General features: G+C 31.8%; 6 protein-coding genes and 1 long non-coding RNA gene across 7 annotated transcripts; 2 read left to right on the top strand and 5 right to left on the bottom strand.

The window, feature by feature from the left end:
* Positions 1 to 6,427: 6,427 nt before the first annotated feature.
* LOC134711612 (uncharacterized) lies at positions 6,428 to 16,819 on the bottom strand. Its single transcript, XR_010106201.1, has 4 exons — positions 16,718 to 16,819; positions 11,185 to 11,323; positions 8,770 to 8,819; positions 6,428 to 6,942 (listed from the first exon to the last, which is right to left on the bottom strand). It is a non-coding gene; the product is annotated as an uncharacterized LOC134711612 (long non-coding RNA).
* A 3,171-nt stretch (positions 16,820 to 19,990) lies between these two features.
* On the bottom strand, positions 19,991 to 32,969 carry LOC134696549 (store-operated calcium entry-associated regulatory factor-like). Its single transcript, XM_063558401.1, has 8 exons — positions 32,814 to 32,969; positions 31,002 to 31,061; positions 29,670 to 29,785; positions 28,641 to 28,733; positions 28,047 to 28,157; positions 27,531 to 27,652; positions 23,518 to 23,720; positions 19,991 to 22,077 (listed from the first exon to the last, which is right to left on the bottom strand). Exons 2-8 carry the CDS (start codon positions 31,057 to 31,059, stop codon positions 21,716 to 21,718), a joined length of 1,065 nt encoding a protein of 354 aa, XP_063414471.1. The 5' UTR covers positions 31,060 to 31,061; positions 32,814 to 32,969; the 3' UTR covers positions 19,991 to 21,715.
* A 5,346-nt stretch (positions 32,970 to 38,315) lies between these two features.
* LOC134696539 (uncharacterized) lies at positions 38,316 to 47,792 on the top strand. The gene is made up of 4 exons (XM_063558389.1): positions 38,316 to 38,575; positions 42,455 to 42,547; positions 43,307 to 43,426; positions 47,524 to 47,792. Exons 1-4 carry the CDS (start codon positions 38,380 to 38,382, stop codon positions 47,706 to 47,708), a joined length of 594 nt encoding a protein of 197 aa, XP_063414459.1. The 5' UTR covers positions 38,316 to 38,379; the 3' UTR covers positions 47,709 to 47,792.
* Positions 47,793 to 53,179: 5,387 nt separating this feature from the next.
* On the bottom strand, positions 53,180 to 57,516 carry LOC134711603 (uncharacterized). Its single transcript, XM_063572304.1, has 6 exons — positions 57,355 to 57,516; positions 56,997 to 57,115; positions 56,451 to 56,631; positions 55,410 to 55,583; positions 54,816 to 54,944; positions 53,180 to 53,992 (listed from the first exon to the last, which is right to left on the bottom strand). Exons 1-6 carry the CDS (start codon positions 57,389 to 57,391, stop codon positions 53,913 to 53,915), a joined length of 720 nt encoding a protein of 239 aa, XP_063428374.1. The 5' UTR covers positions 57,392 to 57,516; the 3' UTR covers positions 53,180 to 53,912.
* A 4,156-nt stretch (positions 57,517 to 61,672) lies between these two features.
* On the bottom strand, positions 61,673 to 70,808 carry LOC134696532 (contactin-1-like). Its single transcript, XM_063558376.1, has 6 exons — positions 70,648 to 70,808; positions 70,207 to 70,325; positions 63,545 to 63,725; positions 62,993 to 63,166; positions 62,656 to 62,784; positions 61,673 to 62,405 (listed from the first exon to the last, which is right to left on the bottom strand). Exons 1-6 carry the CDS (start codon positions 70,682 to 70,684, stop codon positions 62,326 to 62,328), a joined length of 720 nt encoding a protein of 239 aa, XP_063414446.1. The 5' UTR covers positions 70,685 to 70,808; the 3' UTR covers positions 61,673 to 62,325.
* Positions 70,809 to 75,745: 4,937 nt separating this feature from the next.
* LOC134696514 (probable lysosomal cobalamin transporter) lies at positions 75,746 to 88,034 on the bottom strand. Its single transcript, XM_063558354.1, has 15 exons — positions 87,891 to 88,034; positions 85,655 to 85,831; positions 85,291 to 85,354; positions 84,953 to 85,053; positions 84,458 to 84,525; positions 83,888 to 83,976; positions 83,413 to 83,486; positions 82,953 to 83,078; positions 82,062 to 82,270; positions 80,997 to 81,099; positions 80,369 to 80,473; positions 79,796 to 79,939; positions 78,900 to 78,978; positions 77,993 to 78,096; positions 75,746 to 76,415 (listed from the first exon to the last, which is right to left on the bottom strand). Exons 1-15 carry the CDS (start codon positions 87,948 to 87,950, stop codon positions 76,302 to 76,304), a joined length of 1,617 nt encoding a protein of 538 aa, XP_063414424.1. The 5' UTR covers positions 87,951 to 88,034; the 3' UTR covers positions 75,746 to 76,301.
* Positions 88,035 to 88,061: 27 nt separating this feature from the next.
* On the top strand, positions 88,062 to 106,190 carry LOC134696523 (DNA primase large subunit-like). The gene is made up of 12 exons (XM_063558365.1): positions 88,062 to 88,277; positions 96,359 to 96,471; positions 97,257 to 97,336; positions 97,571 to 97,691; positions 98,245 to 98,337; positions 98,693 to 98,830; positions 99,119 to 99,262; positions 100,310 to 100,492; positions 100,884 to 101,010; positions 102,131 to 102,213; positions 103,599 to 103,761; positions 106,008 to 106,190. The coding sequence occupies exons 1-12, from the start codon at positions 88,121 to 88,123 to the stop codon at positions 106,151 to 106,153; spliced, it is 1,548 nt and encodes a 515-aa protein (XP_063414435.1). The 5' UTR covers positions 88,062 to 88,120; the 3' UTR covers positions 106,154 to 106,190.
* Positions 106,191 to 110,134: the final 3,944 nt, after the last annotated feature.

Here is a 110,134-nt window from a genome sequence, read left to right as displayed (position 1 = left end):
GTTGAAAGTCTCCATTGGATAGTTATCTTCTTGATAATCATACCACATTTCAAGTTTTTAAGTCTTAAGCATGTGTGAAACAATGTTTAATTGAAAGATTACTTCAAGATTTTCTTCATGTATTAGAATAACACATGATATGGGTATTCTTCCATGACACAAAATAAGAACATGCAGAGCAAAAAGAATATGCTTGATTTGTATGAAGTAAAATAAAAAATTACAGAGCTCCTAGGAAAAGCAGAAATGGAACGTCCCTGATCAAAGGCAAAATCAAAAGCTCAAACACATCAAACAGAATGCATAAAAGGTGAAATAAATAAATACTGAACTCCGAAGAAAATTCAAAAAGGAAAGCAATCAAATGGCAAAATCAAATGATGAAATACATCAAATGAAAAAACAACAACGGTTATATTCCTGATTTCGTACCTGCATTCTCAAATGCAGAAAATGGTGGATTTAACCTGGTTTTAAAGCGCTGCATGTATTCTTAAGTATTGTCTAATTGTTAGGTACGTGAATGTATTGTCTTTGGTTCTTTAAAAATATCTGAATGTAAATAGTCTGTGGTTTTTAAAACAGTCTTTGTATTTCTGTGGTTGTAAGATACATCTAGTCTTTTCATTGTCTGTGAATCCCATATACAGTCTGTATATGTTTTGTTTATGGTTATGAGATATAGGCAGTTGGTATTGTTCCGAATTCTAGGAACCAGTTTGTATCAGCCGTGGTTCTCAGTATTTTTTTTGTTTATTTGTATGTACTGAAACCATTGAAGAATTTACACAGTTGATTAGTTAAAACTTGTTTGTTACTCAAAAGACGTTATTTCATGACTTAGGTAATACTTGGAAATTTATTATAAGGTGAAATATCTAATCCCGAAAGACATTAGTCGAAAGAGTTGATATCTTCATACTAGCATTGAGAAAATCAAGTCTTAATTATTCAAAGCAAAAATATCATAAAGGTACCGGTAGATATTTTAAACTTGTTTGTAGTGAATGGAATCTACACGGTCTTTACTGTCTTTTGATAATACACGTTTGTTCAAAACACATGTGCACGAACAAATCTAAGGGTAATTGGGGAAAAAAATACAAAAAACTACAGTCAGGCGTTTTTAACTTTATTTGCCGAACATTGATATACAGTTTTCATGAAGAAAATGTCTTTTGATAATACACTTTTGTTCACAACACACGAACAAATCTATGGACAATGGCGAAAAATACGAAAAACTACAGTCATGCATTTTAACTTATTTGCCGAACATTAATATGATGACTGATGTACCCATATTTTGACTATTTTATTAATTGTGACTGTTTATTTAACGCATCATGTAAATGTAGCGGAATTCGATGAGACTGTTATTAAAGTGAGAAGGTTAGCGCTATAGAACCAGGTTTAATCCACCATTTTCTACATTTGAAAATGCCTGTACCAAGTCAGGAATATGACAGTTCTTGTCCATTCGTTTTTGATCCCTTTTGTTTTTGATTTTGCCATGTGACTATGGAATTTCCAAATTGATTTTCTTCTGAGTTCAGTATTTTGTGATTTTACTTTATACAGTTTTATGGAGAAAATATATAACTAAGATGATTTCGTCATAGTTCTTTACACGTATATATGCCGTATTCATCATTTTCCTGACCGAAGAGGACATGCTATTATTAGTTGCTGATAATAAATGGCTATTTATAAAAAAAACTTATACCATTTGATTGAAAAAGTAGTATAGCGATTCAAAAAGTCACAACTATCAATCGATTTGAAGGGAACATACAGCAGATGCAGTTATTCAAAACCTCGCAGAAGTTAAGCTTAAGAGAGGCGATCGATACCAAAGGGACTTACAAACTGAGAAGTAGAAAATAAAGGGAGAACGCCAGAGATAAAAAAAAAAAAAAAAAGACCAAATCACAAACACAAACAACAGTTTAAAAAAAAACATAAAAAACCTAAAAACTTAGCAACACAAACCACACCAAAAATTTTCACTAAACATATCTTTTTCCGTGGGTGGTTTAGAATTATTGAAAAAGACTGATATTTGTTAATAATAGAGATAAAGATAAAAAGATAAAAAAAATATATATATTTTGTGGAGTACCAACCAGAAGCCGCAAATATCTAGAGGATTTGGTTTTTAACTGAAGATCGTCATTTTATTTAAGCAAATTGTCGACTCTCTCATATACACGGATCGTTGAATGTTCAAGGCATGATTTAAGCTCAGATCTGGTTGTGATATAAAATTACTTGACAGAGATAACTTGCTATTGAATGAAGATAATTTCACTCTTATGGAATTTAATTAAGTATTACCTCTTACGACTACCACATTTGTTTGTTACTAAATCATTCGCTGAAACAACTTTTCTACGTTTTCTGAGTACTTGATTTTTTTTTATGGTATATTTTTGATTAATTCCTGTTGCATAAAATTGAGAATGGAAATGGGGAATGTGTCAAAGAGACAACAACCCGACCAAATAAAAAACAACAGCAGAAGGTCACCAACAGGTCTTCAATGTAGCGAGAAATTCCTGCACCCGGAGGCGTCCTTCAGCTGGCCCCTAAACAAATATATACTAGGCCAGTGATAATGAACGCCATACTAATTTCAAAATCGTACACAAGAAACTAAAATTAAAATAATACAAGACTAACAAAGGCCAGAGGCTCCTGACTTGGGACAGGCGCAAAAATGCGGCGGGGTTAAACATGTTTATGAGATCTCAACCCTCCCCTATTCCTGTAACCAATGTAGAAAAGTAAACGCATAACAATACGCACATTAAAATTCAGTTCAAGAGAAGTCCGAGTCTGATGTCAGAAGATGTAACCAGAGAAAATAAACAAAATGACAATAAATTAATACATAAATAACCACAGACTACTAGCAGTTAACTGACATCCCAGTTCCAGACTTCGATTAAACTGACTGAATGATTATGATTTCACCATATGAACATCAGGCACAATCCTTCCCGTAAGGGGTTTAGTATCATATACCATCATAACATATATGAGAAGAACATAAAAGTAAAACCACAAAAATACTGGACTCAGAGGAAAATCAATTAGGAAAGTCCATAATCACATGGCAAAATCAAATAACAAAACGCATCAAAAACGAATGGACAAGAACTGTCATATTCCTGACTTGGTACAGGCATTTTCAACCCGTGTCATGCCAACAACTGTTTTTAGAATAAATGGTCAACGCCCAGCGACGAATATTTCACGCACAGAAGTCAGTAGTAAAATTAGTTAGAAGTTGAACTTGATACGTGTACATTTGTCATGATACATATGAATAAACTTTAAAAAAATATATGACTAAACTTTGTTATTTGTTAAAACATACAAGATACAAGATTTGAAGAAGTTTTCAATATATTTTTCTGTTTGTTTGCATTCAGTTATTCTATCAGTAATCATAGAAATGGAGGTAGCATTAACACATTTGTTTGACTAAAAATTAATTTAGCGTCTGTCCGATGTTCAGATTTATAACATATTTTACAATGGAATGAAGAAAATATCTTAATTGCTTACAACACTCTGTTAAATGTTTCGATGAATAATGATACTTTAAAAACTATAACCTGTCGATCTTAAATGATCTTGAAGTTTAATGTGCGAACACCAGCTAACATATGATTTACACCTATAATGTTGGACTTTTTCAATACCATGTTGAATAAGGGTTAAGTGCTATATGGACAACTGATATAACTGTCGCATAATTGATTAAAACTTACTCCCCAACTTGGAACAAGTGTACCTGCTATTCAAAAAAGGAACACAGTCTGAAACGGCGTATTAAATTGAAGCAATATCGGTTATTCTGAAGACAAATCCGTTCTTGATTTAAATCAATACGCCTTTCGTGTAACTGTATATTAACTACTTAAGATTTAACCTAATTTATATAATAATTGAGATATAAGTCATGCCAAAACGAATTTATCTTAAAGATAACTACAATTATATTTTGAGCTTGCGTATCTGTTAATTTCAGGCTTTTCATGGGAATATAAGTGTATCTCCAAGTGTATAAAGTATACGCTATAAAAAATCTGATAAAATAATGAGATGCTTAAAGATTATATGGTTAAGATGGATAAGATTATGAGAAGGTATAAATTATTGTAATAAAGGGTTTTCAGAATTTATGGATAAATATTGGAAAGAATTTGTATAAACTGCAAAATCCTTCTCACTATACAAATCCTTAACACTGTATCTCTCTCAAATAAACCGAAATTGTAAAATACGTTCATGCTTCGGTAATGAAACCCACATACAATGCTGACCCAAAAATCTACTACAATATAAATTGCACTACAACATTAGAAAGTTAACATTATGCCAAAAGATTATTTCATTTCGGTTAGGAGTTTTAGAGTAGATGGTGATAATAACAACGAGTAATATAATGAGCAGATACATGTCCTACAAAAGTAAACACAAAGACAACTTGAAGATAAAATTACAGATAAAGAACTAACGATTTACGTTTTGTGGGTGGTGCCAACATAAACGATACGATAGTTTGTGCAGATTTACAAATTCTGACCATAATCCTGCAATTTGTATTATATCAAATGTACACAAGGGATTATAGGTGTTGTTTCTCGAATTCAAGCTCATACTGCCTACTGTACAAATTCTGACCATTATCCTGCAATTTGTATTATATCAAATGTACACAAAGGATTGTATGTGTTGTTTTTCGAATTCAAGCACATACTGCCTACTGTATAAATGTACATTGATAGATTTCAGTTATACCCAAGTATCTATATAGCTCCTGTAGTCGGTAAACTCCCAACCGTGATCCTTTACAATAAAGGTTATGGTTATCCATGTGAAATTGTTTAACATATAATCCCTTATTATAATGATTTTGTATTATCATTGTGGCATATATCAAACTCATTCGTTCAGTGTATACATTCAAGTTTGTGGTTATATGTCTTTTGATTAAGTTAACCCATTTTAATTCATATTTCATAGTGAGTCTTTCTATGTTGTGATGTCACACTGTTAAGTTAAGGGTTAAGCTTGGTACCTATCAAAAAAATTAATTCCGCTGCATTTGTTATTCGCCTGTCCTCATTAGGTACCTGATGTTCAGTGGTTGTTGTTTGTTAACGTGGTTCATAAGTGTTTCTCGTTTTTTCATTTAGATAAATTCGTTTGTGTTCCCGTTTGAATGGTTCACACTAATGAGTTTGGGCCCTATATAGCTTGCCGTTCGGTGTGAGCCAAAACTCTGTGTTGAAGACCGAACTTTGACTTAAACATGTTATAATTGGTTACTCTTCAACTTGGGACTTGAATTGAGATTTGTCTCATATCACATCTTGTTATATATATATATATATATATAAATATGAAGGATTGTAGATGTTCCTTCTCAAATATCAACACTTACATCCTCCTAATTATAAAAAAAAGAAGATATGGTATGATTGCCAATGAGACAACTCTCCACAAGAGACCAAATCGACACAGAAAATAACAACTTATGTCTTAAGGTCACCATACGGCCTTCAACTATGAGCATAAACCACAGCTTTATAATTTTCCTGGAAATATTTCATATTTGTTTTTGTATATGTCTTGTAGTCAGTAAAATACAAAATGTGTATGAAGGATTGTAGATGATCTATCTCAAATATGAACGCTTGCAGCCTACTGCATAAAGGTTTATGGAAAGATTTGATCCTTACAAATGTACTTCAGATTTTCTATTTATGAGTTTGACTGTTCCTCTTGTATATTTCGTTCCTCTTTTATATATCTCTTGCAGTTGGGAAAATACCAAAAATGTATGAAGAATTGTAAATTTTCCCTCTCAAATATCATCACTTGCAGCCTACTGTATAAATGTTTGTGAAAAGATTTCATCCTAACCAATGTACCTATATACATGTATCCCTTGCAGTTAGTAAAATATCAAATGTGTATGAAGCATTGTAGATGTCCTCAAAGGTTGACACTTGCAGCCTACTGAATAAATTTTCATGGAGAATTTCAACACATGCAGCCTACTCTATAAGTGTCTTTTGGATATATTTCACCCTGACTAAAGTACCTATGCATGTCTAACAGTCGATAACATATAAAATGTGCATATAAAAGATTGTAGATGTTCCCTCTGGAATAATCTGAATATTTTCGGAAACCAATGACTCTATTTTATGAGCTTTATTTACAATTATTTCATGATTTTCCAAGTCTCCATATCATAAGACTATTTACATTTTCTTATCATCATCATAGACACAATATTTATTTCTTGTCAATAAAGAGATGAGGAATTTCATTATATATACAGAAAAGCAATCATATATGACTGTTGCTGGAAAATTGTCACATTGATACAAAGTAAAAGTATTGATTAAATTTTAGAACTTTTATTTTATGAAAATAAAACCTAAATAACATAGAACGAAAGATCCACTAAACTCAATACATTGTACAATTCTAGATATTCCAATACATAAATGCATGAACAACGTATATACATTCTTAACTACACAATAAAACTGTTTTCATTTGATTTTAAACAGCCAGGAATCTGTTTACTTTCACCTTTTAGATATAACATTTTATACATAGAATATAAAATGTATTCATGTAAATGAATTCTATGTTTGTTACTTTAATGATAACCATTTTCCGAGTAGTAAAAAGTTCATCTTAATGCATTTTAAATCATTGCACGTCTTCAAAATATAAGAACACAGTTCAGTTGTCCTCCACATGGCAGATATTTTATCCAAGAACAAATTACAATATTAATTAATTATAACAAAAACACAGATCTAAGCACAGTAAAATAGTCTCCCCTGTTCTGTAAAGATTCTTGTTCGTATTCTTTCTTAATTGTGTGGCCGGCACTAAATCTTTAACCTACAAAATAATATATGGTTCAATTGAATAAATAATTAGTCCAATACAATACAGAATTTCAATGCCTCAAACAGTTGTACCCATATTTTGACTATTTTATTAATTGTGACTGTTTATTTAACGCATCATGTAAATGTAGCGGAATTTGATGAGACTGTTATTAAAGTGAGAGGGTTAGCGCTACAGAACCAGGTTTAATCCACCATTTTCTACATTTGAAAATGCCTGTACCAAGTCAGGAATATGACAGTTCTTGTCTATTCGTTTTTGATGCGTTTTGTTTTTTGATATTGCCATGTGATTATGGACTTTCCAAATTGATTTTCCTCTGAGTTCAGTATTTTTGTGATTTTACTTTTTGTTATTTATTTTCCATCAAAGAATAAAGAGGAGTGTTTCATCAGTGCAAAAACAGAACATAATCCCAAGATTGTATCAAATTGTAAACTTTGTAATGCAGAAATACAATTCTTTTGTGAGACCAATCATTTAAATGAAAAGTTAAAATTATTTTTTTCTTTAGTAATGACTTTACACAGAACCATGACTCAGATGATTTACCTTTTTGTTTTATGAAATGACAATGTGAGAGAAAACAAGGCTTAATCATAACTATTTCTTTTTATCAAGTATTAATAATAAGAATGTGTTGGTGAATATGTAAACTGTGATGATTAAAATATATAGTGTTGTGATAGACAAACATACTGAAGTGATAGACATACATAGTGTGGTGATAGGTAAACAAAGCATGGTGATAGACAATAGTGTGGTGATAGACAAACATACTCAAGTGATAGATAAACATAGTGTGGCGATATACAAACATAGCATGGTGACAGACAAACATAGTGTGGTGATAGACAGACTTAGTGTCGTGATAGACATACATAGTGTAGTGATAGACAAACATAGTGTAGTGAAAGACAATAGTGTGGTAATGGACAACAGTGTGGTGATAGACAAACATAGTGTGGTGAAAGACAATAGTGTGGTGATAGACCACAGTGTGGTGATAGACAAAAATATTGTGGTGATAAATACACAGACTGTGGTGAATGATTTATGTAGTGTGGTGATTAATTATGTGTGGCGGTAGATATTTTATATGTGGCAATAATTATACTAGATATATAATATGTGGTGGTATATACATTATGTGTGTGCCAGCAGAAGTATTATGTAGACCTAGTTACAAGTACAATAACACTGAAACAATATATTTCTAAGGTTTACTCATCTTGAATGTTAGAATCTTTGACTGACAGTTAGTATACCATATTTGCTACTTTTATTGAAAAGATATCTGACATGATATTTACATGAAATATTGCACGATATGTTGGAGCAGCTATTCTTTAAAAATAATTTCTTTTAAATTATTTCATTTCAACCAGGATTGTTTAATTGCTTATTAACTCTTTACATACATATGTATAATACTTTGCTAATTAACTCTTTACATACATATGTATAATACTTTGCTAATTAACTCTTTACATACATATGTAAAGTGTTGGTGTTGGTATGAATATCAATTATTTGGTCATTTTTTATAAATTTCCTGTTTACAAAGCTTTGGTTTTTTCAAAAAACTAAGGATTTCCTTATCCCAGGCATAAATTACCTTTGTCTTATTTGGCACAACTTTTTGGAATTTTGGATCCTTAATACTCTTCAACTTTGTATTTGTTTGGTTTTTAACTATTTTGATATGAGCGTCACTGATGAGTCTTATGTAGACGTAACTTGCGTCTGGCGTACTAAGTTATAATCCTGGTACCTTTGATAACTATGAGTAATACTTTTAATTTCAATGAAGATTACCTTTTCCTTTTCTTCTATGTTCTATCTTTCAAAAATTTAGTTTCATTTTTCTGAAGAAAAAAAATAATAACAGTGAGGTGTCACATTGAGTAATTTTAAGTTTAAATCTAAATAAACATAAACAGATTTCTGCACAAAACGGTGGATTATTATCATGCTCATATCTACTTTTAAAATGATATAAATAGGGCTTTAAAAGATATACCCAGTGGTGTGATAGAAATAATATATAAATTGAGGTGAAAATATACAGTGAAGTGATTGATCAATAAAGTAAAGGTGTTTAATATGTAGAAATATACATAGAGACTGTTGGGGTAGATATAGAGAGTGGGTAATAGATATAGAGAGTGATTGATGATTGATGTATAAAGTGAGGTGATTGATAAATAAAATGAAGTGATAGGTGTTTATGATGTGGTCATTAATATAAAGACTGTGGAGATACATATCGAGAGTATGGGGATATATATATATAAAGTGTGTGGTGATTGATATATAAAGTGAAGTGATGGATAAATAAAGGAAAGTGATTGGTGTTTGTTATTTGGTCATAAACATAGAGACTATGGGGTAGATATAGAGAGTTTGGGGATAGATATAGAGAGTGTGTGGTGATTGATGTATAAAGTGAGGTGATTGATTAAAAAAAGTAAGGTGGTAGGTGTTTATGATGTGGTCATAAACATAGAGACTGTGGGTATAGATATTGACAGTGTGGTGAGTGACACAGAGATTATGAGGATATATATAGAGAGTGTGTTGATTGCTATATAAAGTGAGGTTATTGATAATAAAGTGTGGTGATAGGTGTTTATTATGTGAAGATATACAGAGAGACTTTTGGGGTAGACAAAAAGAGTGGGGGATAGATATAGAGAGTGTGTGAGTGGTGATTGATATATAAAGTGAGGTGATTGATAAATAAAGTAGGATGATAGGTGTTTATTTTGTGGGGATAGATATAAAAAGTGTGTGGTGATTTATATATAAAGTGAGGTGATGGATATATAAAGTAAAGTGATTGGTGTTTGTTATTTGGTCATAAACATGGAGACTGTGGGATAGATACCCAAAGTATGGGGATAGATATAAAAAGTGTGTGGTGATTGATATATAAAGTGAGGTGATTGATAAATAAAGTGAGGTGATAGGTGTTTATGATGTGGTCATAAACATAGAGACTGTTGGGATATATATTGAAAGTTTGGTGATTGATATATAAAGTGAGGTGATTGATAAATGAAGTGAGGTGATAGGTGTTTATTATGTGAAGATATACAGATAGAATTTTGGGGTAGATACAGAGAGTGGGGGATAGATATATAGAGAGTGTGTGTGGTGATTGATACATAAAGTGAGGTGATTGATAAATAAAGTAAGATGACAGGTGTTTTTTGTGTGGAGATATACTGAGAGATTTTTGGGGCAGATATAGGGAATTGGGGATATATATATAGAGAGTGTGGTGATTGATATATACAGTAAGGTTAGTGATAAATAAAGTGAGGTGATAGGTGTTTATAATGAGAAGATATACAGATAGACTTTGGGGTAGATAAAGAGAGTTTGGGATATATATATAGAGAGTGTGTGTGTGGTGATTGATATATAAAGTGAGGTGATTGAGAAATAAAGTAAGATGATAGGGATTTATTGTGTGGAGATATGTAGAGAGACTATTGGAGCAGATATAGAGACTTGGGGATATATATAGAGAGAGTGTGGTGATTGATACATAAAATGAGGTGATTGATAAATAAAGTGAGGTGATAGGTGTTTATTATGTGGAGATATACAGAGAGACTTTTGGGGAAGATATACAGAGTATGGGGATATATATAGAGAGTATGGGGATATATATAGAGAGTGTGGTGATTGATATATAAAGTGAGGTGATTGGTAAATAAAGTAAGGGGATAGCCTTTGTATTACCCTGAGATATACATAGAGACTATTATGATACTACTATGATATATACATAATGACTGTTGGAGAGTGTAGTGACAGATAATCATAGTATGGGGATAGCTATTGAGACTGTAGTGATAGATAATCATAGTATGGGGGTAGCTATTGAGACTGCACTAAGTCTTACAATAGGCAGAGATTATGAATAACTATTGAAAAATACTTCTTTCTCAATTGATCAATGCATATTTTAGTTTTGCAACTAAAAGTACGAAAATGTGTCAAATCTAATATTTTCCACATGAACTTGAACGTGAGATATAACCACCTTTCAAATGTCCTACAGTTTTAACCACCACATACGGTAGACTTATTGATGATGAACATTATGTGTGGTGATGAATATAGCGACTGTAGCAATGGAGGAATATATGAACCACCACACTATATATATCTTTTTTCAAGTTATTATTTTTTAAGTATCATTTTCTAAAAATACTTTACCATCACTATAACTGAGTGCTGCTTGGTTGTAAATCATTTAACTATTCTTGTTATTTCATTTAAAATTAGATGTATCCATGTTCTTTCTTCCATTTTCAGCAATGACCTCTAAATCCCTGCAAAATGTCGTTTGGTATTTCTGTAAGAAGAACAAAAATATAAATAATGAATTTGAGAATTGCTACATGATAAGTATACAAGCTAGTACAAACATATCTCAGTGGACATTGCATATCTGCATATCTCCTTTCACAGTAAATTATACATTGACCAGTATATTTCTCTCACTTATAGAATATACAAGTTATAGTATACAGTCTGGTGAAAAATAGATACAGAATGATGATAGATATAATCATTGTGTTACTATAAATATGATAAGATGGTGATAAATAGATATAGATAGGTGATAAGTGTGAACTTAGTTATAGTGGGGTTATGTGTATATACAGTGAGGTAAAGAATACACAGAATAGTATTAAGATATATACAGTGTGATGATATATAAACAAAAGGATGATATATATATATATTTCTCTAACTCTATGGAAATTTATCCCTTTCCGAACCCATTGTATAAAAAAATTTAATCAACGTGTGGTTGCTGGTGATCTCAAAAGATCATTGGATGATTTTGAGGGTCATGACCTTTTTAGCTACATGTAACTGAATGAATCAAAATACGATAACAGGTGTTAATGAAATTGACAACTTCGTGCAATGTGAAAGGCACTCGAAGGGGATTTTCGGTTAACAAAAAAAGAAAATGTCTTTTTTATCATTAGAGAAACAGATTCTTACATAGTTACTCGTGGATTATCGGATTTATCCAATCTCGATAGTTAAATTATAAATTTTAAAGTCCTCGCCGAGGCGGCTCGGACTTAAACAGATACACAGTGTGGTGATATATGTATAAAGTGAGGTGATAGAGATATAAAATGTAGTGAAAGATGTACATTGTATTGATAGATATATTGAATAAGGTGATAGATATATAAACAGAGGTGGTATATTAATAAAATGAGGTCTTACTTATATAGAATGAAGTGATAGATATACAAAGTGTGGTGACATATATACAGCGTGTTGATAGATATATGAAGTGTTGTGACATATGATCAGTTAGGTGATAGATGTATAAAGTGTGATGATAGATATATAAAGTGTGATGATAGATTTATAAAGTGTGGTGATAGATACATAATGTGTTGTGGCATATGATGTGTTAGATGATAGATGTATATAGTGTGGTGATAGATATATACAGTGTGATGATAGATATATAAAGTAAGGTGATTAATGATAGAGTGATAATATACACAGTGTGGTGATTAATGATAGAGTGGTAATAAATATATACAGTGTGGTGAAAGATGATACACAGTGGTGATACATATAAAGAGTAGGGTGATTGATGATACAGAGTGGTGAAAGATATATACACTATGAGGATTGATGAAACAGAGTAGTGATAGCTATATACAGTGTGGTAATTGGTGATACAGAGTGGGGATAGATATCTAGTGTGGTGATAGATATATACATGTAGGTGATTGATGATACAGAGTGCTGATAGATATTTACAATAGGGTGACTGATGATACAGAGTGGTGATAAATATATAGTTTGGTGATTGATGATACAGAGTGGTGATAGATATTAACAGCAAGGTGATTAATGATACAGAGTGGTGATAGATATGTAGAGTGTGGTCATAAATATATATTCCGCAAGTTGGTGTCCTACAGATACAGTCCTACATATATCCCTAGGCTGTATTTATATTCTATACAGATATCAGTCATGTGGTATGCTTTTATATGTTCTGTTTGTTTTTCAAATATCTCTTTATAGCAATAAAAATCCCACCAATTTTCTGAAAAGATACACACATAAACTATAGTCTTTTCTACCATGGCAATAATAGTTTTCAAAATTAAAATGTGTATGATTGTGCAAAAGTAAGATTATAGATATGTAAAGTGTAGAAACAGATGTATAAAGTGAGGTGATTGATATATTAGGTGTGGTGATAGTCATAGAAAGTGTGGTGATAGATACATACAGTGAGGTGATAAGATATATAAAGTGTACTTACAAATGTCTAAAGTGTGGTGACAGATATATATGTAAAGTTAGGTGATTGATATATGAAGGGTGGTGATAGATATATATAAAAAGTGTGGGGACAGATTTATAAAATGTGGTGGCAGATATATAGAGTGAGGTGATAGATATATTTAGTTTGGTGATAAATATATAAAGTGTAGTTACTGTGATAAATATATAAAGTGAGGTGATAGATATATGTAGTGAGTGATGGATATATAAAGTGTGATCATGGATATGTTAAGTGTAGTGATAGATATATAAAGTATGGTGACAGATATATAAGGTGTGGTGATAGATATATAAAGTCTGGTGACAGATATATAATGTGTAGTGACAGATGAACAGTGTAGTGATAAATGAACAGTGTGGTGATAGATGTATAAAGTTTAGTGATAGATAAATATAAAGTGAGGTGATGGGTTTATGAAGTATGGTGATAGATATATAAAGTGAGGTGATAGATATATATATAAGATGTGGTGATGTGTATAAGGTGTGGTGATGTGTATAAGGTGTGGTGATGTGTATAAGGTGTAGTGATGTATATATAATGTGTGGTGACAGATATTAAAAGTGTGGTGAAAGATTTATGAAGTATGGTGACAGATATATATGGTGTGGTGACAAATATATACAGTATGGTGACACATTTATAAAGTGTGGTGATAGATATGTAAAGTGTGGTAACAGATAAATAAAGTGTAGTGACAGATACATAAATTGTGGTAAAAGATATATAAAAAGTGGTGACAGATATGTAAAGTGTGGGGATAGATATATAAAGTCTGGTGACATATATATAGAGTGTAGTTAGAGATATATAAAGTGAGGTGATAGATATATATAGTGGGGTGATTGATATATATAGTGTGGTGCTGGATATGTTAAGTGTGGTGATAGATATATAAAGTGTGGTGATAGATATATAAAGTCTAGAGATAGATATATAGAGTGTTGTGACAGATATATAAAGTGTGGTGACAGATATATAAAGTGTGGCGATCGATATATAAAGTGTGTTGATTGATATATAAAGTGTAATTATAGATACATAAAGAGAGGTGATAGATATATTTAGTGAGGTGATTGATATATAAAGTGTGGTGATGGATATGTTAAGTGTGGTGACAGATATATAAGGTGTGGTGACAGATATATAAAGTGTGGTGATAGATATATAGTGACATGATGGATATATAAAGTGTGGAGATGGATAATTTAAGTATAATGACAGATATATAAAGTGTGGTGAAAGTTATATAAAGTATGGTGATAGATATATAAAGTGTGGTGACAGATATATAAAGTGTGCTGATTGATATAAAAAGTGTGGAGACAGATATATAAAGTGTGCTGATTGATAAATAAAGTGTGGTGACAGATATATAAAGTGTGGTGATAGATATATAAAGTGTGTTGATTGATATATAAAGTGTAATCATAGATATATAAAGAGAGGTGATAGATATATTTAGTGAGGTGATTGATATATAAAGTGTGGTGATGGATATGTTAAGTGTGGTGACAGATATATAAGGTGTGGTGACAGATATATAAAGTGGGGGATAGATATATAGTGACATGATGGATATATAAAGTGTGGTTATTGATAGGTTAAGTATAATGACAGATATATAAAGTGTGGTGAAAGTTATATAAAGTATGGTGATAGATATATCAAGTGTGGTGACAGATATATAAAGTGTGCTGATTGATATAAACAGTGTGGTGACAGATATATAAAGTGTGCTGATTGATAAATAAAGTGTGGTGACAGATATATAAAGTGTGGTGATAGATATATAAAGTGTGTTGATTGATATATAAAGTGTAATTATAGATATATAAAGAGAGATGATAGATATATTTAGTGAGGTGATTGATATATAAAGTGTGGTGATGGATATGTTAAGTGTGGTGACAGATATATAAGGTGTGGTGACAGATATATAAAATGGGGGGATAGATATATAGTGACATGATGGATATATAAAGTGTGGTGATTGATAGGTTAAGTATAATGACAGATATATAAAATGTGGTGATGGATATGTTAAGTGTGGTGTAAGTTATATAAAGTATGGTGATAGATATATAAAGTGTGGTGACAGATATATAAAGTGTGCTGATTGATATAAAAAGTGTGGTGACAGATATTTAAAGTGTGCTGATTGATAAATAAAGTGTGGTGACAGATATATAAAGTATGGTGATAGATATATAAAGTGTGGTGATATAGATATATAAAGTCTTGTGACAGATATATACAGTGGTGATAGATATATAAATTGTGGTGATGGATATGTCAAGTGTAATGACAGATATATAAAGTGTGGTGATAGATATACAAAGAGTGGTGACAGATATATAAAATGTGGTGACAGATATATAAAGTATGGTGACAGATATATAAAGTGTGGTGACTGATATATAAAGTTTGGTGACAGATATATGAAGTGTGGTGACAGATATAGAAAGTTCAGTGACAGATATATAAAGTGTGGTGGCAGAATATAAAGTGTGGTGACAGATATATAAAGTAGTGATAGATATATAAAGTGTGGTTATGGATATGTCAAGTTTAATGACAGATATACAAAGTGTGGTGACAGATATATAAAGTGTGGTGACAGATATATAATGTCTGGTGATAGATACATGTATATAAAGTGTGGTGACAGAACATAAAGTGTGGTGACAGAACATAAAGTGTGGTGACATTTATATATAAAATGTGGTGACAGATATATAAAGTGTGGTGACAGATATTATGGTGACAAATATATAAAGTCTGGAGACAGATATATAAAGTGTGGTGACGGATATATAAAATGTGGTGACAGATATAAAAAGTGTGGTGACAGATATATCAATTGTGGTGACAGATATATAAAGTCTGGTGACATATATATATAAAGTGTGGTGACAGATATATAAAGTATGGTGACATATATATAAAGTCTGGTGAAATATATGATAAAGCGTTTATAACATGGCAAAATCTGTATCACATATCGCATCACCCTCGACCAATATCATAAAGTGACAGAAGAGATAAATCAACTGAGGTCCTAGATATATAGCAATTATCTATCATATTGAATACACCTTAATTATTGGTAATCCTGGCTGATCCGACTGCATAGAACTTATGACAAATACAACAATCATGAAAATCATTTTTCCTTTGTGGGTCCAGTTTTTTTTTTAATTCAAAATTTTACTACAACCTGTGTGATATCCAGTAATGGCGGACAAATAGTGATAAGGTGCAGTGGCGGATCTAGGGGAGGGTTCAGGGGGGTTGGAACCCCCCTTTTTTTAACGATCAATGCATTGGAATGGTGACTTATAGTTGGACCCCCCCCTCTTTTTTAAATGGCTGGATTCGCCCCTGATAAGGTGTATGAAAAATTACCATCAACATCAAACCACTCTCGTTTTACAAGATTTGTTACATTTTTCACCACCTCTATAATACTCAGTCTATAGTTTCAAGTTTCAAGTCCTAACACAAATCTATCTCCACATAGAAGATTTTTTTTCAAAAAGTGAAAGTAGAAACTACCGGATCCGCCCAGTTCCGGTTGCGCATGCGCACAAATACGAGGTTACAGTCCGGGTTACAATATCTATAACCTTGTATATTATATACCTCGAAGAGTACATAATTGCAACAGCGAATTTCATTGGTTAAAATCACTGTGACGTCGCAGTCCTTCAGTTCAGTCCAACCACATATTTTACGCTTGCTAATAACTCAAATTTGAGGGAGTAATTGGTGGTATGACACCTTGAGGAGAAATGAAGGGTGTTTGCTAGTGAATCATAACAACCTTTTAGAACATAAATATAAATAGTTTTTTTTTAATTAATGAGCAATGAAAGTGTTTTAAAAATAAATGTCTGCATTTTTAAATGTCACGACTCCCTGTTTGCCATGATAAAGCTACAAGTTGACAATGACACCAGTTCTTGTATATTTTCCGTTTTCGTTTTTTACCTGTGTTTGAGACTTTTTAGCATCTTAATTTTAATTTCATGTCTGTGTTTGTTCTAAACTTTTTTTTTATATATAAAAACAAAAGAAAAAGAGGCACCACTGCCAATGAGACAACTCTCTACAATAAACAAAATGACATCGAAAAAAACAACTATAAGTCAACGTACGGACTTCAACAATGAGTCAAAGTCCATACCGAATAGTCAGCTATAAAAGACCCTGAAATGACAAATGTATAACAATTCAAACGAGAAAACAAACGACCTAATTATTGTCCAAAAAAAATTATTTCTGTTTTGGTTTTTGGTCGTGCTTATTTTTATTTTGATGCCTTTTTCATTTATGTCTGTTTCTTTCTTCGCACCTATTTTCGTTTTTGTACACTGTTGTCCATTTTTGTTTTTGACCTTTTTTTTAATATGTTTGTTTCATTTTTCTTTTTAACGTGTGGTTTTTAATTTTATGTCTGCTTCCTTTTTATGTTAGTAATATTAAATTTACACTTTTTTTAGTTGTATGTCTGTTTTCGTTCTTTGAGTTAATTTTCAAATTTTTCTCTGTTGTCTGGGTTTTTTTCAATGGTATATGCGTTTTCGTTTTTGACAAATGTTTTCCTGTTTTATGTTTGTTCTTGTTTTTGATGTCTGTGGGGTTTTTTTTAACTTCTGGTTATTCATTTTGTGTTTTTCACTCCTTTTATAGATTTTGTGTCTATTTCCGTTTTTGTCCTCTGTTGTATGGTTTTTATAAATGGTATGTCTGTTTTTTATTTTGACATCTGTAATTAAATAAAAAAAATCGTCTTGGATTATTTTTTTATTTTCTATTTGTTTTCTGTTTGAACTTTAACGTCTGGTTTTAAGTTTAATGTCATTTTTTTCGTCTTTTTTTTTTATTCATCAATGTTCAAGTCTGTTCCGTTATTCAAGTGTTTTATTTACTTTTTTTAACTGTTTTTATGAAATTATATGTCAGTTTTTGTTTTGGATCTCTGCTTTTGATTTGTTAACATCTGTTGTTGGTTTTTTTTATGTCTGTTTTGGCGTCTGGTTTTCGTATTTATCCTCTGATTTTGATTTTAGCGTCCGAAATGTTTTTGCTTTTTTGACACAGCATTGCCAGTAGTTTTTTACAAATACATTTGAATATCCCTTTGGTAATGTTCTCCTCTCTTTTGCAAAAGGAATGTTCCCTCACTTTCCTCATTGTTAATATCAATTTTCCCTTACAACACCCTTTTTGCATGGATGAAAAAAAATATTGTGGTTAAACAGGTGACAACAAAATGTCTTAATAATTATCTGCCCTAAACCTTGTAGTGTTAAATTTTGAGAAAAAAAAAAATGTAGATTGATCACCTTGAAAAACTAAAAAAAAGACTGCTTTGCACGGAAAAAAAAATCTGACTTAATAGACAAAAAACATAATACCCCACTTTTAAAGTTAAATGATTTCTCCCTTGTATCTATACAAACATACGATGCATCAAGTATTATGATTGTTGGCAACCTTTTATACCAACTGACAAGTGGTGTTGGGTTTTCTTAAATTTCTATCGAAACAAAAAGAGAATTGAACCTGAAGCTATAACATGAACATGAGATCGTCATGTAAAATGGTTAGACATGCATAATCTTTAAAAGTCCATTCCACAGTAAGGACGGGAAGATGATGTAAAGGCAACATGCCACATAGAAATCATTTACTTACAATGAATTCACACAAATTATAAGAGAAATTAAGCTTAATTTTGTACAAATTATAATGTGTACAGGCACTTTTTGTACAAATTACAATTTGTACAAAGTCAAAATACAAATTATAATTTGAACAATGTTTTTGTACAAATTATAATTTATCAATCCTATATTTAATCTAACTGGCTTGTTAGCCTGAAGAATAAGCCCAGGCAATCAGATTTCACAATTTAATCTGTTTAATGGTCTTAACATGCATTCCATTTACCATTATTTACAACAAAACCACTTAAGGAATTGGAATATGCCTTTTAAAGCTAACTATACATTATGGGTTTAGCTCATTGTTGAAGGTCGTAATTTTTAACATACCTCAATCATACAACAATGCCATAATTATTTCTATTGAATGGTTCTTTTACTTTTCTATATTGTAATTTAGAAAATTAAAGATAAAGGTTATTTATCACATCTGGCAATCTGGGGGATTAATATAAATCCATTTATTTATAGTATCAAACACGACTAGAAATTTAGTTTTCCTGTGTTAGTAACTATTAAGTCAAACCCTACTTACATGTAGGAAATAACTGCAAATGATCATGACTTTCACCCTTGTTAATTACATAACTATATGACATATGGTCATGACTTTCACCATTGTTAATTACATAACTGTATGACATATGGTCATGACTTTCACCATTGTTAATTACATAACTGTATGACATATGGTCATGACTTTCACCATTGTTAATTACATAGCTGTATGACATATGATCATGACTTTCACCATTGTTAATTACATAGCTGTAGGACATATGATCATGACTTTCACCATTGTTAATTACATAGCTGTAGGACATATGATCATGACTTTCACCATTGTTAATTACATAGCTGTATGACATATGATCTATTCAGAAGTATAAAGGCTAAAATAGAGTCTACAACAGTGTATGTATTCATTTTAAATGAGAAACAATCAAAAAAAGAAATAAATATTTATTATATTCAACATTAAATTGCACAAGGTAACAATTGTATCAGAAAAAAATGAAAAAGCTATTTTACAGGAGTTAACAATGTTGTTTAAAGATATAACAATATCATCACATTTACAACTGCTAAATTTACTTTCTTGACATTATTGAATGTACACTATATGACAATCCTAACATCATATATTCTGGTTTATATATTATGCTTTGCATTAATAAAATTAAAAAAAAGACTTCATTGTATGTTCTCAGGCAACTGTGATGGATAAAACATCAAAACAAAATCATCACTTCATTTTTATATGACAAAATGCCATCTTTATCTTGTTTTAGTTTATTATATTGCTGACGCATTGAGTTATTGTTTATCTTTCAATGAAGTTTGTTCAATGCAGTCTCTGCATAAATACACTAACATATACTGCTATATTTTAATCTCTAAACTTAACTGAAAGAGTTTTATTTTGTACAGTAAATGTACCTTTACTTTCAAATAAAAAAGTCAAGAAAACATGAAATGTAGATAAATTAACATTCCACAACATAAAAAAGCTACTCTAACCATTTCTGTAAAATGCAATATAGGCCCTGTACAACAACACAATTTTGTCCAACAATTTCAAGGCAAGAAATCAAACACCAGTGTGTCACCACAAGACTAAATTTACAGACACTGATTACAATATAACAGAATTCTTAACAACATACCGGCGTGGTCCTCAATTGTACTTGATTTAAACAGTCTTGTTCTACAACTTACATTTGTATGTGTCATTGTTATAGAGGAATTAAGGGCCATGAAATGTCATTTCCAAATAAAACAAGGACTGAAATAACTTAACAACACAAGTATGATTCGACAGTAGACTGCAGAACTTTGACCTCCCTTTTTGTCATCAGTTGCACAACATTGTAAAATTTTGAAAAAATACATGCATAGAACAATTTTGAAGTTATTGCATAGAAATTGCTGGAGTCTCCTGCCTGTCTGACCACTGTTATTCCCCAAATTTATAACAATAATTTTCTGTTTGAAAACCTACTTTCTAAATATGATTTTTGAAAATTCTATTATTTTAAATAGGAACTTAAAAAGTTTCAATCATAAGTTATCCTTTGGAACCTAACAAATTAGTATAAGATAACCTGTTATAAAGTTCTACTGGTTATTAGAAATTTGTGAAAGTTTCTTTATCACAGATAAAATATTGTTCTGAGGATAATCATAAAAACTTTCCTTTATTGATGAAAGTATTATTGTACAAGTAAACAGCAATTCTTCCATTGGATGTATATCATCACCTCATTCAAGTCAATCTTTTCTCAAAGTCATCATGATATTTACACTTTGCAAACAATTTTTAAAAATATAAAAAAAATTGTATGTTTTCCATGAAAAAATTATCAAATAATTTCCATGAAAAAATTAACAAATAATTTCCATGAAAATGTTTGATAAAAAAACATACCTTACTTTGTGTCCTCATTAAATAATAGAGACATCAATGGTGAACTAAAAGATTTCTGAATATAAGTTGCCCAATTCATGCTGATGGCTATGGTTAAAATGTAGACAACATTATAAAGCTTCAGTTTATAAAATTCATAAATAACACTCATATATATCATAAGTTATGCAATATATTTCTCACAGTTATCAATATCTCATTCACATTCAACTGATCACAATCAACAACATCTGTCACAACACATGTTTATCTCCTCCTTGTTCCTCCAAAACCTGAGGCAGTACGGGTTCCACTACTAGAGCTGCCACCTCCACCTCCTAATCCTCCTCCTCTGCCACCCCAGCCACCACCACCCATGCCACCTCCCCAGCCTCCTCCTGTTCTACCACCACCACCAAACCAGCTCCCCCACCCTGGTCTGTTGTAGGTTGTATATGGCTGGTTGTATGGTGAAGCATACGTATGACTGCCATAATGATTTCTGTTGTTTCCCATCAGATATCCCAGGATGCCACCAGTAAATGCTCCAGTCCAGAATCCACCTCCTTGTGGCTGTTGTTGTTGGTGTGTCCCTTGTTGGTTCCCAGTGTAAGTACCAGAACAAGAATCTGAAATGAGCAAGTTTATAAGAACATCAATGTAATACATAAAATTCAATAATTTTACAATGAAGGACAGCAATAAACATAATTTAATAATACTTATAATGATTACTGACTCTTTTTAACTTAATATCTCAGGTAATGTATTCAGTGTTCATTTCCCCCTTTATATGAAATACAACCGTCTCAAATAAACTGGTTGTAGAACAAGGTATTCAAATCATTGCTTACTATTGCTTCCTGTAACCTCAAATCTTAGAAATTAAGATTAGTAAAAGACTAAAATCTACATAAATATTTCATTATATAAATGAAAAGATTATCATGGTTTAAGAAGATTAAGAATAGCAGTTTTTACTGCTTAAATAAGAAAACAATGAGTGATTCTGGTTTTCTCAAATTTTACGAAAAACATGATGACTGAATTAAGATTTAGCATTGTTTTATATTACAATTGTAGCCTTGCATTTTATCACTATAGTATTTCTATTATCAAATTACTTGTATGCTATTATATATTAATTTTCCCTATCAAATATGTATTATTGTTCTAAAAATCAATATCAACAAAGTCTACTGGAAGTGCCACGAATTAAATATTAATCTGCTTATCAAGTTTCTTTCATTTAAGGACATAAAAATATCAGACCATTCTGATTATTACAGATGATATTTAAAACTGATATTTACATCAAAAAGCCTTTTTATTTGTTTAAACAGCTACATGTAACCAGTGTCGTTGAATTCTATATTAACGCTCAGTTTTCAAAAACTGTCTATTCAAATTCTTCTTTTTTTAAAAGTCTTACCACACAGTTTTTGTCAAATCTTTCATTCCCTGAGTTCATGCAAAATGAACTACTTGTTTATTTCTTTACAAATGTTAAATTAAATACATTTACTAAACATTTTACATATTTACACTTGTATACATACAGTGAAATTGTAAAAATAAAAGAACTTTTGCAAGCAACCTCCAATACCCTTTCCCCCAATACAATATTGTTGGATATTTTTACAAGTCCCCTTCCCCAAAGAGAATTGTCTAATTATGGAATTGATGTTAGATTTTTACAAGTCCCCTTCCCCAAAGAGAATTGTCTGATTTATGGAATTGATGTTAGATTTTGATGATTGGAACATTTCAGCAAATTTGAAGGCAACTTAAATAAAATTGAGGTGCTATCTTGGTGACAAGCCTTAATTTGAGACGTCCTGAAAAAATGGGAGTCTTCATAATTTGTTTCTATCAAACTTGACATGCACCCTTTTTAATGAGTGGATTACTGCATCTTAATTTGAAGAGATCCCAACCTTGCAAAAAAGTGAACAGACAAAATTAACAGCCTAGTAAAAAAGCTACAAAAACTTGTTGTTTGGGGTGTACAAAAATAATTATCTATTTCTTTCAGAAATGAAGCCTCCAGAAACTAAGTCAATCCTTACCACCATTGTTTGGCATGTAGTCTTGTCTAAATCCTGGGGGAGGTGGTGGTCTGGATCCTCTGTCATGTGATCTGAATGATGGGTCACCTGACTGACCATGTGATGCATCAGCTATACAAGTCCTGTATATGGCATAGATTATGATTCCAACTATGCACAGAACTATAATATCACCACATATGGAGGAGAATCGCTTTCCATATCTGAAGCAAGAAATAAAATCACATAGAAAGATGAAGTCATAAACAATAACCATAATGATCCTGTTGTTGTTTCCATTTTTTGTGAAGTCTTGTATATTTACCTAAGATTCTTGGCTTGTAAGAATGACATAGGTCAATATCTTTATCAAAACTTTATCTAGGTTCAAATCTTATCTTAGTTGACTGTAGGATTGCTAGTTTTCCTGTTGTAGGAAGGTGATTCTCTGAGCACTCCAGCTTCCTAAAACAGTAACACCTGGATGCCATGATATGGCCATTAGTGCCAAACATGGCATTAAACAATCCATCAATCATGAAGAATTTTCCAGCATCTTCTGAATTTTCAAGGATATTTCAAGGCTTTTCTTACTATAAATAGGAGAATAGTTGATTCCATCTGGAAAAACTGAGCAAGACAACTGAAGAGTTAAAAACTTGAGAAAAACAAAAAATCATATTCCAGACCATTATATCATTTTCTATTGTTGCATTGGTATCATTCATCTTATTTCCAATCCAATTCCAAAATATAAGTGCCCTCAATTAAATATGATAGTTCCTATTCTCCTGAATTCACCTGAACTGAACTGTAACTATATATCAAGGCCATATGACCCTTGATAAATATTCCTTTTATACCAAGTATTGTTTATTTGTTATGCATAGTAACAACAAACTAGGCATTATCTTTAAAGTTTATCTTAACAATTGAAATAGTAACATTAAACAAAATAAATACAAATTTTGATTAACAAATGCAATGGGGTCTAAGTCAATTTGTTCATGCTGTAACTGAAAAATAATTTTTTTTGGTGACAAATTAATCAATTAAGGTACGTAACCATCGATATACTTAAAGTTCTAAAATTAAAATGGCTTTGAAGATTTAAACTTGGAAGTTTTAACAAATTTATTTACATCATATTTATATGCTTTTCAATATATACTCAAATTCAAAACATATGCTCAGTGTTTTAATCTTACAAACTAATGTGATGCTTTACTATTGCAAAAATAATTAACATAATTAGATTTACCAACATTGCAATCATTCCATAATATTTCTGCATACATTAGATACAATCTGATTTTATAAATTTACACAATGTCACATAAAGTTAACAACATTTCAATCCAATAACTTTTATTATTGCATAGCAATATAATATTCCCCACAGAAAGTAACCAAAAGTTAGCGTGCAATAAATTCTAATATTGCACTAGTGCAATTAATCTCCAAATTTCATGACGTCATCAACGACAAAATCTCAGTTTAAACCAATTTTTGTTTTCAAATATTATATTGCTATACAATAAAAGGGTTATTGCATGAATATTGGGAAATATTGTCCCTCGTAGAACATATATTGCACTCGCAAGCTCGTGCAATATAAGATTCTACTCGGGACAATATTCCCCAATATTCATGCAATAACCCTATAATATATTTCTGTTTAGATGAGAAAACAACAACATTTACAAATACAAAACATCTATGTTAACAGACAACAACATCAACATATTCTATACAATGTCATTAATATGTCATGTGTGTATTGTTAGTTTGGTTTCTACTAGTGTCACAAGTTATCACCCACTGTGTCAAACAAGTCTTAAGATCTTAGAAATCCATCAAGTAAATTTATTCAAAAAACATCTTGACAAAATCTCTGATATCTGTTTGAATCGTAAAGTTAATTCCCTGATCTTTTAAATCATCAACATGAATATTATGGACATTATGGTCAGTTCAACTGAAATAGACTTTTAACAGTTATGTTGACTTTATAGTCTTCTTCTTATTCTTCATAGTACCTGTAATGTGATTTTGTCTGTAATAAGGACTTCAATGGATTTTATAAAAATAATTTTTTAAGGATAACAAGTTTTTACAACTGCTGTTTTTTTTTCCTTTGTTACAGATTGGATTTATTTCCTTTTTATATCATATTGAAATTATATGTTGCTGTTCAATAATCAGTATATTATGTAGTGAAGATTTATATATATTGTTTTTTTCAGAAGGGGCAGTCAAAAGTTTTAATTCTTTGCATGTCAGATCTAACTCAATAACTCATCAAAAGTTCTATATAAGGCATATATTTTAATTATAACATGATGGAAAAAAATGAAACCACACTAAATTGTATCTTTTTTTCTTCTTTAAATAACTTCTTAATCACCATTAAACATAAAACATTCACGACCAATTATTCACTGTTTTACATGAGTTTGTTTGTGCACTTATTTGAAAAGAAAAACAAAGAAACATAAAATTCAGATTATCATTTGACAATTAAACTGACCAATCAGGATTGTGTTCTCTTCTGTGATAATAATGGTCATTGTGGTCATAACTGTGGTAATGGTCATGGTCATGGTAACCATGGCCGTGGTAATGTTGGCCATGGTAACTGTGGTCATTGTCATGGTAACCATGGTAAGGTTGGTCATGGTAATTGTGGTCATGATAATGTCCATTGTAATAATGTCTAGGATTATGGCGGCTGTGATAATGACCTTGATTATGTTGGTTGTATCTAATAATACAGATAATATAATTTAACAATTAAACAGTATAATATGGTCGAAATTAGTTTTTAATCAAATGTTTATCAAGTGATTTCAAATATTAAGAGAAACATCATTTATGTGCCCTTTTAAGTCAACCGTATTGTTAAAGAAAAATATGATTTCCAGACCATTGGATAACATATGATTATAACAAGATGCTGTTACAAAAGTCTCCCAAATAATACTCCAATAATATGTCATTCCCATGGTCGCCTAACATTGGGTAAAGTCCAGTTCAAATTGGTTTGGTCCAGTAAAATGATATGCAATAGTGATGATCAGCGACTGACCCTGTATGTCATTTAAATCTGTGTGAAAAAACAAACAGGAATATATATTGGTGGGGATCTCATTTACAAGATATTAGATCATTAAAGGATGGGGGACCCTTGGGGACTTAACCTATATCTCATTCAAATCATGACATGCCAAACAGGAATATAAAGTGGGTCTCATTGGGGTCTAAGCGTGACTCAGGATTGCTGATTTATTGTAAGCGTGACACGTGAAAGTAAACTTATCGTGGGGTCAAAACGGGAAATGAGCTCTAGCGGGACAAGGGAATGACAAAAAAATTGAGAATTGCTTACATACATAGTGTAAGCAGGATACGGAAATCTGACAAAACAGTAAGCAGGATCTGGGATCGGAACCCCCTAATGAGACCCTCTATAAATGGTTAAAGGGTGGGGATCTCAACCATTTACAAGATATTAGATCATTGGTGAGCGAGGAAACCCCTGCAGACTGACCTTATATATCTTCATGACATGCTGAACAAGAATTATTGAATATATATGGTTTAGGGATGAAGATCTTGACCATTTAGAAGATATTAGATCATTGAGGGTTGGGGTACCCCTGGGGACTGACCCTATACATTTTTCAAATCTGAATGACATGTCAAACAGGAATATTTATGGTTAAAGGGTGTGATTTTGACCATTTATAAAGATTATGTCTATCACTTACTGTTTTCAAGTTGTTATCATTTTAAGAAGTTGAAAAAGAAGAATGAAAACACATTTTAATGCATAGACAACTCCAAATTAACACACAAAAAAAACATGGAACACTTTTTTGAAGCATAACATCACTTAACAACATGGGTACAAACGATGTGAAACAACAAATTTAAGCAAAATCATTGGCGATGTAATATTCTAAAAAAAAATGTGAGGAATAATATTGTTCTCTTTTTATTTGGTAGCCATAGTAAGACATTTATAAACTTACCCTTGATGATGTCTTTGGTGGTAATCATCCTGATGGCTATTGTGATGAGAACCATAATAATCATGGTTGTTCTGTTTTTTATGCATGTGTCCTTCCATTGTCAGGTCTAATGTATATTCCAACTATTGAGAGAAAAAGGTATCAGTTAAAAATAAATATGTTCAACTTGTGTTTTCATTAAGCATTATTTAATTTTTTGTATCCTAATTCAAATGAATGTGTTTAGAATCTAACCTGTTTTTTGAGCAATACATTTTTAAAACTATAATAAAATATAAGTTCATACCAAATTTAATTTTTAATTCTAATCAGTAGTTAAGTTAGTGACAGAAATCTTACTTCTAAAACCTTTCTGATACGTACTGAGCCTGACATACTCAACAAGAGAATCTCAGGTCAAAACCCATTTTCACTATTGTAAATAGTTATTGTTGTTATCTCTGTACTGATGTAATGCATTGGCTTTATGAGAATAAAGAATTATATAGACTAAGTCATTCTCAATGCAAAACTTACCCCACATGAGCCTCTGAGTATGTATGGGTCATCTGGATGGTCAAAGCCTTCACATACAACCTCCACCTTCCCAAATCTGTAAGCATTGTCCATATCTGTCTTACATTCCCACTACAAAAGAAATATTCATACACTGTACCAGTTTATTTTTTTAGTAAAAGGCAACTTGTAGTATTTACAAAACTTATAAAACATTTTTCAATAGCAACATGATGTTTGAAATATTCAAATCAAAAGTATGTATTTATATTGCAAAATCAAATAGCAATCTATTAAGGGATTTTTTATTAATATTGCCATTCAATAAAATGTTTATTGCATGAAAATTGATGGAATGGAATCCTCCAAATATTCATATAAAAGCCCTAATTATACCCTACTATTTACTAAATATGGTCCAATTAGTAAACCCATTATTGAACTCTATTTTGTATATTTTTAAATATTTATGTTTTTGACAGTAAAAATAATGTATGCAAATACTGCAAAGGATACTAGTGACAAAATAATATGTTGTCAATATTGCAAAAAAAAAGCTAATAATTTTTTTTTATTAAAAGATATTTGAAGAGTTACTATAGTAACTTCATTTACCTGCACATCATAGCCATCCCCTCCTCGATTATAACACTGTACCACTTGAGGAACAAATGCTTGGCAGCCAGCACTACCTCCTACACATTTCAACTAAAATTCAAAAATTCATTATTTTCATTTAAAAATCACAATACCCTTACAAAAGCCTCCAGCTATATTGCAAATTTACTTCTAAATATGCTTGAGGGCAGTTAATTTCTATTAATAACACAAAATGTACTTAGTTTTGCTTTCATCAAATGACAATCCTTAAATATTCCAATCCAGTTTACTTTGTAGTTGCGGAAGAGAAAACTTTTGAAAATTAAGCAATCAAAACTTTCCAATGTATACTACATATGTTTCTCCTCATATTCAAATAAGGACATTTTATAGAAATCTTTTTACACATAGTTGAATCTGTTGCTAGAAATTTTACTTTACTATAAAGCTATGAAGCTAGTTATTGCCAAAAATTAATGCTGTCAGAGTAATTGATGAAAAATTATTTTCTATAGGTTTTAAGGAAACTCTGTGTCAATAATGCTGCTAAGTTAGCCATCTGATTTCTGCAGTTTTGTTATTGGTTCATTTTTTTTCCATGGAAAGAGTGAATTTACTAGCCAAATGTAGAGGGGAGCAGTTTTCCTCTGTCCTTTCTATGCTACCCTCTGTCCATTTTGTGTCCCCCTCTGCCCTTATTGTCCTGCTCTATGACCATACCTGCCAAGTTTTCAAGATTTATAGTTTTATTTAGAGTCGATATTCAATAAACTACGTATATATACATAAACACAAGCTCTAGTGATCTTTTGTGGATAGTTGTCTCATTGGCAATCATACCACATCTTTTTTTTTTATATCTAGTGAGCTTTTCAAATCAACTTATAATGACCTTATGTGACCTTTTTTTAACTACCGACCGTGCAAGGGCTGTATAGCCAGTCAAGGTCGTTAAAAACTTCCATTTGTTGTTTTTTAACTGTAGCCCTTTGACTTTTAATTCTTTCTAGAAAACTAATACACATGTAGACTAATTATATTTACCTGTGGAACAGGTGATGACCTCCTAGCATTTGTCATTTTACCATGGTAAAGTGTTAATGCTGAGACTTCAGATAACAACATTCTATCATTGTATTTGTCATGTCCTCCAAAAGCTCCTAAAATATAAAAAGTTCCTTATTACAAAAGGATATATTTTCATACTTTTAGTTTAGATAACTTCATTGGTATAGTTCTAAGTAATGATATTTAAGGAAAATAGGCAGATTTGAGAATTATGTGATTGTAAATTTATCTTTTTGAAACATAGGTTAACTGAAAATTTGTATTCAACAAATAAATACATGTAACATACAGTATCTGAAATACCATGAATTATGCAGCAGACATTTGCAATTATATTTTGAATGAGTGAAATGGTTGCATATTTACATATCTATTTGAAAATGAGCATGCACAGCCAAACAAGACTTGCTTGCTGAATTTATTATAACTGGAAATGCTATAATAAAGGATGTGAATCCTGACCACTTCCTAAATTTTGTGTACTCAGTGTATTGTATAAAAGACTCTCAATTGTAGTTCAATACTGCTATTTTATAAAGAACTTACAACTCATTTCAAATGAATATTCAACATTTTTCATAAAAAGTTGTGTCATTCTGAAATTCATTTTTAAGTAAGGCTAACATGAAATTATCCGAAAATTGTACCTTCCCTTTATAACTGTAAGCATTTTATAAATGGGGAATATGTCCATGGGCCACAGATGATACTCCTGCATATAATTTAAAGTTATAAAGGAACAACACTAAATAACGATAAAAGTGACACTACCTCAATTTGTACTTGATCTGAGTTTTGTGATAATAAGTATTGTATATAAATTTCTTAAATTTTGGTTGAGGCAAACTTAAGTTAAGAGAACAGAAACAAAAAATTCAACATTTTTTTCATTTGTTATGGAGCATAACTCTAGAATAGTAAAAGTGACAACACCAAAATTCTAACTTGATCTGTTTATTATGGTAATAATCATTGTGTATAAGTTTCATAACATGTGGTTGAGGCAAGCTTAAGTTAGTGAACAGAAACCAACTTTGGGATGTACAGATGGACAGATGTACGTACATACAGACAAGAGTAAACTTAATGCTCCCTCTGCTATAGCAGGGCATAAAGAATAATCTGTTGTGGATTTTGATACAACAGTTCTATTTCATGTAAGAGGTGTTTCTTGTAACAAGTCTGTTTACTTTTAAGGAATATTTCATTGCATTGTGATGCACGAAAAAACAATCCTACTTACATGTAGCAGGTTAACATCTATACTTTAATGAAGAAAGTAAAATTTATTTAAATAGAAAGTCTTACCAAAAGCAGTGGAGGACGACAGTAGAAATATCAATCCATACGACAAAACAATCGTCATTTCTGAAATTAAAACAGACATAAAAGTTATACTTATACCTCAGTATGTTTTTTCTATATAAAAAAAATAATGAAATAGTTGTTCCACAGACTATTTGCCAGTCAATAGTTTCAAAGACTATTTGCCAGTCAATAGTTTCAAAAACTATTACCCCAGTTGATAGTTTTATACTCATATTTCCCGTACTTTTTCATGCTTATTTTTCATTGGACAATGATGACATCATTAACCATTCTGCTTGGATTTTGTGTGCTTGGAAACGTCAAACTTTAATATCGTAAACGGTATAATATGTTTGTGTCGATCACAGGGTTGGCAAAAACCCGGGTTTTATGAGTATTGCCCAGCCCAGTGGGAAATACTGGGAAAACCCGGGTTTTACTGGGTTTTAGTGGGTAATACTGGGCAATACTGGGTTATATAAAATACTTGTCTGAATTTTAAAGAGAATTCAGTGATAAACACAAATGTTATACATTTTAATAAGATATTTATACCCTATTTTGTTTGTTTAGCATTAACTGTCTAGATTGGAAAACTGTAAATATAAAGCAAACAAATATTTTTTTTCAAATAAATATAACTCCTAATTTAAGAATTAACAATTACTTGTAAGAAAAATTACATTTAAATAATGTCACTTATTAATAAGTTATTATTCAGATTAAAAATTTGTTTATGTAACAATAATCAGCCCTTATAATTCTATAAATTTTATTGGCATGACCCCTTAGGGTGTTTATTTAGCAATATGAATGTATAACAAATAAAATTAACGTGTCACTTACGCTTCAATAAAATGCATGTTTCAAAGTTTGTATTATTAAAACAATGCTTGGTAATTAAAAAGGTATCTTTAAAATGTACAAATCTTCTGTTCTGCCTACTTATAGAATTAATAGAGAAGAGAATGAAATTGATATTTCAATCTTCTAGAAATGACTGTCAATGGTTATCTGTATAAAAAGTATATATTTAGCTGTTATACTATGAAACTGTACCAAGTCTTTACTATTTAGTGTTAAAATAAGGATAGAAAATCATATTGCCCACTATTACCTATTTTTGGGAGTATTGCCCAGCCCGGGAAAACAGGGGTTTTCCCACCCGGGAATTCCCGGGCGGGTAATACTTTGCCAACCCTGGTCGATCATAATTTCACTTACAAGACACAATTATAAAAGAGAAAGAAAATATTTGAGACATATTTTTTAAAGAACTACTTAACTTATAATATTGGTCTGTTGTTGTCTTCAAGACATGTTTATGCGTTTAATGTACTTTAGCTATAATTTTTTTATATGCATGCAAAGTTTAACACAAGTATTCCTACTGTAGTTTTGATTGCTATTAATGAAATATTTACAATTACCACACGAAATAAAAAAACAAACTTATACATGTACATGTATGCTAATTGATCATTATATCAATCAATTGTAAAAGATTTTCTACCATTTATGGGCCGTGAAATTTTGGAAATACACATATTCTATTCAGCAGTGCCCCCCTTTTTTTATTTTATGTCAATTTCTTCTGGATCCGCCACGGATGTGATATGTTTACAAATATTTTCTATAGCAGATTTTAGTTTAACTACTAAAAAAAAAATTGTATGATTAAACCAGAGACTTGTAATACAAATAACTACATGAACTAGTGGAATATAATAGATACAAACTATTCTTTTTTAATATTTTTTAGAAATGTGATCTTTTATGTATATAATGTAGTAAACAAATAACAAAACATACTTTCCTGTACAGTTGTTGTCAAAGTCACTTTCTTAGAAACGTTATGCTCATCGAAAGAAAGAAAATATATCTATGCTCTGTAAAATTTCGTTTTATTTTTATTTACTTCTCGGTTGACGTGTACATGTAAACTTCCGGTATGACTAAATGGTAAAATACAATATGCAGTCCTGATGAAATACTGATCATTAATTGCATGAAAAGAAAAGGTTTGAATTTTCAAAGTTCGTAAACTATGAAAGTATATGAAGGAACAACTAATCTCCATGGATAGATATGACAATGCTTACAAAATGCATTATATAGTATCCGCCACTGATCTTTTCATAAATGTATTTACCTTTCGTAAACCCTCCCCCTTTTTTCTAAAATCCGTTATTTTTTATTATTCTATTTATTTCATTTATCTTCATGTCTTTTCTGTATTTGATGAACATAAATATCATCTATTTGATATTATATTAGTGACCGAATTTGGGTAGTAAACTTTAAATTGAAGGTAAATAGTAAAATTAACTACTAGATATATTAATAATAATAATAATAATAATTCTTTATTTAAAGAGGGTTACACAGTTAGCTATAAAGCTAATCTTCCCTGAGGCCCTCAATATTAATTCAAAGCTAAGACTCCATGACAAATCGTCCCCCTTTTTCACCAACTAGCCCAACTTCCTAAAAATATCGTGCCACTTTTGTTTACAAATGGGTTGTGAAAAAGGATAAACTACCGTTGAATAAAGTTCTGCCAACTCGCCCCACTTATAAAAAAGGGTAAAATCGCAATTAATCAAAGTTTAATTAAATATAGGTCTGGCCATCTCCGGGCGCCTGGCCACTCAGTTATGAAAAAGAATAAGATTTCACCGCATTAATGACTACCAACACGCCAAATTTATGTATAAAAGTCTGCCAAATCGCCCCACGTATGAATTAATGAATACTGATGAAAACCTTAAAAATATAATCTTGTTTTGCGTCTTTCCTATTGGTTTAAATAATGCAGAGAGATATAAGTACCAGCATTTCTGTTTTCACTAAATTGTTATATTGTCTATTAGTGTCATGAGTGTAGGCGGTATTTGGAAGAAGTTGGGAAAAGAAGATCTCGAAATGGGATGCTATAGATGTCTGCGTTGTAGTTCCCGAATGCTTTGGTAATGTTAATATTTAAACATCAAAAATGAGAGCGCATTTAGTAAATATTTTTTTTAGTGCCGATCTGAAGGTCTCTTGACTTTTAACCGCAACTCGGTGTTCCTCCAGTTCTTACAAAAAAAATGTTATAAGTTAATTTTACTGGACTCACTTATTCGCGACAAGAAGTAAAAGTTGGAATCAATAAAATAAAGTTAGTGACAAGACAATTTAGCGGCAAGAAAGTTGAATTTTATTGAAACAAATAAATTCATATGGTTAGAAACCAGGTTCAATCCATCATTTTCTCCATTTGAAAATGCATGTACCAAGCCAGGAATATTACAGTTGTTGTCCATTCGTATTTTATTTTGCCATTGGACTTTCCGTTTTGAATTTTTCTCGGAGTTCATATATAAAGGAAGATATTACATGTGAGTGCCAATGAGACAACTGTCCATCCAAATAACAATTTAAAAAAGGTAAACCATTATAGGTCAATGCACGGCCTTCAACACGGAACCTTGGCTCACACCGAACAACAAACTATAAAGGGCCACAAAATTACTAGTGTAAAACTATTCAAACGGGAAAATCAACGGTCTAATTTTTCTGATTTTACTTTTTTGTCAAGTTTTTTGTCAGTATAGAAAAAAACAGTAATAACAGCTCGAAAATGTTTCTTACTTCGACGGTCTGTATTAATATCACGAAGAAGAAGACAACTAACTTCGAGTCTGTATTAATATTGAAGAAGAAGACAACTGAAATTTGTTTAAAGTTTTTGTGGAATGATCTATAAAAAATTGAGAATGGAAATTGGGAATGTGTCAAAGCAACAGCAACCCGACCATAGAGCAGACAAAATATGTTTGATTTTTTGTTGATTTTTTTTATATTCTAAATGTTTTAAATAAAAGACAATAAGGTCTTTTTGCTCAAAACATCGAATTTGATCAACCAATTAAATCTGTTGAAATCTCGAAAGCGATCTAATCAAAGCATTGTGGACTTTGCGATTCAGACAATTCTGTAGCTAATCGGATTCTTTTTCTATATATATGTTTAAACTGTAAATTTTCTGAAGCAAATTTGTGTTCTTCCCTCACCGGGATTCGAACTCATGCTTAGGAGATCGAGAAAACACTGTCTGCACTGTGTCCAGCGCTCTAGACCACTCAGCCACCTAGGCTGAACTAAACATTCAGCTTTCGGTGGCCTAGTGTGGAGTTATAACACATTACACTGATGTTTTTTGGCATGAAGATGAAGTTGATTGCAGATTACCTAAAAATCTTTCGTATACAAGAACCAGAAGATACAGTCATAGTAATAATTATTTTGATAAATATTTCTAAACAAGTGACACCTTTACGATATACCATTAGATGACCAGTAAAGGAGATACACGACTGAAAACACATAACATATACACAAGAGTGCACACTGAAATGTCTTGCCTGTCTCACTTATCATTGAAATTATGTTGAAAGCATGACACATGAAGGTTTTACTACAAGTATCACTGTTCTATGATAATAAGGTCATGGTCAAGACCAGACAGATTTATACACCGAATAAAAGTTGACATATTGCTTGCAATCTCTGAGATTTGGACTTGACCACAAAAACTGGATTTTGTTCACTGATCAGTCCTTGAAATAAGGTCAAGAATTTTGTTCTTCTAAATGATATATGAAAAAGGTTTTAGCAATTACCTGACATAGTACTTTATTGAACTGAATAAAAATTAATCATTGTGTTTTACTGCTATACATTACAGTATATTTCGAAGGTCTGAATATAAAGGACATAGGATTTTTATAAATTGTGACATGGGTGTAGAGTTGTCTCATTGGCGACTCGTTCCACATCTTCCTGTATCTATATAAAGAGTAAGTACTTGTTTTTCATCTTCAATTTCATTTTTACACACAAACAATGACGAACAAGATCTTTCGTTAATAGTTTAAATAAACCCTGAATTGGTAATTTTAAGGAAATTTTGTTTTTTTTGGTTATTATCTTGAATATTATTTAAGATAGAGATAATCTGTACACAGCAATAATGTTCAGCAAAGTAGGATCTACAAATAAGTCAACATAACCAAAATGGTTAGTTGACCACTTTAGGAGTTATTGCCCTTTATAGTCAATTTTTAACCATTTTTCGTAAATCTTAGTTATCTTTTAGAAAAATCTTCTTCTCTGAAACTACTGGGCCAAATTAATTGAAACTTGGCCACATTCATCATTGGGGTATCTTGTTTAAAAATTGTGTCCGGTGACCCGGCCAACCAACCAAGATGGCAGCAATGGCTAAAAATAGAACATGTGGGTAAAATCCAGTTTTTGGCTTATAACTCAAAAACCAAAGCATTAAGAGCAAATCTGACAGGAAGTAAAATTGTTGATCAGGTCAAGATCTATCTGTCCTGGAATTTTCAGATGAATTGGATCATTGTTTGTTAGGTTGCTGCCCCTGAATTGGTAATTTTGAAGAAATTTTGCTGTTTTTTTGTTATTATCTTGAATATTATTATAGATAGAGATAAACTGTAAACAGCAATAATGTACAGCAAAGTAAGAACTAAAAATAAGTCAATATGACCAAAATAGTCAATTGACCCCCTAAGGAGTTATTGCCCTTCATAGTCAATTTTTATCAATTTTCACAAAATTTGATTTTCACTATCATTTCCCACAGAAACTACTGTTATAGATAGTGGTAATTGTAAGCAGCAAAAATGTTTAGTAAAGTAATATCTACAAACACATCACCATCACCAAAACACAATTTTATCATGAATCCATGTGTACAATGTTTAATATTAACATAGACAAAGGTGAGCGACACAGGCTCTTTAGAGCCTCTAGTTAATTTTCCTCGGAGTTCAATATTTTTGTGATTTAAGGTTTATGAACCCTTCTGTAGCCATTTTTGTACGATTTTTTTAAAACTTTAATTGTATCAAAACTACAGATGTAATACATAATAGAGATATGTCATTTTATACATATACTATGGCAGCAACCATTTGATTTTCTAGGGGGCTATGGATTTTTTTGGAAACAATTTGTTTCCAGTTTTTGGAGCAAAAAATAATTTGCTTTTGACCCTGAGAAAAAAAAATGTTTGTTTCATCCTCATCTGCCACTATATGTAATGCTAATATTGAAAGAAACAAATTGTTTTCGACTTGTCGCCAAAAAAAAAAATTGTCTTTCGCCAAACGCGAACAAAAAGTTTGTCCAGAAAAAAATTCCTAAAAGATGTACTTGATTTGGTCCTTATTTTAATTTGTTTTAACCAATAGCTACATTAATAAACTCGTTTTAAGGAAATCAATGCTAGCACTGCATGCAATAATCTTATATCTATGATTTATGAAATTGCCTAATATAAGGGTACAAGGATAAATGCTGTGAATTTTCTATAAAATTTCCATATGTTTAGCATTGAATCAACACAAGGGTACATTATCCTTAAATTTTCAGTACACAACCAACGGTTGAATAAAACAGTCTGAGAAACGTCTTGTTAACGTTATATACTTGCATATATTGGTCCATATACAATGAAAGTTTTTGAAAAATCGTCTGGTATATTTGCCGATTATACAAAAAAAATCCAGTTTAGTTTAAACTATTTGTCCTTTTTGGTCAAATTCCAGACAAACATTGACGAGTACTTGTTCAGTTTACCATTGTTCTTAAAAATCGAAATAGTGAAGAGTTTAACTTCCTGATTTGTCAAGTTAGCAACATATAAGAGGAAACCACAATTTTGTATACACTATCCTTGATTTTCGTATCATTATTGGAGAATACATATTCATACAATTAAAAGATTTCACATAACAGCAATTTGATTTATAGCACTTCACTAAGGTTTTCATGGGTTCTGAAGTGGGGCAAGGGACATAGATATACAACGGGAACCCGGATTGCATCTTTTTCATAAGTGGGTCGAGTTGGCCTTTATAAAATCATCGTGGTTAATGATCTATTTGTCAAGAGTGGGGCGAGTTGGCAGACCTTAAATCAGCGGGATTTTAACCATTTTCATAAGTTGGGCATGTTATCAAACCTATTTGCAATGGGATTTTAGCCTTTTTCATAACTTGGGGCGAGTTGGCAAACAAGAGTGGGGTGATTTTTTAGAAAGTGAGGTGATTTGCCAGTGGGGCGATTTGTCATGGATTCCTTCACCACTTTGAATAAATAAAAAATGATCTTTGCAACTTTTAAAATTAGTAATTTTAGTTGATAAGTGTCTTGTCAAGGCTTCTTGTTCTTCTTGTCGCTTTTTGACGCTTCATGTCGCTAATTAGTGGGACATATATCCATCTTTTATTCACTAAATTTACTGGTTTACTGTTTATCGGAACCAGTTTCAGACGAAGGGTACTCGCAGACGAAGGACAAAATGCCAGAGTACGATCTTGTCCCGAGGCCTCAGGATAGGGATTATACAAAATTTCCACATAAGATTTTAACCGAAGTACATTTTGATACTCCACTGCGTCGGACGATTAGAAATGCAACATCAAACTTTACTGAGCCAACTGGAACTAATGTTGAGAAAAAAGTAAAGGGAATTACGGTTATAGCAGCCATGGGTGGTTAGTTTCAAATTAGATTTAGAAACAAACAAATGTGTTTGATTGGTAAGACTTTGGGGTCATTATATTCTATTAAAAGACGCATTTACACCCTATATGTGTGATTTGGCATATCAACATACATGAAATCATGTTCTCTCAACCGCTAAACCTGAAACATGAGAAATTTTGCTAACGCTATATTAGTCCATATCATTATGACGTCTTGCAAGTTGCAAGGCTATTTCAGATTTTTTTCTTGGACACCTTCATCCTGTTATATACCACTATCAGTATGTATGGTCAGATTATGTTTCTGTATGTAAGAGAGAGTTGTTCCCCTTTTGACAGTATTTGTATTTATTTTTGTGACGTCATTTTTGTCTGATTAAAATGTAGAAATGGAAGCTGATATATTTTATGTGTCCATATGTCATCGCCTCTATCCATGCTACCAGAGCTATTCCCCTAGTCTCTAATACTCCAATGTCATAACGCTGAAGACATTTTTTACGTCTCTAGCCTTTGAGAGTGAATTGTTTTTTTGAGGAATCCAGGTCACGTCGTTCACGCCCATTCACGTTCATGCCCTTTTACTGTCGCACGCTACACATTCCCGTTCAAAGTCTGTTTGCACTCTACAATAAACCACTTTCGAGTTCATCCGTCACCGGAAAAAACTCGTCAATTATACGTGCCTTTATCACCGTCATTTGTGCGTTTAGGGGCGTCGTCACTTCCCTTCCAATGTTGAGCGAGTGGTTGGAAAACTATAATTCTATATTGTACGAATTATTCGGCAAATTGATTTCTCAAAATTGACAATCAACACTGCTGTCATTAGGGAATTGTCAGTAAGTCCCTACAGAGCAACCATTATTTCTAGTTTATCCTGCACAAAGACGATCACTAAGACGCTTGATGAACGTAAATAGTGCAGGGATACAGGCGACCCCCTCTATCTGGTAAATGACGACATAAAGACGTGCATAATTGACGAGTTTTTGCCGGTGACGGATGAACTCGAAAGTGGTCTAATGCGCCTAATTTTTATTGTCGAGCCTGCAACTTTTGTTGCAGAAAACTCGACATAGGGATACTTTCCGTCAGTCACATGTCCAATGTCCTTGACCTCATTTTCATGGTTCAGTGACTATTTGAAAAAAAAGTTGAATTTTTGTAATGTTAAATTCTCTCTTATAAGTAATTGGATAACTATATTTGATATGTGCGTACCTTGCAGGGTCCTCATACCCGTCAGACAGTTTTCACTTGACCCCGACCTCATTGCATGGATCAGTGAACAAGGTTAAGTTTTGGTGGTTAAGTCCATATCTCAGATACTATAAGCAATAGGCCTAGTATATTTGGTGTAAGGAAGGACTGTACATGTAAGGTGTACATGTACATGTACATGTACAACTGGCAGGTGTCATCTGACCTTGACCTCATTTTCATGGTTCAGTGGTTATAGTTAAGTTTTTGTGTTTTGGTTTGTTTTTCTTATACTATATGCAATAGGTCTACTATATTTGGTGTATGGAATGATTGTAAAGTGAACATGTCTAGCTGACAGGTGTCATTTGACCTTGACCTCATTTTCATGGTTAAGTGATCAGAGTTAAGTTTTTTAGTTTTGGTCTATTTTTCTAATATTTTATGCATTAGGTCAACTATAATTGGTGTATGGAAATATTTTATGATCTATATGTCAGTCACACAGGTTTTATTTGACCTTGACCTCATTTTCGCTGTCCATTGCTAAGTGTTAAGTGTTTGTGTTTTGGACTATTTTTCTTAATTCATAAGCAATAAGTCAACTATATTTGTTGCATTGAAGAATTGTTAGCTGTATATGTCTGCCTGGCATGGTTCATCTGACCTTGACCTCCTTTTCATGGTTAATTGATCAATGTTTTGTTTTCTTGGTTAATGTTGAGTTTATGTGACAGTTGTTATAAAGCTTTATGTTTAGGTCTATCAAGATAATATCAATGATTAGTAAAGAAGGCAAGACATTTCAGTGTGTGCACTCTTGTTTATTCAAGTTTTGGTTAGTGTATTGCTATAAGTATTTGTTTTCATTGTATAAAATTTGATGGACCAGAATTTCTGGAAAAAAGGACTTCAGCTTTATGAAATCGGAAGAAGGCGTCCCAGAAAAAAATTGACCTAGCCTTGCAACACGTCATAACTAAATTGGACTCAAGCTCAAAGCAACATTTTCCAAAAGACCAAAAAAAGTGATAATAGAATTGAGAATGGAAATGGGGAATGTATCAAAGAGACAACAACCCGACCATAGAAAAAACATCAGCAGAAGGTCACCAACAGGTCTTCAATGTAAGAGAAATTCCCGCACCCAGAGGCATCCCTCAGCCGTCCCCTAAACAAATATACACTAGTTCAGTGATAATGAACGCCATACTAATTTCCAAATTGTATACAAATATAATTTAACAAAATGCATTTGTCAGACTAACAGGTTGAACAACTGATGTTTTTAAACAATGCTGACTGCCATTGACGATTGCCAAATAAACTGACCACAAGATTTAAAATAAATGGATTAAATATTCCAGTTATTCTGGTCAAATTTTATAAACTTATGTTTTTACCTGGTGACATATGATATTTATGACAAGTTTCCAACACTGAAGCTATTAAATCAACTGTCATGATTTGTTGTTACATGTACAAATAGAATTGGCTTATCTGACGGGTCATAACAATCTTCAAATTATTTAATTTGTAAACAGAATCCGTCAGTCAGCATTTCAATTTTAATTATCATACGATCACAATTTGCAACGTTTACCATGACAAAATCCTAAATACAAAAACAGTGATGAACTCATAAGAAAACAGTGTTTATCTTGAAATCAGTGAGGGAAAAAAAATCAGACCTGTTTGTGTCCAGTTCTGATTTAAAATCTACGCCATTTTGTATTCACTTCTAGCGTGTATAAGCCTCTGCTGGTAAGAGCACCTCTGAGCACGAAGAAAGATAACTCAAAATACAGTGTAACCTGACTAATCTGATTATTCTAACATCCTACTTTAACTGACACATTTTTATGGTCCCAAAATACTAAGAAAGTACCTTTATTCGTGGGGTACTAATTTTCGTGGATGACTATCCATTATAAAAAAAATAAAACAACCATTGTCCAAATCAAGACATGGAAAGATCCTCATCCGTAGGTTTGACTACTGATATGGTCAAGAGAACCTGCTAGAGAATATATTGATTAATGCCAAATCTGAGAAAACTTTAATAGCACTCACAGAACTACAACACTATGATTTACACGGCAGCGGGCTCTATATTTACTTTGCAATTTCCTCAATGCAGACTATTTGTAACCTTCGTTTCTAAAGGCTTTAATTTTTTTTTTTTTTTTTTAAACCTAAAATCCATGAATTTAAAAACCCAGGAACATGTAAATATTTCTCAAACCATGAAAATTGATACCCACATATTAAAGTACTTTCACAGTATATATAGTTCTCAGGACATCAATTCCTATCAAATTTTGAATAATTTTTTTTTTCAAATCAGTTGTGCTGCACAACTTGTGGACGCTAAGAATGTGACTGTCATCCCGGGCCTACAGGGCCTTCATGTCCATTGATAATGTCTGCATTATCTCCTAGACTCCAAGATTTCATTTCTCATGCTTCATGTTTTCTGACTTTTATTATTCCGTGTTATGTTTTTGTGATTTTTTTTGCATGTGTTTCTTCATCACCCTCTATTGTTTACACGCAAAACAGTTGAGAATTTCCATAACTAAAACTAGAAGTTCTCCATTTATACTTGAGTGAAGAAATATTAATGTGCATATTTAAACTAAATAATAATTCCATGTTTAAAATCATTTTAAATGTTTTTTTCAGGAGGATTTGTTGGAATGATGGAAGCTTTTGTTAAAGTTGCTCCAAGTGTGTTTGCTGTTGGAGGATATTTCAGTAGAGCAGTAGTTACTTTAGGTACTGTTAACATCCTTCATTGTTAAGCCTTTCATCAGAGCAGTAGCATCTTTTGGTACTGTTACATGGTTCATTGTTAGAGAGTATTGTTAACATGGTTCATTGTTACGAATACTTCATCAGAGCAGTAGGTATTGTTAACATTGTTTGTGATATTGTGGCAGAGCAGTATTTATCTTCAGTACTGTTAATATGGTTTATTATTAGAGATATTTTAGCTTCTGATCTTTATGAAAAGCTGGGTTACCTTTTTATACAGGTATGACCATTCAACCTGAATCATTCACACCAAAAAATCTATGTCATCCCATTTTTCATTCCACACTTAAGTTTTCCATTTTCACACTCATATACAATGGTGAGTATGCAGACAAAATTTCAATTTTTCATCGTGCAAAGACTGGAGGGAACCATTCCGAGCTTAACATTAAGAAACAAGTAATATAACTAAAATTTGTCCAAGCAAAGAAATATAATTAATAACATATAATAAATACATGTACTACTATAATTTGCCCCACAATGTTTGATCCTTTGAAATTATTTTTACACCATCTTAGTACAGGTATGGTTGGAATGATGGAATGGGAAAGAGAAGATAAGGGTTTTTTTGCAGTTTGAACGGCAGTATTAAGGGAAAAGGGTAGAAAACTCTTGATATTCATTTGTATGAGCTTCAGGATTTTTATTTGAAGTTGGAATACAAGGAACGGCAATATTAAGGGAAAAGGGGAGATAATTCTTGTTATTAATTTGTAGGTGCCTCAGGATTTTTATTTGGAGTTGGAACACAAGGAACTGCAGTATTGAGGGAGAAGGATGATATAATTAATTATGCAGTTGGTGGAGCTTTGGCAGGACTACCGATGGCAAAAAGATGTAAGTTTGAGTCCAAAAGTAATTCAACATTTTCAAACCATTTATTTCTTTTTTTAGCTCACCTGGCCCGAAGGGCCAAGTGAGCTTATGCCATCACTTGGCGTCCGTCGTCTGTCGTCGTCGTCTGTCGTCGTCAACTATTTGAAGAATCTTCTCCTCTGAAACTACTGGGCCAAATACTTCCAAACTTTAAATGAATGTTCCTTAGGGTATCTAGTTTATAAATTGTATCCGAAGTTTTGATCTATCAACAAACATGGCCGCCATTGCTTAAAATTGAACATAGGGGTCAAATGCAGTTTTTGGCTTATAACTCAAAAACCAAAGCATTTAGAGCAAATCTGACAGGGGGTAATATTGTTTATTAGGTCAAGATCTATCTGCCCTGAAATTTTCAGATAAATCAGACAACCCGTTGTTGGGTTGCTGCCCCTGAATTGGTAATTTTAAGTAAATTTTGCTGTTTTTGGTTATTATCTTGAATATTATTATAGATAGAGATAAACTGTAAACAGCATTAATGTTCAGCAAAGTAGGATCTACAAATAAGTCAACGTGACCGAAATGGTCAGTTGACCCCTTTAGGAGTTATTGCCCTTTATAGTCAATTTTTAACCATTTTTCGTAAATCTTAGTAATCTTTTACAAAAATCTTCTCCTCTGAAACTACTGGGCCAAATACTTCCAAACTTAAACTGAATGTTCCTTAGGGTATCTAGTTTATAAATTGTATCCGAAGTTTTGATCTATCAACAAACATGGTCGCCATTGCTAGAAATAGACCATAGGGGTCAAATGCAGTTTTTGGCTTATAACTCAAAAACCAAAGCATTTAGAGCAAATCTGACAGGGGGTAATATTGTTTATCAGGTCAAGATCTATCTGCCCTGAAATTTTCAGATGAATCAGACATTATGTTGTTGGGTTGCTGCCCCTGAATTGATAATTTTAAGGAAATTTTGCTGTTTTTGGTTATTATCTTGAATATTATTATTGATAGAGATAAACTGTAAACAGCAATAATGTTCAGCAAAGTAAGATCTACAAATAAGTCAATTTGACCAAAATTGTCAATTGACCCCTTAAGGAGTTATTGCCCTTTAAAGACTTTTTTCACAATTTGTTCATCATGTTGACTTACTTTAAAAAATCTCCTTTGAAACTGCAGCTTAACTTAGGCTAAATGAGTTTCAGAGTATCTAGTATGAATTTTATTTCCTTGTAGTTGTATGTAAAGAAACATAGCTCCCATTGCTAAAATAGAACATAGGAGAAAATGTTTTTTTTGCTTTTGAAGAAAATAGGAGGATCCAAAGAACATTTAAATAAATTGAAAAGCCAAAATAGTCATTGATGAGAGATTTAACCAAAAGAATTAAGGTGAGCGATTCAGGCTCTTGAGAGCCTCTTGTTAGCTCACCTGGCCCAAAGGGTCAAGTGAGCTTTTCCCATCACTTGGTGTCCGGCGTCATCGTCCGTCGTCGTTAGCTTTTAGAAAAATCTTCTCCTCTGAAACTACTGGGCCAAATTAAACAAAACTTGGCCACAATCATCATTGGGGTATCTAGTTTAAAAAATGTGTGGCGAAATTTTGATGTTTTTGGTTATTATCTTGAATATTATTTTAGATAGAGATAAACTGTAAACAGCAATAATGTTCAGCAAAGTAAGATTTACAAATAGGTCAACATGTCCAAAATGGTCAGTTGACCCCTTCAGGAGTTATTGCCCTTTATAGTAAATTTTTATCTATTTTTCGTAAATCTTAGTTATCTTTTACAAAAATCTTCTCCTCTGAAACTACTTGGCCAAATTAAACCAAACTTGGCCACAATCATCATTGGGGTATCTAGTTTAAAAAATGTGTGGCATGACCTGGTCAACCAACCAAGATGGCCACCATGGCTAAAAATAGAACATAGGGGTAAAATGCAGTTTTTGGTTTCTAACTCAAAAACCAAAGCATTTAGAGCAAATCTGATAAGGTAAAATTGTTCATAAGGTGAAGATCTATCTGTCCTGAAATTTTCAGACGAATCAAACAACCCGTTGTTGGGTTGCTGCCCCTGAATTTGTAATTTTAAGGAAATTTTGATGTTTTTGGTTATTATCATGAATATTATTAAAGATAGAGATAAACTGTAAACAGCAATAATGTTCAGCAAAGTAAGATTTACAAATAAGTCAAAATGACAGAAATGGTCAGTTGCCTCCGTCAGGAGTTATTGCCCTTTATAGCCAATTTTTAACCATTTTTCGTAAATCTTGGTTATCTTTTACAAAAATCTTCTCCTCTGAAACTACTTGGCCAAATTAATCTAAACTTGGCAACAATCATCTTTGGGGTATCTAGTTTAAAAAATGTGTGGCGTGACCCAGTCAACCAACCAAGATGGTCATGATGGCTAAAAATAGAACATAGGGGTAAAATGCAGTTCTTGGCTTATAACTCAAAAACCAAAGCATTTAGAGCAAATCTGACATGGGATAAAATTGTTATCAGATCAAGATCTATCTGCCCTGTAATTTTCAGACAAATCGGACAACCTGTTGTTGGGTTGCTGCCCCTGAATTGGTAATTTTAGGAAATTTTGCTGTTTTTGGTTATTTTGAATATTATTATAGATAAAGATAAACTTTAAACAGCAAAAATGTTCAGCAAAGTAAGATTTACAAATAAGTCAAAATGACCGAAATGGTCAATTGACCCCCTAAGGAGTTATTGTCCTTTATAGTCAATTTTTTACAATTTTCATAAAATTTGTAAATTTTTATTAACATATTCCACTGAAACTACTGGGCCAAGTTCATTATAGATAGAGATAATTGTAAGCAGCAAGACTGTTAAGTAAAGTAAGATGTACAAACACATCACCATCACCAAAACACAATTTTGTCATGAATCCATCTGCCTCTTTTGTTTAACATTCACATAGACCAAGGTGAGCGACACAGGCTCTTTGGAGCCTCTAGTTCTTGTTAAATGGTACTAACTACTTTTACCTGAAGCATAGCAAAGAGGGTAAGTAATGAAGCTTTTCATGCTTTTAGCATGGTTAGTTTCATAACAAGACAAAGAGGCTCTGTAAAGTTTTATAAAAAAACAGACTAAAGTAAATATACATGAAGTTATTTATTTTTTTAATGTGCAAATTGCACATCTTGGAAGCAAACAATTTAGAAAAATAAAAAAGATATGTTTTAATAGTTGATAAATCTTATAACTCATGTCCACTTTCATAACATATGAAAAACATATATAACAATATTCATTTTCATATCCTTTGCCTTTAAAGTATTGTTTTAATAGTTTATACTTTATCTAAACAGGAATTGTTAATTTTTGGTAAAAAAAAAGTCAAAAGATTTTGCTTGTACCCAAAAACTAAACCTTTTAAAACAAATCTGACAGGGATAGAGTGTTTTTGTAAACAAAATTTGAAAAAGATAAGCTTTCAAACTAAAAAATGTTCAACAAAATATGAGCTTATAACTTATGTCCACTTACATAACATATGAAAGTAAACATATATAACAATATTCATTTTCATATCCTTTGCCTTTAAAGTACTGTTTAAATAGTTTATACTTTATCTAAACAGGAATTGTTAATTTTTGGTAAAAAAAAAGTCAAAAGATTTTGCTTGTATCCAAAAACTAAACCTTCTAAAGCAAGTCTGACAGGGATAGAGTGTTTTTGTAAACAAAAGTTGAAAAAGAGAATCTTTCAAACTAAAAATGTTCAACAAAATATGAGCTTCAAATATGTCAACATGGATAAATTTTCAATGTGCCCTTACAGAAGCTGTTGCTCTTGAAGGACAAATTTGTATCATTGATTGCATAACCTAACTACATGTATAAAGGATGGTTTATACCTAAAATTTTCTATGAATCAGAAACAAAACAATTCTGTTCCATGCTATATAAATTATTTGTACTCCATGAAAAATGTTTCTTAAACTATTTTGTGTTGCAACTGTACACATAAAATGTACGGTATGAATGTATTTCTCCACATATGATATTGAATCCACAGCATCAGTTTGAACAGAGCAGCTAATGCGAACACTATAATGACTCATTTTATTTTGTAGATGGAAATGTATGGGCTGGTTTGGGATATGCATTAGCATTTACATCACTGGGAATCTTTTCAAGGACCTTATTAGTGCGCCCAAAAGGAGAATTTACCACTATGTATAAAAAACCAAGTGGAAATATGTATGAGAGAAGTTATGGATTTAATTTTCACCATTATAAGACATTTGGTCGAGATTAAGTTACATTGAGACTAGCATTTTTTAATGTTTTTTTTTATTAGTATTATAAATGTCACATGATGAAATAAAAAGATCTAATTTAATGATTTATATATAAAAAAAAAAGATGTGTATGATTGCCAATGAGACAGCTGTCCACAAGAGACCAAAATGACACAGATATTAACAACTATAGGTCACCAAATGACCTTCAACAATGAGCAAAGCCCATACCGCATAGTCAGCTATAAATGGCCCCGATATGACAATGTAAAACAATTTAAATGAGAAAACTAACGGCCTTATTTATAAAACAAAATGAACAAAAAACAAAAATGTGACGCATAAACAAACGACAACCACTGAATTACAGGCTCCTGACTGTTTTTACTTTGCCTGTTTCACACAAATGAATTAATACTTAATAATCATACAAAGATTCCTTGTGAAAAATTAATTTGATGTGTATCAAATTACCCAAACACAGATTCTTGCACATGTAGCCCTAAGTTGAAAAAAATAATAGAAAATAAAACAAATGCCCTCTTTTCTGTCAACACAGATTTAAATTGTCCAAAGTAGAGGTCATTTGAATTTGAGCTCGTCTAGGTATGAATATATTTGGTACAACAATCTGAGCACCAATGTCTCAAAGTTTGAATAAGATGATATTCCAGACATGCTTTGTGGTCAGTAATAACAGCACCACTCCTGGATGAATTAACATTATACTTATTACTAGATACTTCTTATTTGCCTATCATACATTTAACATAGACGTAGAAAGAAAACTTGATAATAGGTCAGCTTTATTGGTAATAAAAAAGGACTAGACATTGCTAAATATACTCATTCTTGGTCAATAGCAGGGCATATGTCATGTATATCAGAAGAGTGTTTGAACAAAGGAATACCATATCTTAATTGATCAGTCTTGGATATTTTAGGTACACAAAAAAGCAGTCATTTGAATATTTGATTCAGGATCAAGTTTTCATGTGTCATGAAGGGTAAATTCACCACAATTTAAAACCAGAAAAAAAACCTGTGACATGCTTTTTTAGCTCACCTGGCCTGGAGCTTTTCTCATCACTTGGCGTCTTGTCCCTCGTCGTTAACTTTTACAAAAATCTTCTCTGAAACTACTGAGCCAAATTAAACCAAACTTGGCAAAAATCATCATTGGGGTATCTTGTTTAAAAAATGTGACCCAGCCAACCAACCAAGATGGCTGCCATGGATAAAAATAGAACATAGGGGTAAAATGTAGATTTTGGCCTATATCTCTGAAACCAAAGCATTTAGAGCAAATCTGACAGAGGATGAAATTGTTTATCAGGGCAAGATTTATCTGCCCTGAATTTTTCAGATGAATTGGATAACCCGTTGTTGGGTTTCTGCCCCTTAATTGGTAATTTTAAGGAAATTTTGCTGTTCTTGTTTATCATCTTGAATATTATTATAGATAGAGATAAACTGTAAACAGCAATAATATTTAGCAAAGTAAGATCTACAAATAAGTCAACATGACCAAAATGGTCAGTTCACCTCTTAAGGAGTTATTGTCCTTTATATTCAATTTTTAACATTTTTTTATAACTTTTTGTCATTTTAAAAAAAATCTCTGAAACTATTAAGACAAATTAATCCAAACTTGTCCACAATCATCATTAGGGAATGTTGTTAAAAAAATGTGCCTGATGAATCTGCCCATGAACCAAGATGGCAGACATGGCTAAAAATAGTACATCTGGTAAAACACATTTTTTGGCTCATATCTCTAAAACAAGCAGTTGTTGTTGGGTTGCTGCCCCTGAATTGGTAATTTTAAGAAAATTTTGCAGCTTTTGGTTATTATATTGATTGTTATTATAGATAGAGATAAACTGTAAACAGCAATAATGTTCAGCAAAGTAAGAGCTACAAATAAGTCCACAAGAAAAAAGTGACTCCTTAAGGAATAATTGCCCTTTACAGTCAATTTTGGTAAATTTTGGTAAATTTTAACAAAATATTTTCCACTGTCACATTCTGGGCCAATTTTACTATAGATAGAGATAATTGTAAGCAGCAAGATAGTTCAGTAAAGAAAGATCTACAAACACATCACCAACACCAAAAACACAATATTGTCATGAATCCATCCGTGTCCTTTGTTTAATATGCACATAAACCAAGGTGAGCGACACAGGCTCTTTAGAGCCTCTAGTTGATTAAAACATCTGAAAAACTGCCAAAACTACATTTGTTTTGACAACACAATAAGATACATCTTCAAAAATGGTGTTAGCTGAAATAACTGAATGGTCTTTCGGCCAAGTGTCAAAAAACCCTTTTTCTTTGGTAAAAACCTCCAAAACCATTGGTAGGTGAACATGGTGAAGCATCCGTTAATAAATGCAAATCTGCTGTAGAGGTTGAGCAAGATTCATAGACCTTATTAATTCCAATCCGGGTAGACAGAAATTGTAGCCACACTGTCAACTTTGATTTTTATTCTTTAATAAAATGGACGGGGGACATCAGTTTATAAAGGTAAGTAACAAAGGCCCGACCTGACAGAATAATCTTGTAGAAAATTGAGACCTACGAGTAATTGCAGTAAAAAACAAAATGTCTATTTTATTTGAATATATAGTAGAAAAGATCAAATTATTTTTCGGTCGGACAAACCCTAAAACAGTTTGGCAGACTGTAATTGTTCATGTTCTCTGCAAGTGCAAGGTTTCTAATTTTAAATTAAACTAATAAATTGTGAGATTCTGCTCTATGTCTATAGGAAGCCTAGATAGAATCGTGTCAAAAAATAATACCTAGGCATTCAAGTTCGCAAACTGGTCCAACAGTAATTACATGACAAAGAAATATTGTGTTTGTTGACAAATAAGCGTAGCAAAGCCATTGTTCTTTCTCCACAATTAGAGGGTTTTGTCTAGTGTAATAAAGTCGTCTAAAAGACGGAAAATAAATATAATACTATAGTTGTTCTTAGCTGTGCAGCAGGTAGGGTCTGAAAAGACACCAAATGGTTAACGAACGAAATGATTTTATTGACTGTTCCACTTAACACAAAAAAAGATTCAACTGCTCTTTTTTTTAATTGGAAGTTGTTTTAACGAATCTGAGATATCCATCTTGCAGCATAGAGACTTTGAACCATATCTCTTTTTCACATTCATAGCAATTTGTCAATTTTAATGTATGCAAGAAACATTTCTTTACCTATCAAATTATTAACACTAGTAGTACTAGTGCTCATCTAAATTGTGAGAGGATAACTCAGTTATAAGCCTTTGATCAAATACTTGTTTGCAATACTCCCTCACCCCCAGGACTTGAATCGGGTTTGAAAAATTGGCCTTTATAACACCTTTAGTAACATCCTGCTGAATTTTTTTCTGGCAGTAAACGAATTTTTACACTCAAAAGTAAGATGAGCAATATCTGAAATTAAAATATCAAATCCATTACGAAGATTTCATTAAGAGTTCCTAAAATGCATCTCTGTTTGATTAACATGTTCCATTTCTGACTGAAAATAGAACAATTGGGTCAAAAGCAATGTTTGGCTTACATCTCAAAAACTAAACTTTTTAGAACAAATCTGTTCTGGTGTAAACATGTTCAAAACGTTTACGTTTTATCAATTTTAAAAATCATCTCAAATGAATCTAGTATGAATTTTGTATTTTATTTCCTTGTACATCAAGAAACATAGACACTTACTATTGCTAAAATAGAACATATAGGTAAAATGCATTTATTTGCTTTTGAAGAATCTAGATTTTTTTCTCCCATATTTCAAATATTTGTTACAGTAATATTCGTTATTCAAATATTTCAAATGATTTAAGTTTGTTTGTCTGTCGGATTTATAAGTGCAAATTTGTTATGGTCGTCGTACTTAACATACTAAACAATAATAATTTCTATCCCAATAATAAGCTTTCTAATCAGTTTGATACACTTATTAGACGTTTCCTTATTAGGCGTATCTGCATATATAGTTTGAAAATATTTTGACAATTTTTCCTTTATTGGTTTACTCGGGGACGGTCTATATTATTATTGAGTATAGACTATCCCTGATTTACTTTATAAAGAATTAATTTAAACTTCACAATAAAAAAATGCAGGTCGAAACTTTTTTTTACCAAATTCTGATTAATATATCTCTGTCGCTAAAGCTTTATGGAAATATGAAAATGATTCGAAATAGAAGGAAATGTGGGATGTACATCGAATAGACGGGTGTATACAGCAACAAAAACATTTACCATTTGACATATACGTCAAACAATGACGAGGGATCCGGTCTATAGAAGGCAGATACAAATAATGACGAGGATTCCGACCTAGAGTTAGCAGGCAGATATAATTGAGTCTGGATTATATCAAATTTTAAACTTCCCGTTTCTACGGCCAATTATATAGATTTACAGAACATTCATACGGAATGGGTTTTGCTCATTGTTGAAGGCCGAACGATTACCTATAGTTGTTAATTTCTGTGTCATTTGGTCTTATGTGGAAAGTAGTCTCATCGGCAACCATACCACATCTTCTTTTTTATATTCATACTTAAAAATACGATGTAAAACCAGTCGAACACTTTAAACTCTAATATAAGGAAATAATAACCAAACAAAAAAATATATACTTATCATAAAATTTCAAGGAATGATCGCAGTCTAAAGTATTAGATCTAGGATATAATACTATCCTACAATTAAAAATCTGAGACGTCAATACATTTAGTCACTATAAACGTACGCATATCGAACCAATCTCAGATATGTACACTCCATAAGAGGAAACCAACAAATCATCGGCACAAAAAAGAAAATTGTTAAGAAAACAAGTAAAACTGCGAGCTACTACCCCAGCCGAAATATTTCGGTATCTTACAGGAAGTTGTTGAGGGATGAATCAGAAAACACATCACACCGAATAGCTGACTTATATAAACCCTGAAACCAAATTTCAGAAATATCAGTAAATGATACAAGTATTCGGTATACAGGAAGTTGTTGAGTGATGAATCTGAAAACGCATCACACGATATAGCTGACTTATATAAAACCAGGAACCATATTTCAGAAATACTTGTCAAGAAGGTTCTTGAGTAAAATAAGAAAAAATATTCATTTGACGGACGGACGGACGGACGGACGGACGGACTGACGGACGGATGGATGGACTGACGAACGGACTGACGGATGGACAAACAGAAGTAAAACAGTATCCCCCCCCCCACTTTTTTAAAGCGGGGATATGATAAGAAAGGAAAATAGTCCCGTTTGGCATAAATATGATTTAGTGTAGGTCACCCGACACCATAAATTCACTTAAACACCATACACACAGAGAATAAGGATTCAAAAGGGTGGCTTCTATGTTCTATCTATAATCTCTATCATTTTGAATTACATTCATCCTATACAGAATTGAGGATTTTATAAAACTGGAGTAATGAAGAAATGATAGAGAAACCGTTTTGTTATCTTTATTTGGAAAATACAATGGTATTACACGTGACAACAAGTCATTAATTCCAAGTAACGAAAGTTTTATCACAAACCCTGTCAACGTATATTTGTTCCACCTAACAGAAGGCAGTTCCAGTGGAAACTTTATTATAAACAATGCCATAATACCTGTACCTGATGGAACAAATATTCTATACTATTTATTCTGTTAGGAACATCTACTGTAACATTTATTCCTGTGGAAGTAATATTCCAGAATATTTTTTCCATTTGAAACTTACATTATGAAGGAACTTCTATTCCGTGACAACGATCCTTCTTATGAGTTCTAAATAGTATTCAAACATATCTCGTTCTTTAGAAGAGCGAAAACGAACCGTAGTCAGAGGTGAACAATCCCTTATTGATTATCAATAAACACATTAAGTGATTTTGCATTTGTAGAAGTAATATCCTCATGTCCTTCCATAGAATCCATCCTTTACTAACCACATTGAGAATCAGAATTCTACCACTGAGGAACGCAATAGAAATGTAGGATCAGAGGACATTCAGAAGCGAAATCAAAGCAGTCATTGCTTCCCTCGGGTTTTTTTTTTAAATTACAGAGTAATTGAATTATTGAAATTTATAACTGTGTATTACTTATTAAGAAACACACAGTTCATTGATAATCAAAGTCAGATATAAAGTTGTACAGGGAACCATCGCAGATGTCACATCAATGTTTTCAGTCTACATAGCCTGAATAATTACTACCATCACTAACATTATCACAGAGCCAAAACCATGTACTTTTATGGATGATCCACCATCTAAAAGATAAATAAAAAATGCCGGTTAGCTTCATAAGGAAATATTCGCATTAGACGAAAAATAAAAAAATGAATATATCAGCATGAAAACGTTAAATAGTGAATATATAATGCGAAGGCATATATTATAAGACTAAAGGAAATATGAACATCATGTAACGTTAACAAACAAAATATAGAGATATTGAATCGAGTTCGTGAAAAGGAAAACGTTGTAGTCAATTTAATTCATCACTATATGTATCTCGGCATTGGTGTCCTTCGGCTGTTGTCTGCTCTATGGTCGGGCTGTTGTCGCTTTGACGCAAACCCCATTTCCTTTCAAAATTTTATTTAAAATATATATTTTTTATTTGTTATTTTAGAGCTTTAATACTATCCATATTTATTGCACCTTAATTACATGATGAACGAAAAATGATCAACAACTATTTTTGTATAGCTTAGAGTGAATGTATGTATGCTCTGTATATATTAGAAAATATCTGCTAAACACTATCGCATAAAAAGTACCATGCAACAATGGCACTAAAAGGTATAGCAACAACCATGTAGCATTTCCGCAATAACAATTTATATTTCGTTTTTTTTTATTACTTCTTTTACTACGTACTTTGTTTGTAAGTGAGCAATATATAAAATTGAGACTGGAAAGGCAGTGGCGGATCAAGAATTTTAAATAAGAGGGGGCCCGCTACGGTCATACTTCAGTGATTCCCTTATTAACAACCAAATTTTCCACATAAATCTACATCGGCTTCTGTTGATAGTTGTCTCATTGGCAATTGCACCACATGTCCTTATTCTGTATATTTCTACTCACTGAGATTTGTGTTCATTGTGTAGTTCATAACATTGTAAAGACCATCATATTCAACTTCACAACGTATGTCTTTGTTTACATCAAGTGAGGTCAAAGTTAAAGCGGCACTGGCGACAGCGTCTCCGTATCCTAAAATCAAACAACAAATATATGTAAACGGGTACTTTAGTATGATTATCTCTTTTTTCATGGTAGAAAAGAATCCACTATTCGCGCCGACAGAAACACATTTGCGTCTCCAGTAGTGCTCTGTATAATTTTGTAGAGATGCAGTCAAAACGACGACAAAATGTCATGGTAACAATACTAATAGTGTAGTACATCAATATATATAGGCGAACTTTTTTGTTGTGAGCAAAAAAAAATTCAATCTTAAATTTATCAATATATTAATAGTGTTGATAGTGAACAAATACAGTACACATTTAAAATACCAAACGTTTCGTATAGTAAAAAAATCAAAACTAGTGACAAAAACTACTTAAGTTATGTAAGATCTCCTTTTTTTTAGTTTTCCGCCTACTTTAAATGATAAGTTAACGACATACATGTTAGTGATAGTTACAAAATAAATACATTAGATACAAGTCTTACCGCTTGATCTGGTATTTTCTGTGTAATAATAAGCTAGATGTGTGATGTCCATGTTATCTTTGTAAATCCTCAAATATGGAGGAGGTTTGCCATATGTTGCCCTGCAAGTGATGTTGACAATGTTCCCAATGGTTGGGGATGTCTCCCAATAGGTGGATACATTTGTAGGTAAAGCTAAAAAATATTAACATCTTAAATACCAGGATTATGATTTAATACGCCAGACGCGCGTTTCGTATACATAAGACTCACCAGAAAAGCTCAGAAAAATAATTGTAAAGCCAAACAAGTACAAAGTTGAAGAGCATTGAAGACCTAAAATTCCAAAAAGTTGTGCCAAATTCAGCTAAGGTAATCTATTCCTGGAATAAGAAAATCCAAGTTTTTGGAAAAATTGAAAGTTTTGTAACAGGAAATTTATAAAAAATGATCGTATAATTGATGTTCATATCAACATCGAAGTGCTGACTAGTAAGAGTGTTAGCTGAACAAAATATCATACACGAGAAAGTCGATTCAATTGTATTTCTCAGAATAAAAGAAATGAGACAATAAATCAAGATTGAAAACTAAACAGGTGATGTCTAAAATATTGGCAGATACTTAATTCATAATGTGCTTACAATAGACACTAGGTTTTGTATTTTCATTGAATGTGAATAACAAATGCTAAACTAGCTTTTAAGGAACGCGTGTAATAAAACATTTGAACTAGCTATTGCATTTATCTGCATTCATTTGTAAAGTCATTTAGATTTTTAGCGTATGGTCTCGTTGACACTAAAAAAAATATTTTTTATTGTGTCGAGTTTTTGATATCCTTCGCATTTTATCAGAGAGCTAAACTATATGTGGATCGTACATTTTTTTTATGCTTTTCGTGGCCCTTTTAGTTTGTTCTTCTTAATTGGGAAGCTCGTCTCTTCAACTAAGGACGAAGTGTTCGTTCGGTCAAATCTTTGTCGTCACCGAATTATCCATAGAGTTGTTTTTTTTTTAATTCAGAAGGTGTTAATACTAACAATTAAAATATATAATTACCCACAGCTTGTAGAGAAGCCTGATTTGTGGTAGCCCCTACAACACACTGATAGATGCCTTCATCTGACGCCTGTACATTGGTGACTGTTAGATTGTACGTCCCAGCCACAGCATACTTGCTCTTGTCACTGGCTAAGATGGTATTATCTAGAGTTATAGCTGTAACTGAACTGCCTACCACCTAAATAAAAGCCACACATTACAGTACAAATCTGTGGAAGTTCATGATGAATAAAAGAAGGGGTAATCCTACAAGAAACTAACGAACCAAACAGCCTATATCAAAAAAGACATATCAACATTAGTTATGAGTTTTATAACAGTGTACTTAATCTATTATATGTTTTTTTTTTCTTATCTTGAACTTAAAACATTATTTTACCTAATTTCAAATTAGTTATCATTATTTTAAACTTAGTTATCATTATTTTAAACTTAGTTTTCATCATTTTAAATTTAGTTAACTTAGTTATTGCAGTGTTCACAGACACCTAGAAATAAGTAAAAAAATTGCTTTTAGTTTTTTACAAATAGAATATATCTTACTCTCTTCCACTGTACGTTTTCTCCGTTAGCTTTTATTACTATACAAGCCAAGGTACCGTTCTCTCCCGTGACAGCCGATGTGTTGAATGGCGTTATTTGCCAGGTTGCTGCATGACAAACTGTTTAATACAAAACAAAAGTATTAGTTTACTAGTATATAGAAAAATTATGTTAGTGTATAGTAAACATTTACTGGAACCTGTATCTTTTCGTTATCTGGTCACAAGTTAATTTTTGAAGAAAAAATTGAGATAGCACAAAAATGATTGAAATGCAATGATATTTTACCATAAAATGTTTTTCTTTTTCTTTCAGAATATGGTTACTATAGTAACCTAGGGTTAAATTGAAATCTCACCCGTCAAAAAAGATAACAAACTTAAAACAGTCCACATAATTAATAATCGTTGCTCACATTATCTGAGGCACTGAACTCCACATTTACTATATAAATACTTATTTTTTGTTGTAACTTGGAAACCTTGGTCACTGTAAGACAATGATCTGGTGTCGTTCTCCGTAGTTCCACAAAATCAGCCAGTTCATTTGACATTAAATAGTATTAGTCAATAAGTTGGACGTATGATCTAGTTAATAAAGAAGGTCGCTTTTAAATGTGATAATATTTTCAAACACATATTCTATATATCTCTGACTTTTAGATAGTTCTAAATTTCTATTGAGTGAAATAATCAAAAGAACAGAAACATCCATATTAAGAATTAATGTTCTCTTAAGGAAACATTCTATTCCCTAACGTGTATGTATAGATTTCTACATTGTAACTGCCGACTTAATGAATACCGAAATCAGACGATGGTAGATTTTGAATTGAAAAATTCAAAGACCTGTTAGAGTACACACTCAAAGTATCTTTCCTCGTTTAATGGTATAAAAAAAATCTCGAGTTCTTAATCTTTGAAATATAATTACAAAGAGTACAAGAGAAGCAAACATCTTGTAATAGGAAAATATAAAAAGTTCTCTAAACTTAAACACCATCAAGATGCATAAATGCTTCATGTTTTATTGAAATATAATTTGTCACGTTTATTGAATATGTTTTTCAACGGTCATTTAACCGTACAGCTATGTCAATGAAAAAGCTAACGGGTAAGTAATCGAAAGATACATATTAGTAGAGGCCAAAACATTTACATTAACAATCTTCAAAATAAACAGGCGTCTTTGTCTTTTGAAAAGTTCTAAATCATCCTGGGTCTTTCAAAGTTGTTAATTGATTTAGAAAAATAAAACCAAAGATCTGAAATTAAAACTTAATTTTCAAAAATTAAATAAAAACGACAATCACATAGAATTACTCACTAAGCTCCTGAACAGTCACATTAAAATGTGTTGGTGGAGTGTTGTTGGTTTTTTAATATCTAAATCACCCTTTTTACTCTCGATGAATAGATTAACAAAATATCAATAAAAAATATACTGGAAAAGCCAACAGAAGAAAACTGTTCACTCTGAGATAACTTGCTGAAATATCATCCTCTTCTTGATGACTTATTCCTCTATTCGTATGAGGCAGACACCAGAGGTTTATCTATGGAATGATAAGAAACAAACATCATATTTCCTCTCAGTGAATATCATAAGGTTTTTTCTATAGTTGATTTTAAGGCAACAGTAGTATACCGCTGTTCGAAAGTCATAAATAAATTGAAAGAAAACAAATCCAGGTTACAAACTAAAACCGAGGGAAACAATTCAACTATAAGAGGAAAACAACGAAACAACAGAAATCTAAAGTGCAGCAAAAACATGAATTACAATCGGAAAACTTTTCTATGTAGTGGGTATCAGAATTTTCATAAGCAGTTCAACTATTATATTTGCTTGCAACATAAAAGATTGGTATTGTTTAATGTCTTTATTGGTACAAAGCATCAATTTTATTTTTACTTTCCATTTAAGAAAGTTTTGTCCTTTAACAACACAAATTTTATCAAAAGTTTCACTCAATTGTTGTATGAACTCATCTCTTCAAACTGATCAACTGAGAAAATGTTTTAGTCCATTGTTTGTTATTATTATCCTGCTATTGTGTTAATTATTTGTCAGGACAATGACCATTGTTATATTATAGTTCGTTTCTGTGTGTGTTACATTTTATGTTGTGTTTCTGTTGTGTCGTAGTTCTCCTCTTATATTTGATGTGTTTCCATTAGTTTTAGTTTGTAACCCGTATTTGTTTTTTTCTCAATCGATTGATGAATTTCGAACAACGGTATACTACTGTTGCATTTATTTATCAGTTCAATACATAACTAAAAGTTATATTCTTAGATTTTTATGACTTGATTTTGACTTTGAACTTGTCACAGTTAGGGGTTCGATGTGCACCTTCAAATATGTTTAACTCCGTAACATTTTACCTTTGATAACTATTTAATTCAAGAACATTTTATTCAGTGGTTGTTGTTTGTTGCTGTTTATCATATTTGTTTTTCGTTCATAGTTTGAACATACATTTGGCCTTACATTTTTCTCGTAAGAATTGGTTAACATTTGTTGTGTCAGGGCCTTATATAGCTTGCTAGTCGGTGTTGGGTTTGCTCGTGGTTAAATGCCTAACACTGACGTAAAGTTACTAAAGTTTTACATCATTTTGTCTTGAGTGAAAAGCTGTCTCATTGGCAACTATGCCACATCTTCTCATTTCTGTATGTTTTGTAATCCAGGTTTTAAACATCATTTATGGTCCTACATACAATTTGGCATTGCATATATATATATGTGTCCACCTAAGACAGCTCTGACGTCCGTCGAAAGTGTACTGACGGACATTCTATTCTAGGAGAACAATAGATATAGGAAGATGTGGTGTGAGTGCCAATGAGACAGCTTTTCACCCAAGACAAAATGAGGTAAAAGTTATTCAAGTTGAAATGTTTCTGTAAACGAGATTTCAGTAACAATAAGTAGAATTGGCTTGATAGTTTGTGTTTATTTTTACTCTTTGTTACCTTTTTTTTTTTGGCAAAGTACTAAAATGATGACTGAAGTCTTTTCAAATTGATTTTTACAGATTTTTTCTTATCTTGTTTTGTTACACAACTGTCCTATATGTTATGAGGTGGAGCACTTACACACATGTTAAACCTGGCAACCTTCGTTATGAGTCTGTCACATGGCAGAAATCTGTAACCTGGGTTTTTTTTGTTGTTGGTTCCTGTCTGTCATATTAGTTTTTTATTCATGAGTTTCTGTATAGATCAGGCAATTTTCTCATTCGAAAAGGAGTAGGTTCGGTAATGGTCAATTTTGATCTCAAATTTTAGGATCATCTGACGAAAGATTTTGGCCGTTTTTTAAACACTTAAGTGTCTATTTCAGATGATTCAATTAGTTTATGTGAAATTTTTAAATGATTTAGTCATTAGAAACAAGCTAAAATATGAAAAATCTATCAAATATGCCAACAAATGTCACTTTTCAGATGTTTTTTTTTTGTCAAAATTGAATGTGGCCGCATCCGTGTTCATCCTCAACCTTTATATATGTTATGTATTATCATCGAATACAACTTACATTTCAATATTAAGAAGGAACACAAATGCGGCCACTTTCATTTCAGACGGAAACCGTCTAAAATTTAACTAAAATGCTAGAATTGTGAAGATTTCAGTTATTTAGCATGACTTAATGATGCTATAACCCGATATATATATATATAAAAAAAAAAAGAAGATGTGGTATGATTGCCAATGAGACAACTATCCACAAAAGACCAAAATGACACAAACATTAACAACTATAGGTCACCGTACGGCCTTCAACAATGAACAAAGCACATACCGCATAGTCAGCTATAAAAGGCCCCGATAAGACAATGTAAAACAATTCAGACGAGAAAACTAACGGCCTTATTTATGAAAAAAAAATTAACGTAAAACAAATATGTAACAACTAAACAAACGACAACCACTGAATGTGCATTGTATTGTAAAAGAACAGCCCATATTTACGCAGCAGAAACATTCTACTTTTCAATAAATAGCTAAAAGTTCACATTTTAACAATTTTGTAAAACTGCTATATATTGAGGCCAAAAAGGGGCCGTATCGGACCTACCCCTTTTTACAATTTGTCACTTTTATATCATGTGGATTTTGCTCATGGTCTAAGGCATTGCAATGAGCTGTGATAAGTTCAATATTTGTCTTTTGGTATGTGGATATTAACCATTGTCTCATTGCAGTTATACCAATTTCCTTATTAATTTTTTTATTGCCTAATTAGATTAGTAAAAAAATCAAATAACAAAACAAGTACGGATCTAATATATTGTGATCGCAGTAAATGAAAGCTAGTTCAGGGGACAATTTCAAGAAACAAATAAACCATAATCTCCCTAACCTTAAAAGTCGTTTTGCTGTGTTTGATATACAAAGGCACAGACACACCCAGGTCTAATTGAGAATGCATATTTGAGCTGTTCTTCTGTGCATTATTTTATATTAATATCTTAAAGGACAATTTATATGAACATAATATTAATATAATGGAAACAAGTTTATGAGAAATTGATGAACAATTTTGGAGGTTTTATATTCAAATTCATAAAGCTTTCAATCTTTTCAATCTTTCAATCAAAAACCTACAACCTTATTTTTTGTACTAATATCCTCAATAAATTTCCAACATAATTGATAAAACAAGGAAACATTTTGTTATCTTTATTTTCTATAAATATACTTTCACAATAATAGATATTCACACAAGTTTTACAAATTAACAATATCACAGTAAACAGTAACATCTAGTCATTGCTTCCCAATACCGAAAGGTCATTACATTACTCCCCAATTCCTACAGTTCTTCTAGTAAATATATCTTAAAAACTGGCAAGATGTCTACAGTAAAGAAAAATTTACTGGAAGGCTTAAAACGAAAGTTGTAGTCATAAGGGTGCTGTACATATAAACATGTCGAACCAAAATAAATTTAAATTACACTTTAAAAATACTGTCTTTAGCATTTGACACCAACTAGGGCAAAAATCCAAGACTAAAGAGTCAAATGCATACAATTTGTGGAAAGGGCAAACCAATTCAACAAGTATTCAAATTCCTTCTTTTGTTTGTTTGGTGAATTCGATTGCCCTTTCCACAAAGATCACTACAAAAAGTAATACATACAATAAATATATTAAATAAATAAAAGTATAGCTGTACAACTGACTAGATTTTTCTCATCCTTGTTCAACAACAGGGTGACCCGTATTTCAAGAGCTATTTCATTGTTTCTTATACAGCATTCATGACAAAGTGCATTGGGAAATCTCATAGATGTTGCCACAGTAAAATACAAGTCTTTATAAACTCTGAACAGCCGCAACCATAACGAACATTAGGGCAGCAGCAAGACCATGTAACTTAATTGATGCACCGCCATCTGAAAATAAAAAGTGGTATTATTATATAAATCAATTGTTTCTTTTAATACATTTAAACTTTGTTTCATTTTTCTTCCAATAAATCTTAATTTTAACAGTTGATTTGTTTTAAGTTTGTATTTAAATCGTAGATTTATATAAACAAGAATTATTAGTAACAGCTGATCTAAGTGAAGTTTTACTTTTAACCTCCTTTCTTGTAGTACTTATTTCTAACATAAAAATTTGTTATAAATAAATAAAACTTACTCAAATTTGTGTTCATTGTGTAGTTCATGGCATTGTAAAGACCATCATATTCAACTTCGCATCGAATGTCTTTGTTAACGTCGAGTGCGGTCAAGGTCAAGGCAGCACTAGCAACAGCATCTCCGTAACCTGGGGGAAAATATAAAGCCATATTACATTTAACATGTTTAAAGATGTTTGAAATGAAATGTGGTTTAACATTGTTTCTAAAAGCTTTCAAACGCTTCAGTAATCAAAAAATTGTATAACAATCTATTTACATGCTTTTTTGCTTTAGAGTATTAATTCCACTAATTTAATTATGCACAACGGAAATATTACTACCCAAAATACTTACCACTTGATCTGGTGTTTTCTGTGTAATAATAAGCTAGATGTGTGATGTCCATGTTATCTTTGTAAATCCTGAGATATGGAGGAGGTTTTCCATATGTTGCCCGGCAAGTGATGTTGACAATGTTCCCGATGGTTGGGGATGTCTCCCAGTAGGTAGATACGTTAGTTGGCAACACTGAAATAAATATATCCATTCAAATTTGACTAAAGATGCTTCATTTTCAGTTTTATTAGTTTCGCAAAACAACAAAATTCGTGTCTCAGTTTAGGAAAAAATAAAGACTGATACAAAATGACAAAGAATAGTTCAATACCAAATAGAAGAAAGTTAAAGGAATGATCGAATCAAAAATGCAACAAATCATTTAAACCAAAACAAATTTAACAAATAACGGCTTTCTTAAAATTTCAAGAGTAACAAACAAATGAGACAACATAAATAATAAATTCAAATAGTAACAATCAAACGACTAAATATTGAAAATCTAAGACTCGGTATCTTTATCGACGACCGTTTATTTTTTTACAGAAACGGAATTACATTAGACCTTACCGACGGTTTGTAGTGATGCCTCTTTAGTAGTAGCTCCGATAATGCACTGATAAAGTCCTTCATCTGAAGTCTGTACATTCATTACTGTTAGATTGTAGTTCCCACTCACAGCATACTTGGTCTTATCACTGGCTAGAATGGTACTATCTAGAGTTAAAGCTGTAACTGAACTGCCTACGACCTAGATATAAAAAAAACCACACATATTACTGTTACGGCCAGAAATCGCCTTTAAATTGTAGCCAACAAAAGACACAAATCAATAGTAAAATTTAACAATATTTAATATACAAAAGTTTACAAAAGGTATTACACAAATATTACTGTTAACTTAACTGTCAAAATATGAGTCCAATCTGTTATCTTTATCTGTATCCGGAAATCTTTCGGAATCCAATTTGAATATTACTTTCACTACTAATGTCACAATCCAGTATGATGTTGTTTGTAGAATAAAAGTGTTAATCCAAATGCTGTGAATACTAATGTCTATCAATGTCTATGTCCAAGTTTAATTATGAGAGTTTAACTTTAGTGTCTGTATATATAGTGTTGTCATGGAAAATTCTAGAACACTCTATAATGGAACATTGTGGAAAATCCTGGAAAGTTACAACGGAAGTTTCTGGAATAACGTAGAAGTTTAAATTACGCATCTTTTATAAGGATCATTCTAGAAAGTTCCAATCATTCTGTGATTGTTCCAGTGATTCCTAAACTGCACAGTTATATAATTATTTGGTAAACAACTATCAGGCCATACAGCACAAATTAGGCCAACATAAATAAATACAATAATTACAATATCATAACACCTCCCCCCTTAAAAGAAGTTTTAGTGTAACAAAAACTTATCATGAATAATATGAACAAAAAAACATAGTATATACAAAGTGATTTAATAAGCTCTAGATAAAGCATCTGCTATTACATTATCTTTACCCTTAATATGTTTTACAATTACATCATATTCCTGTAACAATAAACTCCACCTAGTCAACCTCTGATTCTTGTTTCTCATTTTATGCATGAAGGTGAGAGGATTATGATCAGTATACACAAGAATAGGATGCACAGTTGGATTCAAATATACATCAAAATGTTGAAGTGCTGACAACATTGCAAAACACTCTTTTTCAATAGTTGAATAATTTTTCTGATGTTTATCTAATTTCTTAGAAAAATATGATATAGGTTTTTCAACATTATCATCTGTCTCTTGATATAAAACAGCTCCTATTCCTACATCGCTTGCATCAACGGCAAGTTTAAATTGTTTTTCAAAGTCTGGAGTAATCAGAACTGGACTATTAATTAAAAGTGATTTGCTATTTTCAAAAGCGTTTTGACAATTTTCACTCCAGATAAATTTAGAGTCTTTTCGTAAAAGATGAGTCAATGGTTGAACAACAGTAGCAAAATTTGAACAAAATTTCCTGTAAAATCCAATCATGCCTAAATATCTCATAAGTTGTTTTCTATTTGTAGGAGGAGGAAATTTAGAAATAGCTTCCACTTTAGCCATTATAGGTTTTACTTGACCTTGGCCAACTGTATGCCCTAAATAATCAACAGTGGCCTGACAAAATTCACTTTTACCAAGATTAACAGTCAAATTTGATTTTGACAATCTATCAAAAGTATCATACAAATGTGTTAAATGCTGTTCCCAGCTATCACTACATACAATTAGATCATCAATATAAGCATAACAACAGTCTAAATCTTTTATAACATTATTGATCATTCTTTGAAATGTAGCTGGAGCACTTTTCATGCCAAACGGCATTACAGTATATTGAAATAAGCCATCTGGTGTAACAAAAGCTGATATTTCACGAGCTCTCTGTGTCAATGGAACTTGCCAATAACCTTTCAATAAATCAAATTTACTCACAAATTTTGCTTGACCAATATTGTCAATACAATCGTCTATCCTTGGAATCGGATATGAATCAGATTTTGAGACTGAATTTACTTTTCTGAAATCAGTCACGAAACGAAAGGTTTTATCTGGTTTTGGCACAAGGAGACAAGGAGAGCTCCATTCACTGTTACTCGGCTCAATAATATCATTGTCAAGCATATATTTAATTTCTTTTCTCATAACTTCAAGTTTGAGTGGATTGAGCCGGTAAGGATGTTGCTTAATTGGAGAAGCATCTCCTACATCAACATCATGACAAACAGAAGTGGTTTTGTTTGGCACATCTGGAAAAAGATTTTTAAAAGAAAATACCAAAGTTTTTATTTCTTCTCTACGATCAAAAGACAGATGTGCAACTTTTGAGTCTAAATTTGACAAAATTTCTGAATTTTTCAATCTAACTGTCTCTTCCATAGATTTAGAACTAAAAGGTCGTTCAATTACATCTGGTTTGTCATGATTGTTATCAAATTGAACCATGCCTAAAGTGGCAACTGGTTTACTATCACATACATTAGTACGCTCAAAATATGGTTTTAACATATTAATATGACACACTCTATTTTGTTTGCGCCGACCTGGAGTTTTTACAATATAATTCAAATCATTAATTTTACTCTCTATTGTATAAGGACCACAATATTTAGCCTGTAAAGGATGTCCAGGGACAGGCAGAAATACAAGTACCTTATCACCAGGCTCAAAAACTCTGTCCCTGGCATCTTTATCATACCATATTTTCATCTTGTTCTGTACATTTTTTAAGTTTTTCTGAGCAATTTGACAAGCAGTATACAATTTTTCTTTAAATCTAGATACATAGTCTAAAAGATTCAAGTCAGTATGTTCAGTAAGCCACTTTTCCTTAATCAATTTTAACGGTCCCCTTACAGTATGACCAAATACCAACTCAAAGGGACTAAATCCAAGGGATTCTTGAACAGCCTCTCGAACCGCAAAAAGTAGAAAGTGAACTCCATCATCCCAGTCTCTGTCAAATTGAAGACAAAAAGTTCTAATCATGTTCTTCAATGTTTGATGAAAACGTTCTAAGGCACCTTGAGATTCTGGATGATAAGCACTTGATCTGTATTGAGCAATCCCTAACTGGTATACGACTTGCTGAAATAAACCTGACATGAAATTTGATCCCTGGTCGGACTGTATAGACTTAGGAAGTCCTACTAATGTGAAAAATTTGATCAAAGCTTTGACGATAGTAGGTGTCTTGATATTTCTGAGCGGAATAGCTTCAGGAAAGCGGGTAGATGTACACATGATTGTCAATAAATATGCATTTCCAGTCTTGGTCTTTGGTAAAGGTCCAACGCAGTCAATTAGAACTCTGCTGAAAGGTTCGTCGAAGGCTGGAATAGGCAGAAGTGGTGCTGGTGGTATTTTCTGGTTAGGCTTACCAACAACCTGGCATATATGACATGATTTGCAGTATTCTGCAACATCATTTCTAAGTTTAGGCCAGTAGAAATGCTGCAAAATCTTAAGGCAAGTCTTCCTGATACCTAAGTGTCCAGCCAAGGGGGTGTCATGGGCAACACCAATAATTTCTTGCCTATAAACTTTAGGCACCACCACTTGGTACACCACTCTCCATTCCTCCTCTGGTGTAGCATCAGGAGGCCTCCACTTCCTCATTAAAATGCCGTCCTGATGGTAAAAGCATTCGGCCACTTTGTCTGCTTCCTCCTGTGGTTGAGCCCTCTGGCTGAGCTGAAGAACCTCAGGGTCTTTATGTTGTTCTTCGAGTAAATTCTTTCGGTCTAATGAATGGCTGTTTACATCTGGCCATGGCATAATAACATTTTTGTTAACACTAGGTGGTTTTATAATAGCCTTTTCTGAGTTACCAGGATCTTCAATATCAGCTATAAAAGTGTCAGAAAGGTCCATGTAATCAAACTTGTCTTCTTGCAAATTCTCATTTTGTTGTTTTCTAGCCATCGCCCTAGTAACAACACAAGCTGGATACAATTCAGCATCATCTTCAGGTGATTTAACATCCGCCACCGGTTCACTGGTAACAATTGGTTCAGCAACCACTTTGTTCCTAGCTAGATCATTTCCTAGCAATAAGGTAACACCCTCAACAGGGAGATTAGGACGAACACCTACAACAACTGGTCCAGTTATTAAATCTGACTTCAGATAAATACGATGGAGAGGAACATCTATACAACCTAACTCTACACCTTGTAACAAAACGGAGGCACCAACAGAAGTAGTCTCGGACAAAGGCAACACACCTTCTAACAATAAAGTCTGAGAAGCTCCAGTGTCCCGTAAAATCTTAATAGGCTGAAGAGTGGTATCATCAACAATAGAAACAAACCCATCAGACATAAAGGGTTTGTATTCCTCCATGTAATCACAAAAACTGGACTTAAAAGCCTGACGCGCAGGGCATTCCAATGTACTGGTAATATAAGGTGTCGTACAAGCACTGGTCTTCGGCTTATTATCTCGTTCATTTTTCTTCTGGAGTCTAAAACAATCAGCCATCAGGTGACCAATCTTCTTACAATAAGCACAAGTCAGTGACTTCTTCTCAAAAGTATCAAATTTTGGACTAGACATATTATAACTAGACTGACTCTTATTCTGTGGAACAGGCTTACTATCAGTATGCTCAGTGCTTTGATTTTTGTAATTTCCACTGGAAGTATTAACATTTTGACCCTTGAAACTTCTTTTATGTGAAAGAGTATAATTATCTGAAATAACAGCTGCATCATGTATTGACTCAACAGTTTTGTCGTCTAAATGTGTTTTTAAGTCTAAATGAACACATTGTTTGAACTCTTCTAATAACATCAATTGTCTTAGGTTATCAAAATTGTTATCTGTTTTCTTTGACGTAAGCCATTTATCAAATAGATCTTCTTTTTCCCGAGCAAATTCCACATATGTTTGTGATTCAAACTTTTTATAAGATCTAAATTTCTGTCTATATGCTTCTGGTACTAGTTCATAAGCTTTCAAAACTTCCTGTTTTACCATATCATAATCAGAACTTTTTTCTGATGGAAGTGCGGAATATATTTCAGCGGCCTTGCCCTCAAAAACACTTTGCAGCATCGTAGTCCAATATGGCTTTGGCCATTTCAAATTATTTGCAATTTTCTCAAACTGTGGAAAATATTTATCAACTGTTTTTTCACAAAATTTCGGAACCAAACGTATATTTTTTGCTGCATCAAAATAATCTGATTTTGAGTGAACTTTAGTGTTGCTTTCTTCTTTGACCATTTCAATTTTCATTTTTTCCATCTCTAGCCTTTCCCTCATTTCAAGTTCTTTTAATTTTAATTCATCTTCTTTTTCCTTTTTATCCATTTCCAATCTTTCCTTCATTTCCAGTTCTTTTAATTTAAGTGTATGTTCTAATTCAAGCTGTTTTAATTTAAAGGCGTCAACATTTTCGACCTTAAGATCAAGAGCCTCTTCACCTAAAATTTCTGATTCAACTAATTTGTCTATAACCAAGTTTTTTATAACTTGTTTTCTCATAGATACTTTAAAAACTAATTTCAGTTGTTTAGCAAGCAACACTAATTCCTCTTTCTTTAAATTATCAAAACTCTCCAGGTCTGGCGTTTTCAAAAATTTACCAGCATCAAATGCCATTTTGTAGAATTTTGTTGGCTAGTTATAATACAAATACTAAACAAATTTTGAATAAAATATTTTTAAGATATCCCGGACGAGCCCCCAATTTCTGTTACGGCCAGAAATCGCCTTTAAATTGTAGCCAACAAAAGACACAAATCAATAGTAAAATTTAACAATATTTAATATACAAAAGTTTACAAAAGGTATTACACAAATATTACTGTTAACTTAACTGTCAAAATATGAGTCCAATCTGTTATCTTTATCTGTATCCGGAAATCTTTCGGAATCCAATTTGAATATTACTTTCACTACTAATGTCACAATCCAGTATGATGTTGTTTGTAGAATAAAAGTGTTAATCCAAATGCTGTGAATACTAATGTCTATCAATGTCTATGTCCAAGTTTAATTATGAGAGTTTAACTTTAGTGTCTGTATATATAGTGTTGTCATGGAAAATTCTAGAACACTCTATAATGGAACATTGTGGAAAATCCTGGAAAGTTACAACGGAAGTTTCTGGAATAACGTAGAAGTTTAAATTACGCATCTTTTATAAGGATCATTCTAGAAAGTTCCAATCATTCTGTGATTGTTCCAGTGATTCCTAAACTGCACAGTTATATAATTATTTGGTAAACAACTATCAGGCCATACAGCACAAATTAGGCCAACATAAATAAATACAATAATTACAATATCATAACATTACAGTACAATTTTTTTTTAAATTCCAATTCAAAACAGTCTTTTTGTTATTGAAAAACATACCTAGTTCTTCTAGCTTCGATTATCTTTTCGTATTTTCAACCATATATTAAGATCAGTTTTAACAAAATACTTATGGAATACATCTAACGTTTGAATGCGTAAATTTATAATTGGATCACAAGGATTTTAAATATATTTTTTTACTTACGAAAAGGATTCTGTTAAACGTGGAACACATAAAAAAATGACATGAATCACGAAACAGACAAAAATGTTTGCATATACTTTGTTTTACGTAAATATCCAAAAATAATCAGCATGTAGAAAATTATCACACCAAATGTGGTATTTGCCATTATTCTTATAAAAATAGAAACATTTGAAGGTATCTTACCTTTTTCCATTGTATATTTTCTCCATTAGATGTAATAGCTATGCAGGCCAAAGTAGCATTTTCTCCCGTAACGGCTGATGTATTGAATGGAGAGATCTGCCATGTCGCTGCTTGACAAGCTGTTAAAAAATTAACATCAGTGAAATTCGGATTTCCAAAAGATTATTCAGTAATACTAAGATAAAATATGTCCCTGGAAAAATAAGTTATTTTGCCAATTTGATCCATCAACCAAATATGTAAGGATTATTTTTTAAAGTACATATAAATTTAAAAAAAAAACCATCTTTGCTCATATTTGAAGCATATCAATATAAGAAGACATTTACGAATTAATAAATTATAAGCTATTTGAATGAATGTAAAAAAACGCCAATAAAACACATACAGATTCACTTTTACAAGTGTAATCTAAATTATAAGTTTGCAATCAGATCTTACCTGCTAGTAAAGTAAAAACTAAGAATACAGACAACATCTTGTTAATTCTCCTGTGTGTCTCACTTTCAAATCAGACTGGTACTTATGAATCTTACTTTCTAGATCCTCATATAAATACTGTCCGATTGTTTTGTTTCAAAATTCTATGGTTACTAAAGAACTGTCGTACATTGCACCACATATTTGAATTAGTCAAAATTAGCCAGTTAATGCTTAACTTAAATAAAGTATTTCGGAGCATCAATCTGTGATCCTGGTAATTAAGTGTAGTACTAGTTATGTTTAATACTTATGCTAATTTGTATTGTCTATGTTTTATGAAATAGCGACACATTTTGTCACCATATAGATTAATAAATAATATACGTCATTTCGCTGATTTTCAAACAATGAATATACATTTTGAACCCGAAAAAGAATATCCTTTGTGTGCATGTCTAAAGCAAGGAATCTCCCCTTTTGTCTAGCATATGTCATTTTCTTTAATATTGTTAGTATTAATATATATTTCTTGAACTATATACCCTCTCATTAAGTTTCATTTACCTTTGCGGAAAGTTTCAACATCATTATCTCTTTTGATATACCCTTCAATAAATTTTCCTTCGATGGAATTTGAGTCAAATGATAGTCACAAATTAACATCAAGATAATTACCATTACAAAACGTAGTTGAGCTTTTTTTAGGTATTGCATTAGTCCCATTTTACAAAAAATCTTACGACTAAAATTGATCGTATTTATGTATACTGTACACGAAATTCTTTAAGAAACAGTTGCTAAGTCACAAGGAATAAATCAAACTAAATTGCTAAATTGCACCAACACATTCAGTCTTCAATTTCAATTTTGTTTGGCTAGAAAGCTAATGCACGTCGCTTCTGATTCATAGTTACTTGAAATGAAAACACCAAGTACAGACTTTAAGTTTGAGGATTGCTATTCTGGTCACCTTGATGATTGTCTGAGCCGGTACTGTTCCGCAAATAATAAAAACCCCTTTTTTATGCCAAATCGTAAACTTTAAGGTTTGTTAAGGTATTTACATATAAAATATGTGTGGTATGATTGCCAATGAGACATCTATCTCCAGAAACAAAATGACGAAGAAGTTAACAACTATAGGTCATCGTACGACCTTCAACAATGAGTAAAACTCATACCGCAAAGTTAATGCACCCTCCACCGGGGACATGCAGCTAAATAATAAACAACGCGAAATATATATTTACTTAATAGTTTTGTATCCTTTAATTGACTCAACAACACTAATCGTTATCTTGATGATATGATTTCGTTAAATAATCATGGCAAGAATTCTCTAAACATACTGCCGAAATTTATCCATAGAAACTTACTTTGAATAAATAAAAAATCACAAATATTAACTGCAATAAAACTGAATTCTTCCATAGATATCTTATACAAAATTTTGGTCTGCAAGTTTGGTTGTTCCTATAGAAAACTTATAGAATATATAGCACATCCTAATTTTTACGGTAATGTTGTTCACCGAGCCCGTAAAGTAAGATACGATTCCGGGTAAACTTAATTCTTGAGATACACCTATTCTCAAAATGTAACCTATTCAACACTGTTATACGATCTTTCGATATTGTTTTATTGTGTGTTTTTTTTTAAACCATATTGAATATTATTATTATACACATTTGTACACTCATTGTACTACAATTGGTCTCTAACTGTATCTTGGCTTTGCACAATGTCATGTTTTCCTCTAGATTAGTAAAACGTCTATATATTAATCAATTCGATGTTTGGTGTTTTCTGAATGAGATTTTAGTCTTAGATACACGAGTTTCTTATAAGTTTAGTAACTGTGAGTTCTTTTTGTATCGATCTATAGTGAGTTAAGTCCTTTTCAACTAATTTTTATAGTTTGTTTTTATGTCGTACTGTTACGCCACTGTCCCAGATTAGGAATATAGTTTACCAGGAAACTAGTTCAACCAAGCTACATTCTGTTTATGCCTTTCCAAAGTCGGGTAGTTCCGTGGTTGATGTTAGTTCATGTCTCGCAAACTGTTTTGTTATAAAATACAAGATTAGTTTTCTTAATTGAATTGTTTCATATTTTACGTGTTTTTTATAGCTAACTATACAGGTTTTTTTCTCTCTCATTGTTGAAGGCTATATGATTACCTAATAATTGCTTACATCTAATTCACTTGAACTTTGACTGATATAGTAGTCTCATTTGTATTTATACCACATATCCTTTTTTATTGTATATCAAACAAAGAAACTTGACATTAACCATCAAACCATGTTATATTGACTTGTACAATCAAACCCCCATCCAATTCATCAAATATATTTGACCCTTGCTTACAGTGGCTGAACAAATAACAAAACAGCGACAACATTGACCTATGAACCATGAAAATTAAGTCAAGGTTAGATGGCCCTTGTCAGACTGATATACTTATTAAAATAATATAATGTTCACTTTTTCATGAAATGAGACCAAAGTGAACCTATCTGACTAACATGTTGAATTTGCAAGGGTCCCAATTAACAAATGCAGTTATCTTATAACCGGTAAAAAGTGAAAATTCCAGTTGACACACTCAAGGATCAGTAAGAGGATGAAATAAATGTGAAATGTAATGAAGCCACATGTTATGTTACGTTATCTACTTTATCTAAATGTGACATGTTTACAAAAGATTAAGAACAAGCACAGTTGACCATTTTGGCTACTCCTTTTACTAATAAGTCTCTGTTGGTCAATATTCGGACAAAATGAATAAGGAAACATTTTTTTGAAGTGCACGACATTGGATCTATTATGAACACAAAAACTTGCAGCCCCAAATCAGGGTAAACATGTTTCATGACCCTCCTCGAAATAAGCTATAGCATGTATAGTTAATCTACTTCATCAAGCATACCAAAATGAACCTAAATGCTGTGTGGTGAAATGAGGAATCCACATAAGAATATGACAAGATAAATTGATTCAGAAATCATTAGAAAGAACAGTGTAAATGAAATGTTCATGTAATGTAAAACCCATTTAACCATTCTATCAATACATATCATTAAAAACAGCTACAAGGAAGCAGTTGTTTGCTCATCACTGAACCTGTATAGCTTTTTACCTCCTAGAACTGGATTCCTGTTAAGCTAATAACTTTATGTATTTTCAGTTTATAAAAATATAGCATGTGGAATATATGAAAGACATTGTAGCTAGAACAAAAACTGTTATAAAATGTAAGGCAATCTGCAAAATTTGTTCTATGTCTTTTTTGTTATCTCTGTATTAATGACGAGTGCTTTAATGTAGTGTATTTTAATTGATTGATTGATAGTGTTGAATGACATTTTCAGCATGCTTGGCATCCATTTTAATTAGTGGATGAAGTCAGAGGGCCTAGAGAGAACCACCAACCTAAGACAGGAACAACATTTATTTACTTCAGATTCATGTAATCCCTTTTTATGGATTAACTCATTGAAAACATCACCTTGTTATTATTCTCAAATTCATTTATTACAAAATCAATAATGTCAAATATATAAAGTATAAATCATAGATATGACAACAGTTTCAATTGAGCCAGCACTGTATAGTAGAGATAATATATGTGTTTCTCTAATTCTATGGGAATTTATCCCTTTCCGAACCCATTGTATAAAAAAATTTAATCAACGTGTGGTTGCTGGTGATCTCAAAAGATCATTGGATGATTTTAAGGGTCATGACCTTTTTAGCTAACTGGATGAATCAAAATTTGATAACAGGTGTTCATGAAATTGACAACCTCGTGCAATGTGAAAGGCACTCGAAGGGGATTTTCGGTTAACAAAAATAGAAAATGTCTTATTAATCATTAGAGAAACCGATTCTTACATAGTAACTCGTGGATTATCGGATTTATCCAATCTCGATAGTTAAATTATAAATTTTAAAGTACTCGCCGAAGCGGCTCGGACTTTAAAATTGATAATTTAACTATCTCGATTGGATAAATCCGATAATCAACTGGTATCAATGTAAGAATCTATATTTATCACAGGTTTATACTAGTTTTATCTTTATTCAAATCTGCATTAAACATTAATAAAAGCTATTCAGAAAAAAAAAGGGAAACTGAAATTCAAACCCTAGATAAAAAAAATGTTTCTTTTTTTTGTTTTTGAATAATATACATTTAGCAACATCAAAGTTTTTTAAATATTTATGTTTAGAAGCCATTACTTGTTCTATAATGATTTTACTTTAGTAATATACATCTGGTGATTTAATAAAAGCTTATTTTGTATAAAAAATATAATGGTATATGAAACTAATTATCAGGTAAAATTTTTTAACCTGGCTGAAAAAAATCAAATATTGACAGCTGAATTAAATCTTTTGATTATTTAAGATAAATACAAATGATTTTAAACCCCATATTTTACTTGTCCTCAAGTTTGCATTTTTGATAATGGGAAACATAAACAAAAGAAAATTGAGCAAAGGGGATAAACAAAATATATTTGTAAATAAAAGCACCGTTAGCACATGGATGCCTGTCAAATCCCTCAAAACACTTATTAAATGTCAAAACCTCCAAGCCAAATATATTGAATCAGTCCATTTCTGACATATATAGCACATATACTCATAGGAATGAGTTATCAAAAAGTTTACATCATAATTTTATAATTATCTTTATATGATGAAAGAAAATTAACAAGCACATAAATCTGCAAGTTACATAAGCACTTTTGTAATAAACAAATAAGCATTATAAATAAACTTTACAATATATAAAAAAAAGCAATTAAATAATTTAAACAAACATTTATTGATCATAAACTTACATCCAAATCATACACACTTTCACCGGTAAACAGACAGAAACTCGCAGGACAAAAAGTAACAAATGATTTTTTTAACAATAGTTAAAATATATAAGAGCAAGATCTTGAAATATTTTCTTTTAGGAAATAGTTTTTTAGCCTTGACGAATGGAATTTAAAATTTATTAAATGTTAATCATGCAAATGATCTATCTCTTGGTACTATGAAGCTGTTTAAGTACCAAGACACTTTAAAATAAAATAAAAATTATCATTATTTATATCTATTAAATAAATTTTATATAACAGTTCAAAATAATACAAATACGTTTATTTTAAAAAGGTATTTCCTTATTTAAAGAAAAATGTTCACAAAACTGAAGTGTGACATTTTTTCCTCAGACTTTCTGTCCAACATTCGCTTTCACTTGGACTGGAACAAACCCCCCAAAAAAACACTTAAAGTGGACAAAGAAAAGGGATGAAGTAGGAGTTAAGGTTAACATCATTCATATACAAATTTGATAATCCAGATTCTGCAAACTTTTGCCAATGATACTGAAAGCAATAATAAAGTAATTAAATTCATCTTATCATTCAAACATACACTTCTTTTCTCTTTCACTCTGGTCACAGTCATTAAAGTATAAACAATTTTTCATCCACTCAGATATAAAACATTCCTGTACCATGCCACAGTTGTTTAAGCATAAATCATATCTCGATTCTCTGAAATAAACTTATTTTCAATATTACTCTCCTCAAAATAAATTATGCATAAATAGTTTCTTCATCTCAGAATTAAGTGTATTTCATCATGTTTTCTCCTTTGATGTAAATTATGCATGTATCATTTCTTCATCACTTTCATCAAAATCATCCTCATCAACTTCACCATCAATGGCTGACTTCCTCTTCTTGATGACAGCAACCAAAAAACCCAACACCATAAACTGTCAAGAAACAAACAATGTTATACACTATTGTACACAATGTAATTAACTGAATTACTAAATTACATTTGTGTACACTATTGTACACAATGTAATTAACTGAATTACTAAATTACATTTTTGAACACTATTGTACACAATGTAATTAACTGAATTACTAAATTAAATTTTTGAACACTACAATGTTATACACTATTGTAAACAATGTTTGACACTATCCACAAAATTTTCACTATTTACATATGAGGAAAAAGTAAAATCACAAAAATACTGATCTTAGAGGATATAACTTAGAGAAGCTACATATGTTGTGACATTCAATATGCTGATATACTGTAAACTCAGTAATTATTGTCTGCATCTATGACCCCGTTCACACTAGGACATTTTTATCGATTTAAACTAGACCGGTTCTCTTTAGATCGGTTTAACAACTAATGTGAACGCATTGAATCGATCTTCAATCGGTCTAAACTAAAACACCAAAAGAGGTAGTTTAGTTTGAATCGATGTGAACGCATAGATCGGTTTAAACTAGTACGATTGAATCGAAAATAACGTATGCGCATGTGTAGCGGCAAAACTATCTCAGAGGTTCGTTGTTTAACCCATATTTCTCTGTTAAAAGACCTTTAAAACAAACTGAAAAAATGTTGTCTTCGCCGTAGAATAGATTTGCGAAATCTGTGTCTTCTTTTCTTCTGTGTTTTATTTCTTTGTAGGAACCGCAGTATTTTCGGCGTCGTGTTGTAACTTCGTTGCTACAGATATTTTTTCAATATTAAACAGAAAACTGCAATAACACCAGTATCAAAATTTTAACTTGTGATTCAAGAGAAACAATAACTTAATCCATTTTTTTCCCCAAGTGTGTGTATCAGTGTATCAACACATGAATTTGATAAATCATTTCTATTTATACACAGTGTTTACAGTTTTACGGGCAAAAAGGTTAGATCGATTGCGTTTTTAATTGTAGTGTGGTTCAGATTAGACAGATAGAGATCGTTATGATTAAGGATAATGTGAACGCTAACTGTTTTTATTTAGATCGATTCAGATTAGATTGATGCAAACAAAATGCTAGTGTGAATGGGGTCTATTATTGCGATTTTGTCATTTAGACTAGAATGCAATTTTAATTATTGCGATACTGAGAAAAATCCTGTTCAATTCATTTGAAAATTTCTTAAAACTGTGAGTTTAAATTATTGTGATTATAACCCTGTCACACTTTTTGCAATAATTTTTGAATTTACAGTACATAAAGTTAAAGCTGTTCAAACTGTTATTGCTGTTATCTAATTATTTTGTAGTATTCAACTCCCACTTAAGTTTTTACTCTTCATCAACTCAATTATTTTTAGTCAGCATTTTTTTAAATGTATCGTATGTATAACTGGACATATATAGAGAATTGAGGACACTGCTTTTGTATTTTTGACATCAGATTTTCAGACCTACAAACTATTTCGGTTTGATTTCTATGCTTAAACAAAAAGATACGATAATGAACTTGTTTATTTTTCTTTGAGTATAGCTGTATCTAAGATCAATCAATTTACTCTATTACTTACCCCTAAGAAGACCCAGGTAGCCCAGTAGTAAGCTGCCCCAAAGAACCACATTTTATAGAAAAATCTGTTCAACAACAAGGCCATCCTGGTGATGACACAATCATCTGAAATAACAAAATTCAAAACCTATTTACATGATTTGTATTGTCATATTTATTATTATATTATATTATTTATTGTAGAAGAAAATGTAATGTAAATAATGGAGATGAAAGTGGTCATAAAAACTTTATCTATCTATTATAGCTTTAAAGATATAAGGAAAAAATGCAGAACAATGGTAAAAAATATAACTAAAGGGTAATAACTCCAATAAGGAGATGTCTGACAATTTTGACCAAGTGAACGTATTTATAGATTATGTCTTTCTGATCATCTGTATTATAGTTTTCAAGATAATAGGCAATAAAGTTAAAAAAGTAGTAAAAGTTTTCATTTAATTTAATACAATAACTCCTATAAGATGTCATCAGAGAGTTTTGATGTAAATGAACAGTAGGATGTAGATCTAATATTATGAATATCTATACAAGATTTTTTTTTTTTATTGAAGCTGCTTTCAAGATAACTGACGAAACGTGCATTAGACATCTTGGTTCTGGTGTTAGCCATGTAATTTGGCAGGCAGGGTCACCTACTATTTTTTTTTAAACTAAATACCACAATGATGATTGTGGCCAAGTATGTTTAAATTTGACCCAGTAGTTTCAGACAAGATTTTTGTAAAAGTAAACAGATGATGACAAAATATGCAAAAAAGCCAACTTGGCCATGTACATGAAGCAATATTTCTGTGTTGTGTAGCATCACAGATAAATATACATGTATTGCAATGTTGTTTTCCTATTGACTATTTAGTAATAACAGACATCTCTAGAGCTATATATAGTCATTACAATTACTTTACCTCTAGATGCATCCAGAGAACAATGTTCTAGCTTGTATGTAATTGTTGTCTTGTTCAATACTGTAGTATTATGAGGTGCCTAGAAAAAATAATCATTGTTATAATTTTAAAGATTACGATAATTCAAATGACTTAAATGTTGGCTTTATTACTGATACAAATTTTTTTCCTCCAATCTTTTTCATAAAATAAAAAGAAATTAAGATATACATCATCGTAACATGTATTGTGATATTGTATGACTAAAATTCTTCTGTTTTCTCATTGGCTAAAAACATAGGAAACCCTTATTGATAAAACGTTATATTCACTGTGCCAAAATTCCAAGAGGTTAATATAAGAGTTGGAACAGCGTCCTCGTACTTAAACATAGATATTCCATACGTCAATTAAATTCCCAGGTTCTTTTTTCTTTTTCTTCTTCTTTTCAGTGTATTTTTCTCTTTTCTTTTCTTCTTTTTTTGTTTTGTTTGTGTATTTGTTTTTAGTTTACTTTATTGAATATTTTAACTTAGCAACTGCATAAGCATATGATATATTTAATATAAAAACAGGAAGCAGTTTTAAAAGTATCTAGCAAATACTAAAAAAATGGAGAAAAATAAAAAAAAAAACATATAATAAAACAATTGTTAACTTTTGATTTCAGTTGATACAATGATTTATCATTGCCAGAGATATGACATTCACACTAGGCAGTTGGCCTCTGTGAATATCATATTTCTGGGGTTTATAAATCATTGTATCATCCTCATCAAAAGACCACTGGAATTTACAATATCATTCAAGCATTATACAATCATTAAAATTTCTACTTATAGACAAGAAGAACATTAATTTCAGGGGTCATCATAAAAGCTGTGTTGTATAGAATAGAATACTGACTCTCTACATACCTTGAACATCTGACTGCCATACATAGAATACTGTGGCGTCAGTTGGTATACAACAATATTGATGGCCAGTATTATGAACATGAGTATCATACATAACATTAGTATCCCTTGTGGCCTTGTCCGTCGAGGTCTGATCTTATACATCTATAATGAAAAAAAAATATTCTTATGAATTTCGTTTTTTTATAAACATTGTCAACACTATAAACTTCCTATAAGAAGAAATTCTGAGATCTAAGATAATTACCAATGGCCAATAAGTAGACAGTCGGTCAGTCAGTCAGTGAGATTTGATCTAGTGAAAGGAAATGAAACTTTGATCTGTAACTCATCACTATGCTGGTTATTCAGTGTGCACCACATTTTTGATGTTATTTCTTCATAGACAGAAAAAAAAATTAGTCATTCCTTAAACATGTTTCTGTTTCAATATGTAAAACAACTTGAAGAATAGTCTTATTAGAAACATAATAGTTTATGCTGTGTTGTATTGGGGTGAGATATATATGTATAAGATCATCCCTTAATCTTTATAAGAAAATTTCAGCATACATTGTAACAAATAAAACTAACCTTCAGCCAGAAAAACCATATTCCAATATTTCTGACTCCTGACATAGAGCAGAAAATAAGGTACATCACAACTGCTGTAAACAATATGTAGTCCAGTGGAAATACCTATGGAAAATAAAATAAAAGAAATTAGCTAGAACAAGTGTAAGCAATATGTATAATCCAATGGAAAATAGAATAATAGACATCACAACAGTTTTAAACAATATGCAGTCATGAACGTGCAGAATTAACTAAGGAATATAAAATAATGAACATTTCTTTTGAGTTTGACATTGAGAAAATAGGTCTGTTTTATTGTGCTTGTCCATTGTCAACCTCTCATTGTCAGTAACATTCACTGGGGGCTAAAATGCATTAGTTTTATATTCAGTGTAATGGCTGTACAATTGCCTTAACACACTGCATTCCCGATTTCTTCTTTTTTTCAACACTTTCAATTAAACACATTTTCAAAATGTAACACTTTAGGGAAAATCTGAATTCAGAATAATTTTTTTGTCATCTGCTTGACCACAATAAACAATTTTTCTTCATCAAATTGGGGATCAGAATTTTTTTAGGAAAAAATCAATACTCCGCCTTCGTTCTTCAAGTTAAATGGTCACTCACTACAATATTATCCTACCTTTTGACAGAAGACTAGTACAATATCGATAGGGTTAGGTAATGTCCTCTTTGGTAGAGCATATCCCAGTTTGTATCCCTTCCCATGTAGAGCCTTGTCAATGCTGAAAAGACATATATCAATATTTTTAGAAATCAGTGAGGTCTTCAATAATCCCAACTTCGAAAAAAGAACAGTAATCAATAGCTAGTAAAATAACTTTCTCTTTGAATAATGAATGGAGGTGTAACCATAGGGTCACAGATGATGCCCCTGCTAGCATAAAACATAATAAAGGGACATAACACAAGAAGTGTAAAAGTGATGCTACCAGAATTTGAAATTCAACAGAGTTTTGTGGTAATAAGCATTGTGTATAAGATTCATAACATTTGGTTGAAGCAAACTAAAGCTAGAGAACAGAAACGAAAAAAATCTGCAATTTTTCCATTTCTAAAGGGGCATAACTCTTGAAAGGTGAAAGTGAAGCAACCAAAATTAAACTCAATCTGTGTTTTGTTGTAAAGAGCATTGTGTATAAGTTTCATATTATTGGGTTCAGACAAAAACAAGAAAGGAAACCAATTTTGGGACGTATGGACTGATGTATAGATTTAAATCCCAAAATTGGATTGTTACAAGATATAATAAGGATCTTGCGGTACCAATTTTCTAGAGAAATCACAATCCCAAACTCAATAGTTCTGGTAGTGGTTCAGAAATAAACTGCCCCTCTATTTGAATCTCTCAGCATATTTCCACTCAATTATGAAGTACAATCCCACACTATCCAGAGTAAAAAAACATGTAATTAAACCTGGGGTTATACAATGAATAAGGGTGGGACAAACCGATTGACCAACAGTAATTAGCCAGACTTAACAATAGAGGTTATTTCAAGCATAAACGTAAGACAGATTTTTCGAAAACTAGTTCTCTATATTTTTGATGATTCTTGAATATAACTGCTTTTATTAAAACTACTGTTTGGAAAGCAAAGGTATCTATTGGTATTCATCAAAGAAGACTTGTATGAATATATGTAAACTTTAATATTACATAATAACCTATCTCATAATATCTTACTTTGTAAGTAGTAAAGACAGAAATATGAGTAATGTCAGGAGTTGGAAAGCTACTCCTATAACTACTTCAAATGGTCTGAATATAACCAAACATCTGTGGAAACAGTTTGTTTTCTCTTCCAAATGAGCTTCCTGTCTCTCCAGTAATCGTTCATCCTCCTCCAGCTTGGATACAGTTTGTCTGTTTCTGCTTCCTCTACTGCCGCCATACTATAAATACAATATTCATATTTTTACATTGTTTTAAATAATGTGCTTAAATGCCAATAAGCTGTTTGGAATTGAAAATGGAAATGTTCCCAACAAAATTTTCAACATAAATTTAATTTATAATGTAATATTTTTACCAAGTATGACTGCATATACATTTGTGCAGTATTATGAAAAATTATTCAAGATAGTTGATTATCTCCCTGTTTATCACAGATTCAGCATTGATATATATATAGATTCCATAACTGCAACAAGTGTGACAGTTAAATTTTAATATTTAAAGCTTAAAGCTTGCCAAGCTTTTTAAATAATTAAAATTTAACTGTCGAGAGTGGATAAATATTGTAATACATGAGTTATATTAGTGGTAGAATCTGTTTCTCTAATGATTTTTATCCTTTTGGTTCGAAGATTTGAAGAAAGTTGTGTACTTTTGATGTGATGTCATCAGACATGGTCGCCTTTTTTCATGATGTCACAAAGGAAAATTCAGAAGAAATCAAGAAAAATTTAACGTCACAATTAAGATTCAACCAATCATTTTTCAAACAGATTTTTCACTACTGAGGAGAAACATTTGCTCACACCAGTCAAGAAATGTGAAAATAGCGCAAAAAATAGAGAAGATAGCTTTTAAGCATATGCGTAACAAGCTGAAATAAATAATTAATATCATCACCTTCTCTCGAACTGACTGAATGTGAGCTTTATTATCCTTTTTTTTCTGTCTGACTTTCTCTAATTCTGATTTAGCATTGCTTTGTCCTTTTATCAAACTCATTGGTAAGGCTGACATTCCATAGGCCTAAAAAGTACAATTTCAAATTGAATCAATTAGCCTCACAATTAGGTTGATTAAATAAGCATATATTTTACTTTATTAGGCTATAGTTTTCAAATTATTACTTATAAGCAAACGGTATTTTGTTACCTTAAAAACTATATTACACTTTTTCAACTTTTTAATCATTACTAGTGATTTCATTACAAATAAACTTATTATACTGATCAATAGGAGCTGCTTATGGTATATGATTTCAGCTACCTCCCAATAAAACATTGTATGTGGTCAGGAGAACTGCTTACTAAAACATGTAAGAGACAACTTAAAAAGAAACTGAGTAAGGTAAACTTCTTACTGTGTATGTTATTAGAGCCAACATTCCAATTAAACTTAATATACTGATCACAAATGAAAGGGCATCTTCTCCACCTACAACAGGAAATGCACTCAAAAGCACTATTTTTTTTACAGTACTTGATATGATTAATGAATGTAGCAATAATTGTTATTTTCAAACTGCAAGTCAATGCAGCAAAATTAAAGATATTTTTAAAAAATATTAAGATAAATATCTTCTGAAAACTACTTTATCATTTTCTATTTAATAAAATGTTCAACTGACTGCATATTTTTTTCATACATATATATATTAAAAGGAAGGCTGTGAAAAGATTACTTAATTGGAAAATATAATGGATATCTACTTGCAAACATTTTTTTTGAGTAGTTTGGTTGCTGTCTCATTGACACTTATCTTGTTGGAGAAAAATTGATGTATTTTTGGAAAATAAGAATTAAGACATTGCCCCTTATTTCGATCTGTATATTACCATTAGTGCCCATCTGCATAAACAGATTCTTCACATTATCCCATTCGGTGGCATTAACATTGGGCTGTGTCTTTGTTGGTACCAGACCTCTGTCATACAATAAATAAAATAGTATTCAGTACTAGGCACTGGACATTTAGATTGCCATTTCAAAATTGGTAAGCAGACAATAGATTTTGACACATGATAATTGATTCAATTTGGATAGCAAGTTATGTTTACATATTGATTTTCATCGAAATCCTCGTAAAAACAGAAATTTCTTAGAAATAGACATTTAAAAAAAAAAGTTAATTTCCCCTAATATATGACACCAAGAATCAGTAAGGAAAACCATATTTTACCTCTATATCAATCTTTGTTGAAAACTTAACACAATAACATCAGGAAACATAATGCCCCTTATTTAAGTAAGTTGTTAAAATTAACTTAGCTGAAGACAAATCCAGCTGACTATAAAAAACATAAGAAACATACACAACCTGTTCTGTTTAGGTAGGTACCTCTGTACAGACAATCCACTTATCAACTAAAAAGCTGATATCTTTATATCAACCTCATAATTCTTACCCAATCAACATCAGGACACCAGCTATGATCAGAAACACCACTGTGTACTTAGATGCTGTACAGAATTTCTGTGAAAGCAAACATAACATCAAATTTAAAAGTAAATGATCAATCACTGAATGCATGGGATAGTAATTTTTCCAACTCATGCTCCCACTCAAATTAATCAAGTTGAAAATTTTGACAACCCTGATATCTACAAGACAAGTATTGGTATTTTGTCTCTGATTTAACAAATGATATAAATAATAATTTTCTTTTATTTATCCTTATTATTTGAAATCTTTTTGTGGAGGTGAATTAATTTTAGATTGACAAATAAATCTTACATTTAATGTATTTAAGATTGATTGATTGATTGCTGTTTGCTTAATATTCTGGACAAAAAGTGTTTTAAAAGATGAATCCCTGTTAACTACAAAATGTATGTATCAATTCAATATTGATTTAAACATTTGTGTATTACACATGGTTATCACAGAAATAAATACTTACAGACCTACAGGAGGTGGGATTCGACTCATCTTTTTCTTCATAAAAGAAGTACATAAACGGTAACAGCAAGAACAGGCAGAAGGTAACCAGTGCATACAGAGCTAAAATAAACATGAATAATCACTTAAAGCATGAAACTTCAATCCCACCTCAACTTGGAAAATTGAACAGAAAGTCATGACAAATTATCTTGGAAATTAGGCTGACTTTAAAGTTATAGATTGCAAGATCACAGTAAAATCAAGCATGAATTAATTAGAAATAATTGAAAAAAAATTAACACATATTGAAATAAAAAAAAACAGTAAAAAGTATGTCTTTCAAAATTAACTACTTACTGTAGTATCCTATGGCTACTGTATTCTCTACTGAGTTTCTGGTATCTGATGAATTGGCCCATTCCTAAAATGTTTAATTCATTATCAGTAGTGTCTAAACAGAATAATTCTAAGTTCTACCAACTAAACCATAATGAGTCATGGACTTGACATTTTTATTCAGGGACTCAAGATTGACGATGTATTAACTTAAGTGGTACAATGTAGTGTTTTTTTTTTTTAGATCTTTCAATAAATCTCGATACATTTTTGAAGAAACTTTTCTAAAGACTAGTTGTCTTCTTGTGTTTACCTCATTAAATAAGTATTTTATAATCAAAACAACTGCAAACACACAGACTGTTTAACATGTTGTTAGTCTTACCTTGAAAGTGCCATCACTGTTCTTCATAAATGAGGCTAGAAACACATCTATAGGCACCAAACATACTGTTAACAGGGCAATGGTAAGGGGGATAATCCCAGATATTGTTGTTGATAATGATGGATCATACTTGCTCATAAAATACTTAATATACACTATTGAAAACAGCAAGGCGAGCTAAAACAAAAAAAAAGTACATTTTGGTATACGTCAAATCTATGTGTTTAAATATTGAAAGCATGAGACATCTTTTAATTTTCTTACTATGACAAGTTTTTTATTTGTCACTCACCAATTTTGTAATTAGATAGTATGGTTTTCCTTTTAAAATTCATTTCTGTACCAACGGAGATTTGATTCCTAGACCCATGGCACCGTAAGACACTGCTCTACCTGTAAATTTAGCTAAAGGTCAACTTCACTGGGGCAGCTAATGAAAAGTCATTAATTGTCTACTAGGTACAATACATGAAAGAGAAAACTGTTCAAGAAAAAACACATGAAATAAGTGAAAATAAGTTAAAACATAATGTCATAATGGAATATTTACTATGGTTAATGAATCTAAGAATGTTTAAAAAAAAAAAAACTGCAGACTATATGTAATGACAACTGGAAGAAAATCTAAGTCCATTTATAAGAAATATATATGAAACAAGAATGTGTCCACAGTAAACGGATGCCCCACTTGCACTATCATTTTCTATGTTTAGTGGACCATGAAATTGGAATAAATTCTCTAATTTGGCATTAAAATTAGAATGATCTTATCAAAGGGAACATGTATACTAAGTTTCAAGTTGATTGGACCTCAACTTCATCAAAAACTACCTTTACCAAAAACTTTAACCTGAAGCAGGACAGACGGACGAAGGAACAAACCGACAGACGAACGAACAGATGGACGAACGGATGCACAGACCAGAAAACATGTATCGTAGGTGGGGCATAAAAAAAAAACAGGAAATAATATTTTACAAATTTCCTTCTAGATACTGGCTTTTGAATTTGATCATAAACAAGCTTCTGTAAAAGTTTGGTCAAAATCCAAGATAGTTTAAAAAAGTTATTAATATTTTTAAAACTTTAAACACATAGTGAAAGTAATATAAAGGGGCAGAAAAAAACTAAGTCTATTTTTTTAAGTATAATACGAATAAACAGGAGGATTTTTTTATAATATCACTTCTGGATACTATCTTCTGATCATAAACTAAGATTGGTAGAAATCCAGGAGAGGTCAAGAAAGTTTCACAAACTTTAACCTGCACCGTTAATTACAGAAAGTAGGATTGCTACATGTATATCTTGCTTTTGTGACAATAGTGGCAACTGGCAAGATCGACAAAATGTTGAAGAATAGAAATGTCTTTTCCAGTCAGACATCAAACAGTCATTTTGGCCAATTTTTGGGATACCATTATGTTAAATTCAATTGGTTAAAATTGTATCACCATTTGTCAAAAGATTTTTATGGTGATTTGTCAAAGATCTCAAATAATTATCACTTACTATTTATTTTAGAAGGAATTTATCGAGTTGATGTTTTTATCATCATAAAGAAAGTGTAAATATCGTCTTGCATCAAAATTACTGTTAACAATTAACATCAATTGGCAATTTTTTTTTAAGTTATTCGTCATGAACAGATGAAGGTATCCCCATTCACACTCTCAAAAAGGGGGAAGATTTCCAAAGCGTCTGTGCCACTGACATAGAGAGTCATTCCATTTTTAAAACCCATAAATATTAACAGTACAAGGGAATACATACACCTTATTGCTATTTGAGGATCTGTTCTGCTTGAACCGAGAATCTACACTCATGAACTTTTGACATCATACAACAATCACTGTTCTGTTGTGGTGTCAGATATTTTCTTTTGTGATGTCATTATTTTAAGGGAACCTTTGTAATGTCCAGTAATGGTGGACAAATAGCGAAAAGGTATATTATAAAACAACACATTGGAGAAGACAAAATCGCATGAGGGACTACACTGACAGTCATATCATTCCATATCTTAGTGTAAATTCATATGGAAAACAAATCAATGTACTTATGTTTTTGATAATTTCTATAGTTTATTATTATTAATTTAATAATTTTATGCTCTAACAGTGTCATGAGATGATGAATCACAGTACATGTGTACCAGTGAATGCATGGGCCACTGAAACCAGGAGAACTTCACTGTGCAACTTAGCTAATAACAAAGATGACATGACATGCTTACAATTATTATCACTACAAATGGAACCCAAGTAGCAGCAAGAGCTCCACTCAAGCTGACCATTTTGTTTTTGTTTTCGTTAAACGTCAAATTAAAGCTTTATCTAGATTTATCCCTGTTACTAAGCGTACAGATGAAGTTGAACGCAAAAATAAATTGACTATCGGCAAAGTCCGAAAGTTCCGAAAATAGTTGTTTTGAGCGGGAAAGGCAAACAACAAAAAGTCAACAAAATGGATTTCGCAGGCAACAGCAAAAAAACTGGCCGACCCACAAGAAATAAGAAACAATTCAATCGCGTTGGTCATAATTTACAGTTTTACAAAATACCACCAACGGGGGAAATATCCCTGCAAGAGTTTGAAGAATATGCAATTGACAGATTAAAAGGTTGCACCATATAATTTTTTCGGGGGGTCTCATTGGGGGGGTTCCGATCCCGGATCACGCTTACTGTTTGTTAGATTCCTGTATTCCGTTTACACTATGTACGTAAGCAATTCTCACTTTTTTGTCATTTCCTAGTCCCGTTAGACCTCATTTCCCGTTTTCGCGACACAATAATTTGACTTTCACGTGTCACACTTACAAAAAATCATCAATCCCGCGTCACGCTTAGACCCCAATGAGACCCACTTTAAGATGATCAATTTCTAGGCTTTCCTCTAGTGAAAATATTTTTGACGTCTTGCAAGACTTTAAAATTAAATTTTCTTGAACATCTTCCTACGGCGGTCTCACTAATTAGCGACAACAAGAATTTTAGCGACAACAAGCGACAGGAAGCGACAACAAGAATTGTTTTAGCGACAAGAAACTATTGAGCGACAAGAAAACATACTTTTTTGATTAAAATTAATTATTGCAATAAATATTAAAAGAATATGCAAAAGAAAATAATTTTAGCGACAAGAAAGTTAAAATTGATAGAAAAAAATGAAACATTATTTACATATATATTTATTTTATCATCTATTATATATTACGTTTAATTATTGTATTATGAGATTACTTTTCCTTGTGTTTTAGAACATATTATTTATCTTAACTTAAGTTATAATTTGTTTTTTAAAACAGATACATACATTATCTTATACATATTCTTCATATTAAAAATAAAATATAGAAGCTCAATCTCTTTCTTCTTCACAAATGTTTAATTTCTTCATCTACCAATATACTAATATCTCGAGACTAATATACACTTCACAATCTCTTTCTTCCTCACAAATGTTTCATTTCTTCGTCTATCTATATAATGAAACATTTTAATTAGACATATCTGCTCGTAAATTTAAAAAAAAAAACATTACACAAAAATTTCTAATAAAAAAAAATGTTTTCTTGTCGCTAAATAGTCTTCTTGTCGCTTGTTGTCGCTAAAATAATTCTTGTTGACGCTTGTTGTTGCTTCTTGACGCTTGTTGTCGCTAATTAGTGAGACCCTCCTACGGCGTCCCAAAAAAAAAATTGAAATGACTTTGCAAGAAGCAGTCTTCAAGCTGAAGTATTAAATCTACAGGCCCGGAGTTCAATTCTAAATTTTATTGAGTTAGATTCTGTTGGCCTTTAGATATGATTTTTACAGGCCCGAGAGCAATTCTACTAGTCTGGGCTGCCAGGGCTGCCACTCAGCGTGAAGACTGACTTAGAAGTCATAGTTTTTTGGACTAGTCTCCCCCCTAATATGACAGTCTACTGTTTCACTATAATAAATGATAGGAGAAAAATATAGCAACAACTGACTAATTTAGGTACTTCTGTAGGGGGGGAGGGACCTGAATCAGGACTCCAGGAACAGGTGTATTTAGTATTGGGAATGATGTTTTTAAGCCTGGAATTTCGGAATCAGGGACCCTTAAACAATCCCCGGCCTCTCTGTACATACACCTTATGACTAAGAGAATCGTTATCGAGGTACATGTCTGACATTAAATTTTAGGTGGGTGACATTAAAATGTACATTTCCTTTTAGAGGATAAAAAATTTGATTCCTGTTAAATTTTTTAAAAGATTAGAACTTGTTCTAAATCTTTCCTTAGGCATTGACCTCCCTTAAACAACACGACAGGTTAGTTACTGTTAGTAAATGTATTCACACTGAAATATAGTTCCCTATAGTTCTCATGTATGTGCACATAATATACATATAAACTGTAAACAAAGGGTATATTTTTGCAGCAGTTCAAGAACGTATGTCATTATAAAGATGTGTGGATGGAAAGGCTTTTTTAAAACATTTTCATTAGATAATTAAGTATTGATACAATACTAGATTATTGACAACTGCCATTATCATCAACCATTCAGGGACATTGTGGACCTTTACTTTCAATGCCCCACCTCCTTAACTGTCAATCAAATTGATCACATTACTTATCAACCTCAGTCTTACATTCCCCATTTCCATACTCAATTTTACATAATTAGACCTTATTACATCTATGCTTCAATATACAATACATCTGAATAAACAAATTACAATATCCATGAATATATGACCTCATAATTGAATACACAAATGTATATATTAGATGTTTGATATATAAGGATCATAGATTTATTTATTGCCTATTACTTTTGATCTACGTTACATAAAGGAAATCTGTAAATTATGTCTGAAAGATAAATGATTAATTTAGGATTAACCAGATCTTTAAAAAAAATGAAATATGAATATTAATATGAATAGATAATAGCTTTAAGATAGCAAGTAAGGCCTATGATTTACTTGATAAATTTCCAATAATCATCTGCAATTAATCAACGATTTAGGTTAGTTCACTTATTATTTTTTTATCAGTAATTGGCTTGAAACAGTTTTAAAATTTTAAATAAAGCACTATTGGCATTAAAATTTAAAAACTATTGATTATAACAAACTATTTTTTTGGAGTTTATTCCTGATCAATCATTATGTCCATTTCAGTCATTTGATTTTTTAAAGGCAGTGCTTTAAGGCCTGACTTTTAAGTCATGAGGTTCATCTTTTCATACGCAATCTTTGCAGGGGGTCTTTTGGCCAGAAATAGATCCGGAAATGTTCGAATTTCTCCTCTTCTTTTTATGGTATAATATGGTTTTTGTTTCTTTCATTTACATTGGGGACTAAAGAAACGATCAGTGTGTATTGTTCGTTTTTTAGAACTTGTTATTAGTGTGTATTTTGCATTATAAGCAGTCAACCTGACTACAAACTATCATTATGTGTATTCCGTGTGGAAAGAGGTCGGGTCAATTTCGAGTGTTATCTGACATCTAAAGTTTCTTTAATTAGTTCAGACGTTGATATAACAATGAAAAGTCGACTGAACATGATTAATATTGCATCTTCTATAATTCAAAGCGGAATTCGGTTTATGAACGAGAAACCGTAAAGCGTTTTCAATTTCGGTTCTAGTTATGTATGTTGTCCACGTTTTATCCTGGTTCCCGGTACTACGTTCCAGGTATTAGCTATTTGATATATGTGATGTGTAACATTACGATCGGGTACCAGCCAATCTACGTGTGTGTGTGTACATGATTTCCCGCCAAAATGACACTTCCGGCAAATGACGGATAAAACCTAATCGACGATCCCGGGTCAATGGACAAAGCCAATGCAATGTTACGCGACTCGGGTTCGCATACTTATTTTATTTATTTTGGTAATCGATCTATTTCCGGTATTATGTAATATTTATCGTCATGAACATTGATGTTTTTACTTGCTGAACATTTGTTTCTCTTACATAAATTAAACATCTCTATACGTTTTGAAATTAATTTTATGTTTTTGTTGGATTTCAACTTTGTCTTGTGTATTTTTTTACTTGTCCACGGGCAACCAAGACAAAAATAATTACTTGTCTGGTTGTTCAAATGTATGAGTCGGGCATAGCATTTCCACACCCCTGGAACTTTTTTTTCAGGGCACAAACCCACTTTAAAGAGACTTGTCTACTGCCATACCCATCCTATTTTCATGCACCATTTGCAAGCAAGAGACTGAATGGTTTGCAAAATTAAAAATCAGGACGGTGTCCAATTAAAACAAAAGAACTAAACTGGATGAATATTGTAGGAGAAATCTAGAGGAAAGTTTTGATTTGTGAAATTGGTTTTCCTGAAAAGTCATTCATCCTAGCCTACAGAAAGGAACTATATATTTAACTGTCCACCACCAGCTGAAGAGCTAATGTTGAGCTTCACATATGGAATTACTCAAAAACCAATGTCTATGTTTTCAGCACAGATTTCACAAGTTATGACACAGCTGTGCTTTTTTTATACTTGTTAAAGAGTTGTATACTAAATTTTATTTTTTTATCAATAAATATATATTGTGTCATTTAAGAACTTGTATTTTGCCAAAAGATGCATACTAGTGAATGAAAGTGGTGCAGTTCATTTTGCTTTGGTATATAGAATTGAATTACAATTGTTCATGTTATTGGAATGCTTATAAAAATAAGGAGATGTGGTACAATGTATTTGATATTTAGTGAGTTTATCAAGCAAAAGTGAATAAGAAATAGGTATAAGCAGTTACAGGTACTACTGTACAATCTCAAACAATGAGAAAAACTCATACCGTAAAGAGAATTTCATATTTACAAGCAAGTTTTGTTTTTGCATTAAATAATTTTCTTCTATTGTTTTAATTGAAAATATGGGAAGTGGTTAAAATGCTAATGAGACAGCTGTTATGGCCACATAGCCTTAATTGAAATTTTCTTTTTCATTCATACCGGTAGATTTTGCCTGGAGTTAGAAACATATCTGCCAACTTTTCAAAATGCACATGGCGGTTTTACGTGAAAGATGGTCCATATAGTCATACAAAACCTTCAAGGGGGCCTTCAAATGGAAGCAGGACAAGTTGCCCCACTGGCTAATCGCCCCACTTTTTAAAAAACCGCCACAAACTGATTTATCAAATCGCCCCACATGTGAAATTGGTTAAATCATGTTTAATATTACTCCTGCCAACTCGCCCTACTTATAAAAAAACAGTAATATTTAGATTAATATATATACAATTAAACATAAAAACTCGCACCACTTTAATGAAAACTAATCTACACAGAATACAAAAAAAACGAAAATTAATTTGATTACTATTATTGATATATACTGAGATTATAATTCTAAAAAAAAACTGATTGTTGAAGAATAACTAAGTTTTGAAGCTTAGTTATTTGCATAACAATTGAAAAGTAACCAGTTAAATGTATCAAAATGCAATATAAGGAATTTAACTTATATTCAATGGAATAACATCTTCTTCCATAAGTGGGTCGAGTTGGCATTACTTAATTCATCCTGGTTAATAATATATTTATCTAGATTTCACCCATTTCCATTAGATGGGACCAGTTGGCAGGAGTAATATTAAAGGGATTTAACACAGTTCACAAGTGGGGTGATTTGGTAATCCAGGTTGGGGCAGTTTTTTTGTCGAGTCTGCGACTTTTGTCGCAGAAAGCTCGACAGGGATAGTGATACGGCTGCGGCGATGTTAGCTCAGTTCTTAAAAGCTTTATATTTTAGAAGGTGGGAGACCTGGATGCTTCATACTTTGTATATGGTTGCCTCATGTTACGAAGATTCCGTCAGTCACATGTCCAATGTCCTTGACCTCATTTTCATGGTTCAGTGACTACTTGAAAAAAAAGTTAAAATTTTTTGTAATGTTAAATTCTCTCTTATTATACATGTAAGTAATTGGATAACTATATTTGGTATGTGCGTACCTTGCAAGGTCCTCTTGCCTGTCAGACAGTTTTCACTTGACCTCGACCTCATTTCATGGATCAGCGAACAAGGTTAAGTTTTGGTGGTCAAGTCCATATCTGAGATACTATAAGCAATAGGTCTAGTATATTCGGTGTATGGAAGCACTGTAAGGTGTACATGTCCAACTGGCAGGTGTCATCTGACCTTGACCTCATTTTCATGGTTTAGTGGTTATAGTTAAGTTTTGTGTTTTGGTCTGTTTTTCTTATACTGTTTGCAATAGGTCTCCTATATTTTGTGTATGGCATGGTTGTAAGGTGTACAGGTCTACCTGGTAGGTGTCATATGACCTTGACCTCATTTTCATGGTTCAGTGGTTTAAGTTAAGTTCTTGAGTTTTGGCCTTTTTTTCTAATACTTTATGCAATAGGTCAACTATATTTGGTGTATGGAAATATTTCATGATTTACATGTCAGTCGCACAGGTTTTATTTGACCTTGATCTCATTTTTTACGGTTCATTGCTCAGTGTTAAGCTTTTGTGTTTTGGTCTGTTTTTCTTAAACTATAAGCAATTAGTCAATATTATTTGTTGTATGGAAGAATTGTAAGCTGTACATGCCTACCTGGCATGGTTTATCTGACCTTGACCTCATTTTCATGGTTCAAAGGTCAATGTTTAGTTTTCTTGGTTTATGTTAAGATTATGTGACAGTTGTAATAACGCTTTATTATTAGGACTATCAACAGAATATCAATGATTAGTAAAGAAGGCGAGACATTTCAGTGTGTGCACTCTTGTTTTTAAAGTGAGGCGAGTTAGTGAAAAAGTGGGGCGATTTGTCATGGATTCCCTTCAAATATATTCTAATGTGGTTTTTGGCTTCTTCGTGCATTAACAAGCTCATAGCCATTGTTGAATTAATTGTTTTCCTTAAAATAGTCCACAAAATTGCTCTCACAAAATTTCCATTTGGGAGCCTTGAGCTTGATGGGGGAAATACTCTGCAAATACTGACAGTTGACAGGTATGGTCATCAAAAAAGTTGACATGTTACTATGTACATTTACCATTATGTTACTTGATGTCCTTGCTATACACACAGTACAGAGACTAGTCAATCTTTGTGAACTATTTTTTATGGGAGTCATAAAATATGTGTATACAATCAATAATTAAAAAAAGTCTATTTATATTGAAAAGGAAAAGTTCTTATATGTCTAAAGAAGAGGGACGAAAGACACCAAAGGGACAGTCAAACTCATAAATTTAAAGCAAACTGACAAGGCCATGGCTAAAATGCATTTCATGGGAGACACAGAAAATATACTGTAAACAGTAGACTAGATATAGGTGAACTAGGTACAAAAGAACTCTAAATCTTAAATTCTACAAACCACCTCTGTTCTATGGAAGATAATGATATAACTGGACTAGAAATACACACAACCTGTAATTAACTGCCTTTACAGCGCTTTCGCGCTTTGATTTTAAGAAGTGAATATATATTTTTGCAATCAAGAAAAAATCTGCATTTCAAAGAAAATAAGTTTTTTAATTTGTTGACTTTGAAAAGGTACACTTATAATGCCCTGTTCTGAACAATATAAATTGATCAAAAGGCACTCTACAAGTTTTAATCTTCAATGTCATATATTAACCCATGTTTTAACTTACAAAATGGCCCAAAACAATATTTTAGATTATTTTTGTTGACACTGTTCTTTAATAGCTTATGTCTTATAAGAGTAGTTGGTAACATTTCTAGAAGAATTTTCAGCAATGCCAATAGTGCTTTATTGATGTTCTTTTGTCCACACCATACCTTAATATGAAATTATCCAAACTTCCAATCTTTCCATGAGTGATATCCATCACTTTAATTTCAACAAGTAATAGTAACGAAAATTATTCAAGACCTCTGATGATAAGGATATGTTGACGAATCACAGTAAAATTAAAATTTTTAACCCAATTTCATGATAACGGTAGTTCAAAATGAGTGATTGACAATCGATGGTAAAGGGCATATTACTACCCTCCCTTATTGCTATTTGGAAATCATACACCAATCTCAGTGTAAATATGCAGTATATGAATATTATCATTTCTTAGTTTCAAAAACTGAACATAATTTAATAAATTTGTATATTTATATATATGCAAATTTAGTGACCATCTGACATTGACACACATGAAGCTGAATTTATCAACAAAGTAATTACTATCTTTCTGAACCTAATGCAATACTATTATATTATTATTTTTTAGTTCACTGTCTGGTTTGAATTCACACGTGAACATGATTTGGAATTATACGCCCTACCCTTTCAATAGTTTGATTGGTGATTTAGATCACTTGAAAACCCTTTCCTCCATAATGATGCCTTTTGAAACCACCACCCCTTTACTCCATTATGACGCCTTTTTAGTAATTTAGTTGAAACGAAATGTCTGTGTCAGACTTAATTAAATGTGCATCTAATATGTTAAGGATATTTATAAGAATATCTTGACTTCAATTTATTTGGTGAAATATTTGTTTTTGGCAATGCATTAATATTTTAAAGCATATTTTCAGCATTTTATTGAAAAATCCTATGGGAATCATGTATGCAAAACAAAATCCATTGAAGAGGCACACTTTTCTCTCAGGTATTCCGAGCTGAGTTTTTAGTGCTGAGTGAACTGAAATAACATATATATACTTTGTTGGGCATGTTATATTATATAGTTAAATTTATTTTAGTATTGAAAGCTGTTGAAGTAGCTGGGATACGTCTCATGAAGGGTTCCAGTGAATACATACAGAAACTGCAAGATGAACTGAGGAAAACATCACTTGGACATGATCTTATCAGGGTAAGCAGGGATAGACACTATTTTCCTAAATGCAATAGGTCAAAGGTTTGCTGAAATAACAAATTGTCCTAGGTTAAAAGGGGAAGTAAGTCACTTGGTATTACTGTGTAGAATATATATCTGAACTCTTTTAATACAAATATCTTTCATCTTAAAACTGAAATAATTTATATTGATGCAAGCAAACTTCTATTCAAGGGGAAACAACTCTTGTTGATATGATGATGCATATTTGAGTCAACAGTGTTCAAGACAAAGTGTGCTGTAGGGGTAAATTCAGTAAAAAATCTCCCATTGACTTTAATGCTAATCTATGTGTGGAAATAAATTTATACCTGATTTACCTTTAGAAATTAAAATCTTTCATATATCATTCATGAAAGTACAAATGTAGCCCTATCTTTTGCAACAATAAAAACATAGGGTCATGCTGCATTTTTGGGCATTCACATGGCCTTGTTTACAAACAATGTAGATTCGCACTGAATTCCCATACTGACCCCCATTACTTTTCAACCCTGAAGGGAAAAAAATTAGTACATTCAGCATTTATTTTTTTTTTTTTTTCAATTCTAGTTTTGATCCATCTACCAAAAAATATTTATTACAAACATTATCTGCCAATCAGAAGACCATATAACTTCAGTGTTATACAGAAAGCTCTCCCCTAAATGGGCTGTCCCTGATGACGTATATTTATTTACTGAATTTACCCCTGTATGTACACTTGATAAAGTTTTCTTTAAATATACTGCCTCCAAATTTCTGTAAATTTATATTTGTAGACTGACAAGAAAGAGGACAAAGACTTCAGACAAAAAGATTTAGTATCCCATTTTATTCTGAGGCTTGCTTACTGTAGATCGTAAGTTGTTATGGCTGATTTTGTAAACAAGATTATAGTTGAAAGTTATATTTAAAAAAAATTACATTATGGTCATTTTGTAATGGCTTGTTTGGTATAGGATATGCGAAATGAAATCTGTGAAGCAATATTTAATATAATCAGTATTACATGTACATGTTGATTTAAAAAGTGATCAATTGTTTTATATGCAAGACTGTTTAACCTTTTTATCTGATGCCTTTTTTTTTGCAGAGAAGAATTAAGAAGATGGTTTATGCAGCAGGAATTAGAATTGTTTCGATTTCGTTTCTTGAGAGAAGGACCTGATAGCAGGGATGAATTCCTTAGAGAAAACTCTCTGAATTATGAACCAGTACGATTTTACTTTTTCTTTGTTATCCTTCCAGAGTTTCAATATTTACATCCACTTTCTTCCTCCAAAACCACTTCAGATTGTGAGGTTTTGACAAAATCACAGATAGTGTGTTTGATTAATGTTCTTACCAACCAAATATCATCGGCACTGTTACCAAAAAAACAAAACAAAAACAAAAAAGTAGAAGAAAGAAAACTCTGGAAAATCTAACAACAGGATTCTGGCTTTAGCGGTTCCCTAAACAATTTTGTTTACTTATTCAGCAAAATTGACACCACATCAAATGCTGAAACGTAAAAATGAATTGAAAGTTTTAAAAAACACACATTCTGAACAAAGGTTAGCCGTTCCTTACTTTCTGCAGATGCAAAAGTGTGGCGTGGTTAAACTTTCTTTGTGAGATCTCAACCCTACCTATTTTTCTATTCAATGTGGAATAAACAAACACACCATAAAAACCTGAATTGTCTGTTATTTCATTGAAAAGTAAAGGTGTTGATTGTATCTTTGATCTTGTCTTAATCATTCTATGAATTCTTGATTGTTATAGATTAGTGATGACTTAAAGACCGAATTGGATGGTGAACTACGAGCAGCAGCAGGGAGTAAATCAGGAGTTGTGGATACTGTTGAATATTTTAAGGTTTGTATGAAGTAGTTACAATCAGTGTGTAATATCTGTGGCCTAATAACTTACTATTAGCTTTAAAACCCAATGGAGGAACGGAGTGATAGACTTTATCCATCAGTACACTCTGTGAACTTCACTTTGCTGTAGTATATTTGTCCAGAAGCTTTCATGCTTGTAAGAATGTGTTTCATTATGTGTGCATTGTAGTTAAACAGTTTCTGTAATGTCAGTTTTATTTGAAAATTTTGTGGAACTCTTCAATAGTTTTCTACGTCCCATCTTTCATTCTGGTTTTCATATTTCTTTAATAAAAATAATATTTTTACAATTCCATTGTTGCCTGAAATGATATAACTTTATTTAACAGGTGCCATTCACAGAAGTGTTTGATTTAGTCAGTAAAAGAAAGGTATATTTAGAAGATGGATATGCCTATGTGTCCAGAGATGATATGATTTCTATTGTAATTACACATTACAGAAGTCACCTGTCTCACTCATTGGCTGTAAGTAAAACTAGTTAAACAAAGTTTAAGATAGCAGTGTTGAAAGAATTTAATCAAAAATGTTGTTTCAGTATTTCAAAGATAATGTCACATTTTTATACATAATATCGTCCAGTATATGATCTTGAGGCATGTGAACACTCATTAGTTAACATAATTAAATGAAGCACAATCTTGTATCTGATCAAGTAAAATGGATGTAAAACAGTAGATTGAAATTTATTACCATAACAATTTCAGGAGTTTTTAATTTCTCCAATTTTAGAGGTAGAAATGTGTATATTTCAGGTAACAACAAGAGCTCTCCCACACTTGGAGGAAGATGGACGTTTATTGCCAATGTTATGTGGATTAAGCAAAAGATATTTGGGTCAAGATTTTAATGCTAAAAAGTCCAATGTTGGAGAAATAACAGCAGATATGATAGAAACGGTAGGAAGTATGAAATAAGACTTCATTGATGGCAAACTTACAGCAATAGGCAATTTATAGACAATAACTGTTTAGTGTCTTTAAATATCAGCTGTATTTGTACGAGGCTAGGAAACAAGGTGTATGCAAGCTTTTAGCGAGCTACTACACATGTTTCGAGTCGAGTACAAATACAGCTGATATTTAAAGACACTAAACAGTTATTGTCTTTATCCTGCAATTAATTCTGTATATTGTTTGTGTTTTAAAAGACACAAAAACTAACATATTTGAATTATTTTCGATTTGAAATCCCTTGAGGCCTGCGTAGTAATATAAAAATCACACATTACGCTGAAGACGCAAAAAAAAAAAAGAATCTTGAATGGTCAACAATAATACATCGCTCAAGGTGAATACTTATCTATTTTAACATAACAACTAATTTCAACAGTAAAAACAAATAACACAACATTGTCAAATTTGAAACAAAAGTGTACAAGTTGTCCTTCGCTTTGGACTGTATACAGATACAGCATAGCGTTATCTGTAGGGCTGTATCTGTATAGTAGGACACCCAATTGCAGGATAAATAATGTTGAAAATAAGATTTGATATTATTGCCAATCAGACAACTCTCTTTTACTGACTAGAGACCAAATTACACAGAAGTTAACAACTTCAGGTCATCATACAGCCTTCAACAATGAACAAAGACCATACTGCATAGTCAGCTAGTTATAAATGTGTTCATAAACAATGTTTTTGACATTTCATATCTTATATTAAGGTCATAAAAACATGATTTCCTCTAAGGTTATGTAGCATGTGATTTCCTGATATACTCTGAGTCTCCATTTATCATTTTATAACACATGAACCTTTCAAAGAATATTTAATAATTGATGATATAATGAATCTCAATTACATTTCTATTCAAGTCAATTTATTTACTTGAATATATTGCAAAACATGGACTTTATTCTCTCTTTACAAACAGGTGGATTGTTGAAATTTGTGAGTTGTTTTTCGACTGTTAGTAATGTAATAATATGATTTATCTTACAGCTCTCCAAGAAGTCCTTTCCTCTTTGTATGCAACAATTACATCAGTCTTTGCGACAGAATCATCATTTACGTCACGGTGGGAGACAGCAGTATGGACTGTTCCTCAAGGGCATTGGTGTGTCCTTGGAGGAGGCCATGAGATTCTGGAGAACTGAGTTTTGTAAAGCCATGGATGTCGATAAGGTATTTCAAAGTATTGATACCATAAATATATAGATGTGAAACAAAGAATTTATTGTAGTCATGTTAGTTTAAACCTTTACAATAAAAAATGTTAATAGATTATGACATAGATCTAGAGGGCTTCAATCACTTTTATTGATGGTAAAAATTGTAGACATGGCAGAAATAAAATAAACATGATACTGATTTCAATGCACACAATACTGAAAAAAAGATGAATTAATTATGAAGAATGTAACATGACAATGGTTAGCAGTAATCAATGAGGGTGTCAAATGCAAGTTATGGGTGCATTGAAATAATGAAAAATGTTCAATATCAGTAAAAATATTAAAACACTAACAGTAACAGTGGTGTTAGTAACAAATTACCTTGCAAATTTATATTCTAGTTTGACAAGCAGTATTCCTATAATATTCGTCACAACTATGGAAAAGAAGGAAAGAGAACCAACTACACACCATACAGCTGTATGAAGATAATTACTACCAATCCACCGGGACCTGGAGATTTCCATGGTATTATCTTATCTAATGTGCATGTAAATTATTGCTCTGTGGTGCAATAATAATGGTTTGAATTGATTTAAATATGTAACATGATGCTGAAGCTATCATTGGGATATTCTGACTTATTTTATTTCAGTACACTGTCACATGCCCAACTATTTTTGGGAAATGTGATATTTTGAATGGGGTATAGTGTTCTGTTCTTGTTCTATAAGTATAACAAATACATCAATGTTGTGAAGGGTGATGAATTGATCACATACTACATTCCTATCCAAGAGGATATGATATAAGATGCAGAAGGTCAAAATGAGTTTTAAGATTAAAAATGACTTATAATATTATGAGTTGCTGTAAAATATGAAGGGAAAAAACGTTGTAAAATTGGTGCCTCCAAAGTGTGACAAATTTACCTTTTTTAGAAATGTTCAAAACTCAAATTTGAAAGCTGTGGATGTATAAATATTTGAACTTAAAAAAATTATAGGACCTTATTACAGGACAACAAAATCTTTCTAAAGTAAACTTTTCCTGAGGGAGTTACAACCTTAGTAATTAAATGATTTCAGAATTTATCAATGAAAAAACAGTTTGTAGATTGAGGGCTTGAAAAACCCTTTTCTGGATTTGCCTTCCCTAAGTATGCTATAAATGTTTAACTTCATTTTTTTTTGCCCTTCTTTTTTCCCCCAGTGATATGGGGCATTAATTAAGGAATATCCTTTACCTTGGTCCCTATTTCCTGTAATTTGTAAACATTCTCTGCCTGTTCTTTGCCTCAACTACACAGACCAAGTTAAAATTTGGCTGGCATTACTTTTTCTGTTCTTTAGTTGTTTCCCTTTATTAAATTGATCAATTTGCATAGGGTTTTTTTTTGCACTCAATCACTTTTGCTGTTTTGGAGTAATGTCTAATGTCTCTCTATCACTGGAAATACTTATTTTGTCTGTGCTCTAACTGTTGTATGAACTGACCAAATATTTCATTTCCAATCTCAAAAGTATGAATTATACATCGAGTCTTTCCTATTTACAAGTGTAGACATCTGTGTCCCATAGACATATTCTTTTTTTTTTTTAGATAACACATGAAATGTTTTAAACAATCTTTATTTATGACTTTTCAGGTTGTCCATTTAAACACATGGAAGTTGACATGTTAGCACAGAAACTCAGAGGTCAACACATATCAAAGGACAATGTTGAAAAGGTTAGTCAGGCCATGTGAAATAAATATCTGGTTCTCAGACTTGGCAATGGATGATAAAAGTAAATATAATATAAAATTATGGAGAAGACAAATAGCTAGTCTGCAAAATATTTCATACAAAACCAAGGATGTATATGTTGCCTTTCTAGAAATGTACAACTTTTTAGCTCACCTGGCCTGTCCGTCAGCGTACACTTTTTACATTTTGAACTTCTAGAGAACCACTTTATGGAATGAAACCAAACATGGCATGAATGTTCCTTATGAGGTGCTGACCAAGTGTTGTTACTTTGTAGATGATCCATCATCCAAGATGGCTGCCAGCTGGGGACTTAGTTTAACCTCTGTCTGTCCTTCTGTCAGTCAGTCCGTCCCATGAATATTTTTCGTCGCATTTTTCTCGGGAACTACAATACAAGGATTTCTGAAATTTGGTTTCAGGATTTATCTAAGTCAGCTATACCGTGTGATGCGTTTTCAGATTGATCACTTGACAACTTCCTGTTTACTGAACACTTGTATGATTTTACACATGATAGCCAAGTTGAAAATTTTCGTCACATTTTTCTCAGGAACTACAATACAAGGATTTCTGAAATTTGGTTTCAGGATTTAAATAAGTCAGCCATACCATGTGATGCGTTTTCAGATTCATCACTAGACAACTTCCTGTTTACCGAACACTTACATATTTTTACACTATTAATATTATCCACTTGCGGCAGGGGTATTATCAGTGAGCAGTAGCTCGCAGTTTCACTTGTTTTATATGATTTCAAAAACCCAAGTAGAGTCAGGTGAGCTATACAGGCTTTTGAGAGCCTTTAATTTATAATCAGATAGATTTGGGTTTTTTTATGCACTAATGAGCTATGTTACCTGAAATTTAAAATCAGAACACTAGTCCTAAGCTGAATGTTAAAATGAAATCTTTTTGAATGAAACTTAGATAAGATAAAATCTAGCATCTAAATAAAGTTCTTTGAAATGCTCAAGTTCAGAATTTTCGAAAACTCTCAAACTGTTTGGACAGAATAGACAAAATCTATTCATGTTGAATGATGTGTCATGCTGTAGTATTAAATGTCAAAAAAGTTTTTTTTGTCTGTGTTCAGATTATATACTAAGTGACCTACTGTCAAAATCAGTTTATTGATTATATTAGGGGGGAACAAAGTGAACCTAGTTATACCTTATCCTTACATTTACATTTTATCCTTTAAGAAATATTTTAAGGTCTTGGACATGCCCTACTAATGTTTTACTGCTACATTTCTTTTATGTTGCATAATTTCAACTTAGCAAAATGGATAAAATAATGCATATAGCTTACACTTAAGATCCTGGCTTATTTTACTTTAATAATTCAAATATTTATGTTTTAGATCTCAAAGTGTGTGAAGACCGGTCACTTCCAGATAGCCTGTGCACAGTACTTTGAAGCCACACATAATATACGTAACCCTGAGGATTCAGCCAGTATAAACATTAATCATCCTAATGGTTATTTCCTAGACAGTTATAAATTGCTCAATGGACCAAAAGAGGGTAGGTTATTATTGTAAGATAACTTTTACAGATATTTGGTATAGAGGATAAAATAGAATAAATAATGGAAACAAGGAATTTGTTCAAATCTACTTAAGACTGTCCCAAATTGATTGTGGGAGACTGGAAGTACTCAAATTGGTTCATTATTGGTAGCCCTTTATGGTTCAAAAGATAGAATCTGGCCTTCTTAATCCATTAATATTTTTAATTCCATAAACTATACAGATGTTGTAAGCCAATAGTAATGCAGATGTATCAGTCAGAAAAGAGTTATCTGAATCTAGGAGTGTTCAAGGGCCTTACCAATCTTTATATTTTACTATGTTGCTAAATTGATTTTATGATGGAATGTATTATAAATGTTTGTCAAATATTATTTTTGGAAATCATGCTTTTTCAAATCCATTGATGCTATTTGAAAATAGTGTAGAGATCACTTGAAGTCATAAACCAAAACAAGGGTTAATGAAAGTTCATCTCGTAACATTTGCTACCGATAGACCCTAGAAAATTATTAAAAGGGCCTATATTAAAATATTGTTTGTTTGCCCTTTTCCGACTCTGTTTTGAAACAGGGTAGGTAGGTAGGTAGGTAAAAAAAAAAAAATCCCCAAAAAAATTTACTTGGCTTGATATATTTTTAGCTCACCGGGCCCGAAGGGCCAAGTGAGCTTTTCTCATCACTTGGCGTCCGTCGTCGTCCGGCGTTAACTTTTACAAAAATCTTCTCCTCTGAAACTACTAGGCCAAATTAAACCAAACTTGGCCACAATCATCATTGATGTATCTAGTCTAGAGTTTGTGTTTTTTTACCCGGCCAACCATCCAAGATGGCCGCCATGGCTAAAAATAGAATATAGGGATAAAATGCAGTTTTTGGCTTATAACTCAAAAACCAAAGCATTTAGAGCAAATCTTTCAAGGGGTAAAATTGTTTAACTGGTCAAGATCTATCTGCCCTGAAATTTTAAGATGAATAGGACAACTCGTTGTTAGAGTGCTGCCCCTAAATTGGTAATTTTAAGAAAATTTTGCTGTTTTGGGTTATTATCTTGAATATTATTATAGATAGAGATAAACTGTAAACAGCAATAATGTACAGCAATTTAAGACTCAAAAATAAGTCAAAATGACCAAAATGTTCAATTGACCCCCTAAGAAGTTATTGTCCTTTATAATCAACTTTTAACAATTTTCATAAAATTTGTAAATTTTTACTAACATTTTCCACTGAAACTACACGGACAAGTTCATTATTGATAGAGATAATTGTAAGCAGCAAGAATTTTCAGTAAAGTAAGATGTACAAACACATCACAATCACCTGAACACAATTTTGTCATGAACTGTCTGCTTCCTTTGTTTAATTCACATATACCTAGGTGAGCGACACAGGCTCTTTAGAGCCTCTAGTTTATCATGGGAAGGCAGGAAGGATTAATATATTATTCTATAGATACAAAATCTGCATAATGTCATTTTTGTCTGTTTTGATTTGGCTAATAAGTTTCTTGGACTTTTATTATAATAGTCCCAGGAAGTTTTGAAAAAAAAATATCATGTAGAATGTGAATTTTACATCGCATTTATAAATGATCTGTATGGATTTACTGCCAAATATTCTCCACTTTACAGGCTTTTGTCACCTTTGGTTCATATCAGATATAAATAATATAACAATGCTGGTCGTTGGCATGGTTAACATATTCATCCTGATCTTCGGATCACAAAAGGCCATCCCTAGAATACAATATCCGTTTACAAAACCGTTTGTACACACGTTGATCATTTTGTATTAAACAAACTTTTTTGTAAATGAACCCTGCTCTTCAAGTATAAAGATACAGAGTAACATACGTCATATCATGATTTCAAACAAATGCTTGGAAACTCTAAATGCAAGTGTTGTGATACCAAACGGACTAGACCTTATACAGTAAAGATAAAACCCGAAGATTCTGGTAAAAAAGTTTTGAGCGGGAAATACAAATATAAGATTTTTGGGTAGGAACGAAAAATAAAATAAAATAAAATCTTGCTGGTAAATACAAATATAAGATTTTTGGGTAGGAACGAAAAATAAAATAAAATAAAATCTTGCTGTTAAAAAGTGTATTTGTTTATATGAACAAATTTAAAGACCACTGCAAAATTTGGATTCATGAAAAATTTCTAATATTAGCAGAACAAGATATTGAATGTTGTCAGATTACTTCTTTATTATTATATATTTTCTATTGTAGGTACCAAGCCAGTGCCAAACACACCAAAAGTGATCAAAGTGAAAGTAGAAGGAACTGGTACTCCCTCATCCCAAACAAATAAACAATCTGACCTTAATGATATGGATGATGATGACCTGATAGCCAGTATGGAAACGGACATGTGATAATTCTTATTCTATTTAATAAATCTATTATATATTGTTCTATTTCTTACTTTATTATAATGACTCACAAAGTTTTTTCATTCCTCTAGTTATGAAAGATGTATTGTGATCATAGATTTCTTGATATCACTTTTCCTATCTGGAGTTTCAATAGTTTCTCTTTACATGATAATATTTTCAAAAGTCATTTATAGAGTTTTCACATTGATAAAAGAGATTGGTGTATGTATCAAAAAACAGCAACCAAGTGTGAAAAAAAACCAAAATTTCCAGTCTAGAATAAATTTAAAAGTTGCCAATATTGCTTTTATAAGGGTTTTGTCGAGCCTGTTTTGTTGCAGAAAGCTTCTCAAAGGGATAGTGATCCAGCGGCTTACTTCTTTTAAGCTTTATATTTAAGAAAATGGAAGACCTGGATGCTTCATACTTTGTAGAAAAAAGTTGTAAAAGGATATTTGGTATGTGCGTATCTTGCAAAGTCCTCATGCCAGTCAGACGGTTATCTCTTGACCTTGACCTCATTTCATGGATCAGTGAACAAGGTTAAGTTTTGGTGGTCAAGTCCATATTTTGGATACTATAAGCTAAAGGTCTAGTATATTCGGTGTATGGAAGGACTGTAAGGTGTACATATCCAACTGGCAGGTGACATCTGACCTTGGCCTCATTTTCATTGTTCAGTGTTTATAGCTAAGTTTTTGGGTTTTGGTCTTTTTCTTGTACTGTATGCAATATGTCTACTATATTTGGTGTATAGAATGATAGAAAGGTGAACATGTCTAGCTGGCAGGTGTCATCTGACCTTGACCACATTTTCATGGTTCAGTGGTCAAAGTTAAGTTTTTGTCTTTTTCTAATACTAATTGCAATAGGTTAACTCTATTTTAGTGTGGAAATATTTTATGGTCTAAATGTCAGTTGCACAGGTTTTATTTGACCTCATTTTCACAGTTCATTGCTCAGTGTTTTGGTATGTTTTTCTTAAGCAATAGGTCAACTATATTTGTTGTATGGAAAAAATTGTTAGCTGTACATGCCTTCCTGGCATGGTTCATCTAACCTTAACCTCGTGTTCATGGTTCATTGGTCAGTGTTTAGTTTTGTTGGTTAAGTTTATGTGACAGTTGTAATAAAGCTTTATATCAACATAATGTCAATGATAAGAAAAGAAAGCGAGACATTTCAGCGTGTGCACTCTTGTTCAAGGAATTGGCCATTAATTTTATGTGGGTAATATTTATAGTCACGTTGGTCATGTTGTTTGATTAGCATGTACTTTATAGTGAATACCCTAAGGATAATTCAACCTAAGTTTGGTAGCAATTTATCCAGTGGTTTCAAAGATTTTTTTTAAAGTTGACAATGGACACCTAATGATGGCAACATGGATAGGTCCTTGTAAGGAATATCTCTGAAATATTTATAAGTAGAATTAAATATAAAAGCTTATGAATGTCGTCTTGATTTGAATGTTCCCTATGATATGATCTTTCTAATTTTAATGCCAAATTAGAGATTTTCCCCTATTTTCAAGGTCCATTTCACATAGAAAATGTTAGTGTGGATGGGCATCCATGTACTGGGGACACATTCTTGTTTTTGTCGAGCCTGCAACTTTTATAGCAGAAAGCTCGACATAGGGATAGTGATCTGGCGGAGGCAGCGGTGTTAGCTAACTTCTTAAAAGTTTTATATCTTAGAAAGTGGAAGACCAGGATGCTTCATACTTAGTATATGGATGCCACATGTTACGATGTTTCCATCAGTCACATGTCCAATGACCTTGACATCACTTTCATGGTTCAGTGACTACTTAAAAAAAAAGTTAAATGTTTTGTAATGTTAAATTCTCTCTTATTATAAGTAATAGGATAACTATATTTGGTATGTGCGTACCTTGCAAGGTCCTCATGCCCGTCAGACAGTTTTCACTTGATCTTGACCTCAATTCATGGATCAGTGAACAAGTTAAGTTTTGGTGGTCAAGTCCATATCTCAGATACTATAAGCAATACATCTAGTAAATATGGTGTATGGAAGGACTGAGGTGTACATGTCCAACTGTCAGGTGTCATCTGACATTGACTCTATTTTTATGGTTCAGTGATTATAGTTAAGTGTTTGTGTTTAGATTTGTTTTTCTTATACTGTATGCAATAGGTCTACTATATTTGGTGTATGGAAGGACTGTAAGGTGTACATTTCTAGCTGACAGGTGTCATCTGACCTTGACCTCACTTTCATGTTTCAGTGATTATAGTTAAGTTTTTGAGTTTTGGTCTTTTTTTCTTATACCATATGAAATAGGTCAACTATATTTGGTGTATGGAAATATTTTATGATCTATATGTCAGTCCCGCAAATTTTATTTGACCTTGACCTCATTTTCATGGTTCATTGCTCAGTGTTAAGTTTTTGTGTTTTTCCAAAACTATAGGCAATAGATTACCTATATTTGTTGCATAGAAGAATCGTTTGCCGTACATGCCTGTCTGACCTTGACCTTATTTTAATGGTTCATTGGTCAATGTTTAGTTTTCTTGGAAACAGTTGTAATAAAGCTTTATATTTAGGACTATCAACATAAAATCAATGATTAGAAAAAAAGGCGAGACATTTCCCCATGTGCACTACTGTTATTAATAACCAAAGCCAAACAAGTTCCAAAACATACCTTGTCCTGTTGATATGGCAATTTATAGCTAAGTTTTGGAAAGTTTGACAGTTGATTCATCTTGATATATGCCAAATTTTCTCTTCATTGCAGATTTGCTTTAAAAATCTTTAAAATCAATAGTAAATATTCACCACATTATTTATCATCAACAAAAGATAAATGCAATATGAGTTATTCCTCATGATATTCCATTAAAGATATTTCTCAAGAATTTACCAGTACTGGGTTCTTACAGATTTCCCTACTTCTAAAATGTAGGAGGGTCTTTATTTTATTTTTGTACTCATTTGTTCAAAGTTGGAAACGTGGATGAAAAGAGATTCAGAAACATATTTGTCTAAATTATTCCATCAATGCTGTTGTGTGATCTTGAAACTTTGACCTAATGTCGCCCTTTTGATCCATTAAAATATTGTAAAGGTCGGGCAAAGCTCCCAATTCAACTCAACACCAAAAATAGTTATTCTTTTATTTTAGTATCCAAGAAAAACACATAAAACCATGAAATAGGTATAGGAAGATGTGGTATGAGTGCCAATGAGACAACTCTCCATCCAAATAACAATTTATTAAAGTGAACAATCCTAGGTCAAGGTACGGCCTTCAACATGGAGCCTTGGCTCACACCAAACAACAAGCTATAAAGGGCCCCAAAATTATAAGTGTAAAACCATTCAAAAAACCACTTTTACCAAAGGATTTTAAAAAGGAGGTCAAGGTCAGAGGAACTATGTCAGGCAAACTTTAGGCAAATCTTATATTCAATGTACAAAATATTGTTGACGTATCGCATATAGAGTTATCCTTCCACGATTATTTTTTTTAAATTGTAGAACCATGAAAATGAGGCCAATGTTATTAGGACAATGGATATATGAGAGTAATTAACTAATATGATGCATCTATATGCAATGCATGAAGCATCAGGTCTTCTATCGTCTGAAATATAAAGCTTCTAACCTTACAAATTGTTCATTTTGTAGCTGATTTTTAAAATCGCAGGTTTTGCTTTATGATCCTTCATGGACTGGCAAGAATTCAAAAAGTCTTAGAGATAAAAGGTTTTGCTACAGCTTGAGTACAATTATATGAATGACAAACTTCACATGTTTAAAGATCCATGAACGGTAAATGCACCAAATATAGTTGACCTATTGCTTAAGGTAACTGAAAAACTTACCAAAACACTAACATTGATCACTGAATCACGAAAATGTGTCCAAGTTCCGTTAACATCTGCCAGACAGACATGTACATCTTCCAATCATTCCATTTACCAAATATAGTTGACGTTTTGGTTATAG

The sequence above is a fragment of the Mytilus trossulus genome, chromosome 1, assembly GCF_036588685.1.
Source record: "Mytilus trossulus isolate FHL-02 chromosome 1, PNRI_Mtr1.1.1.hap1, whole genome shotgun sequence".
Lineage (NCBI taxonomy): Eukaryota > Metazoa > Mollusca > Bivalvia > Mytilida > Mytilidae > Mytilus > Mytilus trossulus.
The sequence above is the reverse complement of the archived record's forward strand: the minus strand, read 5'-3'. Positions and strand labels throughout refer to the sequence as shown.

Bases quoted from the DNA above. Each gene is read 5' to 3' on its own strand.
- LOC134696523 (XM_063558365.1), top strand. From the start codon at position 88,121: ATGGATTTCGCAGGCAACAGCAAAAAAACTGGCCGACCCACAAGAAAT. The intron at 97,337-97,570 runs GTAAGTTGTTAT...TTTTTTTTGCAG, and splicing joins AGGCTTGCTTACTGTAGATC to AGAAGAATTAAGAAGATGGT. The intron at 98,831-99,118 runs GTAAGTAAAACT...TGTATATTTCAG, and splicing joins ACCTGTCTCACTCATTGGCT to GTAACAACAAGAGCTCTCCC.
- LOC134696514 (XM_063558354.1), bottom strand. From the start codon at position 87,950: ATGGTCAGCTTGAGTGGAGCTCTTGCTGCTACTTGGGTTCCATTTGTA. The intron at 83,977-84,457 runs GTAAGAATTATG...ATTGTATGACAG, and splicing joins GGTGTCCTGATGTTGATTGG to AGGTCTGGTACCAACAAAGA. The intron at 80,474-80,996 runs GTAGGATAATAT...TATTTTCCATAG, and splicing joins TACTAGTCTTCTGTCAAAAG to GTATTTCCACTGGACTACAT.
- LOC134696549 (XM_063558401.1), bottom strand. From the start codon at position 31,059: ATGACGATTGTTTTGTCGTATGGATTGATATTTCTACTGTCGTCCTCC. The intron at 29,786-31,001 runs GTAAGACTTTCT...TTTATATTTTAG, and splicing joins GTCGTCCTCCACTGCTTTTG to GAGCTTTTGGAGGACATGAC. The intron at 28,734-29,669 runs GTAAATATAATT...TTTGAATTTTAG, and splicing joins GGTCATCACCTGTTCCACAG to TTGAAATGTGTAGGAGGTAG.
- LOC134696539 (XM_063558389.1), top strand. From the start codon at position 38,380: ATGCCAGAGTACGATCTTGTCCCGAGGCCTCAGGATAGGGATTATACA. The intron at 38,576-42,454 runs GTTAGTTTCAAA...TGTTTTTTTCAG, and splicing joins GGTTATAGCAGCCATGGGTG to GAGGATTTGTTGGAATGATG. The intron at 43,427-47,523 runs GTAAGTTTGAGT...TTTATTTTGTAG, and splicing joins ACTACCGATGGCAAAAAGAT to ATGGAAATGTATGGGCTGGT.
- LOC134711603 (XM_063572304.1), bottom strand. From the start codon at position 57,391: ATGTGGACTGTTTTAAGTTTGTTATCTTTTTTGACGG. The intron at 54,945-55,409 runs GTAAGACTTGTA...GTTTGATTTTAG, and splicing joins AGAAAATACCAGATCAAGCG to GATACGGAGACGCTGTCGCC. The intron at 53,993-54,815 runs GTGAGTAGAAAT...TTTATCTTTTAG, and splicing joins CACAATGAACACAAATCTCA to ATGGTGGATCATCCATAAAA.
- LOC134696532 (XM_063558376.1), bottom strand. From the start codon at position 70,684: ATGTTGTCTGTATTCTTAGTTTTTACTTTACTAGCAG. The intron at 63,167-63,544 runs GTAAGGTCTAAT...TATTTATTTCAG, and splicing joins GGCATCACTACAAACCGTCG to TGTTGCCAACTAACGTATCT. The intron at 62,785-62,992 runs GTAAGTATTTTG...ATTTTCCCCCAG, and splicing joins AGAAAACACCAGATCAAGTG to GTTACGGAGATGCTGTTGCT.